This window comes from Notolepis coatsorum (genome assembly GCF_963971535.1).
Source record: "Notolepis coatsorum genome assembly, chromosome: 10".
Lineage (NCBI taxonomy): Eukaryota > Metazoa > Chordata > Actinopteri > Aulopiformes > Paralepididae > Notolepis > Notolepis coatsorum.
Window position 1 is genome coordinate 97276473 of NC_140174.1, and position 144179 is coordinate 97420651.

At 43.8% G+C, this 144179-nt stretch overlaps 3 protein-coding genes across 4 annotated transcripts in view; all 3 read left to right on the forward strand.

Moving 5' to 3' along the window:
* slc2a11b (solute carrier family 2 member 11b) overlaps positions 1-1917 on the forward strand; it is an 18268-nt gene extending 16351 nt beyond the window's left edge. For both annotated transcript variants that reach the window (XM_084322680.1, XM_084322681.1), the window contains one exon: positions 1027-1917. In XM_084322680.1, the coding sequence (XP_084178806.1) occupies positions 1027-1221 (195 nt within the window). In that variant the 3' untranslated portion in view covers positions 1222-1917. The remainder of the gene's footprint in view (positions 1-1026) is intronic.
* An 11605-nt stretch (positions 1918-13522) lies between these two features.
* On the forward strand, positions 13523-102024 carry rbm19 (RNA binding motif protein 19). Its single transcript, XM_084322628.1, has 25 exons — positions 13523-13637; positions 17036-17218; positions 17331-17441; positions 30012-30047; positions 31098-31139; positions 33038-33242; positions 34123-34376; positions 34484-34543; positions 35068-35146; positions 35245-35316; positions 61229-61441; positions 64734-64864; positions 65441-65568; positions 66185-66281; positions 66447-66561; positions 67073-67269; positions 68082-68151; positions 68397-68545; positions 68695-68755; positions 69325-69404; positions 71312-71367; positions 90650-90766; positions 99043-99148; positions 100980-101100; positions 101217-102024. The coding sequence occupies exons 1-25, from the start codon at positions 13602-13604 to the stop codon at positions 101297-101299; spliced, it is 2802 nt and encodes a 933-aa protein (XP_084178754.1). The 5' UTR covers positions 13523-13601; the 3' UTR covers positions 101300-102024.
* Positions 102025-102692: 668 nt separating this feature from the next.
* Positions 102693-119289, forward strand: plbd2 (phospholipase B domain containing 2; the record flags this gene model as incomplete). The annotated part of the gene is made up of 13 exons (XM_084323112.1): positions 102693-102798; positions 104590-104704; positions 104824-104914; positions 105105-105263; positions 105486-105586; positions 105702-105916; positions 106113-106207; positions 107252-107412; positions 108147-108242; positions 108396-108467; positions 110705-110857; positions 111679-111841; positions 117684-119289. 13 exons carry the CDS (start codon positions 102693-102695, stop codon positions 117852-117854), a joined length of 1698 nt encoding a protein of 565 aa, XP_084179238.1. The 3' UTR covers positions 117855-119289.
* Between the last annotated feature and the right edge of the window lie 24890 nt (positions 119290-144179).

Genomic DNA, 144179 nt, shown 5'->3' on the forward strand with positions numbered 1-144179 from the left:
AGAAAACCCCTCGTTTTCACGAAAAAAAAGAGGATTCCATGATAATCGCCCCGTACTGTAATATTCTAGAATGTTGTCATTTGTCGGCCTATTTATGAATCGTTTTCAAATAAACGCTAGATTATCGATAGTATATGTGTACGTGTGCACGCTAGTGCCGCGTGCTGAAAATCGATTCTCTCAGTTCCTGATCGCTCTTAGAGTCAAACAGCCATATCACAAAAAAAAGAAAAGGCTTATATCTCCGTGAAAACGGGTCTGATTATCCTAATACTGGTAAAATAGATTCCTTACCTGAGATCAGATGGTATCCAAATGGATTATTCCAATTCCTGATCGCCATTCCGAAAATCGATCCTTTTATTGATCCACCACGTATACTGTAAAAACACATAATCCCGCTGCTCTGAGGGTCCAGCATGAAGCTGATCGACCCCGGTTACATGAGTGAGAAGTAAAATGTGGAGTCCGTTTTCTTTTTCTCATGCCTTTTCATTGAGTCCAATCCAAAAGGGTGAATTACCATCTAGGAGACGATAGGGGGCGCGTTTTTCACATCTGAGCGCCTGGGGTGGCTGATTTTCCAACGGTAGACTCGGTTGAATTCAGATCGCTAATAAATAAATAAATATATATTCTCGTTATGGGCATTCAACCCACGGGGGGTAAACCCGAGAAAACTCGGGTTGGGCATCCAAAGTGTTAAGTTGCTTAGTTTTTATTTCTTACTTTCGCAGTGTGGAGTTCTCTCCCCTGATTGGATAAAGTGGAAGGGATACCAGAAAATGTATTTTGTGTTTACTGCAGAGCGGAGGGACTGGGAGATCCATGTTACTGACCAGACAATCCATATCAGTGATGGCTGGCAGAATGTAGAGCTATTATTTTAACACATAGACCACGTATTTTTAACAAAAGAAAAATACCACCATAAATGCAAGAAGACTGGGTTTTGGATGGAACTTTAGAAGTTTATTCTCTCTCTCTCTCTCTCTCTCTCTCTCTCTCTCTCTCTCTCCTCCGTAGACTGGGCTGCAGCAGTACTGTTTCCTGGTCTTCTTGGTCATAATCGTGTTGATCAACATCTACATATTCTTCGTTGTGCCTGAGACCAAGAACAAAACCTTCCTGGAGATCCATAATGAGTTCCAGTCCAGAGAAAACAGGAAGGCCAGCAGCACAGATGGCCCGAGGACGATACTGATGTCAACACCTCTATAAAGAAAAAACACACATGGAAACCGTTATTATTTACAAATGTCACAGGGATGCACCAATACGGATAGTAGTGGATAACGGACCGATATCAGGCTAAAACAGTGAAGTCGTTATCAGATAATTTCCCCAGTACTAAAATATGATACCAAGAAAAGAGGAGATTTTCTGCATTTTAAATTTACATTTACATTTAGTCATTTAGCTGACACTTTTATCCAAAGCGACTTACAAGTTCTGTACGACAAGTCATCAGGAAGGGCACAAATCTATCAGCTCAGTAACAATGTTCATCAAAGTGTTGAGTGCTACAGTGTAGGTTAGTATTAGGACAAGTGCATGACAATGAGGTTAGTTAGTTAGTTTTTCATTTCAGATAATGGTTGAAGAAGTGCGTCTTTAGTCGACGGCGAAAGATTGGACGGGCATTTTGGCACATAGAAGCATGTTATATCTCCCTGATGGAAGAAATGTATTACATTTTAATCGTTTTTGTCCGTTAACCCACAATAATGGTCTGAGTCATACTGTTTGGTACTCGACATGCTGATACTTAATGATTAGGACGCAGAATCGGTATTGGCAGTGAGAAAAGTGGTACAGGTACATCACTTAGTCCAATGAGTCCAATGCAAGGCATGCCTAACTATATTTATGTCAAAAGGTTGATTGATTGAAAACGTTATTAACAGATTGCAGAATGGGTACTTAAGCATTACATCACACGCAGGAGTGGTTTGTGACCAATAAACCATGCCTAGGGGTGGTTGTTAGGCCCGAGGCGCAGCCGAGGGTCGTTAGACCCCCCTAGGCATGGTTTATTGGTCACAAATCACGACTGCACGTGGTGTAAAGCTTTTATACAACTGCCAGATTCATCCAACCTTATTTCTATACAATAAACACACATTAATCGAAGATTTATTGAAAAAACCATCCGCCAGAAAAAGTAGTTCCCACAACTCCATGTGGAAGCAGCTTGAAGTGCATCCAACCAAACTAACACATCCAACTGTGTATTATTGGAATGATTGAGAGAAGTTGCCTCATGTGGAAGCAGCTTGAAGTGCATCCAACCAACTAACACATCCAACTGTGTATTATTGGAATGATTGATTGAAAATTTATTAAAACGTTTTCTTTGCCCTATAGGAAAAAAACGTTTTCTTCGCCCTATTTTTTTATTTATTTCTTTTAGCCTAAACTTAACCAGTTGGAAACCAGGGGTACAGTAATAAAATTAGCAATCAACCAATCAATCAATTCAATAGACCATGCTCACTTAAAACAGCGCTGCTTCTCTCTCAGTCTGACTCCCCCGCTGTTGCAGACAGGAGTGTGTGTGTGTGTGTGTGCGTGTGTGTGTGTGTGTGTGTGTGTGTCACAGTGTGTGTGTGCGTGTGTGTATGTGTGTGTGTGTGTGTGTGTGTGTGTGTGTGTGTGTATGTGTGTGTGTGTGTTTGTGGGTACGCCAGCGTCGGACAGTGTGAGAGAACGCTGCAAGAAAGTAGGAAGGAAGAAATTTAAATCAATCAATTAATCTATCAATCAATCCGCGATTTTTCTTTTGTTCTAGATTGAGTCAAGACCCATCAATTACATCATCCAACATTGTTTAAAATACTAACACATTCCCCTTGACAGAATCGCTTCATATTTAGTCGTTATGGTGCTTTCAACATAACCATTTGATCTCCGCGATCCTGTTTTCTCCCGGAGTGAGCCGGGGAGGGTTATGTGATTTGGTTGTGGGCGGGTCCTGAGCCCAGGACCGTGGATTGTTACCAATAAAGACGTGTGAATGGCCAATCAGAATCGAGAAATTTGCATGCCGTTGTATAAAATACAGTACAGCTCAATACAAACAACTGCTAAGAGGATGAAGACCAGAAAAAGACTTTCGTATTTGTAGAAGGGTGGATTATCCCTGCTTATGGGAGTAGTTATACACAGCCACCTGGTAGCAGGATACAGTAGAGTTCAATCTATCTGCACCCCCGTCTTTGGGCCCGGAACATCGTTCTGGAGGGCGGGCAGCAGGAGCGGATGGGGCCCAGGATTTACTAACCTGGGGGGTGGTACTCTGGTCTTCCTCGCCTTCCAGGGCAGTCAGCAGTAGCTCCCCACACACTCTTACTTCCCCCAGTACCTCCGTTAGCCCTCCCACACCCGGTGGCTGTTAGTTCAATAAAGATATTGGGCTTCCCTCAAAGCAGTACCCTTCCTTGACCACCTGTATATACCCTTAATAATATGCTGCGAATGGGGTGGAAGGGTTAAATAAATATACAACAGTCATAGGTATTTACCCGGTCAACAAGGTTAGCATATGATCAGAAATAGACACTCACACCATGCTCCCATTTACTTCTCCTTTATGTAAGCCTGGTCATTTAGCAAGTTACAATTTATACTTTATGTGGTTCATATGGCATGTATTCACATTAGGCACCGGGTGCTCTCACTTGTATTATAGGGGAACGCTATTCCCAACATAGGCACCTAGTGCTCAATACATTATTACAAAACCCCGCTTGGATTAGGGGAAGACCCAGGCACATGGTAAGGAGTTCAATGGGAATTCAAGAACGTCACAGTTATCACAATACAAAAGAAATAATTTACATGTGGGCCCACGTTACCAAATAAAAACCTACACTAAAGCCGGCTTATAATGGTTGGGGTACCCCTAGACACTGGTCGTTAGCGTTCGCTCGAATGGATACTGTTTTGGGCACACAAAGTACCGCTGTACTTAACCAAGATGGCGGATCCACTCTCACCACCCCTCGTCCGGGTGACAAGATGGCGTCGGGCAGTGGCGGACTGGGACACAAATTCAGCCAGGGACATTCAGACGCACCAGCCCACACACCGGCCCACGCACCTGCCCACGCACCGGCCCCGAAACCGGCCCACACAACGGGCGTTATGAAACACTTGTCCAGTATTAAACAACCCAAGGCTGTGGCTAAGGAGTCAACATCAGGGAGACCAAATCTACACACCGCCCCTAGATGTGCACTCATGCACAGTGCACACACACACACACACAGACACACCCGTCATTGGCATATGTTTTTTTTTTACTAACATCTTAGTGCCTCATTAGCCTAGGGATTAAGGATACATGAAGTATTAACTACACCATAATAATATTGAGGTTTTGATCCATAGAAAGTAGGGATGTCCGATTATATCGGCCTACCGATATTATCGACCAATATCGGCATTAAAATGTGATATCGAAAAATATCGGTATCAGTTTTAAAGAAATAATATTTTATTTACATTTCTATAACCTTTATTTACCCAGGCAAGCAAGTAAGAACCAATTCTGATTTTATTTATTGTCAAAAGTATGCATAATGTTGTGTTAATTCCACAACAAGAGATATGTAATGTTAATTACCTGAAATTATTCCATTTCTTGGGGCGGGAAACCCTGCATATATCGGTATCTATTAAAGAAACTTGAAACTTGGTATCGGTTGATATCGGTTGATATCGGTATCGGAAATTAAGAGTTGGACAATATCGGTATCGGTAAAAAAGCCAATATCGAGCATCCCTAATAGAAAGGTCTGTGCTACACAATTTCAGTTAGATTGGATTTATTGTCCTTTAATTTGGCACTCATGACATTAGTTGCTTGCCGTTTAATCAACATTGAAAGACCCCCCACTTCCTCCCAGACACCCATTCCAAGAGCCTGTTTGTTCTCTCTCTCTCTCTCTCTCTCTCTCTCTCTCTCTCTCTCTCTCTCTCTCTCTCTCTCTCTCTCTCTCTCTCTCTCTCTCTCTCTCTCTCTCTCTCTCTCTCTCTCTCTCTCTCTCTCTCTCTCTCTCTCTCTCTCTCTTTTAAAATTAAAAAAATTGGCGGCTACGTGGCGTAGTGGGCAAGGCGCTCGCCACAAATACTGGAGACGCTGGGCTCGCCTGTTCGAGCCCAGCGCTCCACATTGCTTTCAGTTTAGCTGGTCGTTCATACTAATACACATTGGCCGTATTAGGGGGTGGGAAACTGATGGGTGGGGATTGGGCGTTGTGGACAGCGACTCCTACAGGTCGGTTGGTGTGCCTGCGCAGTAGAATCAGGAAGTGTCGGGGGCAGCGTGAGCCTCCCACGCGTTACTCCTCGCCACTGAGAGATCGAGCTGCGCAGGTGAAAAGATGCGACTGCTGTTACCTCAAGTACCGGAGGGGACTTGTGCTATGTATGACTTAGTCCACATTGCAGCCGGCTTGTGGGAGGCAAGAAACAGCGTTCGTGACAGGGGAGGGTTGAATTGGATGATACGAAATTGGGATGGGAGAAAATGTAGAAAATGGGAGAAAAAGTGGATAAAAAAAAACAAAAATTTAAAAAATCAAGACACCAAAACAGTATTCTAAAAGAAAATAGCAAAAGAAAACAGTATTATTCACCCCTGTAGTTTTCAAAAATAGCTTTACAAATTTTTCTTAAAAACCAAAAGCGAATTACTCATTCTTAACTGTATATCAGCATTGTTCCACAAAGCGCTTCACAGAAACCATCAAGCATTCACACTCACACAGTCATACACTACTGGTGGTTGTGAGCAGCATCAGCAAACACAGCTGCCCTGTGGCAGACTGACGGAATCATGTCTGCTAATCAGCGCCAACCACCATCAACAACCTTCATAAATACATTCAACATTAATGGAATAGGCTAACTACCAACTTAGCTGTAGCAGTTAGCTGTTATATGCAATCACATATGTTTAACTACGGGGTAGTAGTTGACCTAGTTGTTAGCTTAAGCTAGTTAGCTGTGGTTATTTACAAACATGTAGATGAGACTAATCATATACAGATCGAGAACATGGCTAACAGTTGGGAATTCTAAGGTACATCTTATTTAAGCATGTAAAATGGCAACTAATCAATTCAATCAATTAGATTACCAATATTATATCAACATGAAAATTTGGAAGGGAACATAATAGTATTTTATTTTAGTATTTACATTTACATTTACATTTAGTCATTTAGCTGACGCTTTTATCCAAAGCGACTTACAAGTTCTGTACGACAAGACAGCAAGAAGGGTACAACTCTATCAGCTGAGTAACAATGTTCATCAAGTGTTGCGTGTTACAGTGTAGGTTAGTTTATTAGGACAAGTGCATGACAGTAAGGTTAGTCAGGGTTAGATTTTTTTTTTTTTTTTAATCATTTCAGATAATGGTTGAAGAAGTGAGTCTTTAGTCGACGGCGAAAGATTGGACGGGATTCGGCTGTCCTAACTGGGATGGGTAGTTCATTCCACCATTGTGGGGCAAGGACTGAGAATAGGCGGCTTCTCTTTGATGACCCTCCGGGAGCTTGGATAGGAGTAGGTCTGAGGCGGCCAGAAGATGCAGAGCGTAGGGGTCTTGAGGGTGTGTAGTTAGAGACCATTGACCGGAGGTAGGCGGGAGCGGTTCCCTTTGCTGCACGGTATGCTAGGTCGAGGGCCTTGAAGCGGATACGTGTAGTATTTACTATTATAATATTAGTAGCCGATTAATTTGCAGCCCGTCCTAGGTTCTGATTGGCTCTCTAGGTTAGCACTTTAGCTTCTGATGCTGTGGTGGGCACTAGTCCTAACATTGCTAACTAAACTTTTAGTCAGAGAAAAAACGTCACGAGTCACAACTATTTACGTCCACGTGCTGTAAGGAATCAGGAATACGGAAAGCACATTGTCTTGTAATAGAATGACTGAAATCACTGCATTTACATTTAGACTGCAAGAGCTAGTATAGGCTAGCTAGCCCTCATGAACCGGCAGACACCAACAGTAGAATATGCACTAGGCTACTGCATGCACCTGTCATGTTACTGTTGGTTCCTTCCACTTGAACTTCATCATCATTAGCAGCAGCAGCGGGTAAACATGTCTGTCATTTTAGAACATTGTTCTGCGTCTTTTACTAGCAATTTTAGTTTTTTAATTCTAGCTTTTTCAGCTCCACCCTTTCTTTTTTTGCATTCTCCATTTCTGCGCTTCTAGGCCTACTCGCGGTTGGGAGGAAACGTGAATCTCATTCACTGATGTCTCATGTCTCATTCAAGACTGGCTAACAAAAGCATGTCTTTCACTTAACACCAAGAAAACAGTGTGTATGATGTTCACAAAGTCACCAGTAGAGGTCACTCACTCTAATGTGTTTCTGGGAGAGGCGGAGCTGGACATTGTACATTAATTCAAGTATCTTGGGGTCACATTGGACTCTACATTGACCTTCAAAAAGTCATGTGAAGAAAGTGACAAACAGTCAAGTTTAACATCGAAAACTTCAGGCAGATCAGGCCCTGCCTGCCAGTTAATGCTGCAAGGATGTTTCTGCATTCAATGATTTTATCACACATCGAGTAGGCCTACTGTTTTATCAACTGGTCTCTTTTATATGTCACTACTCTTACACCAATATAATTACTCTACAAAAAAGCCATAAACGTATTTGATAGGAAACCAATTTCATTTCATCACTGTAATGTTTTAGAAAAACATAACATGCAAATTTTCGAGAATTTCCAAGTTTTCAAATATACTTGCTTCATGTACAAGGTTCTGCATGGACTTGCCCCTCCCCCATTGAATGAGTTCATCCAACAGAAAGCAGACACTGGCATTACCACCAGGGCCATCAGTAGAGGGGACTGTAAGGTGCCTTTTCGTTACATATTCCATGTTCAAGACCCATCTTAAACTGCATCTTAAGGCAAACCAGAACTGTGATCATTTTTAATCTGATTTAGTTTATGCAACTTGTTTATTGTTTTATTGCCGGCCCACACACTGGCCCACACACCGGCCCACATAATGGCCCACACACCGGCCCACATATGGCCCACACACTGGCCCACACACTACACCGGCCCACACACTGGCCCACACACTGGCCCACACACCGGCCCACACACCGGCCCACATATTGGCCCACACACCGGCCCACATACTGGCCCACACACCGGCCCACACACTGGCCCACATTAGTGGCCCACCCACCGACTCACACACTGGCCCACACACCGGCCCACACACCGGCCCACATACTGGCCCACACACCGGCCCACACACTGGCCCACACACTGGCCCACATTAGTGGCCCACACACCGGCCCACACACTGGCCCACATTAGTGGCCCACACACCGACTCATACACTGGCCCACACACTGGCCCACACACTGGCCCACACATCGGCCCACATTAGTGGCCCACACACTGGCCCACACACTGGCCCAAAAAAAAAAAAGTAAAAAAAAAAAAAAAAAAAAAAAATATATATATATAATTTTTTTTTTTTTTTTTTTTTTTTTTGACCAGCCCACTTTGGTCCCGGCCCATCGGGATTCGTCCCGAACGTCCCGATGGCCAGTCCGCCACTGGCGTCGGGCGATCCCGTGAGCACAGCCAGCGGGCTGGAGTAGACAGCATGGGCAGTGGTGGAACTGGAGGAGCGTGCTGTGTTGTGGCGACCTCTGCTGGAGGAAGAGGTGTCCTCTGCTGCGTTGATGAGACGTCCACTGCGGGGCTGCTGACTGGGCTGGCGTGCTCTAAACTGTTTGGCTACCTTAAACACAGCTAAACTGTGGGTCTTAGTGAACCCTCCTGCTATCGTCTGTACTACTAACGCAACGTGGCTGTATGCACCACCGGTCTTCAGCGACGCTCGCCTGGTGATATACTTGAGTCACTATAGCCGTTAGCAGCATGCTAATACACCGCTCACACTTCTGGAATAACACGTTATCTATGGACGTTGGTTCTTCTTTCTGTATCGCTTACTCACACACTTCACTATCGCTTGTACTTCTAGGATAACCCGTGTTATAGCAAGTACTCTCTATCACCCGTTGCTCTTCAACGGGGCTCTTCAACGGGACTCTTCAAACGGGGCTCGTCCAGAGCACACGCCCGTTCACGACCGCTCACGCCCGAGTTCACTGTCAAAGAGGACTTCCTTCTGTTCCGCCCTCCAGGTAATCATCTCTCACTCGCTGCTCCTCTCTCCTCCACTCCACCTGCCACCACTGCCCCCTGCTGGCGACCGCAACTGGTCCCACTATAGGACAACTCAAGGCAAGGAGAAAGATGCTTCAATGTCATGTTAATGATCCATATCGAAGCCGGAGAAAGAAGAGCACCTCGCATCATTAGTAGTCCGGGCGAGATATCAAAAGGAACACTGTTTATCACACTTTATACACACAGGGGAAGTAACAAGTTAGTCAGCACTTCTGAATACTTAGCAGAATATTCAGGATGCTACATATTGTTTACATAAGGGTCCTCCATTTTCAATTCATCAAGACATTTATGACATACAAGACATACGAATATACGGTACTGTGTAAGAAAGAGAGATCACCATAAAAAAAATTGAAATCCAAAGGGGAAGAAACTGTACATTAGTGGCTTGGGTGGGGTGGGGGAGTGGGGGGGGATTTTGACAATTACGGGGGCCAGTTTATAATTGCAGCCACCCGTAGGTGCTCTTTGAGAGCAGTTTTGAAGGAGGGTCGGGATTCACATTCTTTTACGGCTGTGGGTAGGGCGTTCCACATTATTGTGGCATAATTGCGAAACGTGTTTACTCCCTTGTTTGAGCCGAATATTTAGTCCCTTGTTTGAGCCGAATCTGAGTTGAACATGATTTGTGGAGCTCCCTCTGGTGTTGTGGTCGTGGACTTCACTGACCTTTAGGAAGTATTTTGACATGTACATGGGTATCTTAGTGGTGTAGTGTATCTTGTAGACCAGGCCCATTGCAAGTTGCTGTACTCTGTCGTCTACTCTAAGCCATCCTAGATTGTCAAAATGGGCAGGGGTGAGGTGTGTTTTAGGAGTAAGGCCAAGCAGTAGTCTGACCAGTTTGTTTTGTGAAGTTTGGAGCCTTGTGATAAGCTGGATATGAATGATATTATGGTGACCGATTTGAAATCTCATTAAACTCAGGGTTTATTCTATAATTGATCAGTTTTGGATAACTTGAAAGAAAACATCAAATATTTGATGTAATATTTGGTCATTGCTTTGTTTAAAACATTTGGAATGTACCAACTCAAGAACATAGTCCCAGGACTTTTTTTTATTAAGAAAATAATATAATATATAAAATGGTGCTTTGGCTTTTTACGAGTACCAAATATCTCAAAGTAGATGGTTTTGTTTTTAGATTTCTTTGGCCACTTTGACATTTCAATTTTAAAACTAGGAATCTGCCTTTTAGATTCACAGCAAGATCTCCATCAGGAGAACAAATGAGTAATTGAAGGTCAACAGGAAACATTTTCTTTTTGCTGTTACAATAAAACAAAGAAGCTAAATCAATCAATCAGCTACAGCATTTGGTACAGATTCCTAAATCATATGGTCATGTTAGGAGAAGACAGCAACTAAAAATGAATGAATACAAGATTACAGAACTTTAGAGAATAGCTCTCTCTCTCTGTCTTAGTACTTAGTACTTTTCTTTCTTCAATTAGTACAGATAAGAACAGTTTGAATACAGGGCGGCTACGTGGCGTAGTGGGCAAGGCGCTCGCCACGAATGCGGAGACGCTGGGATCGCCTGTTCGATCCCAGCGCTCCACATTGCTTTCAGTTTAGCTGGTCGTTCATACTAATACACATTGGCCGTATTAGGGGGTGGGAAACTGATGGGTGGGGATCGGGCGTTGTGGACAGCGACTCCTACAGGTCGGTTGGTGCGCCTGCGCAGTAGAATCAGGAAGTGTCGGGGGCAGCGTACGCGTTACTCCTCGCCACTGAGAGATCGAGCTGCGCAGGTGAAAAGATGCGACTGCTGTTACCTCAAGTACCGGAGGGGACTTGTGCTATGTATGACTTAGTCCACATTGCAGCCGGCTTGTGGGAGGCAAGAAACAGCGTTCGTGACAGGGGAGGGTTGAATTGGATGATATGAAATTGGGATGGGAGAAAATATAGAAAATGGGAGAAAAAGTGGATAAAAAAAAAAGAACAGTTTGAATACTGAATGTCATGGAACTAAGGGCCCAGTTAGTGGTCAGTGAGGAAAGCTTTTAATAAGCCTTGACACACGTTTTCAAATTCAACTCTCCCATTTGGAAACACAACGTTCTAGGAAGTAAACATGAGCCTCAGCAAAGGATATATTTGTTTGGTAACTGAATAAAGTTTCCCTGGAACACTGTTTAAAGCTACCTGAAAGGTTTATCTCTCCCTGAGTTGTTTACATGTGCAGGAGCTACAACATAGTGTAGTAATCAAGTACTATGCCTATCTATTAGGTTGATGTTTCGTTCACAATGCCTCAAAGATTTTGTTTTGACATAAGATAAAAACAACAACAAAATTGCCAAAATTAGTAATTTTACCCTCAGAATACACAATACAGTATACAACATTTATATCATCATTACAGTAGTGCAGTGTAGTAGTGTGATAACTCAATCTTAGTCTTGGTACATTCTGACAGTTATATAGGATAAGTTATATAATGTGTAGCAGAGCTTCCCAAACTTTACCACCTCAGAGTCCGCTTGAAAATATACAAAGATCCTGCGGCCCAATTTGTATCTTAAATCAAGCCAATTAAAAGCAGGTCTGCACGGTGACCAAATGAAAAGAGCGGTACCTGTACGTTTAGAAGCACCTCATATACACTGTAGAAGAAGAACAGTAGCTACATTTAGCACCACCTCATATATCACTGTAGAAGAAGAGCAGTACATTTGGCACCACCTCATATACAGTATCACTGTATAAGAAGAGCAGTACGTTTAGAACCACCTCATATAAGAAGAGCAGTATGTTTAGAACCACTTCAGACAAATCAATAATTGTGCATCATTTCACAGATTGCCATCCCTATACAAACACATCAAAACACACAGAAGCCTTGGCAGTGGGAAACATTTGTAGTTATTTTTCACCAGTATGAATATTTAATAATTGATTATTTTCCTTTTCATACTTTTTTCTTTTCATGTTTTGGGGGGGGGGGGGGGGGGGTGATTTGGCGGCCCACACTTTTGTAATCACTGCTGTATAGAATGAATATTTGGGCATGATTTTTTGTAACATATCCAAAGTATCTTTATATCCAGTGGACTTTTGAGTGTAGTGCTATAGCTATGAAAACAAGTGTTTCAAAATAAAATACTCTACAGAAATAAATGTCTTCTGCAAGTCATTGAGGAGAACTGCCCAAGGTCACATGAATACCACGTAGATACTGTTTTATGGTGTAGGCCTGTGGACTATGTATAATAACTATATATAATATACATGCGCAGTCAGTAAGTATTTTGACAGTGAATCATGTTTTGTTATTTTGTCTCTGTACTTCAGCACATTGGATTTGAAATGGAACAATGACTGAGGCTAAAGTGCAGACTTTCAGCTTTAATTTGAGGGTGTTTACATACATAGTGGGTCAAACGTTGTAGCCCTTTTATATACATATAGTCTCCCCATTTTGAAGATGAAAAGTAATTGAACAAACTAACATTTAAACATTGGAGGTGGCTGGGTGGGTGGGGAACACTGTACAACTGTACAAGCAAAACTGTACATTGGAATATTGACAAAACCATACTTGGTCATTTACTGTACATTGGAGGAGGTTGGGTTAGGACATTTACAGGGGCCAGTTTCGAATTGCAGTCTCCCGTAGGTGTTCTTTGAGAGTGGTTTTGAAAGTGGGTAGTGATTCACATTCCTTTACAGCTTTGGGTAGGGCGTTCCACATTGATGTGGCATAATTGCGAAACGTGTTTAGTCCCTTGTTTGAGCCGAATCTGGGTTTAACATGATTTGTGGAGCTCCCTCTGGTGTTGTGATCGTGGTATACTATTCACTGACCTTTGGGAAGTATTTTGACATGTACATGGGTACCTTGGTCATGTACTGTAGACTAGTGTATCTTGTAGACCAGGCCCATTGCAAGTTGCTGTACTCTGTCGTCTACTCTAAGCCATCCTAGGTTGTCAAAGTGGGCAGGGGTGAGGTGGAACTTCTTATTCTAGGTTAATACCAGGAAACAGAATAACATCTTGAAAACCCCAAATAACATGTTGAAAACCCTGATGATCACTCCACTCCAAAGGGTGGATTTCTATATTATGCAGTAGATATAAATATAATTACTTCAAATTGTTGAAATATTTCTGAATCACAGGGACGGGTACATCTGGGTTCTACTTTACTTTAGACCAGGGTTCTGAGTGTGATTACTCTAGTCTTCCAGTTTCAAGTCAGATACCCGGATTGATTAGGCCCCTCCCCAAAATGGCGACATAGAGAATATTACATGCTTGTTTGTTGACATTCGCTAAAATCCAAACTTGTGTCTATTGTGTGAATTTACCGCTGCCAGTGCTAACCATGTCAAGACTAATTGTTAAAAATCTCCCCAACGGGGTAAGTATTAAGCTATGAAGTCTAAAGATCCCGTGAAAGCTACGCTCCTGTGTGCTTGTAGTTAACAGTCTAGTAAATGGCTGGTGGTTCTCAATTAGATTAAGTTAGATTCAAATGTATTGTCATTATACAGCACAAGTACAGTACAACGAAAATAAGTTCGGCATCCAACCAGAGTGCAAATGTAACAGTAAAGTGCATCAGCAATATACAAGTTACAGGTTGAAAAAACCCTCAGCTCGGAACTAGGCAAAATCTGCATATGGATCGCCGATAACAAACTATCATTACACATGGGCAAAACAGAGTCCATTCTCTTCGGTTCAAATAAACTCGGCAAGACCGACGGCTTCTCAGTTACAGTGGGTGACAATATTGTCACAAGGAAAGATGAAATTACCTACCTGGGTTCCATCCTAGAGGCTAATCTTTCCTGTGACTAAATGGCATCCAATGTAATAAAAAAAGTCAACCAACGAACTCGATTCTTGTACCGGATCTCCTCTCTGGTAAACAAGAATACCCTGAAGACTCTGGCAGGAGCACTCATTCAAGGGTACTACGACTATGCTTGCACCTCATGGTACCAAAGCACCTCAAAGACACTAAAAACCAAATTACAAACATCTCAAAACAAACTAGTCACACTACTGCTTGACCTGACTCCTAGAACCCACCTCACCCCTGCCCACTTTGACAACCTAGGATGGCTTAGAGTAGACGACAGAGTACAGCAACTTGCAATGGGCCTGGTATACAAGATACACTACACGACCAAGGTACCCATGTACATGTCAAAATACTTCCCAAAGGTCAGTGAATACCATGATCACAACACCAGAGGGAGTTCCACAAATCATGTTAAACCCAGATTCGGCTCAAACAAGGGACTAAACACGTTTCGCAATTATGCCACATCAATGTGGAACGCTCTACCCAAAGCTGTAAAGGAATGTGAATCACTACCCACTTTCAAAAACACTCTCAAAGAACACCTACGGGAGACTGCAATTCGAAACTGGCCCCTACAAATGTCCTAACCCAGTTGTACAGTAAATTACCAAGTATGGCTTTGTCAGTATTCCAATGTACAGTGTACAGTGTGAGTGTCCCCTGACTCCCCTACCCCCCCACCCCCCCACCCCCAATGTACAGTCCCCCCACCCAACCCCACCCCACTTACCCAACCTCCTCCAATGTACAGTTTCTACGTCAAATATACACTCTTTTCTGGACACTTTTTGTATCACAAACAGTACTGTACTTGCAAATCTGGTATGTCATAAATGTATAGATGTAGCAGTACTGTCTATCTGTATGTCGTGTGTGTCATATATGTTTATGAATTGAAAATGGGGGACCCTGATGTAAAGACGAAAGTCTTTCTCTGGTCTGCATCCCCTTAACAATTGTATATTGAGCTGTACTGTACTGTACCCATTCTGCAATCTGTTAATAAACTTTTCAATCAATCAATCAATCAATGTACAGGTGATTAAACTGGGTACAAAATATACAAGTTAGTACTACTGAGTGTAGTGCTAATCAGATGTATGTACAGACAGAGTGTACTATTATATAAATGGAGACAGTATGACTACCACTGGCCAGAAGTGTAACTAGTAAGAGTAGGATATGTACAGATATATATATAGTAAGGGACTATGTGCAGGTAAGTACAGATTCAGACGGATAGGTATTTGGTATATACAGCATTATAGTACATGCTATCATACAGAGCTAATGTTATGTGCAGGTGTACAAGCAAGTATATGTGGGGTTATATGCAGGTATATTCGACCTTTTAATCACCCAAATTGATGTATATTATGCCACTGAATATTTTAGTCAGTAGATATGATTTAGGCCTAGTCCAGAGTTCTAGGCTATATGTTCTAGTTCAGAGTTCTGTCTATAATGCAGGTGGGGAGATAACATTGGCTGAGAGGAAAACCTTAACCGGTGATCAGTACAGTCATTATATGTTATTATGCTTACTTATAGTGAATTAAATAATAGTGATAATAAACTATTAGATACATTTCAATTTTCAAGATTCAAGATTCAACAGTTTCATTTGTCACATACATACACAAGACATGCAGTGAAATGTAGGTGGCCTTGCCCGCCTCGATTGTGCAAAAATACAAATAATAAAATTGAATAGACAATAAAATAGAGTAGACATGATTAAAAAAGTAATAACAAGAATAAAATACAATGCTAAGCTTAACACTTTCTTTGCCAGGCTTATGTACATCATTATACCATCCTCTGCCAGCTCTATTTGTCTATGGAGAAGTTCCCCTTTGCAGGGCTATAACTTTTTAAATTGTATTGCTAAATTGACATTACTATGGCCCATTCAACGCCAATTATCTATCGTTCAGGATGTAGCAACGTTATACTTTTTCATTCACATATTCATACTAAAATACGGTCTAAAGTATAAATATGTTTTTATCGTTTTCTGCAGCATTCTGCAGAACGTGATTTATAGCCCTAAATGCATTATATTGATGATCAAATACAGTTTGATAGCGATCGGCGCAAGATAAAAAATTTCAAATGGACGTGCTTCTAGAAGTTACTACTTATCATCTGATGTTGACCGGATGGGGGGGGGGGTCGTTTATAATTCCGTGGCCAACGTTAGATGATTCATCTAGTGTGGGTGATATGATCATTGGAGCAGTTTGTATCGAACACGGTAAAAAAAAACGCTGAATCTTACCCCAGTCTCCTCGGGCCGTTGGGCGATGAGCGTGGAGCAAAAATATTCCTATTATGGGATGTTGATATACGTCCAAATCATGTTGTTTATCGAGTTATTGGTAACGGATCGCTATCCATTGTGTCGAAGTCCCGAGTCCCGGGACCTATAGTGAGTGGTCGGACCGATTTTGGATGAGCACCAGTTTCCGTTTCCGGTTTCCGGTTTGGGCGATCCGCCGATCGGCCACCAGATGGCGCTCTTAAACCGTTGGAGAGTTGAGAGGGGATCAACAGTAGATCTCAAGTCTCCGCGGGAGAAATATGATTGCGATCACAGATTTTTGAAATATTGATCTCAATGACGTGTTACGGCGTCATTGGCAGAATTAGCATGGCGGGGAATGACGAGGTAAGGCGTCCTTGGCGGCCATAGTGTTAAGAATAAAGGCAATGAGTAATATATACAATAATATACAAATATACAGATCTGTTTTTAAAGTTACCTTTTTGTAGTGTATTGTGTGTGGGGTGTGTGAGAGAGTAAGTGAGGATGTGTGTGTGTGCTTGTGTGTGGAGAGATCAGTGTTACTGGGGACCATCCTGGAACCCCCCCAAAGGATCCCACTTTGAGAACGGCTACTGTGGTGGTCCTGTAGTGATGTGTGATCCCGCTGTACCTGCAGATGAAGGAGGAGAGATTCCGGGGAATGTTCGCTGCATTTGGGACTCTGACAGATTCCACGCTGAAGTTCACGAAGGATGGCAAGTTCCGCAAGTTTGGCTTCGTGGGTTTCAAAAGCGAGGAGGACGCGGACAAAGCGTTGAAACATTTCGACAAGAGCTTCGTGGATACGTCGAGAGTAGCGGTAAGACGAACCAAACCTTACTGGTTTCGTGGCTTGTGGTTAGGTCAGTTTCACACTTAATACAATTTGTTACTTGGGTCTTGAACCATGTGTGTGTCGTCTTTCTTTCCAGGTGGAGATGTGCAAGTCTTTCGGTGACCCCACTAAGGCAAAGCCCTGGAGCAAACACACCCAGAGCACACCAGCCAAATCCTCTGAGCCAGATGCCAAAGAAAGCAAGAAGGTAAAGCCAGAGACCAGTAACTTTGTATTTAATATATTATATTAGCTTATATATATGTATCGGCAAATCCCAAACGTCATCAGCCGCGATCAGAACAGGTAAAAACTTTCAGACGTACCTTTTCCAGCAAACAATTAATTCAGTTGAGTCGTATCAAGTTCAGATGTTGTGTGTGATGTGTGTGTGTGGTGTGGTCAAAAAACTATATGATTCCTCGTCCCTTCCAAATCATAACTGCCCCTGCTCCCGGCAGACATCCACTTCAACACCCGACAACCACCACCTGATAACATTTACATTTAAACATTTTTAAACATGCGGTTGTGCAGCCCCTGATCACGAAGCCTGGGCTTGATCCTGCAGCCATGTCAAATTTTAGGCCCATCTCTAAACTGCCATTCTTATCAAAGATCCTTGAGAAAATTGTCTATACTCAGCTAATGAATTTTTTAAACGAGCACAATATTCTCGAGGTTTTCCAATCTGGTTTTAAATCCCTGCACAGCACTGAGTAGGGATGGGAATTGATAGGATTTTATCGATACGATTCCATTATCGATTCTGCTTATCGATTCGATTCTTTATCGATACCCTTATCGATACCTGATCGATTTATAATTTACATAAATAAATTGGAAATACAACAGAACTACATTTACATTTAGTCATTTAGCTGACGCTTTTATCCAAAGCGACTTACAAGTTCTGTACGACAAGCCATCAGGAAGGGCACAACTCTATCAGCTGAGCAACAATGTTCATCAAAGTGTTGAGTGCTACAGTGTAGGTTAGTTTATTAGGACAAGTGCATGACAGTACGGTTAGTTAGGGTTAGATATATATTTTTTTATTCAGATAATGGTTGAAGAAGTGCGTCTTTAGTCGACGGCGAAAGATTGGACGTGATTCGGCTGTCCTAACTGGGGTGGGTAGTTCATTCCACCATTGTGGGGCAAGGACTGAGAATAGGCGACTTCTCTTTGATGACCCTCCCGGAGCTTGGATAGGAGTAGGTCTGAGGCGGCCAGAAGATGCAGAGCGTAGGGGTCTAAGCTGGTTAGAATAACAACATGCAACTTGACATTTCTGATTGTCATTTATTGTTGAGCCCCCATGTCAGAAAAATACAAAAACTGTAAAAAATAAAACATTAACTATAGCCTACACTTAAATAAAATAATGTATTTGAGATTCTCTTAAAATGTATTTATCTTTTTATTCTTAAACTAACACACACACACACACACAGAGCTCCCTCCCCGGGCCCCTGGTATTGGCTTGTGTTGCTACACGGACACATTTGTATGTTGCACCACCATGGCTTACAGTGTAGACTTATAAACAAACACTGCGGCTCTTATTATATGTGAACTAAAGAGTACAAGGTTTACACAACAGCCCCCACCTGCTGCTTTATTGTATTTGTACCTGTACTATCCGCTGTCAGCTGTTTATCTCTCTTTGTGAGCTTGATTAAATAGCGTTAGCTCACGTTAAATAGCGTTAGCTCCGTGGCTAATTTTAGCTCACCCTGACCTAAATCAATGACTAAGTTCTAAAGCATTCAAGTAGTTTTCACTGCACATAGAAGTAGCCAAACAGCGGGAGCATTTCGGGAGCATATTACCAAAATCCAGGCAATTTCGAGCCCTTAAGGAATCAAATAAGTCTGCCATGGCTACATGCTAACGCTAACGTTGTTTTGAAAACCTGGCAGCGATAAGGGAATCGAAAGTCACGGGAGGCACACGGTTCCAGGCATCGGCCAATTAGGAACCAGTTCCCAACGGGAACCGGTTTTCGATTCCCATCCCTAGCACTGAGTCGGCACTTTTAAGAGTTTTTAATTACATCTTTTTAGCTACTGATTCCAGTGACTGTGTTGTCCTGGTCCTTTTAGACTTGTCGGCCGCATTTGACACAGTGGACCATGACATTTTAATTGCCCGCCTTGAACAGTGGGTGGGCATCAGAGGCATAGCCCTTGAATGGTTCATGTCCTACCTGGCAGATCGATCCTTTTGTGTCAAGCTCGAGGACTCCGTGTCCTCTACTGCCCCCCTATTGTACGGTGTACCCCAGGGCTCGATACTTGGCGCCGTCCTGTTCTCTATTTATTTATTGCCCCTTGGTTCTATCCTCAGAAAGCACGGCATTCCTTTTCACTGCTACGCTGATGACAGCCAGATCTATATGTCACTAAAAAAGTCTGGCTCTTTTTCCATAGACCCACTGACCAAATGCCTCGATGACATTAAATCCTGGATGGCATTGAATTTTTTAATTTTTAATGACAAAAAGACGGAGGTCATGGTTTTTGGTGGCCCCTCTGTGACCTCACTGCTAGATCTGGGTTCGCTGGCACAACATGTCAAACCAATAGTAAATAACCTAGGTGTAAAGATCGACCCAGACCTTAAATTTGACAGCCAGATCAAGGCCGTGGTTAAAACGAGTTTTTTCCAGTTGAGGCAGCTGGCCAAAATTAAGCCCATCCTACACGCCCAGCATTTTGAAGCAGTAATCCATGCATTTGTGACTACCAGGCTGGATTACTGCAATGCACTTTATATAGGGGTGAGTGGATCCTCAGTGGCTCGCCTTCAGATGGTGCAGAACGCCGCTGCTCGTCTTTTAACTGGCACTCGTAAATATGACCACATCTCACCGATTTTTTTTTCACTCCACTGGCTCCCAGTGCACTTTAGGATTCATTTTAAAATTATTTTATTTGCTTTTAAAGCTCTTCATAACCTTGCTCCACCCTACCTCTCTGAGCTGTTGCAGGTCTATACACCTCATCCGCCTCATCACTGCCCCGTTTCAAAGGCCTCCTTAAGACCCACCTTTTCTCTCTGGCTTTCGACACCATGTAGCTTGTTGATTTTATGATCTTATTGTCTTACTGTGTTGTTGTTGTATCGTTTTGTTACTGTGTCCTTTGCTTTTAAATATCTTTTTTAAGTACTCTGATCTATTTAAATTTGTATTGCTGCCTATATTTACCTAATGTATTTTTTTTCTCTGTTTTGGTACTCTTGTTTTTTTTATCTATTTTTAGTGCTGCTAATAGTTTTTAATATGCTCCCCCTGTACAGCACTTTGTGCCCCTGTGGCTGTTAAAGCGCTTTATAAATAAAGTTGGATTGGATTGGATTGGATTTAGTCATTTAGCTTACGCTTTTATCCAAAGCGACTTACAAGTTCTGTACGACAGGTCATCAGGAAGGGTACAACTATATCAGCTGAGTAACAATATTCATTTTATTTTATTTTTATTTATTTTAATTTATTTTTATTTATCCTTTATTTATCCAGGAATGTCCCATTGAGATACAAGATCTCTTCTTCCAGGGAGTCCTGACCAACACGGCACACAACAAGTTTCAACATAAAACAGGGCATTAAACAAAAAACATATAATTCAAATATAAATACAGAAGGTCATTTGTGCAGTGGCAAGGAGCATAATCACATCAACAATAGCATCAGGTAAAACAGTTACATGTTTCATAAAGGGCCAATCGTAGCATACCTTTAAAAGCATGCACAGTAGGAAGTGCCTGTGTAGACAAAGTTTTACTTGCAACGTATTCCATAAAAAGGGAGCATAGTGGGAGAATGCAGCTTTACCAAGCTCTGACTGCATCAAAGGAACATTTAAAAGCATCCCATTTGCTGCTCGTCTGGTATTAAAAAAGCAAGTATAAAAGGACAGAAGTCTGGAGATATATAAGGGCAGCTTACCTAGCAATGACTTAAGGATAAAAATCAACATGTGTGATTGTCTTCTTTGGTACAGAGAGGACCATCCTAATGACTGATACAAAGTGCAGTGGTGGGTGCGAGAGCCTGCACCTGTTACAAAACCTATGGCAGTATGGTACGCAGAATCCAGCTTTTTAAGCAGGGAGGAAGGAGCATGCATATATATTACATCGCCATAGTCTAATACAGGCAGAAAGGAACTCTGCACAATTCTCTTCCTGGCTTCAGACGGGAAACATTTCTTTAACCGGAAGAAAAAGCCCAGTTTAGGTCTAAGTTTTCTCAGTAGGTTCCCAATATGAACATCAAAGGCCATCTTTTCATCAATCCATATGCCCAGATATTTATAGGATGCTACTTTGTCAAGGCATGTCCCTTCCAGTGTCAGAATCGGAGGGACAGCTGTATTAGCTCGAGAGCGAGAGAAGGTCATGTACTTGGTCTTTTTTGCATTAAGGACCAGTCTTAGCCTTAGCAAGGAGTGTTGTAGTGTATTAAAAGCATCCTGTAGAAGCTCTATGGCCTGAGTTAAAGAGGAAGCCACTGTGTAAACAACTGTATCATCTGCGTATAAATGAAAACGTGCTGGGTTTATCCCATTTCCTAGTTCATTTATAAAGATGGAAAATAAGACGGGGGCCAAAATAGAACCTTGTGGAACACCTTTGTTTACAGTAAGAGCAGCTGAGGTATAATCTTCTACTGAAACACACTGAGTTCTTTCAGATAGATAGTTTTTAAACCAGCTCAAAGCCATTTTACCAAGACCTATGCAGCCAAGCCTTTGCAGTAGCAATGCATGATCCACAGAATCAAAAGCTTTAGACAGATCAACAAACATCGGCTTCATCAAAGTGTTGCGTGTTACAGTGTAGGTTAGTTTATTAGGACAAGTGCATGACAGTAAGGTTAGGTAGGGTTAGACTTTTTTTTTTTTTTATTATTATTATTTCAGATAATGGTTGAAGAAGTGCGTCTTTAGTCCACGGCGAAAGATTGGACGGGATTCGGCTGTCCTAACTGGGGTGGGTAGTTCATTCCACCATTGTGGGGCAAGGACTGAGAATAGGCGGCTTCTCTTTGATGACCCTCCCGGAGCTTGGATAGGAGTAGGTCTGAGGCGGCCAGAAGATAATAACCATCATAAATCAGCCATTAGGCCCACCATTTCCACATCAACAGGGGGAGCAATCACCCCAAACAACCAAAATGACTCTGTTTCATTACAAATACATACACAATATAGAATATAGAATAAGTTTAAATCTAAATATCAACACATGATGGTCAAAAAGAAAACATTTAAATAATAAGCAATTATTTAAGCAATAACCCTAATTGTTAACCCGGAAAACAATTACCTATAAACAAAATGGAGCCTATATAATAATCATGTAATAACTAAGGTTTTTACTCATAATTCATAGACAAATCATTAGTTCAATACATTTCAATTGATACTATGACAAACACATTTTCTTTCTTTTTATAAATTTTTTTTTATAATTTTTTTCTTATCATGAGTTTACTGTCCAAACTGACAAGGCGAACAGGACATGCAGTATTGCAGGGCTATTCAACTAAATTGTTCAGGGGGCCACATTGTCAGAAACCCAAGGGGCCAGGGGCCGGACTGCCACGGCGCCTCCCCGTGCTATGAATATATGTACACTTGACACAACACGCAACCACATTTTCACAACTTTTATTTAACTACATTGCAAAAGTAGTATACTTTTCAAAAAAAGTGCTTCATTTATGTGCCACATCTGCAACATCTCCTGCAAAAAGTGCTTCATTTATGACTGTGCAACAACTGCAACATCTCCTCTTCAACATTTCAATATAAAAATAAAATAAAAAACAAATAAGTGCATGATGTGCATCTGAACATTCTAACATCAACACTTGAACAAAAAAACACATTTATAGTGCAGCTGAGCTTATGAAAAAGTGCTTCATGTCTGTGCAACAACAGCAAATCACAGCATCTTATTAGCACTTATTGTCCACTCTTAACTCTCAAACATCAGGGGGGTGGGGGGCAGACAGGCCTAGCCTACATACACACATCTAATGAGAGCGATTGCACTTCTTTGACTGGGCAATGGCAGAGAAAGAGGGTTCATAGGAAGTGAGGGCTACCCGCAAACAGTGATGCAAATGCTAATTTGTCAAGGAGGCACGGTTGCTTGTTTTAATGGCATTCATGTGAGAGAAACTGGATTCACAGGTGTATGTTGAGCCAAACATTGTTAGCACAGATATTGCCAGCGTTTTTATTTTGGGGAATGTCTTGACATGAATACACTTTATCCAAAATGTTGTGGTGGATTCATTCTCAAGTGCCTGCTTCAGAGCAGATGATGCTTGCATGTCAATTATTTCAAGTTGCAGGAGACCTTCATCAATGTGAAGTGATGCAAGGAACTCTTGTCCTTTTGTGGAAATAGCAGCTACATTGGCAAATGGGTTGCTCACAAAATGCATCAATTCTCTGGACATGTCAAATTCATCAAATCGACTTGCAAAGTTTTCCCTCAATTTATCAATGAAATCTGTCATTAATTGAGTGACTTTTGGCTCAATTGTGCGTATTAACGTTGACATAAAAAAAAAAAAAAAAAAAAAAAAAAAAAATTTAATTTTTTTTACTTTTTTTTATTATCATGTAATCTTTGGCGGGCCGGTCAGAATCATCCCGCGGGCCGGATCTGGCCCGTGGGCCGCCAGTTGAATAGCCCTGCAGTATTGTCTATGTGCTGCATAGTCCGTTGTGCACACGCTGCTGTATAGTCCATCATTTGGAGGGGATGGGTGTGTGTGCAAGTTAGCGAATGCCATAAGATATGTCAGCAAAGATTATATGTATAAATGTGTTAGCATTATTTAATGTGATTGTCAGTTAGTGGGGAGCCAGCTGTTCAAGAACAGTGACACCTGTTGGAGCTCAGTGTTCACCACTGGCCCGTCATCATTGCCATACTTCAGGAGAACTCGGCGGATGAAACCTTTGGAGTCTGGCATCGTTTTGATGTTTCGGCCCATCGGCCAATAGTTGCGAGGAGCTTGGCTGTCCACGATGAGGACTGTCTCCAGGGTCGAAGTTCCTCCTTTTGCATTTCCATTTTTGACGCTCCTGCATCATTGGCAGATACTCCTTAGTCCACCTTCTCCAGAAGAGGTCTGCAATATACTGCACGTGCCTCCATCGTCTTCGGGCATAAACGTCATCTTTGCTGAACAGACCTGGTGTGATGCGATCGTTGGGAAGGTCAGCCATCATCTGCTCTCCTACTTTCCCATGCTGACATCGGCAGACATGACATTGCCTTATGACTGTCCTTGCTGAGGAGTTGGCTCGCAGTATCCAGTAATGCCGCCGAAGCCTGGAGAGCATGTGGTCTCTACCGCCATGGCCGGTCAACTCATGGATGTCATTGAGTATCAGTTTAGGCACATGTCCACTTTTGGGTAGGATTACAGGATGTTTCACCTCTTCTGGCAATGCTGATCTGCTCAGCCTGCCTCCCATCCTCACGACTCCATTCACCAGGACAGGGTCGAGTCTGTAAATACAGCTGCTCTTCTTTACTGTGGAACCCTTTCTTAAAGCAGTAATTTCTTCATGGAAACTGTGCTCCTGTTCGAAACGCACAATGGCTTCCTCTGCTTGGGCCTTGTCATCCACAGAAAGATTTTGATGGGTCAGCTTGTCTTTAAACGTTTCCATGTGGTCCTCCAGCAGTGTTTGTGTTTTGTTGCTGTGATCCACTTGTGCACAAAGTGCCTTTTGTGCTCTTGTTTTTTCCTGGCACAAGCATTGAAGCAGTTTTTTAAACTTCACAATCCATGCCACAGCTCTCTTGAGGCTAGTCCACTTGGAGAAGTGGTCGATAAACTTGCTTGTGGGATTCTTCTCTCCCTCCACCACTGTGCTGTAAACATCGATGCAGTTTCTCTTTTCAGAGTTGTAAACAGCGGTGTGGTTTCTCACTTCGGGGTCATCATCAGCGACCTTTTCCGGCTCTTCAACTGAATTTGGCTACTGTGACTCCAGCTGCTTGTTGGGTACCACTTCAGCGTATCCTTTTGAAATTACATTGTTCATAAAGCCTTTGTATTCTTGACAGAACGTGTCATTCTTCCTGAACTTTCTCAGGAGGTGCGCGGCCGGCTCCTCCGCCACCTGTCGATTGTTAGGCATGCTAACGTCTTCCTTGCGAAAAGGCAGCTTGAGGTGGTAATGTCTATCATTGCAGAGGTGGATGCGATGTTGTACTGCTTGACCAAAATCTCCAAGTTTGAAATAGAGATTCTATTTGCACCCACATACGGACGGCCATGTGTCTCAGAACGGCGCAAGTTCAAACAGCGCTGCTCAACCACTTCCAGCGCTCTGGTGAAAGCGACAGCCGAACGCGCAGCGCTGAAAGCTAAATTTCAGTTCTGAGCCTAAAGCATGAAATAGATATGGAAGAAGCCAAGCTCAAGATAAGACGAGAGAGGTTGGAATTTGAAAGTGAATTAGCAGCAGCTGACGCGAGGATTCAAGTGCTGACGGAGGGCAGCGTCACATCTTCCACAAGGAGGAGGAAACAACGCGATCTGACGTTCGCAGAGTCCATGCCCACAGTGTACAACCCAATCACGCCAAATCCAATGCGCGCGCGTCACTGTCTCAGCATCAAAGTCATGCACACTCAAGTTCAATCAATGTGCGCACAGCGCACATTCTGCACATTCTTCAGTGCAGAATGTAGCAGAGCTGCCTGGATCTAAAAAAGCATAGGTCTGCACAATCTGGCTTCCTCTAGAAAGCTTCACCTGAACAGGAACGACAGCAAGCGTGCACTCTTTGCTACCGGCCCCAATAGGTTGACGTGGTTCCAGAGAAACCAAAGCACTGCTCACAGATTACTCTGCATATGTTCCCTTGGGAGACCCCTCTGTTTGAGCACTCTTATTTTCAATTTCAAAGTGCAAAATGCCTGGATGCCTTTGTTGACACACTGGACAGGTCATACGCTTGCAGCAGTCCTTACTCATGTGTCCTTTTGACAAACATCCAAAGCACAAATGTCCGACTTTGAGAAATTCAATTATCTCCTTGTTAGGTATGCGTTTCATCTTGTTGCATGTCTCCATGGTATGATCTCCTTTGCAATACATACAAGGCTTTTGAAAAGCAGTTGATGTGCTTGAGTCCTGTCTTTGAAAAGCAGTTGATGTGCTTGAGTCCTGTCTTTGAAAATCTTTAGGCATGGAAGTTACTGTGGTGGCGAAACTGCTTCCTCTGCTGGTCGGATTGGGCCTTTGTTTTGTGTCTGCAGGCTTTGTTCTGGAGCCACCTCTGCTGTTTGTGGTTAAGTAAATGATGTCACCAAAGATGGGTTCCAATACAATCCTAGCCTGCTTCTCCACAAACTCCACCAAGTTTTTAAACTTCACTCTTTGTTTTTGCCTTTCCTGATGATCACACACAGTTGACCTCCATTTGTCACGGAGCTTGAATGGCAATTTAGAGACAATTATTCTGAGGTTGGATGCATTATCCAGCTCATCCAAATGCTGGACATCCTGCATTGTGTTGCAGCAGCCTCTTAAAAATAGTGCATAGGCTCTTAATGCATCTCCATCCTCTGCTCTTATAGAATTCCAGTTCAGTGCTTTATTTACATATGTGTAAATGTGGTAACCTTCATCTCATTACCAAAGTTCCATTCCAGTTGTTCCTTGGCCTGTTCATAGCCTTTTGCAGGATCCATATTTAAAAAGCTACGAACCAGTTGTCTTGGCTGACCAGTTGTAAACTGCTCTAGGTAATAGAGCCTGTCTTTATTGTCAGTTTTTGCTTCAATGCCATGTTCAAAAGCTTTAATAAATGACCTGTATTGGAGTGGGTCACCATTAAAAAGTGGTATTTCTTTAGGTGGAAGAAGAGACAGCTGTAATTTTTTGACCATGATTTCAGTTACCGGTATGTCTTGTTGTTTCTTCATAACACTGACCAGAGATTGATCATTTGCATTCGAATTTAAATTAGCATTCTGTCTCGTTTGTGGAGACAGTTGCGCTGTGCGCACATTGATTGAACTTGAGTGTGCATGACTTTGATGCTGAGACAGTGACGTGCGCGCATTGGATTTGGCGTGATTGGGTTGTACACTGTGGGCATGGACTCTGCGAACGTCAGATCGCGTTGTTTTCTCCTCCTTGTGGAAGATGTGACGCTGCCCTCCGCCAGCACTTGAATCCTCGCGTCAGCTGCTGCTAATTCACTTTCAAATTCCAACCTCATCATCCTCAATCACATTCTCCTTTAATGTCGATTTTTTATTTTATTTTTTTTAAACTTAATTTTTTAGCGTTTATCGCTTTTTCTGGTCAAGCATGACCGACAGAAACAGGTTGAAAATGGGATGTAGAGCAGGGGAAGACATTCTGAGAAATGACGGCGGGTCCGGGAATCGAACTCGTGTCCCCCAGATCCGTGACAAGCACGGTTTTCCCCGACGCAGAAATAGCGCCGAGATATGCGGTGAGCTACGGGAGCTCCCTTTTAATGTCGATTTTACTGTGATCATAACCTTTTCATCCACATCATCAACATTGAGTGCTTGTTCAGCTTCCTCGTCAAGTGGCTGTTCATCCTCCTCGTCAGGTGGCTGTTGTTTAGACACAACATGGTCAGGTGTATCTGACGCATCATCATTCAGCCACTTATCCGCGCTATTTAGAAATTGTCTGAAGCGCAGTAGTTTTGGCTCATACCAATCAAGATTATCTGCCTCTTGTTCATCATGAGACAAAAGTAATGATTGCACAGACACATGTAATTCCATAAATTGTTCCAGCAGGGTGTTAAATGTCTTCAAATCCTGCTCGACATTTTCTTTATTTTTTTTAGTACAGACATGATCCATTAATGATTTAATTTCGTTACTCTTTCTCGTTAGGGCACATAATTTGCCACGGCGAGAGCCGACCAGCCTGAAAAGCTCTCTTTCAGCTGCATATTGTTCATCCTGTGCGTATTCATCCTCCGCCCTACTCGCACCCTCAGGCTTCTGCTTCTCAGACATGTTTCACACTGTTAGCGATTCATTCACACAATGTTGGAGTGTTTACTCACCGCTGGCAGCGTTGGCAGTGCGGACTCGTGAGGCTCGCGTCCAGTTCATTCATAAAAACAATACTGTTGCGCCAGTAAGTCATCAGAGTTTTTCGACTTTTGTATCGGCAAATCCCAAACGTCATCAGCCGCGATCAGAACGGGTAAAAACTTTCAGACGCACCTTTTCCAGCAAACAATTAATTCAGTTGAGTCGTATCAAGTTCAGATGTTGTTTAATTGCGATCTCATCGATTCTCCAAACATAGGATGCACAACTCCAAAACGAAAGCGAATGAACATAATACTACAAACCAAACTGCGAATATTAACGTGCTTGTGGTGTGTGATGTGTGTGTGTGGTGTGGTCGAAAAACTATATGATTCCCTGTCCCTTCCAAATCATAACTGCCCCTGCTCCCGGCAGACATCCACTTCAACACCCGACAACCACCACCTGATAACCATCATCAATCAGCCATTAGGCCCACCATTTCCACATCAACAGGGGGAGCAATCACCCCAAACAAACAAAATGACTCTGTTTCATTACAAATACATACACAATATAGAATATAGAATACGTTTAAATTTAAATATCAACACATGATGGTCAAAAAGAAAACATTTAAATAATAAGCAATATGGCTACAACAATATATTAGCTGCTGCAAATGTGTACTTCCCAAAATGTTGGATTATAGAATGAATAGATTGTTCGATTTGTCTTTAGACAAATAAGGCGTTATTGGCAGTGGTGCAGTGGTGGTCCCACGCGGTACCACGCCGTCCCAGCACTTTTCTGAGCAGAAGTAAGCGCACGGATGTGCACGCGTGTGCACACAAAAATGCGTTCACAACTTTCACTCGACTCGTCGCGCCAAGCGCCAAGTACCGGCACTTATCTATCACCTAGTCTTTGCATAATAATAGGATACCAATAGCATAACAAAGAACGAGAAGTGCAAAACCAAAATACAAGCCCTGTGGGGGTTTGCTTGAGCTGTGGAGCTCTCACTATGTGACAAATGGTCCCGACTGGAAGGATGAGGCATTAAGTTGTGCTTCAGAAGGAAACTGTCCTTCTATAAACTGTAAGTTACATTGTTAATTTAGTTTGTATTTACTTTTCTAGTTTAAGTTAATTCAATTAAATAAATTGTAACTACAATATTGTATCTACAATTACATTTAAAACATTGTTTGTTTTTCAACCATATCTGTTGACAATATAATTTCTTTATATATTGAATGCTACATCCTGCTACCTTTTTCAGCTTCTCTATTTCAAGGCAATATTTACAAAAACTAAACTAAAACTAGTAATTTCCTATACAAACATGTTTCCTACTATTTATGCATAATAATCATCTGTTCTGTGCGCACGCGAGGGAACATGTATGTGCACGTGCACGCAGAGTACAGGCACTTCTGATATTACGACTGAACCCCTGGTTATTGGAGTGATATCCGTTACAGCACATTGTCTTTGTAAATCTTATCTTTGAATAGCTGTGTTGCTAACTCACTATGTAGCTGCTCCGTTTTACTTTGTGTGTCACGTGAGTTAGTACTATGTTATGTGGACTTGATGTGTTGTGGTACTACAAGTAATGTGGTACTCAAAGTAATGTCTCACAACATGGCATTTTTTAATGAAAGATGTTTTCTATGCTGCCAATTCTCAGGAAAAGAAGCAGAAAAAAGAAGCGTCGGGTGACAAAGTGAGTCAATCAAAGTCTGCAACAACATCAGTTTATGTATATTTATCTTACTCCACAGGGACATTACACATTCCCTGTGGGGAGAAACTTTAAATGTCTCACACCGTCACACATCACAGTAACGTGGTAGGGGTGGAGCTGGACTCTAGTGGTGGTGGCAGAGAGGAGGAGCCTTGCTAAGCTCCACGCCATAATGGACAACCCCTCCCACCCACTACACACAGACTTGGTTGAAAGAAGGAGCACGTTCAGTGTTCGACTAAGACTCCCTAGATGTAACACTGAACGGCACAGGAAGTCCTTCATTCCGACAGCCATTAGACTCTATATTGCATCACTGTGCCTCACTGCATCACTGAGCACAGGGTGACCATACAGCCTGGCGAAATCTTCCTGGACACTTACAAAAATTGTACACTTCTCACAATCTTCCTGGACACTTTTCACTTTACATTTTCACACTTATTACTGTACATTTTACTGTATATTTCTGTATATTTTTGGCTGGATAGTTGTATATTTAAGATTTTAGAATGTATATACATACTAGGGCTGACCCCTATTAATCGATTAGTCGACTAATCGGTCGAAAGGAGCCGTAGTCGACTGGCCAACCTCTTAGTCGAATATAATAATTAATAAAATTAATAATATATAATAAAAGGCCTAGAACTAAGGCTAACGCTAATGGCACGCATACCAGAGGCTAACTGCCTATGAAAACAGGCACTGAAAGCGGATTTCACCCATCTAATGAACACACTAGACTAGACAAATATCAAGATGTATCCATCAGTGGACCAATTGCATGCTTTTGCAGAGGACAAGAAGCCTTCAGTCGACTCCTTCAGACATTAAGCACCCCCCACAGCCCAAATGGAATGATAACCAAAAAAAAAAAAAAAGTTAGTCCTATTGACTACCTAAATGTTTATTGTTGTTCAATGTGAGCGATCTGTAGTGCCGAATTTCCCTCAGGATTATTAGAGGATTTCTATTCTATTCTATTCTATACTGGAATGAAAGATGTTGTCTTGGCTCCATTCTCAGGACAAGAAGCAGAAGAAGGACATCTTAAGTGCTCTGGACAAAGTAAGTCAATCTTTTACCCACGACAGGATACAATATTTGTCAACAACAAAGGTCTACTCTTTATGTATATTTAGCTTGCTCCAGGGACGTTACACATTCCTGTGGAGAAAAACACATTCCAGTTATTTTTTACTTTAAATATATATACAGTATATACGTTTGCTGCTATGAAAAACATTGCCAAAATCATTCCCCACACTTAATAGACTGAATATTATAATAAGCTAACTAAGAAACAAAAATTAGTACTCTGGTAAAAGTCAAAGTCGTCCGGGGCGCATCCTGCGTAATCGCAACGTCCTGGGTTCGAAACCGGCCCAGGACATGTGTTGCATGTCCTCCCCCATCTCTCCTCCCGATGTCTCTCTCTGACTGTTCTATCAATGAAGCACGAAATGCCCTTAAAAATATGGGCATGCCCTAAAAAAAAGTAAAAGTCATCAGTTCAAATTCTAGTTAAGTAAAAGTCGTTTTTTCTATTGAATGTACTTAAGTATCTAAAGTAAACGTATGCATTCTACATGATGTTTGTGTATTCCAGTGCTTGGGAGCATTCAATGCTCGATCCATTGACCTTTAAAGGTTGTGTAATAGTGGCATGGGGTCCAGTTATGCTGCTCTGATTACATCCTCTTGAAGTTGTCAGTATGTTTTTGACATAGAGGCAGAGTCTGTCTCTATTTTAAATTCAACCTTAACACTTTGCATGCCACGCCCGAGATTTCTCGGGTTTACCCCCCGCGGGTTGAATGCCCACTCACGAGAATTCTCGTATTTTCTCTTTTTTATTTATTTTTTTGCGATCTGAAATCATATTTCATCAACCAAGTCTACCGTTGGAAATTCAGCTACCTCAGGCGCTCAGATGTGAAAAAAGCGTCCCCTATCGTCTCCCAGGTGGCAATTCACCATTTTGGATTGAACTCAATGAAAATGAATGAGAAAAAAAAACCTGCACTCCACATTTGACTTCTCACTCACGCAGCCGGCATCTACCAGCTTCATGCTGGACTCTCGGAGCCGCGGGGAATATGTGTTTTACTGTATACACAGTGGATCACTAAAAGGAGCGATTTTTTCGAAGGGCGATCAGGAATTGGAATAATCCATTTGGATACCATCTGATCTCAGGTAAGGAATCTATGTTACAAGTCTAAGGATAATCAGACCCGTTTTCACGGATACATAAGCTTTTATGTGATTATGTGATATCGCTGTTTGACTGTGCGTGCCGTCAGGAAATAGGAGAAGCGATTTTCAGCACGCGCCACGAGCGTGCATGCGTACACATATACTATCGATAATCTAGCGTTTATTTGAAAACGATTCATAAATAGGCCGAACAATGACAACGTTCTAGAATATTCCAGTAAAAGGCGATTATCATGGAAACCTTTTTTTTCTCCGTGAAAACGAGAGGTTTTCTAAATGCTATGAAACGGAAATGAACCGATAAAAAAACAATCTGCTTCGACAATGTTGACTGGAAATAGGTCATTGATAATGCGACGGGCAGATTAGACACATATCCATAAATTAAAACATATTAGGCGATATTAACGTTAACATTGAAGTGGCCTTGGGCATTCAAGGGGGTAAAAAGGAATTAAGCTTGGGCAGTCAAAGTGTTAATAATAGAAGTTTTAGCATTACACTGCAGCAGCCCAGGACATTCTTTTGCAGATCAGAACACTGTGACTGTGAGGTTAACTGAAGATATACAGTAGATGTATGTTTCAAGATTTCAAGAGGTTTATTCATCACATACATACACAAGACATATAGTGAAATGAAGGTGGCCATGCCCGCTTCGATTGTGCAAAAAATACAAATAATAACTATGTGCTGTGTAATATAGATGTGCGTTCTTTTGTTTTGTGTGTGTGTGTGTCTGTCAGCTGGAGGAGGAACAGGGTTTTAAAGAGTTCATGTCAGTACATCAGAATCGCAGTCAGGTGCCTACCTGGGTCAACGACGTTGCGGCACTAGCGGCTGTCCCCATAATGGTAAAGACTCCGGTGAAGAAGAAACCTGCGTCTGACGATTACCTCAACTTTGACTCGGACGAATCGGACGACGAGGAAGAGGATGGTGAAGATCAGGGTACGTGACGGTAGCCACTAATAAGTAGCGCTGCTCTCCACCTCCAAGGTTTTGTTCAAATAATATTAATTTGATTTGGTCAACTGATTGAATATGGTAAATGGTAAATGGACTGCATTTATATAGGGCTTTTATCCAACTTATGCCTCACATTCACCCATTCACTCACACATTCACACACCCGACAGCGAAGGCAACCATGCAAGGTTGGGCTGCTCATCAGGAGCAGTTAGGGGTTACAGTAAGTGTCTTGCTCAAGGACACTTCGACACGCTGCCCGGGAGGAGCCGGAATTGAACCGGGAACCTTCTGATTACCAGACGACCGCTCTACCCCCTAAACCACTGTCGCCCTCTAGAATAGTCTGTTTAATCACCTTGTTCATGCAGAGAGGCTTCTGTAAATGTAATGCAACTTAAATGTATTTGTGAATATTATTGTGATGCTAGCATGTGTGTGTGACTGTGTGTGTTCAAGTTTTGTTTTATTTGTCACATATAAGGTACATGTACATTACAGTGAAATGCTTGGTTCTGTATGAGCCCCCTGATATTGTGCTTCATACAGTAAAAAAAAGTTAAAAGAATAAAGACCAAACACTATACAAAATATACAATATACAAACTAAAGTACAAAAGGTAAACAATGCAAAAATGAGGTAGAGATGTAGTGCAAATCTTCTAGTAATAAATAGATAAAATATGGTGTAGTTAAAAAGTGTCTAAAGGGAATTTTAAAGGTGAGTGTTTAAAGTGAGGGTTAGTGTTGCATAGATTCATTGAGCATCCTGATGGCCCGGGGATAGAAGCTCCACAGTGTGTGTCTGTGTGCTCATGTACAGTGTATGCATAAACTATAAACACCCTGTTCTGAACTTCAGGTACTGCTAAAGAGGCGCTGAAATCCGGCTTGTCTGATATGGAATACCTGCGCTCAAAAGTGGCCCAGACAGACGATACCATGGAACAGAGTGGAGAGGAGGAGGATGGCGATGATGAAGATAAAGAGGACAAAGTTGTCCCTGTGCACCAGGCAGACAGCGCCTATGAGAGTGGAGACAGAGACAACATTCAGAAGACCAAGTCCTCGCTCCCCTCCACGGAGAAGAAACCAAGCAAAGCTGGCAAACAGGATGTAAGAATATATTGAATTTCATTTTAGCACAATACTTCAGCTCCTTGAATTCGGCTGGTTAATACCCCCCCCCCCCCCCCCCCCCCCCTCTCTCTCCATGTCCAAAGACTGAACCCACCACCGACTTCACAGTGAAACTCAGAGGAGCTCCTTTCAGTGTTAAAGAGGTGAGTCTGAAGTGAGCTGATGGGGAGAAAAAGGATTACAGCACCTCCATATTATGGTACGCAAATAACAGGGTAATTACTGTGTAATGACGTGGAAATAACCACCTCATACCTGGTAATATTCAGGAGTTATTCTGGTAATGACACTTGAACCCTTGCCTTGCACTGAAGAACCATATGAATTTGTTTTGGACAGCCTATGTATTTGCAGTTGTGAAATTAATCTAAATCGCTTGGGAGTGTGAGTGAACACAACACTCTAACTTACCATATTTTAGATAATAAAGTTCATCCTCTGAAAACATAAAATGGACCCAATTATGCTCAATTAATTATTTGTAAATATGTAATCAATAATTGCTTGTCACTACCAACCAAGTAATTATGTAATTTTTAGGTTATTACAGAGTAATTTCCCTCTAATCTGTAATATAAAGTGCTACCAAGATACGTTTTGAAATGACGAGTGTGTTTTTATATCAGCATTCAAGACCCCTGTCTGTATATACGTGTGACCTGAACAGAAACAAGTGCGAGAGTTCATGATGCCCCTGAAGCCTGCAGCCATCAGGATTGGCAAGAATGAAAAAGGCGACAGAACAGGTGTGTGAGTGATCTGTAAACATGCGCTGGTTTGGATTTATTTTGATATTTTTTAATCAGAGTATAAAGTCCATTATGTTTGTGTCTATGTGTCTCAGGTTATGTATATGTGGACCTTCACTCTGAAGAGGAGGTTGAAAAGGCGCTCAAGAAGAACAAAGATTACATGGGTAGGTACAATGCTTACTTACGGTACTTACTTCCCACTCTTGGCTTTTGATCACGTGTGTGTATTCATGGTTGCTTCCAATTATATGTGCACACAGTGGGCAATTTCTTACATCTGCGTTCATTCAAACTGATTCTGCGAGGTACTTTGACTGAATATCTGTAGGAGGCCATATAAAGGCCATATAAAGTTCCCCAGACCGCCAGTGGTCAAATCGCTTGCAAGATTTGAGATGAGCGAGGGACCGACCAACACAGCACATTCAAGAACACCCTGCCGCCATGTCTCTGGGCCTGATGAAGGCCAAGTGTGAGCACAGCGGCAGATGCAGAGCAGCACAGGCTCCGGGAGGGGAATCTGCCGCGTCCCCGTGGACGGCCACCCCACTACTTCCAATAACCCTGTGACCCTTGACGAGGTACACAGGGAGTGGATGGCGACCTCTTGTAGGCCCCCTCTGAATGATGGAGGAGTAAATGTTTCCAACTGCATCGTCAAGAAGACAGACATCATCAAAGACCTGTGGACCAAGAGGCGTCTGAACACACATTGTCCACATTGTTATGTATTTATTATTATTATTATAATTTTTACGGTCTTACTGTTTGGTCCTGCCACATGACAGACTCACAAAAACATCGACTGAGGTCGCTTTCACATATAGTTTTGGTGGACTCGGTGCGGTTCTGGGGGTGAAGTTGCAACATTGTTGCATTCTTCATTTGGTTCGCCTGCTTTCACATAGAAATCTGTCAGCGGACCGAGACCTTCTGAACAATGTCACGCGGTCGAAAAGGGCGCTTGTCTATTGGACAGTGGAAATGTGTGTGTGGCTGCGATCCCGTGTGTGCGCGCGCATGTGTGTGTGTGTCTGTGTGTGGACCGGAGCCCTCCAGATCAGCGGAGCCGAGTTTTGACATGGCATTGATCCATTGTTCTATTGAAGCACATTACCACCATCCTCTCGTTAAACAACTTGTAGACCACAGTGTTTTTATGAGTGCCCACAAGTAGCTGTTTTATTAATAATATAATAAGCTGCGCGCCTCGGTAATAATAATAAGCCGCGTTTTTTCTTCCTTCTTCCCAAGATGCACAGATACCGTATATAGATAGATAGATAGAGAGATTAGATGCAGTGTGCTTGTTTCGCAGTGAGTGCTGCGAGCAGTGGTAATAATAATCACTTCCTATATTTGGTTCGCGTTTGGTTCGATGAAGCCGAACCGAGACCGACGTTTTCAGGCGGACCAGAGTTCGACTGTTTGGTCCGCGAACCGAGTTCGACGCGCATTCACACAGACCCGAAAAACCGGACTATCGAATTCTGGTCCGAAAGTCCGGACCAAACAGCCCCTGTGTGAAAGCGACCTGAGTGTACGATACGTTCAACACACAGCAGGTCACCACAGAAGGACACATCCCTGGCAGAGAACAGATGGGCAACAGCAACACAGCAACTGTCAGATTCACAAACAAGAACTGTTTCACAAAGTTCATATGTATCTGGAAAATTATGACACACAATTGTTAACCCATTCTCCGCCAAAATCGCTGTTCAGTGTTATTGCCCGCCATGCGTTGTCTGCCAATATCGCTGTACAGCGTGTTTCAAGTTCATATTTCATATTTTCGTCATGGAATTCATATTTCACCCACAGAGCCTTGTCATATGCTGCGGGAGCCATCACAACTCTGCAACGCTTCAATACTGCCACCTGGTGGCTGATCGGCGAGTTGCAACCGGAAGTCGATCTCTTGGGTTCCCGGTGCGTCTCACTATTCCGTCCGGGCACTCGTTTATCGTCCCTGGACTCAAGACACACACCGTGGATATCGATCCGTTGCCATAACTCAATAATCCACATGATTTGGGCGTATATTAGTATTATACAAACCGGAACTGGATTGCATCGATCCACATCACATAACTGGGATATGTTTGCTCCACTCTCATCGCCCATCGCTACGAGGAAGCTGCCGTGAGTTTCAGCGTTTTTCTTTATAATTTTCTATACAAACTGCTCTGAACTATATATCACCCATACTACATAAATCATTTAACGTCGGTCACGGAATTATAAACGACCCCCCCCCCCCCCCTCCGTTCACCCGCGGATGATCAGTCAACGCTTAGGACCATGTACAGTTGAAATTTTTAATATAACGTTGATCGGTATCAAACGGCATTTGATAATCTAATATATGCATTTATGTCTATATCTCACGTTCTAGAAAATACTGCAGAAAACGATAAAAACATATTTATACTCTAGACGGTATTTTCGTATGAATGTGTGAATGAAAAAGTAAAACGTTCCTACATCCTGAACGATAGCTAATCTATGTTGAATGGGCCATAGTAATGTCAATTTAGCAATACAATTTAAAAAGTTATAGCCCTGCAAAGAAGGTGAACATCTCCATAGACTTATAGTACTGGCAGAGAATGGTTTAGGATGATCAAAGTGGTGGCAGAGAATGGGTTAAGGGGATGCAGACCAGAGAAAGACGTTTGTCTTGTTTACATCAGGGTCCCCCATTTTCAATTCATAGTGACATTTATGACATACACAACATACATGACATTTATGGCATAGGGACATACATGCCATACAGGTATTTAGTACTGTTACATTTGTGACATATATACGATATGAAAATATACAGTACTGTTACCCATAGATCCTGACAGAGTATATACATATGATGGGGAGGGGACTGTACATTAGGAGGGGGTGGGTGGGTGGGAGAGAAATATACATACGGTGGGGAGAGAATATATACATACGGTGGGGAGGAGACTGTACATTAGGAGGGGGGGGGTGGGTGGGTGGGAGAGAAATATACATGTGGTGGGGAGAGAATATATACATGCGGTGGGGAGGAGACTGTCTATTAGGAGTGGGTGGGGGTGAGGGGGTTTGGACATTTACGGTGGCCAGTTTCGAATTGCAGCCTCCCGTAGGTGCTCTTTAAGAGCGGTTTTGAATGTGGGTAGGGATTCACATTCCTTTACAGCTTTGGGTAGGGCGTTCCACATTGATGTGGCATAATTGCGAAATGTGTTTAGTCCCTTGTTTGAGCCGAATCTGGGTTTAACATGATTTGTTGAGCTTCCTCTGGTGTTGTGGTCGTGGTATTCACTGACCTTTGGGAAGTATTTTGACATGTACATGGGTACCTTAGTCGTATAGTGCGGGGTTCTCAACCTTTCTGCTGCCAGGGCACCCCTGTGTTCAATAAAATATTCCAGGGCACCCCTACATACGATAAAGACTTTTCCGGTCCTGTCTTTTTTGCTACAATGATGACAAAAGTGCTTGCTTTCAAAATAACGTTTATTTAAGAAACCAGGAAACACATTTGTGTGTATATGCAGGCTATATAATGCATTATTTCAGGTCTAAATGGCTTCATTACACTGCTTGTAGTAGTAAATCAAATAGCATATTTCTTTAAATAAAATTACAGAGAATTATCACTAAAGTGCTATCTGTTGCAGCTGCACTGTTCTCCATAAAAATAGCATATTCGGATAAGTTTGACCATTTCTCAAAAACAGAAAATCATGTATTTTTTTTAAATACAGAAAAGGATCACCAAGTTACCATTTCTCAAAAAATATAAATAAATACAGAAAATAAGCACTCGTTCACTCAGTGGACATTTCTAGCTCAATGCGAGGTCTGCTGCTGCTGGCTAATAATACGGTCAATATGCGGGGAGATCTTTGACAAGGCAACACGGCATCATCCTCAAGGCTCAACTTGGCCCTATATTTTGTTTTCAGAGCTGTCATGGATGAAAAGCCAGCTTCACACAGATATGTGGTGCTGAATGGTATCAACACCTTAACTGCTGCATCATGAGATACTTGGTACTCAGCACCACACTCTGAAACGAGCTCTCCAGGTGGTATCAGATGAGATTTCAATGAGTTCTTCCAAGAGTTTGGATGGAGATGTGTCAGGAAGCTTTGTCGCAATGTTGTCTGTAAAGGTTTTTTTTATCCAGAGTAACTTGGTGATCCTTTTCTGTGATTTATTAACACCAAGTTTCATAATGATTTTCAGATTTTGAGAAATGGTTAAACTTATCCAAATATGGTATTTTCATGGAAAACAGTACAGCTGCAACAGATAGCACTTTAGTGATAATTTTCTCTAATCCAAAAAGAATATATAAAAAAAAAAAACGTTTTTATTTTTATTTCAAGGCACCCCTGGTAGCTCTCTGCGGCACCCTAGGGTGCCGCGGCACCCCTGTTGAGAACCGCTGGTATAGTGTATCTTGTAGACCAGGCCCATTGCAAGTTGCTGTACTCTGTCATCTACTCTAAGCCATAGGTTGTCAAAGTGGGCAGGGGTGAGGTGGGTTCTAGGGGTAAGGTCAAGTAGAAGTCTGAGCAGTTTGTTTTGTGATGTTTGTAATCATGTTTTTAGCGCCTTTGAGGTGCTTTGGTACCATGAGGTGCAAGCATAGTCGTAGTACCCTTGAATGAGTGCTCCTGCCAGAGTCTTCAGGGTATTCTTGTTTACCAGAGAGGAGATCCGGTACAATAATCTAGTTCGTTGGTTGACTTTTTTTATTACCTTGGATGCCATTTTGTCACAGGAAAGATTTGCCTCTAGGATGGAACCTAGGTATGTAATTTCATCTTTCCTTGTGACAATATTGTCACCCACTGTAACTGAGAAGCCGTCGGCCTTGCTGAGTTTGTTATTTGATCCGAAGAGAATGGACTCTGTTTCTGAACTAAGAATATGATGAAATACAATCAGTAAGATTGCATTAACCAATTTTACAATAACAAGCAAAAATGTATTGCTAAAGGAAGGAATGATCAGTCAGAGTCACATTGCATCACATGTGAATAACCTTAAATTGCCAAATTATATTGTTAAACAGGGCAGAACCAGTTGGTTTGTTGTCTCATGAATGAAGACACCAAGTTTTGTTAAATAAAATGCACCACAACAATATACTAGAACAATGCATAACGGGGCGGTCAGGTGGCGTAGCGGAGATTGCGTTCGTCACCAACACCGGAGACGCTGGATTCGCCTGTTCGAATCCAGCTCACAGCTCCGGCGTTGTCACCAGCTTGGCTGGCCGTTCACACTAATACAATTGGCTGTATTAGAGGGTGGGAAAGCTGGCGGGGTGGGTCCGGGTCGTTGTAAACAGCGACTCCTACAGTTCGGTCGGGGCGCCTGCTCAGCGCGGATAGGATCTAAGGGGGGTAGTGTGATCCTTCCACACGTTACACCCTCTCAGTGAGAGTCCGCGCTGCCAGGTGAAAAGAAGCGGTTGATTGGCTAGACGTGTGTCGGAGGAAGCGCGTGATAGCCTCCACTCTCCCAGACCGACTGTGGGGGGTAAGTGCGCAGCGACCAGGAAGGGGATTGGGAATTGGCATAACGACTAACATTGGGATGGGAGAAAATCGGAGGAAAAAGGAGGGGGGGAAAGATAAAAAAAAAACAATGCATAACGGTTATCATAATCAGTTTTTTTTATATAAACCACTATGTTAACGATTTTAAATGTTTTTATACATTAGGCACTCGTTTTTTTATATTTGATATTTTTATTCGTTTTTTTAGACATTACAGTAGACAATACGAACGTGACATACATACACTTATCGACAAAACAAGACAAAAAAATAAAAAAAAAACAGACCAACACCAAAAAATATGTAGAAAGAAATATATAATAATAATAATAATAATAATAATATATAATAATAATATAAACATAATATATAATAATAATATATATATATTATTATATATAATAAAAATAATATATATATATATATATATATATATATATATATATATATATATATGAATAATAAAAAAAAAAAAAGTTCTCAAGAGTATTTCGTGTTACAGAGTCGTTCCTATACAGCAGGGGTCTCAAACTCAATTTACCTGGGGGCCGCTGGAGGTAGAGTCTGGGTGAGGCTGGGCCGCATCAAATATTCCACAAAAAAAGGGTTTCAAGTATTCCAAAAATGTATTAATACATCAACAAACTACCCCTTTGCCTCATCATAAAACCTCACAAACACCAGCAACTGAGCATTCTCAGTGGTGTCAGTGGACTCATCCACAGCTATGGAAATGCACTGCATTTTTTTTATTCTATCACAAAGCTGTTTAATGAAATCATCAGCCAGTATTTCAGTTATTCTGGTTGCTGTGCTATCTGAGGAGGATTTGCTTTTGTTTGCCTTCAAACATGGTCTCCATCACTTCAGTCATACATTATTTTATTATGTATGCATCAGAGAATGGCTTCTTGTGTTTAGCCAACACCCATGCCACTGAGTGAGGATTTGGTTGCTTTTTATCGTTGTGACATAACTTTAACAATAATTCTGCTTGCAGCTTGATATGATGATTTCATTCCATTTATTTTTGTGGTTCTTAGTGCTGAAAGGTTGCATCAAAATAACTGTTTTGTTTCGTATTGGCGTTTCAAATTGCATTTCAAATTGCCACTCTTCACAAGAGCTACCGTTTCTTGGCACATTGTGCTGGTTGGAAGGAGGATGAACTCATATTTTTCAGTCCATTCACCTTTGAATTGTAGCGATTTTCACTGTTGACTTTTATTTTACTGGTTGAACATGCCATATTTTTCTACTAGCTGCCTGCTGGCAAAACTATGCTACTAGCTACAGTACCTGCAGATTAGACTACCTGTCGATGCGCTGTCAACTCTCGCTCTGACTCGGACCCGCTGAAAGAGACAACACGCATTCCGTGAAGACCCGCCCTACTCTGCCTCTGATTCGCAGACTGTGGGTGGGGGGGGGGGGAATGCTGACGGGACGCTGAAATGATTGGACCAAAGCAGTAGACAGACACAGACAGTTGGAGCAGTGCAGCCGGACAGGAGCTTGCAGCGGAGAATTTCGAGGATACCTGCTATACGCACTGATGACAGGATATATTTCCTTCCAAGGGCGGCTACGTGGCGTAGTGGGCAAGGCGCTCGCCACAAAATGCTGGAGACGCTGGGCTCGTCAGTTCGAGCCCAGCGCTCCACATTTGCTTTCAGTTTAGCTGGTCGTCCGTACTAATACACATTGGCCGTATTAGGGGGTGGGAAACTGATGGGTGGGGATCGGGCATTGTGGACAGCGACTCCTACAGGTCGGTTGGTGCGCCTGCGCAGTAGAATCAGGAAGTGTCGGGGGCAGCGTGAGCCTCCCACGCGTTACTCCTCGCCACTGAGAGATCGAGCTGCGCAGGTGAAAAGATGCGACTGCTGTTACCTCAAGTACCGGAGGGGACTTGTGCTATGTATGACTTAGTCCACATTGCAGCCGGCTTGTGGGAGGCAAGAAACAGCGTCCGTGACAGGGGAGGGTTGAATTGGATGATACGAAATTGGGATGGGAGAAAATATAGAAAATGGGAGAAAAAGTGGATCAAAAAAAGGATATATTTCCTTCCACTTGGTATCACTCCGGAATCACGTTTCAACCACTAACGTTGCTGCCATGAGCCTGCGCTATGGTAGCCTACAAGTGATAAAATAAATAAAACGCCCAACTCGCACAATGACTCGGCAAAAGGTTGCGCGCGGGCCGCACTAACACTAAACTTTGATGTCAAGTAGGGGGCTGCAAAATATCATCCTGCGGGCCGCAAATGGCCCGCGGGCCGCGAGTTTGAGACCCCTGCTATACAGTGTCCTTGTTTCAGGAGGTGAGAGACGTAGTCAACCGTTCCACATACGAGATAAAGGGTTGCCACACCTCATCAAATTTCCCACTTGATCCCCGTAAAGTATATTTAATCTTTTCAACTTTTAAATGCTACATTACATCGCAAATCCACCTGCCAAATGAGGGAGGATGTTCATCTTTCCAGTTCATAAGAATGAGACGTCTTGCTAGAAGGGAGGAGTAAGCGATGCAGTTCAGTTGTGCTTTTGGTAGATGTAAGTCGTCGGAAAGGACACAAAAAAAAAACAGGAAGTGACACGGTTCCAGTACCCGACCTGCCAGGTCTGAGTAGAGCTTAAATATGGACGACCAGAAGTCTGCTAGGCTAGGACATGACCAAAATGTGTGATACAGACCGGCCGGGGCTTGTTTGCATCTGTTACAAGTAGGACTAACCTCAGGGAACATTTTTGACAGTTTGAGTTTGGATATATGTAGCCGATGTACAATCTTAAATTGAATAAGCCTGTGTCTCGCACAGATAGATGAAGCGTGAAATTTTTTTAGTATTCTTGACCACACCTCTTCTGATATGTCTATTTCAAAGTCCCTTTCCCAGTGCCCCTTTATTATTGAAAGTGACAAGTCCTCCATCTTGAATATGTTCATATAAAGCTTAGACATAGTTCCCTTGAGCTCAGGTTTTATCTCCAGGATTGAGTCCAGTGATGTATCTGGAGGCAGGGATGGAAATGTAGTGGATTGACTACGTATAAAGTTTCTAACTTGTAGGTAACGAAAGAAGTGTTGTGATGGCAAATCATACTTGTTCTTAATTTGTTCAAATTACATAAATATGTTGCTTTCATAGAGCAGTCTCGTGTTCAAAACTCCCTTTTTGAACCACTGATCAAATACGTTATCTAGGAGGGAGGCCGGAAACAGGTGATTCGCTGCAATTGGAGCATAAGTAGACATAGAGATTAAACCATAACTTTTTCTAAATTGGGACCAAATTTTCAGGGAGTGTAACACTACAGGATTTAGACAGGACTGGGGAGATTGCAGGGGAATTGAAGAGCACAAAAGAGCGGAGAGTGAAATGCGGGCAGTAGAACTAGCTTCGATGTGTAATCAGGCAGGAGCGTCCGGGGCAGATGTATCATGTAGCCAGAACAGTAAACTTCTAATATTCGCGGCCCAATAATATATTTGGAAGTTTGGTAGGGCCAAACCCCCACCCATTTTCAGTCTTTGTAAAAATATTTTCCGGATTCTGGGTGGTTTGTTGTTCCAAATAAATGTTGAAATTAGGCTGTTAAGTTTTGTAAAGAAGATTTTGGTGAGGAAGATCGGGACACATTGGAAGAGGTATAAAAACTTTGGAAGAATGCTCATCTTAATTATATTAATTCTCCCAACTAAAGATAGGGGCATGGTGGACCAACGTATAAGATCTTGGCGTGTTCGGTCCAGGAGCGGTGTAAAGTTGGCCTTTAGTAATTGGGAGTGGGACTTTGTGAGAGATATACCCAGATAGGTAAATCTATCGTTTGTGATCTTAAAGGCCAAAGAATTCAAATAAACCTGGCTGGCCACATTGTTAATGGGTACAAGTTCACTTTTATCAAGGTTGAGTTTATACCCTGAGAATTCACCGAATGTCCTGAGTGTGTCAAGGATATGTGGGATAGACAAAAGAGGATCAGATATATAGAGGAGTACATCGTCAGCGTATAAGGAGATTTTGTGCTCCCGTGTCGCTCTAACTATTCCTTTAATATCTGGGCATTGTCGAACGGACATTGCCAGAGGTTCCATAGCCAGGGCAAAAAGCAGTGGGGATAGAGGGCATCCCTGTCTCGTCCCGCGCTGAAGGGGGAAATATGTTGAATGTACATTATTTGTTCTAACTGAGGCCACGGGGTCGGTGTATAACAGTCTGACCCAGGAGATAAAAACGTCACTGAAGCCGAACCGCCGGAGTGCGTAAAACAGATAGCCCCATTCCACACGATCGAAGGCTTTCTCAGCGTCCAGGGACATGAGTACCTCTGGGCGCTGTGTTGAAGTCTCTGTGTACAGGATATTAAATGCACGTCTAATATTGAAGAAGGAGTGTCTGTTTCTGATGAAGCCCGTTTGGTCCAAATTGATAATAGATGGCAAAACAGATTCTAGGCGGAGAGCTAGCACCTTAGCTAAGATCTTAACATCGACGTTGAGCAAACTTATTGGACGATATGAGGAGCAACTAAGAGGATCTTTACCTTTCTTTAAGAGCACGGAGATTGACGCCTGGCAGAGGGTTGGGGGTAGGCTTGACTGAGTTAAACTATCATCAAAAACGGCTGCAAGTAAGGGATTCAATTTAGGGGACAACTTTTTGTAAAACTCCGTTGGAAAACCATCTTGTCCACTTACCACTTTGCATACACATAACCGCATTATTTATTTCATCTAATGTAATGGAGTTATCTAGGGTCTCTCTTGAGTCCTCACCAACGGTGGGTATGTCTAGTCCTTCAAAGAAAGTGTCCATCAGGGCCGATTCAGTTGGATGTTCAGTTTCATATAGATTAGAATAGAAATGATGAAATTGTTCATTAATACCTGAGGGGTCAGTCTTTAAGCCAGTCGGAGAGTCAATTTGGTCAATGACATGAGTGGCAAATGCTTGTCTCAAACTATGTGCGAGGGCTCTACTCGGTTTCTCCCCCTGTTCATAAGAGATGTGCCTAGCCTTCAGAAGAGCACGTTCTGCCTACCCAGTTGAGAGTGTATCAAACTCTGTCTGATGTAACAGCCGTTCTTTATAAAGCTCTGGAGTTGGGATAGAAGCATAAGCTCTGTCTGCGTTCAAGATCAGTTTTAGGAGTTGCGATTGTCTTTCTACTCGTGCTTTATAAGTAAAGGCACTGTAGGAAATGATCTGACCCCTCAGGTAGGCTTTAATGGTCTCCCAAATCAAAGAAGGGGAGGTTTCATTATTTAAAGGGGAACTATCTTATAAATGGCCTTTTTCAGTGTTTAGCATTGTTTCCTAGCTATGTGGACTTATATTAATATGATCTATGTCTCTAATTCTCATATTGGCGCATTCTTCCAATTCTCCTCTCACAATATTCACCCTCACTGAACTGAGTCATCTGAAAATGTGATGATTTGTGATGTCAGATAGACACCGCTGCATGTTAATGTCCCAGATGCTTCGAAGGCCACACAGTGGTTTAGGAGCCCAGCCTCAAAACAGCTTAAGATCTTCAGGTAGAAAAATGCTGTTTTTGAGGACTTGATTAGAAATACAAAACAATGAATAAAATAAAAAAATAATTACAGAGGTGTTCCATAAACTCACAGGAATTGTGTAAAAGTGCCCAAATAGTGAAAGAAATAGTAAAATAGTTCCCCTTTAAATTGGTTTCTAAAAAAAATTCTGTGAATTAATGAAAGAAATGAAAGCCTCCTCTGACAATAGAAGTGAGTTAAGCCTCCAAGGGGATCTATTTGGCTTATGGTTGGGGAAGGCTAATGCTAATGTTACAGGGGCGTGGTCAGAAATTACTATACTATTAGACACATGACTGCACCAAGGGGAGTAAGGTTTTGTCCAAGAAAAAGTAATCTATTCGCGAGAAGGTATGGTGGACGGGTGAGAAGAAAGAATATTCTCTCTTAGTTGGGTATAGAAATCGCCAGGGGTCTGACATAGCACACGCCTCCAAAAAGCCCTTTAACCCATTCTCTGCCGGGCATTGTACCCATCATTGTACCCTCTCTGCCAGCGCTATAAGTCTATGGAGATGTTCACCTTCTTTGCAGGGCTATAACTTTAAATTGTATTGCTAAATTGACATTACTATGGCCCATTCAACATCAATTATCTATCGTTCAGGATGTAGGAACGTTTTACTTTTTCATTCACACATTCATACTAAAATACCGTCTAGAGCAGTGGTTCTCAACTGGTCTAGCCTCGGGACCCAACATTTTCCTTAGTCATTAAGTCGCGACTCAACATTTTTAACCACTATGATTTATGTAAAAAAATAATAATTGCAGTAATACGCAATCTTTCAAAATATGAAATAAACACAAAAAAGTGCAACAAAAGTGCAACTATTGCTAAAAACCCAATGAAATAAAATAATAATAAATAATATATGCTTCTTAGCAGATTTCTTAGCTTAACATAACAGACCTAAATTTGGGGGAACTAATGGGATAACTGGGGGGCCCAGCGCTCCACATTGCTTTCAGTTTAGCTGGTCGTTCATACTAATACACATTGGCCGTATTAGGGGGTGGGAAACTGATGGGTGGGGATCGGGCGTTGTGGACAGCGACTCCTACAGGTCGGTTGGTGCGCCTGCGCAGTAGAATCAGGAAGTGTGAGCCTCCCACGCGTTTCTCCTCGCCACTGAGAGATCGAGCTGCGCAGGTTAAAAGATGCGACTGCTGTTACCTCAAGTACCGGAGGGGACTTGTGCTATGTCCACATTGCAGCCGGCTTGTGGGAGGCAAGAAACAGCGTTCGTGACAGGGGAGGGTTGAATTGGATGATACGAAATTGGGATGGGAGAAAATATAGAAAAATGGGAGAAAAAGTGGATAAAAAATATAATAATAATAATATGCTTCTTAGCAGATTTCTTAGCTTAACATAACAGACCTAAGTTTGGGGGAACTAATGGGATAACAACTGGGGTTGCAACAAAAGTGCAACTAGGGCTAAAAAAACCAATGAAATTAAATAATAATAATAATAATAATAATAATAATAATAATAATAATAATAATAATAATAATAATAATAATAATAAATAATATATCCTTCTTAGCAGACTTCTTAGCTTAACATGCAGGGAACTAATGGGATAACTGGGGATGTTGTTTGCTCCTGACAAGAGTCTCAAAGTCTGGGGTGATGGTAGACAAAGCAACTCTGAGGTCATGCTCAATGTCCAATTTGTTCCTCCGCTTTGTCTTCAGCTGGACCAGAGCTGAGAAGCCACTTTCATAATGATAGGTAGTGAGAAAAAAAATAAAAATAAATAAAATGGCTCCGCGACCCACTTTTGGGTCGCGACCCACCAGTTGAGAAACACTGGTCTAGAGTATAAATATGTTTTTATTGTTTTCTGCAGTATTTCATAGAACGTGAGATATAGGCATAAATGCATATATTAGATGATCAAATGCAGTTTGATACCGATCAACGTTATATTAAAAATTTCAACTGTACATGGTCCTAAACGTCATGACTGGATTCAATCGTTTTATTTCAAACCACAGTGTTAGTTTGGCTACATTTACCATTGTCCGGCAAAACAACATTTGAAAATAAATGAAATGGGGTCATCTGCGGGTGAACGGAGGGGGGGGTCGTTTATAATTCAATGACCGACATTAAATGATTTATGTAGTATGGGTGATATATTGATCAGAGCAGTTTGTATCGAAAATGGTAAAGAAAAACGCTGAAACTCACCCCAGTCTCCTCGTAGCGTTGGGCGATGAGAGTGGAACAAACAGATCCCAATTATGGGATTTTCTTTTTTAAACGTTTTTATTGTACATTTTTTCTTTTACACAAACATACATATATACAAACAACAGCACATGACAAAAATAAAAAAGACACCCTTCAATCCCCTCCCTTCCCTAATTACAACACAATTGACCTTTCCGCAGACATATTACCATAGAAACAATTATTGTTATTGCTTAATTGTTAATCGTTAAAGGGGAACTATTTTATAAATGGCCTTCCTCAGTGTCCAGTACCGTCCCCCAGCTATGTGGATTCATATCTACAGGCTCCACGTCTCCGACTCTCAATGTCCAAGATTCCTCAACCACCTAATAATGTGGCAGTCGGTGTGGCATTTGGCCCCAGGCCACACAGTGGTACGAGCCCAGCCTTAAAATGTCCCAAGATCCTGAGGTAGAACACTGCTGCTTTTCAGTACCTGATTAGAAATATAGAACCTTCAGAGGTGTTCCATAGACTCACAGGAACTGTGTAAAAGTTCCCACACCGTGAAAGAAACAGCAAAATAGCTCTCCTTTAAATTACCTATAAGAAATCACGGAAATATCAGCACAAAAATAAAAATAAAAAATAAACCAATATAAAAATACAATACAAGATACACTAATAAAATAACATAAAATGAATAAAAAAAAACAAATAAAGATAAAAATAAACAACTGTCCTTCGGCTTCTCTACCTCCATCCACTTTTCTTCTTTATTTTTTTTTCTTCCCCTAAACCTTTCTCCCATTTTCCCTTTCCTCTCCCTTACCTTTCATGTTTCCTATCCCTCTCCTTTAGATTCTTACACTTTCCAGGAAGTGTATAAACGATGTCCATGTCCTTTCAAACTGCTCTGTTTTTCCCTTCTGTATGTATGTTAGTTTCTCCATTGCTAAGTTTTCTGACACTTCCTTTAACCACTGCTCCTGGTCTCTGTATCTCCTTCCAGTTCAAAGCTATCACTCTCTTGGTCTGTAACAAACAAAAAATTTATCAATTTCCTCTTTCTAATATAAGCTGGGAACTTCTCCGGGTATAAGTGTAGTATACATAACTTAGGATCGGTCGGGATTTCTATCTGTGTCATCTCCGATATGAGTTCCAATATCTCCTTCCAATATTCCTGTATCTTCTCACATTCCCACATACAGTGGTATAGGGTCCCTATCTCTACCCCACACCTAGTACATTCATCCGGGATCACAGGATAAAACTTGTGTAATTTCTCTGGTGTCATATATACTCTATGTATCCACTTATATTGTAGGAGTTTACATCTGGTATTGATTGAAAGTGTCTGTGACATCTCACATGCTTGTTCCCAGTCCTCTTCTGCTATTTCTACCCCCATGTCCCTCTCGCGTGAATATTAAAGGCAACCAACTTGTGTTCAGCTTTTCTCTGATTGGCCACGACCCCCCGCCCCCTTTTGCCGCGAACGCGGCAGGCAAGCGGCAGCGGTCCCAAATGAAATCCATCAGTGGGGGAAGCGGCAGCGGTCCCAAATCAAATCCATCAGTGGAGGACGCAGGCTGCTGACTGATTATGAAATGAATGAATGAAGCATAATGTTATTTCGCGGCGTTTGTAACGTCATAACATCAGTGGAGGACGCAGGCTGCTGAGGCTGCTGACTGATTATGAAATGAATGAATGAAGCACGGAGCATAATGTATAATGTTATTTCGCGGCGTTTGTAACGTCATAACATCAGTGGAGGACGCAGGCTGCTGACTGATTATGAAATTAATGAATGAATGAAGCGCGGAGCATAATGTATAATTGAAGCGCGGAGCATAATGTATAATGTTATTTCGTAACGTCATAACATCAGTGGAGGCTGCTGACTGAACTAGAAACTGTACGCTGTAACGTTATTATGTTATTTCGCATTTTTAACAACCAACTACCAGATTCACTCGTCACTGTACATCACTTCTGAAGTATAAACAAACTATACTGCTGTGACGATTTTGAATATCTTAACATGTATTTACGCCCATACAATTTTTTAGATGAATGATTGTGGATATAATATAGAAAACACATCATTATGATATTGTCAGATGGCGTTGTCAGATGTGTAGAATTCACCTACTTACGATTATTTTCATATAAAATACAATGGTGAGTGAGAAATGTTATATAATTTTTCATAATATTCTTTAAAGGCGTTATTTATTTCTATTGAGTCATTCGTTTCCACCCCATTCCCCAATTTGATCATATTTATCATCCTTTCCGTTTGTGCCTTTCTAATTCTCCATGCCAGTATCTTGCCTGCTTTTTCCCCTTGGTCGTAGTATGATTGTTTTAGCCACTGTAAGTCCGATGTTATCTTTGTAGTGGATAGATGCTTGTACTGGGCCTTTAATACCCTTGGTTCTTTCTGTTTTGCTGGGTCTTCCCCCCCTATATAGCTGTTCTTCCACTTCTTTTACCCGTCTTTCTATGTCCTCCATTTGCTTATAGTGTTCCTTATGTTTAGTATAGCTTATCATCTCTCCCCTTATATACGCCTTAAATGCCTCCCATCTCATCGTTGCACTTGTCTGGTCTGTATTTATGGAGAAGTATATGTCTATTTTTTCATCTATAAAAGTCATACATTTCGGGTTGTTGAGCCACTTGGTTTGGAGTCTGAATCTAGGGGGTGCCTACGCTATTTCCGGCATGTTCATAGTTAACGTCATCGGAGAATGGTCAGACAGTAATCTACTGTCATATTCACTTCCTGTAAATTTAGATATCAAGCTTGTCGAAACAAAAAAATTGTCTATTCTAGAGAACGATGGCCTACTTAGTAATTTTTAAGCGCACGAATATTCCCTCTTGCCTGGGTTTAGTTTTCTCCATATCTCAACCAAGTCGAGGTCTCTCATAAACGTATCTATCACTTTCCTTGTTCTTCCGTGGGAGGTATCCACTCCCCCTGATTTATCTATTTCCGGCCTCCTCACGCAGTTAAAGTCTCCCCCCATGATGAACTGGCCCGTGAGAGTTGCCATTTTCATAAACAGTTCTTGAAAAAACAGCGGATCATCATTGTTTGGTCCATATATATTTACTAGGTTCACCTGCGTGGAGACTATAGTACCGCTTAATATTATAAATCTCCCTCCCGGGTCTACAATTTTATTTCTTAAAGTAAATATAGACAAGTATCGACTTGTCTATTAGTATCATTACTCCTCTAGCTTGTGAGTTGAATGGTGCCGAGTATACCTGTCCCTTCCATCTATTCTCAACCCTCTTGAGATCTTTCCCAGTGCTGTGTGTTTCCTGTAAATAAACTATTTTTGCTCCTGATCGTTTTATCTTCCCTAGAATCTGTTTTAGCTTAATAATGTGGCTCATCCCCCTCACGTTCCAGCTCATATATTTTATTTCGTTCCTACTCATCCTTATGTCCTATCTTTCCCATTCTCTTCTTGCCCTCCTCCCCCCTCTCTCCTCTATGTTTTGTGATGTGGTGATCCAGCCGAAGTGTCCTGTAATAATAAATAAAAAAAGAGAAAAAACACAAGTACCCCCAAACCCCACATATAAAGCTAACGTCCCCCCCTATTGGGCACCGACCTCTGACCCTCCTCTTTTCCGACTTCCTACAGGTCCTTTCCTGCTTCCTTTTGACAGGATGCATCTTACCTGCCTTTCTCCCTTTCCTGCCGCTCTTCCCTCCTAGTATGCTCTAACCACATGCTCCCTTTTTCTCATTTCTGCTATTTAAAGTCCAACTTGACTAAACTATCTTCAACTTGATCCTGTATCCCTACTCCCCCCCCCCCCTTCCTCCTCTCGTAACCATCTCGAGGAACCCTCTATTTCAGCCTCTAAACTCCTGGATCTCTATCACCTTAAAACATTGAAACATTGAAACAAAACCATTGAAACAAAACCAAATCCGCCACCAACCGGGCATCGACCATATCCAATACCTGTTAAGAAAGGGGATATCACCTACGAAAACCTCTAAGCTATACCCTTTACCCGTTAAGAAGGGGGGTATCTTTTGTAGAGTTAAATCAGAACTTGCTGCACCTTTATGTATTATACCCTTCCCCTTCCTCCCCAAATCCTAACTATCCACTCCTCCTCACGCCTATGTTGGGTCCTTGACCTCTCCGTAGTGTCCCTATATAACTATCCCGTTTACCGGTCTGTGTGTGTCCAGTACCTATACTGAACGGTAGAGGTTGCCAGACCTTATACCCTATACATTTTTCCCTCTATTAGTTTCCCCTATCTAAACCAAAAATTGCAGTGCCTTTATGAAATATACATTTTCCCTTCCTTCCCCATTCCTAGCTAACCACTCCTCCTTCTGTCTATGTTTGGCCCTCTGTCTCTCCATAGTGCCCTTAACTAACTATAACTACTTAACTATAACTGAACATTCCACATATTGAAAAATAGAAATGTCCCTTTTCCATAGTATCCATTCTCCCCTTCCCCCCCCCTTCCCACTTTTAAGTTGGGTCCTTGAACCTCTTATTCCTACATAAAGCCCCCCTATATATATCTTATATTCATATCAATTATCCGGCAAGAAGGGGGGCCTGCCATATATATACAAGCCTTTTCCCTTGCATTTCAAGAATGGGGGCATGTCTCCTAGAGAATTCAATCAGAAATTACAATCCATAGTGTCTCCGTACCTGTACAGCCTATATATTGAACCATTGAAATTGCCCGATTTTATAGATTATTTCCCTTCCCCCCCTCCCCTCCCTTCTATATACCATTCTTAGCTACCCGTGTCATCCACCTGTGGCGGTCTCTCCTGTTGCTCTTCTTCTGGTCCTTGCCCCGCAAGTGTCTGTCTCAGTCGCGTTGGGTCTGTCCCCACCGTCATACCACAGTCTCGTCGTGCTTTTTCCGGAGTATCACACAAAGTAGTTCTTCCTTCCCACATCACCTTCAGAATGGCTCCTCTCACAAAGCCTGTCTGTCCTTTCCCCTGAAAGCAGTAGTCTCTCACTTCCCTGTATTCCTCCCGCTTCTTGACCAGGGACGGGGCGAGGTCTTGGTATATCCTCACTTGTAATCCTTCGTGTGTCAAAACTCGCTTCTTTTTTGCGATGTCTAGCATGGTTTTTTTGTCCCGTTGGTTGGAGAATACCACTATGAGTGGCCTCCCGGTTCCGTTTTCGCCTCTCTTTTTCCTTCTTGCGGGAGCCCCTCTGTACGCCGCTTCCAGCCTGGGATTTTTAGTGAAGACTCCTACCCCCGCTAGCCCCCCGAGTAGTATTCCGTCATTGTTCCTCTCTGTCCTTTCGGGTCTTGTTCCTCTGGTATGCCGATCACTCTCAGATTCTTCCGTTTAGCATAGTTGATCATATTTTCCATATTCTCTCCCATCTCCTTACTGTCAGTTCGGAGCCTCTGGCATTCCCTCTCCCAACGATCCAGGTCCGTAGCTCTGTTATCCAACGAGGCCTCTCTTTCCGTGTATCGTCTCCTGTTCCTTCATCCTCGCTTCTAGGTTAGCCACGGTAGCTTCACATGCCTCCATCTTTCCATCCACCCTGTCTTTTATCTTTCTTTCCCAACTTGCCAATAAAGTTTTGTTTTGTTTCTCCAGCTTTTCCTCCAACTGTGCAAATTCCCCCATTAACTGCTGGTCCCTCCTTTTCGCTTCTTCTTTCAACAGTGCGCGCATGGCCTCCATTGTTTGCTGGTTTCTCTTCTCGGCTTCTTCTGACAAGAGCTCTCTCAATAGCGAGCGCATGTTTTCCATTGTCATAGCCGTTTTTCCTTCTCTCTCCAGTCTCCACACCCGCTGCTATCTCTTCCTTGCGTACCTCTTTGCCAGCTCTTATTTCAGCCCTACTAGCCATCTGTGTCCTGGTGTCTACCGCCGTTAGCTTCTTGCTAATCGCTCCTAGGCCCAAAGCCTCCGGTACATGGGTCTGTCTGTGCCTAGTGGAGCGCCTATTTATCTCCGACTCTCCATCGCCTTTTCCTTCCGACTCAGAGTTTTCCATTTCATTTTCTCAATAGAGTAGTCTTGAAACTGTTTTCCCCTTCGCTTTTCTCGGGGGGTATTCGGATTTAAGCTGTGTTGTCAGATAGTTTAGTAAATTATTACCGGGAGCATGTGGTGCGAGTTGTCTACTGCACGCCGCCATCTTGAAGTCCCCAATTATGGGATGTTGATCGATGCGATCCATTTCCGGTTTGTATATTACTAATACACGTCCAAAGCATGTTGATTATTGAGCAACTCAATTATTTGGCAACTCGCCGATCGGCCACCCGGTGGCGGTATTGAAGCGTTGCAGAGTTGTGATGGCTCAGATGGCATCACCCAAGACTCCGTGGGTGAAATATGTATACCATAACGAAAATATGAAATATTGATCTCAAAAACGCCTTACGGAGTTATTGGCAGACAACGCATGGCGGAGAAACCCGCCTTAACACGTGATTGGCGAAGAATGGGTTAAGTGCTCAGATGTTTTAGAGTTGGCAGCTCTCCTAGAGGATCTGTCCAGTATAGGGTCAACCACACAGTTAAAATCCCCGGACAGGATCAGTTGGTGGGTGTCTATGTGTGGTATAGATGACGAATTGGTCGAGTATCACAAGCGTCTGATAGAGCTTACCAACAACAATAACAAAGCGCCCATTAGGATCAAAAATAGTTTTGGATGCTACAAACGGAATTGATTTTCGAATTAGAATCGCTGCACCCCTGGCCCTACTCTGATAGCTTGACTGAAATACCTGCCCAACCCAACCCCGTTTCAGATTAGTATTGTCGCAAGTCCGTATATGCGTCTCAGTGAGGAAGGCTATGTCCGTTTTCAGAAGCTTGAGGTGGGTAAGTACCCTAGTGCGTTTAATAGGGTTGTTCAGTCCCTTCACGTTCCAGTTAGTAAAATTTGTCAAACACCTGTTCCCGATCAGGGGGGTCCCCGTATGATTAGCCATAACAGCCCAATGAGTTCATGCTAAACGGATGGAGCATCTGTAGGTGATGGAACATGGCTCCTATCAAGTGTAATATCAAGTGGACTCTGAGACTTTGATAAATACAAACTACAAAGAAAAAATGTAAACTAGTATTAATAAGTGGTGTGAAAAGGTAAAACAGAGTAAGCAAAAATACAACATTTAACACAAAATCCACATTAACCCCCCACCCTCCAGCACTACCCCATTCGAAGTGCATAGTCCCCAGGGCAATTGGCCCAACTAGCTAGGGTTTTTTCTGGCTAATCTAAACCAACCCATAGCTAAGTAAATAACAATAATACAAAAGAAAAGGGTATATCCCTATTGAAGTGCAGGCAACCTACAGTACCATGCTTTGTCAAGGTACCAGGAAATATATTTTTGGTCACTACCGTGGTATTTTATATTAACGAATAACCCCAGTTGCCATAATACATGAAGCATGGAGTTTGAAAAAGAGAGGATAAAAATTTAAAAAAAGAAAAAAAAACCTACAGAAAGAGAGGTAGGGAAACAGAGAGAGAAGAGGGGGCAGTAAAAGGACCCCCCCCCCCTCCCTTCTCCCTTTTTAATAAAAAAATGTTCTTCAATTTTTTCCTCTAAATCTATAGTCTATATATAATATACAGATTTATAGTAATATTAACAGAGAAGGCATTTCAATGTTCAGTGTCCTTTCATTTGTCAGGCCTATTAACAGAGAAGGCATTTCAATGTTCAGTGTCCTTTCATTTGTCAAGCCTAATAGTAATATTAACAGAGAAGGCATTTCAATGTTCAGTGTCCTTTCATTTGTCAAGCCTAATAGTAATATTAACAGATAAGGCATTTCAATGTTCAGTGTCTTTTTGTGTTCACAAATAATCCCACGTTATAAAACTTAGTAGGGGCCGATGCTTAGGGCGTAAGATGGGAACTGAGAAAAAAAGAGAGAAAGGAATGGACTTCATTGTCTGGTCTGTAAATCAATTCCAAAAATGAGCGTCTGGGTCCATCTGCTGGACGCTGAATATGGTACAACTTAGGTGAAAATTAGGCTCTGAATCATCTACAGTCAATAGCCTCTCAAGTTTGAAACAAAATTGTGGCTTATACAGCCTTTACCTGACCATACTCATGTCATGGTGTTGATCGAATCTTCTCTTTCACGTAGGACATGGCCAGATCGGGGTCCTCGAATGATTTCTCCACTCCGTTGAATGTGATCCGGAGTATGGCAGGGAAGCGGAGGCCGAATTTGATGTATGGCTTGTCATATTCATAAAGAAGGCGCTTCACCGCTGTGAAGGCGGCCCGCTTCCTGGCAATCTCCGGTGCGTAGTCGGGAAAGATAAATACCCGCTTCCCCTTGTAGAATAGTTGTTTCTTCTGATTTGAGAGTCGGAGGATGTGATCTTTGACGTCTCCATGGTGTATCCGCATTATAAGCGGCCTGGGTTTCTCTCCATCCCGTGGCTTCTGTGCCAGTGTGCGGTGACCACGGTCCAACCGTGGAGTATCCTCGAGGTCCAAAATCTCCTTCAGCACAGCTGCACAGAATTGTCGTGGATCCCCATCTTGTTCGCTGCCCTCCTCAATTCCAATCAGGCGAATGTTCTGGCGCCGGCTGCGGCCTTCCAAGTCCAAACATTTGTCCTTCAAAGTGCGCATATCCGACTGTAGCCGTCCAACTATAGTTTCCAGAGCCATGATAGATGAGCTGCATTCTGTAGCATTTCCCTCTATGTCGTCAATGCGTTTAGCATTATGCAAGTTAGCAGACTGTAGAGCGCTGACGGTCGTATGTAGCTCTTGGCGGATCGAAGCTATTTCTTTATGGATAGTGGCCGTCTGTGTATCCATTTTTGCTCCCAGGGTTTCAATAGCCGACATAATCTTATCCACAGACCTCGAGTCAATCTCAGGCGGCCCTTGGGTAGTGTCAGACCCAGAGGAAAGTGCGTCATCTTCAGGTGACTCACGGCTATCGTCAGCGTCTATAACTTGAGCTTGGGCACCTTTTCGTCTCCCACCACCACGAGGCATCGCCGTTTAGTGTATAAACTGATTAAATTCGATTCGCCGAGTGGTGGAAAATGTTATATATAAAAATTAAGCGTAGGTTTGATTCAATCACATGGTAGATTAACTTAAATTATGATAGTTGTTTGCTGAGCTTCTGGCTGCACGACCTCACATGTCGTGCTCCGGAAGTCCTTCTACATTAGCCACTAGGTTAATGCCTATTTGTAAACCCTGTTCCTGATAATTATGCACACGATTTAGTTTTTTTTACCCTGTGCACTCTGAGTATTACTATGTCTGTATATGCGACCATGATCTTAGCTCCCATTGATATTATCATGAAGACACATAGCTAACACCTAAATGTCTGATTCACAGCATGAATGACTGGAGGTAAGCCAAGATATTTGCACAGCTATAGTTTATGTTGTTTGTTGTTTGATATCAGAGTTGAGGAGAGGACCACTCATTTACACTTTGAGAGCCAGTCCGTGTTTTCCTTTTTACCCCCTTGAATGCCCAAATCCACTCCAATGTTAACGTTAATATCGCCTAATCTATGTTTTAAATTATAGCTATGTGTCTAATTTGCCCGTCGCTTATCAAAGACTAATTTTCCAGTCAACATTGTCAAAGCAGATTGTTTTTTTATCGCTTCATTTCCGTTTGATAGCATTTTGAAAATCACTCGTTTTCGTGGAAAAAACAACCCATTCTATGACAATCGCCTTTTACTGGAATATTCTAGAACGTTGTCATTTGTCTGCCTATTTATGAATCGTTTTCAAATAAACGCTAGATAATCGTTAGTATATGTGTGCGCACGCACGCTCGTGGCGCGCGCTGATAATCGCTGCTCTTATTTCCTGATGGCTTTTACAGTCAAAACAGCTATATCACATATAGGGGAAACGCTTATATATCCGTGAAAACGAGTCTGATTATCCTAAGACTGATAACATAGATTCCTTACCTGAGATCAGATGGTATCCAAATGGATTATTCCAATTCCTGATCACCATTCGAAAAAATCGATCATTGTATTGATCAACCGTGTATACAGTAGAACACATAATCCCCGCTGCTCTTCAGGCTCCGGAGTGATGCCGGTCGATGCCGGCTGCGTGAGTGAGAAGTAAAATGTGGAGTCAGAAATCCTTTCTCCCATTCACTTTCATTGAGTCCAATCCAAAAGGGTGATTTACCATCTGGGAGACGATAGGGGGCGCTTTTTTCACATCTGAGAGCCTGGGGTGACTGGATCTCCAACGGTAGGCTCGGTTGATGCAATATGATTTCAGATCGCTAATAAAAATAAAAAAACGAATAAAACGAATATTCTCGTGATGGGCATTCAACCCGCGGGGGGTAAAACCGAGAAAAGCCGTGAGTAGCATTCAAAGTGTTAATATAGGCATTTGAGGGGTTAACTCAGATTATTATTAATAATAAAAGAAAAGGGTGATATTCCCACATCTGTGATACCAAAATAACACACTGACCGTAATCCAGTCAAGCAAGTCATGAATCACATATGTAAATATTTCTATTTTAAGCTGTTATTTCAAACCACCAGATTAAGGAGTTGAATTGACTTTCATTCATTAATCCGGTAAACCAATAGATCACATTGGCCAAATGTTCATTATTTTATTTGTTTTCTATTCATTCATTATCTGATAACCAATGGATTACAGCGATCTCATTCTTTTACCATGTCTATTCACTTTTCATTATTTTACTTGTTCCAAATAATCCTGGTATATCATATATTGATCTCACCCACATTATAAAGAGAAAGAGGGACTAACTGTGGAATAATATATTGACCCCCAACTCATGTAAAGACACCCCCCTCCCCTATCTTGTGTCCCCCCCCCCCACCCATTTGACCTATCAAATGGGAGGTGTGCCTATGTGTGAGACTAGCAGGCCACGAACAGGCAAATATCAACCTAGTACAGAGATGGCATGCAGCAGAGTGCCATCTACAGCATGCACTGCTCATTCCAGGGTATCTGCAGGGTATTTAAAAGTATTCAATTCATAATTCTCAATTTAAGGCCTTAAAGGTTATTAAAAAAAGTCTTAAATTTCATTTGCACAAGTATTACGTTTTCGGGAGATGAAATAATATAAATATATTAAATGTTTTTGTATTGAAGTTGTTGTTTTTTGTGGGGCTACTGGGAGCTTGGTGCGTCTGGCGAGAGCTTGTATAGAACGTGCACAAATGTAAACTGTTATAGAACGTGCACAAATGTAAACTGTTGCACAAGTGCAGCCGCTGGTTCAGTGTCGCTGTGTGTTTGTTTGTTTTTTTACTAGTATGGTCGTGAAATTGGTATTACATTTTGCTCTAAGTGGTATTACAAAGGTCTTAAAACCTTAAACTTAACTTAAAACATTTAACTTGTTGAAACCCGCAGATACCCTGCCATTCATCTTCACAGATGGGCTAAAACCCTGGATTTTACTCATGTACCTAATAAGATAAGATAAGATATTCCTTTATTAATCCCCTTGGGGAAATTCCAGTGACACACACATACAGCTCATCGTCTCATTAATAACAACATATCACAATCATTACATTTTTACAGTAACAACGGCACAACATAAATTCACACAGACATGTACATTTGTTGACACATGTCATCTACAGAATGCCTGAGACGCCATATGCGATAGTCGGCTGCAACAACAACAAAGTGTCTGAAACAAAGTGTCGTCGCGCCAGGTGGCGGGAGGGAGGGCGGAAAAGATTGTCCAGAGGGAGGGGGCATGGACTGGGGGATAGGACTTTGGTGATGAAACAGTCTTAGGCCCCCCCCTCCAGCATGCGTACTAGTTGGCTGCCGTCATAGGCGCCAGGCGTACACGCGGGAGGGGGGATTGGGTAGGGATTGGGAGTGGGGGGAAGCCGCTTGCCACTCTTATCTCCCAGAGGGCCTTCGACTCCAGCAGCTCTCTGGTTCGACCTTGGTCCAGGAATTTGTTTTGGCTGAGTGACTGGCATATTTATCCCAGCCACGTCACTTTAAATTTGATTTGAATAGAGTGAAATATAACTCTATTGATTTGAGTGGAGTGAGTTTTAACAACTCCGTCCAAATGACTGAATGCATTATTAGTCCAAGTGTCCAAGTGTCTTAATCAGTTCATTTTGGTAGGTCCTGTGCGCGGTAAACAGATCCAAAATCTTCTTATTGCAGTCCAAAAGCTTCGATAATCCAAAAATGACCACGTCTTCAAGTTGGTAGCCCGATTATGATGTCCCAATAGGCAGAGAGGGTTAGCCTTATTCTGCTTCTTGAAGAAAATATGCAATCCACTGATTAGATCCATTTAGAGTTGATTTGAGTATAGTCCGGCAACCGGCACGAAGCAGAGCATAGCAGCGTCGGGCTCCATGGAGCAGTAGAGGCGGCGGTAGGAACGGCCTTGAGGAGCCTGGGGAGAGGAGAGAAATGCGACTGTCTCTGGGAAGGGCTGGGAAGGAGAACCGGCCTCAGAGTGTCGTTAGGGGTCCTCCTCGCTGATTAACCCTTTCACTACCACAATGTTAGCCTTCTGTAGTGTGGTAGTGAAAGGGTTAACACTTTGTCATGTGGCAGTGAAAGGGTTAAAACTTTGTCACGTGGCAGTGAAAGGGTTAACCTTCTGTATTGTCTCAGTGAAAGGGTTAAGATATGGTTCGGCTCACTGTTGTGTTTTCAGGCGGGCGCTACATCGAGCTGTTCCGCGTCAGTTCATCAGTGGGCAAGAAGGTCTGGAGGAACAAGAATGACGCAGAGGTCGACCGGAGCTTCGCCAGGACGCTGAAGGAGGACGAGCAGGAGGAAGATGTGTCGGAGTCGGGGCGCCTCTTCGTCAGGAACCTGCCCTACACCTGTACCGAAGAGGAGCTGAAAGGCCTCTTCACCAAACACGGTGCGTAGAAACACTAGAACAGCCCGTAGGGATTCAACTAGAGAGTCGGACTGGACACTCCATAGTTCAGATTAAAGGTGGCTGACCAAAGCCAAAAACATCCACGCTCATTAAGATTAAGATTGAAAGATTAAAGATTAAGATTATCTTAAACTGGATTTTGAAGAAGTCTTTATTCATTGCTCACATTGCAACGTAGTCATGTCATGCAGCGACACACACATGCGATGGGCGACACACATAGGAAACACATGTGTGTTTGAAATCTTTTTGGGGGGGGTTGCCGATTAAATTTGGTCTCTGCGCTTGACCCATCCCATTATCCTTCCCCCCAGACATGGGTTGCGGCGTGGGGCCGCACCCAGGGACCAATCCAAGTGCTCCTGTCCGTCTTCTTCAGGGACACGACAGTGTTGGTGATCTGTTCGTGCACTAGGGCTGGGCGATATAACGATAACGATAAATATCGCGATATATTTTAATAATCGATATCGAATATAGAAATTAAAAAAAAATCGAAAAATCGTTTTTTTTTTTGTTTTCTTTATTTTTTTTACCTGCAACAGGGCAGTTTTAAAACCAGAGACAGTGGACAGACTTGTCTTTCTTGCCTGCAACTTAAAGTAATGGCTTTGCTTGTCCAAATGACAATACTGACCAAATTCAGATTTCTTTTTCTCTTGTCCATTTATTTTGTTTGCTTTCTAATTTAAAATACAGTTTGAAACCGTCTGTACACAGTAGGCTATGTGTGCTAGCAGAACTAGTCTCCAGTCACGAGTCACGGTGCAGGTTTGTCCACCAAAAAAGCGCCAAAAGATCGAAAATAAACTAGCAGAGCCAGAACTGTTCAACTCCTCTGGAGCCACAGCCAGCAGAGAAGCCGGTTTACTTTAGCTTTTAAACCAGCTGCAGCCTGAGAACTGGAGTGTGAGGGGATGTAACACTAAAGATGGCGGCAATGACAAAGAATTGCTGCAAAATAAACATACATATGTTGTTAAAAAAAAAAAAAAAAAAAAATGTATACTTATAACAATTCGATAATTATCGATATCGAGAAATAAAATAAAATGATCATATCGTTATCGCGATATGATTTTTTTCCATATCGCCCAGCCCTATCGTGCACATTATTAAATTGAGGCCAATTTCCGCATCCCAGAAACGGCAACCGGGGGAGTTGCCAGTAGCAAAACTCCACACTCGTTTTTGTTTCCGGGACCCAGAAGCTGGCTCTAATTTCTCAACGACCGCTCCCACTACAGGCCAGGTTATGAGTAGGACTTTCTACTTCCTTGGCATATCCCCATAGTATCAATGCAGATTTCATTACCATTAACAGTGGCTACATTGAATTGATTTGTATAGCAAGAACCATCTGCATGAAAAAACAACAAACAATATATTAATAACTCCAGAGATACGTGGGATCAGCAGACCTCACCTCATGAGGCGGACCGTTAAAGATCTGAGCTCTGGGGTTCTGGTCCAGAGAAAACCATGGACCAAACTTCTCAACCAACTCATTGCAGCCACTGGCATTAAATATTTCCATATAGTACGGGTGGCTACATGGCGTAGTGGGCAAGGCGCTCGCCACGAAATCTGGAGACGCTGGGCTTGCCTGTTCGAGCCCAGCGCTCCACATTTGCTTTCAGTTTAGCTGGTCGTCCGTACTAATACACATTGGCCGTTAGGGGTGGACGGTATGGTCTAAAATTTATATCACGGTATAATTTGAAGCATAGACGGTAACGGTATATATCACGGTATCAGTGTTTCCGTTAGAATAATTTTTTTTGCCTGATAGGCAGGCTATATAAAGAATGACATCCTCAAGGCATGTAGATTTATAATATTTTAACTTAAAACTAGGCTACTTTTGCGTATAAAGTCATTATATTCCAAATAAAATAAGTCCCGAGTCAAGACTCCGTGCTGCTCCCATTGCAAACAGCAGGGCTGGATGCTGGATTTTGCTAGAAGCATATGTAGCTGCAGAGCCGCAGAGCCAGGGGCTCTTTCAGGTCAATTCAGGGCAATTCAGCCATTGGGTGGGGGGGCGCTGTTGAGCGGCCTGTGACCAGACCTGAAAGAGCCCCTGGCTCTGCGGCTCTGCAGCTGCATGCTATTTCGCAAATCCACTGCTGCAGCCTTCCTCCCGCTGCAGCCGTCGTTATCATAACACTACACACATATCATAATGTTTACAGCAAACTGTAGTTGATCACCAGGTATGTTTTATTAACGTAGAATAATTCATATAAGAAAAACGATAGGTAAGATCTCTTACCTTTCTCCACTGGTTAAAAATGCCAGGAACTGAAATTGAAACTTGCTGTGCGCCGCGGTGATATGTGTTTATTATGAAATGACAATTGCGTGTTGACACGCCCAGTGCGCGAAGCCTCCTAAATAACTTTTTCCAGTTTGCACATATCTATTATCTATGACTAATTCTATCTATTTTTAGGGGCAAATGCGATTGAAATAGTCGCGCTGTGGTTACATGACGACGACGTCATTGCTATTTTAGAGCTGCTCTACCGGTTACACGGTATAGTCAAAATCCATACCGTAGAGCAAATTCATACCGTTTATACCGTATACCGTTTATACCGTCCACCCCTACTGGCCATATTAGGGGGTGGGAAACTGATGGGTGGGGATCTGGCGTTGTGGACAGCGACTCCTACAGGTCGGTTGGTGCGCCTGCGCAGTAGAATCAGGAAGTGTCGGGGGCAGCGTGAGCCTCCCACGCGTTACTCCTCGCCACTGAGAGATCGAGCTGCGCAGGTGAAAAGATGCGACTGCTGTTACCTCAAGTACCGGAGGGGACTTGTGCTATGTATGACTTAGTCCACATTGCAGCCGGCTTGTGGGAGGCAAGAAACAGCGTTCGTGACAGGGGAGGGTTGAATTGGATGATACGAAATTGGGATGGGAGAAAAATATAGAAAATGGGAGAAAAAGTGGATCCAAAAAAAAATATTTCCATATAGTACCTACACAAAGACACAACTAATGAAAACAAGTATGCAGACTGTTCGCAATAAGAACATTTGGTGTAAATATGTTAATAGTATATATTCTGTCCTATGTGGGGAGAGTAGCAACATAGGGAAACTGTTGGTTAGTAGTCTTATCTGGAGTGAAGTGGTCATAGTCTACAATCATCCACTGATTGTTATACCTGCAACACACACACACACGCACACACACACACTAACACGCATACACACAAATAAATGAAGTCTAATCAAGCCTTGTGAACCTTGACCCTCTACAGGTTTCCTAGCTGACATGCATTTCCCAATTGACTCTCTGACCAAGAAGTCCAAGGGATTTGCCTTTGTGACCTACATCATCCCTGAGAACGCTGTGTCAGCACTGGCTGAGCTGGATGGACACATATTCCAGGTAACTTGATTTTCAAGCACAACCGATTTTAGAATCTGAAATTCAATTGAGTTAATTACTCCTTCAGACGAAGAACCATACGGATCTGTTTTCAGACAAACAATGTTTTATCTAAAAAGATGTTACGTTGGAATGTTGTTAAAGACAATAGAGGTTGGTAGGGGCGACAGTGGGTCAGGGGGTAGAGCAGTCGTCTGGTTATCCGGAGGTTCCTGGTTCGATTCCCGCTCCTCCCAGGCAGCATGTCGAAGTGTCCTTGAGCAAGACACTTAACCCCTAACTGCTCCCGATGAGCAGGCTGCCACCTTGCATGGTTGCCTCCACCGTCGGTGTGTCAATGTGTTAACGAATGGGTAAAATGTGAGGAACAAATTGTAAAGCGCTTTGGATAAAAGCACTATATAAATGCAGCCATTTAAGGTTGAGCACTTTCAGATGAAGCATCACGTTTACGGTCGATAGACACGGGCTGTCCAGACAAATGTCAAAACAGACTCGTATGGTTCTCGTCTGAAGAGTCTAATTGGATTTATAAGTGAAAAGTAAGCCGCCTCTTGTCCCGCCGCGCTCCCTTAGGGCAGAATGCTGCACCTGCTGGCTTCTACTGTGAAGAAGGAGAAGACCGAGTCTGACGCTGGTGGTGGGCCCGGGTCGTCCGCTTATAAACGCCAAAAAGATGCTAAAAGTAAAGCGGCAAGTTCCAGGTATACACACCTGCATACATACACACGCATGCACACACACACACACACAAATGGAAATGGTAAATGGACTGCATTTATGAAGCGCTTTTATCCTAAGCGATTTACAACTTGTGCCTCACATTCATCCATTCACTCACACACTCACACACTGACGGCGGAGGCAACCATGCAAGGTGCCGACCTGCTCATCGGGAGCAATTATGAGTTAAGTGTCTTGCTTCTTTGACACACTCGAAGAATGAGGAGCCGTAATCGAACCGGAAACCTTCTGATTACCAGACAACTGCTCTAACTCCTGAGTCACTGTCACCACACACACACACACACACACACACACACACACACACACACACACACACACACACACACACACACATGCTGGCATACAATGGCAGCTAATAGGGTAATCCATTTAGTGCATTGTAGATGGGATTGAGCATGAATAGGGCTTTCATGCAGAAGAGTAGAATATCAGAGCCTCATTACCATCCCTGACTTAGGAGATGGACTACCAGGCACACGCACGCACGCACACACGCACACTACAACCATTCAGTTCCCTTTGCTTCACTACACCACCTCTGTTTATGATTCCCTTCTGTCTTTCCTCTCTCAGCTCTCACAACTGGAACACTCTGTTCCTGGGCATGAGTGCCGTGGCGGACGCCATCGCAGAGAAATACAACACCACCAAGAGCCAAGTCCTGGACCATGTGAGTTATATCCTCTCGTATATACAGTACTATCTAGAGCCTCCCTCTATCACCTCACTCCTTTACTGACCCACTGACTCGCCTCTCCAGTCCAACACGCTCTCTGTGGATAACCAAGCACGGCTCTCATTCAGAAGCGGTTCACTGTGTGCTCTCTGTCCGCAGGAGTCTAAGGGGAGCGTCGCTGTAAGGATGGCCCTGGGAGAGACGCAGATCGTCCAGGAGACGCGTCAGTTTCTACTGGACAACAGTGTGTGTCTGGACTCCTTCAGTCAGGCATGTTTATGGAGGTTTTGGGGTCTTTCACTCACATTTACATTTAGTCATTTAGCTCACGCGTTCATCCAAAGCGACTTACGAGTCTTGTACAACAAGTCAGTAGGAAGGGTACAACTCTGGCGGCTAAGGGTAAGTAGGATTGTTCGAACTTGAGTGCTACAGTGTCGAACTTGAGTGCTACAGACTTGAGTGCATAGTAGTATAGACATATTAGCCTAGTAGGTAGTAATATGGACATCTTAGCATAGTAGGTAGTAATATAGGCAAGGTCGATTCCTTAGTAGCAAAGTGCATAATAATAAAAGACAGTACGAAGGTTAGTAGTTTATTTTTATTTTTTATTTTTTAAGAAGTGTGTTTTTACTTTTAGTCGGCAGAAGATTCAGTCACAAAACAAATAAGGAGTTCACATTCTCAAATAGGATGTTTGCATATAAACATTTCCCAAATAGTATTCAACTTTGTCTTAAAAATGTGTTAATGTGTGTGTGTGCTTGCTTGCATACAGGCAGCGGCAGCCAGGAGTACTACAGTGATCCTGGTGAAGAACCTTCCAGTTGGGGTGACCGTGTCAGAACTAGAGACCCTGTTCTCGCCACATGGCTCTCTGGGTAGAGTTCTGCTGCCACCCTCAGGACTGACCGCTGTCATAGAATACCTGGAGCCAACAGAGGCCAAGCGGGCCTTCACCAGGCTGGCCTACAGCAAGGTACTCATATAGGCCTTTCACACCGGCCGGGCTCCGTTCACACCGTGCCGGAGCCGGTTCCCGAACGTAATCTCGAACCGGCCGGCGCGTTCACACCGGGAATAATTGGTTCGGAACATGAAAAATCGGTGCTCAGTGTTTTCTTAGAAGGCCGAACTAAAGCCTCCGTCATGTTCCGAACCAATTATTCCCGGTGTGAACGCGCCGGCCGGTTCGAGATTACGTTCGGGAACCAACTCCGGCGCGGGGCCCGGCCGGTGTGAAAGGCCTAATAGTGTTCTCACGGTCATGTCATGCACCCATATGCCACGCTTGTCATGTAATGATAATAATCACCTGTTGTTGGATTGCAATCACCTATCGTTTGCCCTCTGAGGTGATCTTTTGATTGATTTATTCTCGAAATGAACATTGAGGTTTTAGCCTCATTTGCAATGTAGTCGAGATTACAAGGTCAAACTATTGAAGTCCATATAAAAGGAAAAATAAATGTGCATAGATAGGACAAAACAGAGGTGGAAAGAGAATAAACAAGAATCAAATTAACGGTTACATACTGAGGTAGGGAGGTTTGTGATCATGTTTTAAATTAAAAAGTTACATACTGAGGTAGAGAAGCTGTATATTATATATATATATATATATATATATATATATATATATATATATATATATATATATATATATATATATATAAAGGGAAAAAAAGGCAGACATACCAAGTTCACACTGAACTTGTGGGATCTTAAGTGTAAGCCAATCATGTGAGAGGGTCAGATAAGGATGTTATCTTTCTTTCAACCCCTTTCTAGTTCCAACACATCCCCCTGTATCTGGAGTGGGCGCCGGTAGGAGTGTTTACAGCAGCCAGGCCTGAACCAGGTATTATATCCCACAAACCTGCACACTTACAGCAGCCCGACCTGAACCAGGTATTATATCCCACAAACCTACACACATACAGCAGCCCGACCTCAACCAGGTATTACATCCCACAAACCTACACACATAGTTGGCGGTCTCCTACTGGTTGGCCTTCCCACATTTTCCAGAGGATCTAGATTCACTGATGTAACACTGTATGAAATATGAAAGGGGATTATGAATGACATTTTCTTTAAACGTAGAGTCCAGCTCTAAAGACCCAGCCCCAGAGAAAGAGGGGCCAGCGGAGGAAGAGGAGGAGGAGGAAGAGGAGGAGGAAGAGATTGCTCCAGGTTCCACACTCTTCATCAAGAATCTCAATTTCTGTACAACAGAGGAGCAACTATTGGAGGTACAGTAGGTCATGTTAAGAATCAAACCCTTGAATGGTACATAGAATGAGGTTTGATAGCGAAATGTGATTGGTGGCTGATTCACTGTTGAACATATATACTGTATATTTATTTATTATACATTTTATTCTATTTTATTTTATTATAGACATTCTCCAAATGTGGCAATGTGAAGACCTGCACCGTCTCCAAGAAGAAAGATAAAACTGGTACTGAACATTCAGAGTGGAATCTGTCTTGCATTTGAACTGATATTGAACATCCATTGTATTGAGTATCCACCCATGAAAGCATCTATTGACCAGTGGTTAGAAAGTAAGATTGAGGTATTGATATGACACCCACACACCACACACCGCGCATTACGCACCGCGCATCACACACCACAGACCACGCACCGTGCACCACGCACCACAGACCACGCACGCACCGTGCACCACGCACCGTGCACCACACACCACAGACCACGCACCACAGCCTTTCTCATGGGGCTGTTGCTGGTCTTTTATTTAAGACTCCATCTAAGATACCATCACCTGGCTGCCACCTACTTGGAAAATACACTATGTAAGAAGAAAATAATACATATGTGTATGCTTTACAGATAAAATACACAAATATAACTGCCTTTAATAAGTGTGCCACAATGTATCTATTACCGGGGAAAGGCAATCTTCCTCGCTCAAATGTATTTTCAGGCTTCATGAGATGAGTGTGTGGACCTTCTCCACTGTAAGAAGTGGAGTAAACTCATCCCATATTGTTCTTTTGATTCTAGGCAAGATGTTGTCCATGGGCTACGGTTTTGTTCAGTATCAGACCACTGATGCGGCACAGAAGGCTATGAGAACCCTACAGGTAATGATCCCTGATCACCATTAATTCCGACTATAGCCCGTCTCTACCATACTAACCGCTGTCCTCAACCCTGCTATGACCCCTAACTAGGGGTGGAACGATACGCATTCGAACCGTGTACCGTACGGTACGACCCCCACGGTTCGGGGCGTCTGTGTATCGTACGGTTCAGATGACGCGCAAAAAAAATAAAAATCATTTGGCACGGAGCCGGGAGAGGTGAGTGCTGGCTGCAGCAGCACTGCAGCCAGGTGCTAGTCAGTTTGTGTAAAAATGGCAAGCACAATATAAATCGATCTTCATTACGACTTTAAAAACATAGCCATTAAGGGCGGCTACGTGGCGTAGTGGGCAAGGCGCTCGCCACGGAATCTGGAGACGCTGGGCTTGCCTGTTCGAGCCCAGCGCTCCACATTTGCTTTCAGTTTAGCTGGTCGTCCGTACTAATACACATTGGCCGTATTACGGGGAGGGAAACTGATGGGTGGGGATCGGGCGTTGTGGACAGCGACTCCTACAGGTCGGTTGGTGCGCCTGCGCAGTAGAATCAGGAAGTGTTGGGGGCAGCGTGAGCCTCCCACGCGTTACTCCTCGCCACTGAGAGATCGAGCTGCGCAGGTGAAAAGATGCGACTGCTGTTACCTCAAGTACCGGAGGGGACTTGTGCTATGTATGACTTAGTCCACATTGCAGCCGGCTTGTGGGAGGCAAGAAACAGCGTTCGTGACAGGGGAGGGTTGAATTGGATGATACGAAATTGGGATGGGAGAAAAATATAGAAAATGGGAGAAAAAAAGTGGAAAAAAAAAAACATAGCCATTAACATTACATAGGCCTACACACATCTTGCCATAGCGTTAGCAGTTTGTACAACACAACGCATGTTGAACTATGGTAGCCCGCCAGCTAATAGTCAATGCAATGTTATCGTGGCTACTAACTAGCAGAGGAGAAAATGGGAGTCTGAGAGGTGGGGTGTTTAAAGACAATGATAGGCGTTTATTCAACATCCAAGAAGGCTAACATACAACTGTGTTTTACTAACTCCAACCGGGACTATTGCCGCTTTTCCACTGCTGATAACGTTGCCTGAGCTGAAGGTCCGTGACACTAAAATGTTCGTGGGGACCCGCCAACCCATAGATAGTTCCAACTCACCGAATTACGTAATCAACCACAGTAGCACTCGATATTTAAATAATGTTAGTCTAAATAAATGTAGACAGATAATGTACGTATTTTAAAAATAGAATGAACAGAGCAGTGTTGTTTTGAAACAGTACAGTGTGTGTGTTAGTTTGATGTATGCTGCAATTTATATTGATGGCCTTCTAATTTGTTTATTTATTTATTTTAAATAACAGTGACACTTTTCCCTTTGATAAGAAATCCAGCCATATTCCTTTCATTGTATTTCAAATACTGCACTTTAATTTCAAGCAGAAAACTAATCTTTCCATTAAGAACTGACAATCAGGGAATTTAAACATTGTTGACATTGTTTTTTTGTGTTTATATTAAAGAAAGGAAAGTCTAGTGCTGGCTGAGCATATTGTTTGTTTGCACTAATACTTTGACAAATGTAGCCTATATTTTTCAGTCAGTTCGGTCTTTGTGTGTCAAACATTATATAAGGCTGTAAACACTGTAACACTGTAAACCTTTTTATTTTTATTTTTAATTTCTTTTAATAAATGAGAAGCATGTTTAGATTTGAGTGTTCAATTTTTTTTTAAATAAAAAACAACGTATATCGAACCGAACCGAAAACCGTGACCCCAAAACCGTGATACGAACCGAACCGTCCATTTTGTGAACCGTTCCACCCCTACCCCTAACCAGCCTCTCTACCACGACCTCCCTGGCTGAACTCGGCTAACTTGTATTCTCTTCCCTCTCTCCACCAGCACTGCAGTGTGGACGATCACCAGTTGGAGCTGAAGGTATCGGAGAAAGCCACGAGGTAGGTTGCACTAAAACCCACATAAAGTAGAGATAACGACTTGATAATAATAATAATTCATTTTATTTATATAGCGCTTTTCAATAACCCAAAGACGCTGACAATACGCAAAACAAAGAACAGAGAAACATAGAACCACAGGGAAACAAGCAACAGTATGAATACACAAGACATAAAACGTTAGGTTATGACTATAACCAAGTTCTGTTAATTAGGGGTGACGCTTGGCATCACTCATGCACTCCCTCGCGTACGTGCACGCGCACTGAATAAATTCCACAAATGTACCTTTAATACCAGTATTCGTCTGACCACACCCCTCGTTAGCTTACCTTCATAAGCAGGTGTGTGGTCACCTGCTCTCCTCCTTCCCAAGCTTTCACCACAAGGTGAGGTCAAGGGCTGCAGCGGCGTCGGATGCCGAGCGTCACCCCTAATTAACAGAACTTGGTTATAGTCATAACCTAACGTTCTGTATCATTAGGGGATCCGCTCGGCATCACTCATGCACATAGGGAGGCCGAGCGGAGCCACCGGCCGACAAATACACCCCGCTGAAGGCCCCCCACAACCATCAGAACAGGGAGGGCCGAGCCCCCCCGACCCCCCCTAATGGAGGGCACCCCCCCTATTAGAGGTTTCCCGGGAGGGCGACGGACCCGACCGTGCGAAGAGGCACTCAAGCAACTCAACGCACAGGGTGAGCAGGCCGTGGCTTGACCCCACGACTACACACACGCACAACCCGCATGCCACCCGGGAACGAACGGAGGGAACAACCTCGTTACTGCCCCCAGAATCACGGGGTCAAGGGCAAACCCAACCCCGTGGCAAGGCCGTAGCAGCGGAGCGCGAAGGAAGACCCAGACCCACCAAAAGGACTGGATCCCCTGGAACGGGGGCCCGGAGAAGTCCATGATGCCAGCATCAAGACCCCACCAGGTGGGCACTTAGTGACCCCGCCCCCCACATCGCCAGCGTATTCGGACAAAGGCCCCTCAGCCGAGCGGGCCCTGTCCCCCCAATAGTACACCGCCTGGCACACTGACCCTGCAGAACAGGCAGTCAGCATGGCCGTAAGCACACAAAAAAGGTTAACCAACGGAAGCAGGCAGCGCACCGGGGAAAAGACCAGGCAACAGGCTGTTAACCCGAGCCTGGAGACTGCGGACGAGACAGGCGCCAGAGGGGACAGCTGAACACAGCCGCCCCGGCGGAAGGGGCGCATGCTGGCGTTGTTGCATGACCAAGCCTCCATCCAGAGGGGTGGAGGCAGAGAAGGCTGACACGATTGGCAGACGTCATGAACGTGCAGGGGCACCCTCAACCGGTTAACCCGGGAGTTGACACTGCCCCAACACACCAGAGAACCAACCACCCAGTCGTTACCCTATGCGGTGGTTGGTCCCATAACCCCCCAGGAAAAAACTCCAAAACACACCTGCGGCACTGCCGCAGTAACAGTGTTCCAGTTTCCAACAGGGTTATCCCGGGCCTACGGGTCAACGAAAACATTACTTCGGACCGGGCCCGGTGATACGGGGAGCACAGGGTCCCCCGAGGAGGTCAAAGACCACTCCAACAGGCCCCTCTTCGCCACGCGTAAGAGAAGAGCGCAAGAATGGAAAACCAGCCCCAACACCCCGTACTTGGTATTCCCAGGAGGTCACCCAACCAAGTACTAACCAAGACCAACCTGCGTGGCGGCCGAGAGCCGACGAGATCGGGCGTGTACAGGTTGGCACGGCCGTAAGCCATTACGACGGCGTAGAATACAATGTACCCAACAAGGGTTCCATAGCGCTTAACCCTGCGACACCCGGACCGACCTAGCATTTTTTCCCCTGAAAAAAGCCCCAGTCCCTCAGGGTACCAGAACAGCAGATCTGCATCCCCGGCGGACAACGGGTTTAACTGATCCGGACCAGCGTGACCAGAACCAGTCCCGTGCCCTAACCACGCCGACCTGCCAACTCCAGGAGAAGGGGCAGATATGCGTGTTGATCTTAAACATAAAAAGAAGGCGCCACTCAGACGTTTCGGTGCGAACCGCGCCCGGTGGCCCACCCCCAGGGCGTGAGACCCTTCCACATATGTTCAGATCCATTCCGTTATCATCCCCTGATATGAACGAGAACCCGTCGACAACCACACAGGTCGTCGGAAGAGGAAAACCCCCATCCCAATTGCTTTATAAAAACGCTGTTTTAACCCCAAGCAACCAAGGCGCGCCAGTCAGTTACCTAATGTCCAACAGAACATCCTGAGCTAGCACTATGTGTGCGTTGGGCATATCCACATCAATAATAGGCTATTTAGACCATCTTATTGAATCCCCAAGACGCCCAGGGGAACGACAAGAGGGGCGGGATGCAACCAACTCCATGAATGAATGAATGAAAACTTTAACCAACAGATTGCAGAAAGGGTACAACACAGTACGGCTCAATACACACAATTGTTAAGGGGAGGCAAACCTGAGAAAGACGTTAGTCTTGTTTCCATCAGGGACCCCCATTTCCAATTCATATAGACACATCCAACTCTTTATAATAATAAAGAAGAAGCATCACCCGTATGAACCCAACTGCACAGCTGGGAGTAAAAAACCCTTTACATGTTTTTACATCCAGTCACTCCTTTTGTCAAAGAGTAAAGACCGGACCTTCCCAGAAACCTTCCCACATGAGTCGTAGTCATGAAAAAGACATGCCAACTGTGAGTCACGTGACCAACTGACTCAAGTTTACACATAAATCGAGCGTAGCAGACCCATAAGCCCTACGCTCTAACTCGACACCTTAACACTCTGTAACTCATGGAAGGCGTCGCCATAGCAACATCGCTATGACGGGGGAAACCCTGCACACGGCTCCTGTTTGTAATAGGAGTCGGCAGGATAACCCCCCCCCCCCCCCCCTGCCAAGACGTCCTAACGGCTCGGCCCTGACTGGCTCAGCAGAATGAGATAAAATCTCCTAAACCAATCAAGTGGGAAGGAGGGGTTTATTCGAGACACCCTCACAAAAAACCCTTCTTTCCCTACACACAAAAACTGTAGCATTTTGAAACCTCCGGTAGAAATGATAATGTATAGCGTAAGCTAATACAATGCCCGCTACCCACAAAATGTGAACAGGATTTACAACAAAACAAGTCGCATGCGTGTGAATCCTACACCCGTTGACTATGACGTTGTTATGTACCAGGAGCCTGATCACTCCTGTGTCACGGGGCATGCAGGTGAGGGCTGCCAATTAGCCAATTAGTGCTGATTGGTTACCTGCTGGGAGCTTTAAAGCCAGCCCTAGTAACACACATGCAGTGTCTGTGCTTAGAGGAAGAGCTGTCAGGTTCTTCCAGTCCTTGTCCGTTGGGTTCACATTAGTACATTAGTTTACATTTACATTAATAGTTCCTTGATATAGTAGCACTTTGAGTTGGAGCACGGGGTTTTGGTGTTGGTTTGCACATAGGTTGCGTGCCCATGAGCCAGGGTCGTAACAGTTGGGCGCTCGTCCGGGATATTTTACCCCTAGAAATTTGTTTGGTGGTTTTTTTTTGTGTTACACGGGGTGTCATGGTATTATGGTTTGGGTGGTGTTCGTTACATATGGTGTAACGTGGGGGCTTGAGCCATTTCATCAAACAGGTGAGTATGCCGTATTTGTTTGTAATTTGATGTGACTACTTATGCTGTTAAAATATATAGTTTAGTGGGCACCACATGTAGATAGGGACATTATTTTCTGGTTGTTGGTTAGCGTCCTGTGCACCACGTACTCCTGGGGCAGTCAGGGAAGGGATTAGCACCATCTGCTTGTCTTGTACCGTATCATGTACTGGACGGGTGGATGGTCAAGTATGATCTTTGACTGGTAGCAGGTGTGGTTGAAGATGGTTAGGTCTATAGGGCATTAGTTTAAGGGTAGGTAGATTAGGGCGGCCAGAAAACACAGGTAGTGTGGTAGGGCTTGATTTAGTGTTTCTTAGGGTAGACATGTGGTGGGCCGGTTTTGACTGCAGTTTAGACGTAGAAGCATATGTAGTCATATCAGGTTAGAAGGCGCACCTGTTTGGAATTGTTTGTTGGATTTATTTTGTTTGTTTGAGTGTTTGGTGAGCATACCTGGTAGCACCTAACACCCTGCGTGTATGACACGTCTATTTAGGGTGGGTGTGTTTTTATTTTTTTTTGCAACCTAGAAAGGTGCGCTCCGTAGAGCTCACATTTCCACTGCGTTCCCTTCTGGTTGTTATTATTGGCATTTAGCATTCTTCAGTGGTTCTTCATGGTTCTTCAGTGGTTCTTTGTGGTTCTTCAGTGGTTCGTTAGGGGGGTCTTCGTGGTTCGTTAGTGGTTCTTCGTGACTGAGGTAAAGTGTGTAGCTTGTGGTGGCTGGTGCAGTGACGATGGCTTCCATCAAGGACTTTGTTGATCGCCCGTCTCATGACATGTTGGAGAAGTTTTCCAAAGAACAACTTCTAGAACTTGCTGTACACTACAGGGTAGAGCTTTCTGCAGGTGAGAAACGTTTGAAGCCGACTGCCTTGAGTGCTTTAAGGGTGTTACTCATTAGGGAGCAGGTGCTTGAGGAGAGGGTGGAGGAGCCTCCTTCGTCTGGCGCGTCTCCGCTATTACCTGGTGTGGAGGGTGAGTGGAGGATTAGGGAGTTGGAGTTTAAGGAAAGGCAGCTAGAGCGAGAGCGTGAGGAGAGGAGAGAGGAGCGTGAGCTTAAGGAGAGAGAGAGGAAAGAGGAGCGTGAGCATGAGCGTGAGGAGCGTGAGTTTAAGGAGAAACAAATGTTGCTGGAGCACGAGCGTGCACAGAAGGAGCTTGAATATAAGCATGCTGCCTTGCAGGCGGGTGCTCTGCATCCAGAGTCACGTTCCGGGTTTGATGTAGGCAGGAATATTAGGATGGTGCCACCATTTTTTGAGAAAGACGTGGAAAGATATTTTCCCCTTTTTGAACGGGTGGCAACCACATTGAAGTGGCCTGATACCACCTGGACACTGCTGCTGCAATGTGTTTTAGTTGGTAGGGCACAAGAAGCCTACACTGCTCTGTCCCTTGAACAAAGCGCTGATTATGAGCTGGTTAAAGCTTCCATTTTGAGGGCTTATGAGTTGGTCCCCGAGGCCTATCGTCAGCGTTTTAGAGGTTATCGCAGGTCGGAGGGGCAGTCTTATGTTGAATTTGGAAGGGAGAAGGAGAACCTGTTTGACAGGCGGTGCACTTCTCAGAAGGCAGAGTCAAGAGAGCAGCTTAGGCAGTTGATTCTCCTAGAGGAATTTAAAAGATGTGTTCCTGATACCGTTTCCACACATCTAAATGAGCGTAAGGTATCAAAGATAGGCGACGCCGCTGTCTTCGCTGATGAGTTTGTGTTGACACACAAGTCCGTGTTTTTGGAGGACTACCGTGTTGAGTCCGGGGATAGGCGTCCTGTTCAGGGGGGCCGTTTCCCAAAACCTGTGTCTGCTGGTCAGTTAACTTCACCTCCTAGGCGGGGTGGTTCTGCTGGTGCATTCCCAGAAGGGATTATCTGTTTCTACTGTAAAGAATAGGGATGTCCGATATTATCGGCCGACCGATATTATCGACCGATATCGGCAGTAAAATGTGATATCGGAAAATATCGGTTTAAAAAAAGAAAAAAACAATAACAATATTTGTTATATATATATATCCAGTGAAATTATTAGTTACCTGAAATTATTCAGTTTTTGGGGGGGGGAAACCCTGCATATATCGGTATCGGTTGATATCGGTATCGGAAATTAAGAGTTGGACAATATCGGAATATCGGTATCGGTAAAAAAGCCAATATCGAGCATCCCTAGTAAAGAACCTGGTCATATCGTTGCTGGGTGCCCGGTGCTTGAGCAGAAAAATGTCAGAACCGTGGCTCTGGTAGAAACCATATGCAGAACGCCTATGCCAACGTTAGATGGGGATGGGGAAAGTATCAAACGTGTGGACAAAGAGCTCGAGGGTTCCTCAAGGTTTATGATGAATGGATTTGTTTCCCTGACTAATGCACTAGAGTCCAAACAGGCTATAACAATTTGGAGAGATACCGGTGCTTTTCAGTCCCTCATTCTGGAGGGGGTTTTGCCGTTTTCAGAAAACTCTTCTTTGCATTCCGGTGTCGTTGTTCGGGGCTTTGGGGGTGGATTTGTGGATGCACCTTTGCATGAGGTCACGCTCAATTCTCCCTTAGTATCAGGCAATGTTGTTGTGGGGGTATGTTCTCACATTCCCATAAAGGGGGTGTCCTTCATTCTAGGGAATGATTTGGCTGATGACAAAGTGTTGGCTACTCCGGTTGTAACTCCCATTCCTGTGGTTTCTGAGGTCCCTAATGAGCTGGCACAGAAACATCCAGGAGTGTTTCCTGTGTGTGTTGTGGCTCGGGAAATGTCAAAGGACAAAAGTGATGTTGTTGATACTTCGACTTGGGACATTACACTTAGTGACACATTCTTTGTTGAATTAAAATGTGTACCTGTTGAGAATTTTGGAAAGCACACTGTGGATCTACCTCTGCATAATGATTCTCTTGATTGTGGCTTTGTGTTAAGATATTCCTTTATTGATCCCCTTGGGGAAATTCAGGCATCATAGCAGCATGGGGGGGAGGGGGGGGGGTACAGGTAGTAAAACAACACAGTATACAGGTAGTAAAAAACAACACAGGCAGTGTAAACAATTTGATCAATATGGTCAATATAATTGATATATTGACGTTGTTAGGCCCGGTGGTGAAACCAGAGTTGACATGCGTGCCGGAGAAGCATGTGGCAGGAGATGGTATGGCAGCGCAGTGTCTCAGGGTCTTCCCAGCCTGTATGGTGGCTGAGGCCACAAACTAATTGGAGGAGGAGTGTGGGAAGGATGCTATGAGAGGTGCTGTTGTTTCATGTGACACCGTTCTAGTTGGAGAGGCTACTAAGCCTGACTTAGGCTGCCAGCCTTCCCACAGTAGCTCTATTGTCCCTAATGTTTCACTTGTGGGCAGGGATGGTCCCAGTATGTCAGTTGATGATTCTGACATTGATCCACATGTCCACACTGATTCTCTGCCATGCACTAGGTGTGATGGTCAACCTAGTTACCTGTGTCCTGTGGAGCAGGAGCCGCCTTTGCGACCTGGTCTGTTGAGTGGCAGCCATCTTGATTTTGATCAGGACAATGTTATTTTGGGTGACGCCATTTTAGATGGTGTTCCAGACGTTTTTGTGACTGTCGTACTGCCATGTTCCAGGTACGGTGTGGCTGTACCTGAGGCGGTACATCCTACTCTGGATGTTCACGGTTTGCAGTATCCTGGACTGCCAGTGCCAGGTGGGATGGATATGGGCGCGGTGGTGGTATCAGTGATCTATGGTTTTTGTTTTGCTGTGTTCTGTTCTGTTGAGCGCAGTTCTCAGGTTGATTTTGGTTTGCAGTCTATTTTTGACAGGTAGGTATCGGTGGAGGGGCCTGTTGAAAGGGAGCATACAACACGGTTGGTGGTCGTGTTCGACAGGGGCCGACCCGCTATCACTGTTGTGGTGGTGGCCCTGACAACTAATGGGTCACAGTTGTTTTTTTTGTTTTGTTTATGGGTTGTTGTGTGGTGGTTGCCTCTGGGGCAACCAGTTTGGTGGGGGAGGTGTTATGTACCAGGAGCCTGATCACTCCTGTGTCACGGGGCATGCAGGTGAGGGCTGCCAATTAGCCAATTAGTGCTGATTGGTTACCTGCTGGGAGCTTTAAAGCCAGCCCTAGTAACACACATGCAGTGTCTGTGCTTAGAGGAAGAGCTGTCAGGTTCTTCCAGTCCTTGTCCGTTGGGTTCACATTAGTACATTAGTTTACATTTACATTAATAGTTCCTTGATATAGTAGCACTTTGAGTTGGAGCACAGGGTTTTGGTGTTGGTTTGCACATAGGTTGCGTGCCCATGAGCCAGGGTCGTAACATCGTACATAGCAAAAACGCTGACCGAGAGTAACGGCTAGGCCGTGGAACGTGTGTGTACGAGTATTACTGCAACTAACACAACAGCATTGTGGGACACATATACTTTGTTTAAGCAACGGAATACCACCAGTTTCTACCTGCATGTGGAGCGTCAGGCTAATAGAACCTCCTACGACTGAGTGTATGTTGCAGACCTTGCTTAATCTCGTAACACAACACGACTCATCTCACAACGTAAAAGTGCAGATTCATATTTACGCAACCCCACCATATGATTTGTTGAAGAAACACACAGTTTGTTTGGCCAAAAACATAGTCCCCCTTATATCGGGGAACTTTTTATTGTATATTTTGGCACAAAAACACAATCATAAAGGGGCCGGGGAGGGTGTAAAGGAGAGGGGACACAGAGGGAAAAAGTCACACTCAGCGGCGCCTGCCACCTCGCGCCGCTTGAGTCTTGCCACCCCGAGGAGCCCCGGAGGGACGGTAGGTAACTGTCTGCTGGTCTCGACGTTCCCTACCGTCTCCTCCGGTCGTGGATGGGCCGGCGGTAGCAGAAGCGCCGTCTCTTCTCCTGGCCTTCTTGGAGGGGCCAGCAGCGGCGGTAGAGGCAGTGGTAGGGACGACGGAGGCAGCTCGACGTCGTGGAAGCCTTCTGACTCCACCGGCAAGGACGGGAGGCGGAAAATGGGGTTGAAGAATGGATCTCTCCTCTGCCATCTCTCTGCACGTTGAGGTCATCAACCGCAGGGCCTTCCCGAACAGACCAGCATCGGAGAGGGTGGCCGTCAGAAGAGGGGCTCTCTTCTTCTCTGGCACACGGGCCTGCTCCAGCCAAAGATGGCGCTGGCTCAGGGTGGCCAGGGCGCGCACTTTCCCCGAGGCTATGGCCAGCACCTGGGTAAGGTGCAGGACAGCTCCTGCCGCCTGGGTGATCTGATCGCATTTTACCTCGGTCAGATCCATGCCGCCCGTCATAATCCCCGATACAAATCTAGCTAGGTGGGCGATGTTAGACGCCGCAGCCAGCGATTGTGTACCAGCGATAAATGACTGGTCACCCCAATATGCCAATCGCCTAGCCGATCTTCCATGGAGGACCGGCTTGCATAATGGTTCCCACACCACATCCGGACAGAGGAGAGCGGCCATCGGACTATCAAGCCGAGGCACGCCCTCCCTCATACCTTTGACTAACCCCGACACCCGCGTAACTGGTACGTAGGTGGGGGTAAGTCCCATGATGTGAGACACCGCCTGACCCTGACGAACATAGGTCCCCATTGAGGGGAAAAATGGGTAGACAACATCAGCCCCTCTCACCGGGTGACGCTGCCAGAGATGACCTATGAGATCGTCAGGGACAGGAGCAGGCAATGGCAGCGGCACGCCGTTTGCGGCGGCGGCTACCGCCATGAGCTCGGGAAACAAAGCCCGCAGTTCCCCCTGCAGACCTTCTTCCACCGAACCCGCATCCCTCACATGCAGCAGGCTGCGACTGGTCAAGGAGCCACAGTCTGATGTGGCCGATAGTAGGGCATCCTGCTGATGAGGCCAAGGTGGTTCCTCGACATCTTCGAACAAGGCGTCCCGCGGAGCCATTTCTCCCCCCTCCGGTGTTTCCTGGACAGGAGGGATACTCTCCTCCACAGGACCTTCAAACAAGAATCCGTCCGACTCTTCCATGAAGTCCTCAGTTTCCATCGGAAATCCAGAGCCGGACGCATCCTCGCTGGTCTCCAGCAAGTCCCCAAACCCAGGCCGTTCGCGCCTGCATGCCACCATCTTGCGACGTGAACGGGCAGACGCGAAAAGTTTGCGTCGCAAATCCTCCGGCTCCAAAACAACCGCCCGTTCACCAACGGACGATTCCCTGGAACCAGAGTCGAGATCAGGCCATTGCCGGAGCGACGGCACCGACTCCTCGGCTCTTCGGAGAGGCAAACTATCCACCGGCTGTCTCCTGGGCTGGGTCGGCAACCACGAAAGTGGCAGCAGCCCAGCACCAAAACGCACGACGGAGGCGGGAATGGAGAACCGCTGGTGAAGAGTAGGTCTAGCAGGTCTACTCTCCGAAGAATACATTATGACTTAGCTTTTTCTATCGAATATTTATGAGAGAAGAAAAAAACTAAGCACAATGTAAACTCGTCACAACTCTTTTCAACTTTAACAACACGTCAAGTGGGGTACTACCGAGGCACTTCCTTGTGGTGAAAGCGAGAAGGAGGAGAGCAGGTGACCACACACCTGCTTATGAAGGTAAGCTAACGAGGGGTGTGGTCAGACGAATACTGGTATTAAAGGTACATTTGTGGAATTTATTCAGTGCGCGTGCACGTACGCGAGGGAGTGCATGAGTGATGCCGAGCGGATCCCCTAATGATACAGAACCATGAGTAACAAGCAACAAATACAAAAGCAGTAGGGGAACAATCAGGGAAGTATGGGAAACTGAGGGGAGGGAGGGTATGGGAGGGGCAGGAGACGGAGAGAAAGTAGGGAAGGGGAGGTGGTAGGTTGGAGGAGGGTGGTTATGGGTAGGGAAGGTTATACTGGGGAGAACAGGTAGGTTGAGTCGGGATTTAAAGGCTGATGGTCTGAGGGAGGGTGTTCCAGAGTCAAGGTGCAGCTCAAGTCACATTAAGAGGGGGGCTGGAAGGTGCATATTAATGAATGCACACTTGCCCAGCACTGCCATAGGCATTCAGGCTGCGGTTACATTATAGCCAAAACGATTCGTTTCATTTCGCTTTTCAGAATGCTGCGTATTGGCAGGCAAGTTGGACGTCGTTTTGTCTCGTGAGCACAGAGTGATGTATATACATGTAGTACAATGCCAAAGCAGTAGGTGGCGATGTAGCTCAAACATGAAGGCCATTTTCAACCAATCAGAAAGGTTGAACGCGTCACTCCACGTCCTGCTCAGTCAAAACAGAAAACCACCATCTTTAAATACCTCGCGTGAGCCATTTAGCAACATAGCATTTATTTTTCAGCAAGAAACAAAGTGCAATAAACAAAAAAGGATACATTCACTGTGTGTTCTGCCTCATTTGTTGATGAAACAAAACCAACATCAACCACCAAGAGCGGAGAGTTTCGTCTCACAAAAGGATAGCTGATGTTGTTAGCTACATGCTAATGTGATTGGCATATCCCATTTATATAGTTAGCATTGAGGCTATCGAGGCTATCGTACAAACACTTTGAGAGCCAGCCATGCGGAGCGCTAAAAGGCTCCGTATGCCAGCGTCCACTTCAATGATAGAGCTCTCATATTTGCAAACGCATAAACTATGTCTTAAATTATGGCTATGTGTCTAATCTGGCCGTCGCTTATCAATGACTTGTTTGCAGTCAACATTGTCGAAATGGATTGTTTTTGAATCGGTTCATTTCTGTTTTATACCATTTTGAAAAACGCTTGTTTTTTTTAAGTTTCAGGAAAATATAAAGATTCTGTGATAATCGCCCTTTACTGGAATATTCTGGAATACACAAAAAATGTTGTCATTTTTCTACCTATTTATGAATCGTTTTCAAATAAACGCTAGATTATCGATATGTGTACTTATGCACGCTAGAGAAGCAAGCTGAAAAATCTATTCTCATTTCCTGATCAGCACACACACGCACACACACACACATGGGGCACACGTTGATATCTCTGTGAAAAAAGTTCTGATTATCCTAAGACTGGTAAAATAGATTCCTTACCTCAGATCAGATGTTCTCCAAAAAGATTATTCCAATTCCTGATCGCCATTCCAAATATCGATCGCGTTTATTGATCCAAAGCTGGGTACTGGAAATATGTATTCCACGCTGTTCTGATGGTCCACAATGAATCCGATACTCTCGGATGACTTGCCTGAGAAGTAAAATGAGGAAGCTGGATTTCCCCCCCCATGTGTTTCATGCAATCCATTCCAAAGGGGTGCAGTACAACAGGGAGAGACGATAGGGGGCGGTATTTTCCCAATGGAGCTCAGAGAGAGTTTGCAGCACTAACGTGAGACTAGATTGATGAAATATGAATTCAAATCGCTAATAAATAAAAAAAAGCGAGATTTATCGTCGCTGGCACTCAACGGTCGGCATGAACTAAAGATAAATCTCGTCGCTGGCACTCAAAGTGTTAACGTAGTAACGTTAACAGATTTAACAGATTGCAGAATGGGTACAATACAATACGGCTCAATACAAACAATTGTTAAGGGGATGCAGACTGTTGTAGTTTGGAATGATCTAATTAATTATGGCGAAATTAAAAGCAAGTACAAAATCAATCTCTGACCGTGTCTGGGAGGATGGAGTCAAATGGTTATCCATCTGCTCCGTTATAAAGCACATGAAGGATTTTTCGTCCTCAGGGGGTAGTGCTTCGGCTGTAAGACGAGCATGTAAGACGTGCTTTTCGCCGCTCCGCCGGTTTGTGACAAACTTCAATTATAAAGAGTCCTTTAACTACGTTTTTTCTTTTTGGACTTTGGACACTGGACAACGTATGTTCATCTACTAGTCAGGCAGACTTTTCGACACTTTAAATCGTCCACGGGTCCTGTTAAACCCAAATTAAGGACGACGCGTGCAGGACAACAAACAATCTTTGATCAGCCTCCCGGGCCACCCCCACCGCACGCGCCAGCTGCTAACATGACCAGCGGCAGCGCCTTTGATCTAGGGGCCTTACAATCAATGCTGAACTCGCTGAAGGAAGATATTTGTGGCAGAATTGACTCATCGGCAACTAACCTGAGAGCTGAAATCCTTGCAGTGCGCACGGAGCTGGTGAATATTACTGAACCATTGCTGCTGAAAATAAATGAACACGGGCAAACTATCTGCGAGTTGGAACGTGTGACGAGCGACCACAGTGACCAGCTCTCCTCGCTTGACTCCACTGTTAAGGAGCTCACGTCACAGGTGAAATTACTAACCGACAAATGTGAGGACCTAGAGGGGAGATCGAGGAGGAACAACCTTCGACTCGTGGGGATACCTGAGGGCTCGGAGGGTCCGCGGCCAACGGAATTCATCGGCCGCCTACTCAAGAACCTACTGGGCCTGGATGATGAGCCCCTACTCGACAGAGCCCATCGCACTTTGCGGGCTAAACCCAAAGTGGGAGAGACGCCTCGTCCGCTCATCATCAGGGTCCACTTCTTTCATCTCCGGAACGAAATCCTACGTCGGGCCAGCGCGACCTCCCGTGACACCCCTCTACTCTTCCAAGGCAAAAGGCTCTCTATTTTCCCTGATTACACCGGCGCTGTTTCCAAGAAGAGGGCTGCGTTTGGAGGAGTGAAACGTGAACTCCATGCCTGTCCTGGTATCAAGTTTGGGCTGATGTTTCCTGCGGTTCTGAAAATCACTCTGCCGAGTGGTTCAACGCACACGTTTGAAGACCCGGCCGCCGCCTCGACTTTCATAAACACTAAACTCAGAAAAGCGGTTCCCCAGACTGTAACCATCAGCTGAAAGGCAAGTTCATAATTCATGTCCATATGACTGAGCATATACAGACTATTTCATTTTGGGACTACGATATTTCACAATATTAACATTTGTCACATTTGGAGAGGGCAGGAGCTCCGGGCACCACACCACACGCGTATCTCAGCGGGAGATGCTTCGGCGTGAGGGGGGAGGGGGGAGGGGGGAGGAGGGAGGAGGAGGGAGGGGGGAGGAGGGAAGGGGGAGTAATGTTGTCTGTATCAGTTCTTTTTTATTTTTGTGTACTTGGCTTGGTCGCCCTATTGCAGTTTTATTTTATTGTTTTCAGTGTTTCTCATTTGCGGTGTACCCAGCACATCTATTCATTATCTTGCCGGTATTATGACCCAACCTAGATCAGCACAGCGGTCGGGAGGTGTACTTAGGTTTTGCAGCTGGAATTGCAGAGGCCTAAATCAACCGATCAAATGTAGTAAGGTGATACATCATCTTCAACATCTTGGCGCTAACATTGCTTTCCTTCAAGAGACCCACTTAAAGGGATCGGATCATATCAAAAAAAAAAAAAAAAAAAAAAAAAAAATCTAACCCTAACTAACCGTACTGTCATGCACTTGTCCTAATAAACTAACCTACACTGTAGCACTCAACACTTTGATGAACATTGTTGCTCAGCTGATAGAGTTGTGCCCTTCCTGATGGCTTGTCGTACAGAACTTGTAAGTCGCTTTGGATAAAAGCGTCAGCTAAATGACTAAATGTAAATGTAAATGTAAAGAGGAGATGGGTGGGTCAGGTTTATCATTCGTCATTTCAAGGGAAATCCAGAGGGGTAGCCATTCTAATCCATAAATCTGTCAACTTTGTTTACTCCGATATTATCTCGGATCCTGGCGGGAGATTTGTGATAGTTATAGGACGGCTGTATGATGTACCAGTAATTCTGGCTAATGTATACGGCCCCAATTGGGACAATGAGAACTTTTTTCAAACACTGTTTGCCAGGATACCTGATATGTCAACACATTATCTGATTCAGGGTGGAGACCACAATGTCTGGATTAATCCTAGATTAGATCGCTCATCACCCAGGAATAGTGTACCTTCAAGATCTGCCAAAATCATTCATGCCTTTATGAATGAATTCAAGGTCTCTGACCCCTGGCGATTTTTAAACCCACAAGGAAGACAATATTCTTTCTTTTCACATGTTCATCAAACTTATTCTCGTATTGACTTTTTTCTGATTGATAATCGACTCATCCCATCACTACACTCCTGCTCTTATGAAGCGATCGTATTGTCGGATCATGCTCCAGTGCTTCTGGAGTTGTGCTTCCAGGAATATAACAACTCGCCACCTCCCTGGCGCCTAAATTGCCGTTTATTGTCAAATGAGAATTTTGTTAATGTCATACACAACCAAATCGATTTTTTTATATCGACCAATAAGACCCCTGAGATTTCAGCATCTTTACTATGGGAGACATTGAAGGCATATCTGAGGGGTGAGATAATCTCATATAGCGCCTATGAAAGGAAGGATAGAAAAAAACAGATGAGTGACTTGACTAAGCAGATTAGTCAATTAGATAACATACATGCTACTCAACCATCCCCGGATGTCTATAAAGAACGTCTCTCCCTCCAAGCTAAATTTGATGTCCTCTCCTCTGCTTACGTGGAGGATCTAATGATTAAATCCAGACAGACGTACTATGAGCATGGAGACAAGTCTAATAAATTATTGGCCCATAAGTTACGACAGGCCTCTGCCTCACATCAGATCCCTCAAATCCAGACAACCAATGGTTTAACTACGGATCCCAAGCTAATTAATGAAGAATTTAAAAACTTTTATTCCTCCTTATATACATCTGAACAAACCTCTGACCCTTCTGCCTATGATAATTTTTTTAATTCATTGGATATACCACAGATAAACCCAGAGGCTGCCACAGGGCTGGAGGGACCAGTCACGATAGATGAGCTCAGAGAGGCCGCCTACTCTATGCAAACAGGGAAGTGTCCGGGGCTAGATGGTTACCCTATAGAGTTCTACAGGAAATTCTTTGATAAACTGGCACCCATTTTAATTGACATGTATGCAGATTCATTTAGGTCACTTAAGTTACCCCCATCCCTTACTCAAGCCTCGATTTCTCTGTTGCTAAAAAAAGATAAAGACCCCCTATCCTGTGGAAGTTATCGTCCTGTCAGTCAGTTGACGGTAGATTTAAAGCTTCTATCAAAGCTCTTAGCTATGCGCTTAGAACCTGTCCTTCCCACTATCATATCTCCAGACCAAACAGGTTTTATCCAGAATAGATATTCATTTTCCAACATTAGACGTCTCTTTAATGTCATATATAGCCCTTCCTCCACAACTAGCCCGGAGGCTGTCATCTCACTAGATGCGGCCAAAGCTTTTGACCGTGTGGAGTGGGGATATCTTTTCGACACATTGAAAAAGTTTGGACTGGGGGATAACTTTGTAGCTTGGGTGAAATTACTTTACACCTCTCCCACTGCCTCAGTAAGGACTAACAACACACGTTCAGCACAGTTCCATCTACACCGCTCCACGAGACAGGGTTGCAATTTGAGCCCACTCCTGTTCGATGTTGCCATTGAACCGTTGGCCATCGCACTTCGATCAGACCTTCGTATAAAAGGTATAATCAGAGGGGGTGTTGAACAGAGGACCTCCCTATATGCAGATGACCTGCTTCTATACGTGTCTGACATCTCCACATCTATTCCAGCTGCACTTGACATATTCACCCGATTTGGCCGTATTTCAGGGTATAAACTAAATTTAGACAAAAGTGAACTTCTTCCATTGAATGCAGAAGCTCGAAGTTATCCACTGCATAACTTCCCATTGAAAATTTCCCCCCATGGCTTCAAATATCTCGGTATCCAAATTAGGGATACATTTGGGGACCTATTCAAATTTAATTTTGGCTCTCTACTGACTCGATTTCAGGAAGATTTTGAACGTTGGTCATTATTACCTCTCTCTCTTGCTGCACGTATCAATTGCGTTAAGATGAACTCTCTCCCAAGGTTTTCTTATCTTGTCCAGTGCCTGCCTATCTTTCTTCCCCACTCATTCTTTCAAAAAATTGACAGCCTAGAGTCCAAATTTATTTGGAATAACAAAGTTCCCAGAATTAGTAAAGCTCTATTACAAAGGAGTAGATCTCTGGGTGGCATGGCTCTACCTAACTTCAGAGCCTACTATTGGGCAGCCAATCTCAGAATCATACAGCAATGGCTACAGTCAGACAAACCTCTGGTGTGCCCTATGTGGGTTGACATCGAAGCCTCATCTGTCAAACCTGCTTCACTAACCGGTCTTATACATGCCCCCATTAGTTCTCCATTGGCCCCCTACTTCAAAAATATAATCGTTAAAACTACATTCAGAATTTGGAATCAATTCAGACGCCACTTTGGGTTTAAAACTCTATCCCACTTGGCCCCGATAGCAGCTAACCCTTTATTTCACCCCTCATTGATGGATGGAGCATTCTCCTTATGGGCCTCACTCGGTATTAAAACACTAGGTGACCTATATATAGATAATGTTTTTGCCTCCTTTCAGCAATTATCAGAGAAATATTCAATCCATAGCCGACATTTCTTTCGGTATCTACAGATTCGTAGCTATGTCTGTAGCATTAACCCTATATTTCCCAACCTTCCAGAGGTAACACCCATCGACTCCTTTTTAACCCCGATGTCTTCCATCAAGGGCATGATATCGACTATGTACAATCTCATTCTCTCCTTATGTCCAACCACAATACACAATATTAAAAGTAAATGGGAGGAGGATTTAGAGGAGGAGATCTCGGATGACATTTGGGTTGACATTCTACGTCTTGTTCATTCTTCTTCTATTTGTGCAAGACACGGGCTGATACAATGCAAAATTGTTCATCGAGTACACCTGACAAAAGTCAGATTAGCCAAAATGTATGAAGATATCGATCCTATATGTGATAGATGTCATTCGGCCCCAGCCACATATACTCACATGTTTTGGACATGCCCCTCCTTGCACAGGTATTGGACAAATATTTTTGAAACCATCTCGGGAAGTATTGAGACAAATCTTGAACCAAATGTATTGACAGCGCTTTTTGGATACTCCCCACCTATGTTATCACTTTCAAAGCACAAAGCACACGTTGTGGCATTTACCACTCTACTGGCCAGGCGGCTGATTCTGTTTAAATGGAAGTCCGCTGCTCCCCCCACTCACCTTCATTGGATTAGAGACATACTATACTTTATCAAACTTGAAAAGATAAGATGCACTCTGAGAGGTTCTTCATCTATGTTCAAGAAAACGTGGGGTTCATTCCTTGTACTTGTGGATGATGTACAGTTCCATACTATTCCAGAATAACAATTTGTATGCTGCTTGTGGGTATTCTTCTGTGTGAACGTTAATCCAACGTGAGTTATTTGATATACCGGATATACATTGGAGAAGCATATTTGGGTACCTAAACATGTGCTATATATTTGATATACTATGTATATACGTTTTAGACGACTGTCGAGCGACCAAGTCAGTGTTTGTTTGTATTATTATTTACTTTTGAACTCTGTTTTATTTTCTCTTGTTTTTTATTTTTTTATTTTATTTTATTTTCTTCTGTTTAATGTTGTTATCTGTTCTATGTGGACAATGACAATACAACAATGTATATATACAGACATATACTTATAATGTCTATGTCCTCAAAAAAGTATAATAAACAAAAAAGTGAAAAAAAAAATAAAGCACATGAATAAGCAATCTGAGGAGGATGCAGCTGATATCCTGTATAGACTCCCCATATGGCCGGTTGGTGTCGGGAGACAGCAAATTCCCAGAAATAGTTCTGATGTTTGGACTAATGGACGGAGTCGAGGTCCAGCCAGGGGAGAATTTGGCGTCGGTCTCTACAGCGCATGGGCGCTGGGCATGAACGGCTCCGTATCTGGCTCGCGCAAATTACATGGCACTGTTGTCGGGGAGTTTTCAAAACGAAAACACCCTTTGAGTGTTGCCGCTAGGAAAACGCGTTTTCCTGCCAAAACGGCGTTGCCCTTTAACTTGGACATGCAAACGAAATAATTCGAAAATGAAACGTAAGTGTAACCATGGCCTCAGTCATGATTTTGTTCATGTTAGTCTTGGGTGGATGAATTTGTGGCTCGGTGTGATGAGTCTTTCCTCCATCTAAATGTGTCAAAAACGAAAGACATGAACATTGATGTCAGAAGGTCACACCACCAGGCCGACTGCCGACTGTAGTAAAAGGTGGCGTTGACCCAGTCGATGGCTACAAATATTTGTTCTTGATAAACTGTGCTTTGAATCCCATGTTGACGCTACCTCTACAAAGGCCCAGCAAATACTTTTTCCCCCTGAATAAATGAACTCTTTACTTTTGTATTTACTGCTTGGTGCGGAAACCTTAATCTTGGAAGTCTTGTTAACACGACCAGCAAGATCTCAGGGGGGAGTCGGGTCAAGATGTATAACAGTGCTTAGGAGGGCTAATGCTATATATTGGACTGCCAGGACCATCCACTCTAGAGGGAGTCGGAGCTGTTGCCCTCAGGCTGTCGTTTCAGGACACATGTTTGAAAGACTAAAAGACTCCTCGTCTCCTTCATCCCCAGTGCTATTGATGTGCTTAATGGCAGATAGTACTCAGGCTGCATTTCTTGCACTGTCCTTGCACATTTGCACACACTTGTGGGATAATTCCCCCCTGTGGGATAATGAATTTAACCTTGGACGTTGAACCTTCATCTTTGTCTTGTTCTTGTGTTTTCAGGTCTGCTGAGGGGTCTCATAAAAAGAAACAGGCTGAAAAGAAGCAGACAGGATCCAAGATCCTTGTGCGCAACGTCCCCTTCCAGGCCACCGTCAGGGAAATTCGAGAACTCTTCTGGTAACACACATATCTTAGATAATGAAACATCTCCACCACCTCTTAGATAATGATACATCTCTACACCTCTCTTAGATAATGATATGTCTCCACCACCTCTCTTAGATAATGATACATCTCCATCACCTCTTAGATAATTATACATCTCCATCAGCTCTTAGATAATGATACATCTCTATCACCTCTTAGATAATGATACATCTCCATCACCTCTTAGATAATGATACATCTCCATCACCTCTTAGATAATGATACATCTCCATCACCTCTTAGATAATGATACATCTCCATCACCTCTTAGATAATGATACATCTCTATCACCTCTTAGATAATGATACATCTCTACACCTCTCTTAGATAATGATACATCTCCATCACCTCTTAGATAATGATACATCTCTACACCTCTCTTAGATAATGATACATCTCCATCACCTCTTAGATAATGATACATCTCCATCACCTCTTAGATAATGATAAATATCTACACCTCTCTTAGATAATGATACATCTCCATCACCTCTTAGATAATGATATGTCTCCACCACCTCTCTTAGATAATGATACATCTCCATCACCTCTTAGATAATGATACATCTCCATCACCTCTTAGATAATGATACATCTCCATCACCTCTTAGATAATGATACATCTCCATCACCTCTTAGATAATGATACATCTCCATCACCTCTTAGATAATGATAAATATCTACACCTCTCTTAGATAATGATACATCTCCATCACCTCTTAGATAATGATATGTCTCCACCACCTCTCTTAGATAATGATACATCTCCATCACCTCTTAGATAATGATACATCTCCATCACCTCTTAGATAATGATACATCTCCATCACCTCTTAGATAATGATATGTCTCCACCACCTCTCTTAGATAATGATACATCTCCATCACCTCTTAGATAATGATACATCTCCATCACCTCTTAGATAATGATACATCTCCATCACCTCTTAGATAATGATACATCTCCATCAGCTCTTAGATAATGATACATCTCTACACCTCTCTTAGATAATGATACATCTCCATCAGCTCTTAGATAATGATACATCTCCATCACCTCTTAGATAATGATACATCTCCATCACCTCTTAGATAATGATACATCTCCATCACCTCTTAGATAATGATATGTCTCCACCACCTCTCTTAGATAATGATACATCTCCATCACCTCTTAGATAATGATACATCTCCATCACCTCTTAGATAATGATACATCTCCATCACCTCTTAGATAATGATACATCTCTATCACCTCTTAGATAATGATACATCTCTACACCTCTCTTAGATAATGATACATCTCCATCAGCTCTTAGATAATGATACATCTCCATCACCTCTTAGATAATGATACATCTCCATCACCTCTTAGATAATGATACATCTCCATCACCTCTTAGATAATGATACATCTCCATCACCTCTTAGATAATGATACATCTCCATCACCTCTTAGATAATGATATGTCTCCACCACCTCTCTTAGATAATGATACATCTCCATCACCTCTTAGATAATGATACATCTCCATCACCTCTTAGATAATGATACATCTCCATCACCTCTTAGATAATGATACATCTCTACACCTCTCTTAGATAATGATACATCTCTACACCTCTCTTAGATAATGATACATCTCTACACCTCTCTTAGATAATGATACATCTCCATCACCTCTTTGATAATGATACATCTCTACACCTCTCTTAGATAATGATACATCTCCATCACCTCTTTGATAATGATACATCTCTACACCTCTCTTAGATAATGATACATCTCCATCACCTCTTTGATAATGATACATCTCCATCACCTCTTAGATAATGATACATCTCTACACCTCTTAGATAATGATACATCTCCATCACCTCTTAGATAATGATACATCTCCATCACCTCTTAGATAATGATACATCTCCATCACCTCTTAGATAATGATACATCTCTACACCTCTCTTAGATAATGATACATCTCCATCACCTCTTAGATAATGATACATCTCTACACCTCTTAGATAATGATACATCTCCATCACCTCTTAGATAATGATACATCTCCATCACCTCTTAGATAATGATACATCTCCATCAGCTCTTAGATAATGATAAATATCTACACCTCTCTTAGATAATGATACATCTCAATCACCTCTTAGATCAGTGCTCCCCAAACTACGGCCCGCCTCCACATTTGGCCCGGCCCCCTAGAGCCCCGGAGCTTTAAAAAAAAGAATAATAATAATAATAATAATTTAACATTTCTTTTTTAAGATGGCAGCATCCCCATTGTCTGTGCTGAATGTTTGTTAGTGTTTGATATTTTTTGTTGGTTTTTAGTACTTTTAAACATACATTTTTAGTAAGTAGTAGTTTTCATTTGATCCTATAGTTTTTTCATTCACCGATTTGTGGAAATTTTTTTTTGTGTCCTGAAAGGCGCCTTATAAATAAAATGCATTATTATTATTATTATTATCATCCAGGAGGGAAAAGACACTTTGGATAGTAGGGACTGCATCTCTGCCTGTCCTGGCCAGGAAACACTTTGCAACTGTGATCTCCTCTGGCAGTAGTTGGATATTGTAATGTGTGGCGAGGGGTTGCAGCAATGAGAGAAACTGGTCTGAGGCTGGATAACATGCCTGTATGCCTCTCATAAATTGTTCTCCAACTCATGAGAACCTGCTCTCAAGCTCTTGCAGCATTCTGTCGAGGACTGGATAGAACAGTCTCTGTCTCACCTGATCTCCTGAGCTGAGGTCTGAGCTTGTGCCACAAGATGACTCAACTACATACTCGTCCATCCTTTTCTGCTTCCTCCTTTGGCTGGTAGTATGTTCCTCAATCCCAAGGCCATGTCATATGTAGGGATGGGAATCGAAAACCGGTTCCGGTTGGGAACCGGTTCCTAATTGGCCGATGCCTGGAACCGTGTGGCTCCCGTGACTTTCGATTCCCTTATCGCTGCCAGGTTTTTCCTAGTTGCGTAATAATGTTAGCGTTAGCATGTAGCCATGGCAGACTCTATTTGATTCATTAAGGGCTCGAAATTGCCTAGGTTTTGGTAATATGCTCCCGAAATGCTCCCGCTGTTTGGCTACTTCTATGTGCAGTGAAAACTACTTGAATGCTTTAGAACATAGTCATTGATTTAGTTTAGGGTGAGCTAAAATTAGCCGCGGAGCTATCGCTAGCTAACGTGAGCTAACGCTATTTAATCAAGCTCACAAAGAGAGATAAACAGCTGACAGCAGATAGTACAGGTACAAATACAATAAAACAGCGGGTGGGGACTGTTGTGTAAACCTTGTACTCTTTAGTTCACATATAATAAGAGCCGGATTGTTTGTTTACTAAGTCTCTACTCTGAGTCCGTCAGACAGGAAGTACCATGGTGCAACATACAAATGTGTCCGTGTAGCAACACAAGCCAATACCTTACAGGACAGGGGCCCGGGGAGGGAGCTCTGTGTGTCTGTGTGTGTGTGTGTGAGACAAGTCAGAGGAATAACGACTGTTATTCAATAGATTAAATTAGTTTAAGAATACAAAAATAAATACATTTTAAGAGAATCTCTAATACATTATTTTATTTAAGTGTAGGCTATAGTTAATGTTTTATTTTTTACAGTTTTTGTATTTTTCTGACATGGTAAATGGCTGCTTTTTTATATAGCGCTTTTATCCAAAGCACTTTACAATTTGTTCCTTACATTTTACCCAATCACTCACACATTCACACAACGACGGCGCAGGCAACCATGCAAGGTGCCAACCTGCTCATCGGGAGCAGTTAGGGGTTAAGTGTCTTGCTCAAGGACACATCGACACGCTGCCCGGGAGGAGCGGGAATCGAACCGGGAACCTCCGGATTGCCAGACGACTGCTCTACCTCCCGAGCCACTGTCGCCCCTGACATGGGGGCTCAACAATAAATGACAATCAGAAATGTCAAGTTGCATGTTGTTATTCTAACCAGCTTAGTTCTGTTGCATTTCCAATTTATTTATTTAAATTATGAATTGATCAGGTATCGATAAGAGAATCGATAAAGAATCGAATCGATAAGCAGAATCGATAATGGAATCGTATCGATAAAATCCTATCAATTCCCATCCCTAGTCATATGGCCTTTGTCCTGTCGTCATAGATGTCCACTGCCATCTCTGAGGTGCGATAACCTTTGAGTGTGTCCTGCACTGTGCTTTTAAATAGTACAGAGCTAGAGCTAGGTGGTCTGTAGGTACTGTATATTTATTCCATAAATAGTGTTATTTATTTCATTAACACTTTCACTGCCCAAGGTTAATTCCTTATTAGTCCCTTGAATGCCCAAATCCGCTCCAATGTTAATTTAATATCGCCTACTCTATGTTTTAAATTATGGCTATGTGTCTAATCTGCCCGTCGCTTATCAAAGACTCATTTTCCAGTCAACATTGTCAAGGCAGATTCTTTTTTTATCGCTTAATTTCCGTTTGATAGCATTTTGAAAATCACTCGTTTTCGCGGAAAAAAAGACCCATTCCATGATAATCGCCTTTTACTGCAATATTCAGTTCAGTTCAGTTCAGTTCAGAGTTTTTATTTGCCACATGGAATAATACAATCATAGTTTCTTCATTAAAAAATCATAAATAGTCCAGAACGTTGTCATTTGTCGGCCTATTTATGAATCGTTTTCAAATAAACGCTAGATGATCGATAGTATATGTGTGCGCACGCACGTTCGTGCCGCGCGCTGATAATCGCTGCTCTCATTTCCTGATGGCTTTTACAGTGAAACAGCAATATTACATATAGTGGAAACGCTTATATCTCCGATCATCCGACATCAGATGGTATCCAAATGGTATATTCCAATTCCTGATCACCATTAGAAAAAATCGATAATTGTATTGATTCAACGTGTATACAGTATAACACATGATCCGTGCGGCTCAGCGGCTCCAGAATGAACTCTGGTAACCCCGGCTGCATCAGTGAGATGTAAAATGTGGAGTCAGAAATCCGTTAACCCATTCACTTTCATTGAGTCCACTCCAAAAGGGTGATTTACCATCTGGGAGACGATAGGGGCGCTTTTTTCACATCTGAGAGCCTGGGGTGACTGGAATATCCAACGGTAGGCTCGCTTGATGCAATATGATTTCAGATCGCTAATAATTTTTTTTTTTTTTTAAACGAGAATTCTCGTGAGTGGGCATTCAACCAGCGGGGGGTAAACCCAAGAAATCTCGGGCGTGGCATCCAAAGTGTTAACACTTTCAGCGCCACGCCTGGTTTTCCGTTTTACCGCTTGAATGCCACCATCGGCGCCAATGTTAACGTTAATATCGCCTAATCTATGTTTTAAATTATGGCTATGTGTCTAATCTGCCCATCGCATTATCAAATACTATTTTCCAGTCAGTGCTGTGAAGGCAGATTGTTTTTTTATCGCATCGTTTCCGTTTCAGAGCAGTTAGAAAAGCCCCCGTTTTGATATAAAAAACAGCTCATTCTGGAGCATTCTATGAAAATCGTCTTTTAGTGGAATATTCCACAACGTTGATATTCATCTGCCTTTTTATGAATCGTTTTCAAATAAACGCTAGATGATCAATATTATACGTGCACGCAAGCACATTACGGCCGCGCACTGATAATCGCTCCGTTGATTTCCTCACAGAGTTTTACAGTGAAACCGAAAGAAGACATTTCACAAAACAGCTTATAACTTCATCAAACTTACTCTGATTATCCTACCACTGATAACATAGAGTCCTTACCTAACAGAGAAATCTCGCGAGTGGCACGCAACCACCTATAAAAAAACCTGAGAAATCTCGTGAGTGGCACTCAAAGTGTTAATAGTGTTATTATTTATTTCCTGACTTTTTTTTCTGTGAAGATCCCGGAAAGGGTTATTCATATTTGGTTATGTGTGGCTTTCTGGAAAACAATAAATGTTTACGTTTAGGCACCCCTGCGATTGTCACACTTTTTCTGTTACAAACTGACCCCGGCCCCCACCAGATAAGGGAAAAGTTATGTGGCCCTCAGGAAAAAGTTTGGGGACCCCTGTCTTAGATAATGATACATCTCCATCAGCTCTTAGATAATGATAAATCTCTACACCTCTCTTAGATAATGATACATCTCCATCACCTCTTAGATAATGATACATCTCCATCACCTCTTAGATAATGATACATCTCCATCAGCTCTTAGATAATGATACATCTCCATCACCTCTTAGATAATGATACATCTCCATCAGCTCTTAGATAATGATACATCTCCATCACCTCTTAGATAATGATACATCTCCATCACCTCTTAGATAATGATACATCTCCATCACCTCTTAGATAATGATACATCTCCATCGCCTCTTAGATAATGATACATCTCCATCACCTCTTAGATAATGATACATCTCCATCACCTCTTAGATAATGATACATCTCTACACCTCTTAGATAATGATACATCTCCCTCTTAGATAATGATACATCTCCATCACCTCTTAGATAATGATACATCTCCATCACCTCTTAGATAATGATACATCTCTACACCTCTCTTAGATAATGATACATCTCCATCACCTCTTAGATAATGATACATCTCCATCACCTCTTAGATAATGATACATCTCCATCGCCTCTTAGATAATGATACATCTCCATCACCTCTTAGATAATGATGAATCTCTACCCCTCTCTTAGATAATGATACATCTCCATCACCTCTTAGATCAGTGCTCCCCAAACTACGGCCCGCGGGCCAGACCCGGCCCGCCTCCACATTTGGCCCGGCACCCTAGAGCCCCGGAGCTTTAAAAAAAAATATATAATAATAATAATAATAATTTAACATTTATTTTTTAAGATGGCAGCATCCCCATTGTCTGTGCTGAATGTTTGTTAGTGTTTGATATTTTTTGTTGGTTTTTAGTACTTTTAAACATCCATTTTCAGTAAGTAGTAGTTTTCATTTGATCCTATAGTTTTTCATTCACCGATTTGTGGAAATTCTTTTTGTGTCCTGAAAGGCGCCTTATAAATAAAATGCATTATATTATTATTATTATTATTATTATTATTATTATTATTATTATTATTATTATTATTATTATTATTATTATTATTATTATTATTATTATTATCATCATCATCATCATCCAGGAGGGAAAAGACACTTTGGATAGTAGGGACTGCATCTCTGCCTGTCCTGGCCAGGAAACACTTTGCAACTGTGATCTCCTCTGGCAGTAGTTGGATATTGTAATGTGTGGCGAGGGGTTGCAGCAATTCCACTGAGAGAAACTGGTCTGACGCTGGATAACATGCCTGTATGCCTCTCATAAATTGTTCTCCAACTCATGAGAACCTGCTCTCAAGCTCTTGCAGCATTCTGTCGAGGACTGGATAGAACAGTCTCTATCTCAGCTGATCTCCTGAGCTGAGGTCTGAGCCTGTGCCACAAGATGACTCAACTACATACTCGTCCATCCTTTTCTGCTTCCTCCTTTGGCTGGTAGTATGTTCCTCAATCCCAAGGCCATGACATATGGCCTTTGTCCTGTCGTCATAGATGTCCACTGCCATCTCTGAGGTGCGATAACCTTTGAGTGTGTCCTGCACTGTGCTTTAAGGAGAAGGGAAAAGTTATGTGGCCCGCAGGAAAAAGTTTGGGGACCCCTGTCTTAGATAATGATACATCTCCATCAACTCTTAGATAATGATACATCTCCATCACCTCTTAGATAATGATACATCTCCATCACCTCTTAGATAATGATACATCTCCATCACCTCTTAGATAATGATACATCTCTATCACCTCTTAGATAATGATACATCTCTATCACCTCTTAGATAATAATACATCTCCATCACCTCTTAGATAATGATACATCTCTATCACCTCTTAGATAATGATACAACTCCATCAGCTCTTAGATAATGATACATCTCCATCACCTCTTAGATAATGATACATCTCCATCACCTCTTAGATAATGATACATCTCCATCACCTCTTAGATAATGACACATCTCCATCACCTCTTAGATAATGACACATCTCCATCACCTCTTAGATAATGATACATCTCTACACCTCTCTTAGATAATGACACATCTCTATCACCTCTTAGATAATGACACATCTCTATCACCTCTTAGATAATGACACATCTCTATCACCTCTTAGATAATGACACATCTCTATCGCCTCCCTTGCAGCACATTTGGAGAGCTGAAGACGGTGCGTCTTCCAAAGAAAGCCGCTGGAACAGGGAATCATAGAGGGTTTGGTTTCATCGACTTCCTCACCAAACAGGATGCCAAGGTGAGTGAATGTTTTCCAGAGATCGATTGTTTTTCCAGAGATGGCTTGTTTGACATTTAAAAGATGTATAGGCACTAGGGGTGTAACGGTACACAGAAGCCACGGTTCGGTATGTACCTCGGTATTGGGGTCACGGTTCAGTACGTGTTCGGTACAACAGAAAAAAATATATTTATTATTATTATTAATCTAATATTTATTATTATTATTATTAACACTTTGATCGCCGGGGTTAAATTCATAATTTACCATCCCTCGCCAGCCCTATTTAACATGGAGAAGTTCCCCTTCTTTGCAGGGCTATAACTTTTTAAATTGTATTGCTAAATTGACATTACTATGGCCCATTCAACGTCCTATATCTATTGTTCAGGGTGTAGCAACGTTATATTTTTCATTCACATATTCATACTAAAATACGGTCTAAAGTATAAGTATGTTTTTATCGTTTTCTGCAGCTTTCTCCAGAACTTGATTTATAGCCCTAAATGCATTATATTGATGATCAAATACAGTTTGGTAGGAATCTGTGCGAGATAAAAAATGTCAACTGGACGTGCTTCTAGGAGTTACTACGTATGATCTGATGTTGACCGGATGGGGGGGGGGGTCGTTTATAATTCCGTGGGCAACGTTATATCATTCATCTAGTGTGGGTGATATGATCATTAGAGCAGTTAGTATCGAAGACATTAAAAAATAACGCTGAAACTCACTGTAGCTTCCTCGCGCCGTTGGGAGATGAGCGTGGAACAGACATTTTTCTATTATGGGATGTCGAAATATCCGATCCATTTCCAGGTTGTATAATAGTATATACGTCCAAATCATGTTGTTTATCGAGTTATTGGTAACGGATTGCTATCCGTTGTGATCAGCTCGAGTCCTGGGACTATTAGCGAGTGATCGGACCGAATTGAAATGAGCACCAGCTTCCACTTCCTGTTTCTGCCCTGGGCGATCCGCCGATCGGCCACCAGATGGCGCTCTTGAACCGTTGGAGAGTTGAGAGGGGCTCACCAGTACATATAATGTCTCCGGGGGAGAAATATGATTTCGATCACAGATTTTTGAAATATTGATATCAAAGACGCTGTCCAGCGTCTTCGGCAGAATAAGCATGGCGGGGAAAGACGCTGGACAGCGTCTTCGGCGATTAAAGTGTTAAATAGAATAATTTTCTATAGGAAAAGTATGTTTCTTTTTTTTATTTGATCAGCTGTGCCTGTGAGTCCGGCAATGTATGGGGCTGCGGCACTGCAGATTTACCCTACTCGAGTCCGGCGGGGGAGAATGTTGGTGTGTTTGTTGGTGTGTTTCTTTCCATTGGTTTCATTTGGTTAACATTATTGGGCGAACAAGAAAACGAAAGAAAACTGTAAAATTGTAATGACCCTGCAGCTGTTCCAATGTAAATGTGCCTTTCTCCGTGCACTTTCGCCCGCTCTGAAGTCGGACTCTGTGTGCCCGGCCACGCGCGCTGTTCTCGCACGGACCTCGCGAGTGCCTGCATGTACGACTGGTGTGTTTGCGCTGTGAGGTGTATTCTTCGTATGGCTGCACGTACCGCACCGTGACGGCCGTACCGTAAATTCACGTGGACGAATACACGTACCGTTACACCCCTAATAGGCACTATTGACCGATCTCAAGCCCAGCCCTCTTTTCTTGATCCTCCAATCACAACTGTTGAACAAGTTTGTCCAAGGGAAGCAACAGTTGCGATTGGAGGATGAAGAAAAGAGGGTGGAGCTTGAGATAGGTCAATTGTTGTAGTAGAGTTGATGTCCTTTTTGCTTATGAAAACCTGCGCTTCCATGTCCCCTTTTAGAAAGCGTTTGCCGCGCTGTGCCACAGCACCCATCTGTACGGGAGACGTCTGGTGCTGGAGTGGGCCGACGCCGAGGACACCGTGGAGACGCTGAGACGGAAGACAGCCGAACACTTTCATGGTAACTCCACCCAACCCCCCAGCCACATCAAAGCACATTGTTGTTCACTACATTACTGAAATCAAAACAGTTTCCCTATATACACACCGTCCTCATCCTCATCCGCTCTTCCTCAGTGGACCCCAAGAAACGACGACAAGCGGAGGTGATGGAAGGAATTATGGAGACGATGGAAACCGCTGGAGCAGGGGAAGACTGAGGCCAGCGTCGTCTTAAAAAGAAAACCTGATTAGAACTCTTCTGTTGTTCTTTGCAAACAGGATTAAGATAAATATTGACCCTATTCACACAGTGGCCATTTTGCTCTTATGTCATGCTCAGATTGGGATTCCTTTCCACCCTGTTCCCAGAGAGACATGAGAGTTCTGTTGACCTGAAGGCTTTTTCACAATTACAATGCTAGAGACTGACTGCATGGACCATATTCACACGGTGGCCATTTTGCTCTTATGTCGTGCTCAGGTTGGGATTCGACATGAGAGCAAAATGGCCACCATGTGAAGATGGTCAATAAGGCCTAGCCCTAGAATGGCTAATTGTTGGGGGGGATCCCCTGTGACTGGCGGTCAGCTCTCATATAGAATCAAATTGAGATTGGTCTAATTATGATAGGTCTGATAGGTCTGAGGTATGATTGGCCCTCATAATATTTGTGATTAACCGAATTTTTCATGTGATTGGTGCTGCTGTATTTGCCATCCTGTCGCGTACACAATATCAGCCATTCTAGGGCTATAAGGACCTGAGTAATGTGCAGAGGGAGAAAGATAATTTATGACACGGTCAGTGTTAATTAAATTGTTATATAGAGTGTTGTGGAAGTTACATCACCTCTGGTGGATTTGTGACATGGATCCATGTGTCAAAGAAAATGTTTGATTTTGTATAAATATTTTTTTCTAACGTTATATAAAAGTGATTTAATGCTGTACAAAAACGACTTGTTCTATCATTTCTGCTGTTTTCTTTGGGATCATCCCTATGTTCCCCGGGTCCTATGTTCCCCGATTGATTGATTAATTGATTGAACATTTTATTAATTTTTATTATTTTATTCATTATTAATGTCCGCCTTGTTTCGAACTGGTTAAGCTTAGGCCCTCTTTTGAAGTTGGTTAAGGTTAGAGTTTGGAATCAGGGATGGTGGTCTAAAATTTTCAATCAATCAATCGGGGAACATAGGACGCGGGGAGCCTAAATTCTTATCCCAACCCATGTTTGCTTCCGCGTTCGCGTTTTGCGCGCGCTCTGATTGGCCACTGACGTTTCTGGTCGCACCTATCGTGTGACGGCAAGTTCTTTCGCCGGTTCAGCTTAGGCACTCTTTAGAAGTTGGTTAAGGTTAGAGTTTGTCTTAGAGCAGGGCGATATCGTGTGACGGCAAGTTCTTTCGCCGGTTAAGCTTAGGCACTCTTTCGAAGTTGGTTAAGGTTAGTGTGGATCGTAGGCGTTAGGTAGTTTGCTGCTGGTCGAGGCGGAAATGGTTGCGTCACGCGATTGGGCGCACATGTCACATGACCAGAAACGTCAGTGGCCAATCAGATCGCAAACATGTGTTGGGATAAGAATAGACGCACCCGGGGAACATAGACATGGACATGAAGGGGAGTGAGGACTTGAAAGACGAGTGGAGCATGGAGGAGTGGAACTTGGTCGCGGAGAGCGCTCTCAAGGAGGGGAAGAATGACAGCGATAGGGGTGAGAATAGCCAGGGTAAGGGGTCGGTGGTGACGATATGGAGTGTAGTGGGGAGGAGAGTGGGGGAGAAGGGTGGACGAAGGTGGAGAAGAAGAGTGAGGTAAGTGAGGGGAAGGGGAGTAAGAGGAAGAAAGTGAGGGGAGATAGCTCAAGTGGGTCAGAAGGCGAGAGTGGAGGAAATGATGTTGCAGAAGTGATTCATATAGTGGTTAGGTTTGAGGGGGAGGGGGGAGTGAGGAAATTATGTATGTTCGAGTTGCCCAAACTCATTGATGAGCAATTAGGTGAGTTAAAGAATGCGAGAGTTTTGGGGGATGGGAATCTGGCCGTAGGGTGTGTTAGTGTGGAGCAGGTGGAGAGGGCTAGGAAGATGAGGAGCGTTGGTGGAGTGGGTATAAGTAAGGTAGTGAGAGTAGGGGAGAAGAGGGAGGGGGGATGTAAGTGTGATAGCTGGGGTACCGGTCGAGGTTAGCGTAGAGCAGCTGGTGGGAGATTTAAGGGGAGACGTGCGTAATGGCATAGTTAAGAGTGCAGAAAGGATGAAGAGGGGAGCAGATAGGATAGAGACGGAGACGGTAGTGATTAAGTTTGAGGGTGGGGTTGTTCCTAGTGAGGTGTTTGTAGGGTATAGGGTGGTTAGGGGATTTGTTCAGAGTCCTCTTAGGTGTTATAGGTGCCAGGAGTTTGGACATATAGCTATTACATGTAGGAAGAGACAGGTGTGCTAGGTGTGGCGGGGAACATGACTATGGGAAGTGTGGAGAGGGAATGAAGCTGAAGTGTTGTAGTTGTGGTGGGGAGCATAGTGTAGTGTTTAGGGGGTGTGAGGTGATGAAGAGGGAGGTCGTGGTTCAGAGAGTGAGAAGGGAGGGTAAGTTATCATATGCAGAGGAGGGTAAGACAGGGAAGTCAAGATAGGGTGCAGGGGTGTGGAGAAGGGCATTTGGCAGAGAGGGTAGAGCAGGAGGATAGAGAGAGGGAATGGGAGGAGAAATTTAGTATTGTGGCCTTCGTGGCAGGGGTAGTTAATGTTGCGGCAGAGAGTAGAGTAAAGATGATTGTTAGGATAGCGGTTCAACATTTGGGAATGGAAGGTCTGAAATGGGAGGAGGTGGTTAGGGAATTGGATAAGGGGGGTGTGAGGGACCAAGAAGTCCAGAATAAGGCCGCAGGGGGCAAGGAGTGTCTCGCAGAGGGGGGCTCAGTCAGGAAGTAGCAGCATTAGCTGCACTCCATTGGACAATGTAGGGGATGAAGGATTCCAGTAGATGGTGGTAGAGTAGAAGGAGAAGAGAACTTGTAAGAAGATTGAACAGTTAAACACCCCTTCCTGACAGGTAGCGACGCGAGCGTGCTCATTTGCTTACACACTGACAGACACACACACAACACACACTACAAAAGAAAAGGGAGCGTGTCTATGTTCTTCTTCTTGTGAATTTCCGGCAGTCTAGACACCTTCCGGCGTATTGCTGACACAGACCTGTTATTCTTCACAAGAAGAAGAAGAACATAGACATGCTCACTTTTCTTTTGTAGTGTGTGTGTGTCTGTCAGTGTGTAAGCAAATGAGCACACTTGCGTTGGCTGTCCCATTTTATTGAAATTCTGCAGTACTTTTATTTTGAAATTACGGCCTGCCTTTTTGTCACGTGATTAAAGACCAGCAAGCAAGTAATCATATGACCGATTCACTTACCGTTGTAAACATGGCGTCCAAGCACAGAAAAACACTGTTGGGTATTTCTTTAATTCTTCCCATTTTGTGCTTTTCGTGGACATCGGTACGAGCTGAAATTCAAAGTGTCATTCTCGATAAGCAAACGGGACAACTATCTATCTTTGAGGGATACCGAAATGATTTTGTTGCATGGGCGAACTTCACTGATGACATCGAAAAGTCGGGGTGAGTTCCAAAAGGGTTCTCTTTTGTTTCCACTGGGAATAATAACATTGTACAATGTTTTATATAGCCTACTCTTTGACTCCCTCACACATACCGTTTACGTTCACTTATCCTTTCAGTTGGTCCTTCTTGGAGGTGACTACCAGTAGCCGCTACGATGATGGTATACAGGCGTATGCCGCTGGAGCAGCAGAGGCTATTACATCTCAGGTCAGACTTGTGGATTCATTGTAACCTTTAATACACCAGTGTCCAAGTGTCAAAACGGAGCATGCTATCATTCCAAACTGATTACTCTCTTACTTAGACAAAAAACTAAATTCGAGTTGTTAAGTATTTTCTGGTGCTGTTGTCAGTTAATATCATCTATAAGAAGTCTGGTTTCTGTTTTGTGTTTCAGCTTATCTACAAGCACTGGATGAACACCCTGATGGGTTACTGTGGGCCCTACAAGTTTGAGTCAGGTTATTGCCAGCGACTGAAGGGTTTCATCTCCGCCAACCTGCAGTGGATGCAGAAACAGATAGAGGACCAGCCAACCTCGCCATACTGGCACCAGGTGCTGCGTGTGTTTTTATGGAATGGACCATTCACACCTGGTGGCCATTTTGCTCTTATTTCATGCTCTGGTTGGGATTTTTTGAAATCCCAACCTGAGCATAAGAGCAAAATGTCCGCCATGTGAATATGGTCCTTGCCATCCGTCTCTATATCATTGGTGAAAAGGCCTTCAGGCCAATCTAACTGTCATGTCTCTCTGACTCTGGTTCTTCCTGCTCAGGTGCGTCTGGTCTTACTGCAGTTGAAGGGACTGGAGGACAGTTATAATGGCGCGCTGTCGTATCCCAAAGGACCCTTCTCCATCGACCCTTTTGGCTTCCTGTGGGTGACTTTATATCCGTTATGGCATTGTGTCACTCAGACTTCTTTCTTTGTACCACTTCTAAAGATCATTAACCTTGCCCCCTGCATCTCTTTCATGTTCTCCGTCACTCAGACTGTTCCAGATGGGTGGGGATCTTGAAGACTTGGAGTCGGCGCTGAACAAATCCAGTAAAACGCGACCCTTGGGCTCTGGCTCCTGTTCTGCCCTCATTAAGCTGTTACCAGGCAACAAGGATCTGCTAGTGTCACATGACACCTGGAACACCTACCAATCCATGCTGCGCATCATGAAGAAATATAACTTTGCCTTTCACGTGTCTCCTACTGGTACTTAATCCACTTCTAACCTCTCCTTACCTTTACTCTTGCATCCTTTTAAATGTTCTTTTACGAAAAGAAAAAAACTGAACTCCCTCAAAGATTATAAGCCTCAATGATGGACAGGTGTCTCATGTTTTGACTAGACCCCGACTATCTGTTAATCTCAGCCTAACTTCACTTCTGTCTGGTCTGATGTTGTCAGACAGTGGGCAGCTTCCTGGGGGAATCCAAGCATTCTCCTCTTACCCTGGCTCCATCTTTTCTGGCGATGACTTCTACATCCTAAGCAGTGGGCTGGTGAGAGTTTCCGTCTGACCTCATCAACCAGGGCCGTGTTAACTATTTGGAAGAACATGCAGCTTTGAATACAGCAGTCACTTGCTCGACCTAACTAGCCATGGGAACATTCACTCTGAAGCACTGGTTATTTACCAACTGTTCGTTCAAAATTTATCACAGAGAAATGTCAAAGGTACTCACAGGGCACAAGGGTTTCACACAAAAAAACGGGGTGGTTTGAAAGCTCGGTGTTGCTAATAAACATTTAAAATATTTTTTATAAACTGGTCAACACTGCTCAAAACGGCATTATTTCCGGCGTTGGCTGCCTGGTGCGCCTGCGCTGTGATCACAGCGCATGCGCATCATGCACCCAATGCCAGAAATAATGCAGTGTTGGATCAGTTTATAAAAAATATTTAAAATGTTTATTAGCAACGCCGAGCTTTCAAACCACCCCGGTTTTGTGTGTGAAACCCTCGTGCAACTGTGAGTACCTTTGACATTTCTCTGTGATAAATTTAGAACGAACAGTTCGTAAATAACCAGTGCTTCAGAGTGAATGTTCCCATGGCTAGTTAGGTCGAGCAAGTGACTGCTGTATTCAAAGCAAGGCGTGCATCAGCAGTCACGAAAGGGGCTAATGCAGCTACCTGCAACAATCAAATATTCTGTAATCAGTCATGCTCCTTTAAAAGAACACACCAACATTTTTTCCTCTCTGTGCGTTCAGGCTATCTGGCTGCATGTTAGCCTAGCTTAGCACAATGAATGGAAGTGGACAGTGACGGGTAGCCTAGGCATTGTCCAACTAACACCTCGCCCGAAGGCTACCTGTCACTGTCCGGTTCTATTCATTGTGCTAAGCTAGGCTAACATGCAGCCAGATGGCATTCTACTGAACGCACAGAGGGGAAACTGGTATCTTATCATCTTGTCTCTCTCTGGAGAAGACTGTAAGCTAATTTCCCCAAATGTTGGCGTGTTCCTTTAAGTAACAAACTTTAGGATTTTTTTGGAGGCTCAATATTGTTTCTTGAATTTACTTGTCCCTCACTGCAGGTTACCTTGGAAACCACGATTGGTAACAGCAACCCTGCACTCTGGAAGTTCGTTCAACCCACAGGAACGGTCATGGAATGGCTGAGGAACATTGTGGCCAACCGACTGGCTGCTACTGGCAAGGAGTGGGCAGAGATCTTCAGCAAGTACAACAGTGGAACGTGAGTCAACTGTAGACATGCTTTTACTCCCTTCTGTATCCCCACCATTGATCCATAGGGTAAGGCTTCTTCAGCGCAGGCTTTCGGTCAACCCTGGCTCTGTTGACTACAGTCTTATGTTGTTCATGTTCCCACAAGCTGGATTCTTTATATTGTTATAGTGAGAACTGTCCCATGCTTGGACAGAAGAGAAGGAGGCATAGAGAAAAGGGAAGTTTTACATAGTCGATTTCGACAGACATCACATGAGAAGTCAGCCAGATTGCATGTGGGTTTGTTATCCGACATGTTTTTTTCTTGTGAAGTGCTAAGTACACGCATTCTGCATTCATCACTCGCGCCATTCTTAGAATCAATAAATTAAAGAGGCCATAGGTCAATAATTTAGTTTACTTTGAGCTGTGTGTGTCAGGGGGGGGGGGGCTCTATATTGAACAAGCCTTCTTGGACAAACTGGCTAAGTATCAACCCATGGCCACACAAAATCAGAGGCCTTGGCTTGGCTATAATTGTATGCGGATGGTTTTGATATTTGGAGAAGAGCCAATCAACCGTTACCAGATTGTGTTCGGCCTCTGCTGTAATAGCCGGCCAGACATTGTCGCGGAGAAGATGCTTTTTGTATCCATAGGTGTTCTGAGAGCATGTTGAACCTCTTGTTATTCCAATACAATGTGATTTTGATCTGCAGATTCAATACAGTATGGAAATGTGTGTCTTTGTCTGTGTTCCAGGTACAACAACCAGTGGATGATTGTAGACTATAACCACTTCACTCCTGGGATGACCAACACTGATGAACAGCTGTTTATTGTCTTGGAACAAATTCCGTAAGTCACTTCACTTGTAATGGACAGCAGCGCAACACAACAACAACCTCTGAATATTCCCACACCGACCTCGGCACAGCCTATTCATCCTGTCAATCCACTGATAATGGACTATCTCCTTTTTTTTTTATTTATTTTTTAAAAACGCTACAGGGGCCTGGTTGTTTACACTGATAAAACTCAGGAGTTGCTGGAGAAGGGGTACTGGGCGAGTTACAACATCCCGTAAGTACACAGAGCTCCAGGCATCGTAGCAACATCAACTTTAGTTAGTTAGTTAGCTAGGTAGGTGCTTAGTTGGGTAGTTAGTTGAAAGTTGAAATACAGGAAAGAAATCATGCAAGTGAAGGCCAGGAGCACAGGACGACACTATGGTACATAACACTTCAGATGTATTTCTGCTGTGGTCCTCAAACATACAAGAACAAAAAAAAAATCGTACCATACATACAAGACATGCAAAGACATTGGACAATACACTTGAATATATTTAAAAACGAATTACACTGGCACTCAGTGTAACTTACTCAACTTACTTAGTCACGTAAGATCTTTTATAAATAATCTCGAGACAGTGGATTTAATTATGTATGCATTCCATGTTTTATGGAGAGCTCGACAATTAAGAGTCATAATACATACTGTGCTAGAGACTGCAGGGTTTAGTGGTTAAGAGTCATACACACTGCTAGAGACTGCAGGGTTTAGTGGTTAAGAGTCATAATACACACTGCTAGAGACTGCAGGGTTTAGTGGTTAAGAGTCATAATACACACTGCTAGAGACTGCAGGGTTTAGTGGTTAAGAGTCATAATTAGGGATGTCCGATATTATCGGCCGACCGATATTATCGGCCGATATCGGCAGTAAAATGTGATATCGGAAAATATCGGGATCGGTAAAAAAAAAAATGATCTAATCATATTTTGCACAAATAATGCTTACATTTAGAAAGCCTTTTGAATGCATCCAGTGAAATTATTAGTTACCTGAAATTATTCCGTTTTTTGGGGGGGAAACCCTGCATATATCGGTATCGGTATCGGAAATTAAGAGTTGGACAATATCGGAATATCGGTATTGGTAAAAAAGCCAATATCGAGCATCCCTAGTCATAATACACACTGCTAGAGACTGCAGGGTTTAGTGGTTAAGAGTCATAATACACACTGCTAGAGACTGCAGGGTTTAGTGGTTAAGAGTCATAATACACACTGCTAGAGACTGTGCAGGGTTTAGTGGTTAAGAGTCATAATACACACTGCTAGAGACTGCAGGGTTTAGTGGTTAAGAGTCATAATACACACACTGCTAGAGACTGCAGGGTTTAGTGGTTAAGAGTCATAATACACACTGCTAGAGACTGTGCAGGGTTTAGTGGTTAAGAGTCATAATACACACTGCTAGAGACTGCAGGGTTTAGTGGTTAAGAGTCATACACACTGCTAGAGACTGTGCAGGGTTTAGTGGTTAAGAGTCATAATACACACTGCTAGAGACTGTGCAGGGTTTAGTGGTTAAGAGTCATAATACACACTGCTAGAGACTGTGCAGGGTTTAGTGGTTAAGAGTCATAATACACACTGCTAGAGACTGTGCAGGGTTTAGTGGTTAAGAGTCATAATACACACTGCTAGAGACTGTGCAGGGTTTAGTGGTTAAGAGTCATAATACATTACACACTGCTAGAGACTGTGCAGGGTTTAGTGGTTAAGAGTTCAAGTTTCAAGTTTCTTTAATAGTTGTCATACAGAAGTACAGAATACTTTTATACAAAATGCTTCTTACTGTTACGCTCCAGAGACTGTGCAAGACAAGATAAGTATGAAATAAAATAACATAGTATAGCATGTAAATTAGAAGTAAAAAAAATGAGGTCACAGTGTTCAGTATAGACATATGTACAATGTTCGATGCAGAATAGACGTAACTGAGTTACCATATAATATACAATACTATGCAGTGTACTAATATACAATACTATATAGTGCAAGGCAGAAATGGGATGAGGTGCAATTTAGGTACAATTTACAGTAGGTGTACGAGTTGTAGTGCAAATCCTTTATCAATAAATATAAAGTGTGTTTGTGTGATCTAAAGTGTGGAGAGTGGGTGCTGCAGTGTGTTGTTTGTTTAAGTGAGTGTGTGCGTGTGTGTGCTGTGTGCATTTGATGGTTGTTGCATAGTGTTTATTGTTCGTTTAGCAGCCTGATGGCCTGGGGATAGAAGCTTCTTCTGAGTCTTTCTGTGCTCGCCTTAAGACTCCGGTATCGCTTGCCTGACTGCAGCAGTTCAAAGAGGCAGACATTTCCAACAGTTCTCAAGTTTTGCCACAGCTAATAGCTCCCATGTACCGTAGGACAGAATATTTCCCCCAATATCAATATATTTACACCACATGTTTTATTGTGAAATGTCTACATGTTTGTTTTTGTTTAGCCTATTTGTTTCTCCTTGTGTAGGTACTATGTGGAAATATTTAATGCCAGTGGCTGCAATGAGCTGGTTGAGAAGTTTGGTCCATGGTTTTCTCTGGACCAGAACCCCAGAGCTCAGATCTTCAGACGAAACCAGACTGCTGTCACAGACTTGGATTCTATGGTCCGCCTCATGAGGTGAGGTCTGCTGGTCTCATGTGTCAGAGGAGGGGAGAGATGTGACTTAAGTTCAAGTTTAGTTTTATTTGTCACATATAAGGTACAACATGTACATTGTAGTGTAATGCTTCGGTCTGTATGACCCTCCTGACATTGTGCTTCATACAGTAAAAAGTCAAAGAATAAAGACCAAACACTATAAAAAATATACAATGCTAAATACAAAACTAAAATGTACAAAATGCAAGATGAGTTAGAAGTCAGCCATGTCAAGTCCCCCAAGACTCAATGCAGAACGTCAAGTCAAGATCTTTTATTTAAGTAAAAAGACAAATATATATATAAAGGAAAATGTAGAACATTTCAAAGCCACATAATTTCAGTAAATTCTTCCTTGAATTAATAATGTGAAACTATTGTAATGTAAAATCCAATGTAAATCTTTTGTTTGTAAATACGAACACATTTTGAAGCCATCATATAAAAAGTCAAGTTTCATGTCACTGAGAGCATAGGTATTGTATTGCATTTATTATGGGTAAATCTTTTAATTTACATTTATTTTGATTTAAGTACTGGACTGTCATTAATTTCATTATTGTGTCAATCATAGTCCTGTGATTTATTGTGGATTTCCATTGTTTATGTATTGTGTCTGGTTTTATGTAAAAAAGGGGAAAAATAAAAAAACATTTGTTCAAAAGAAAAGTTTCATGTCACTGGAATATAAATCAAGTCTGAGTAATCTGACTGGGTTGATATGATCCCTACATTCAAACATACACGTTACAATTTCACGTTTATACCAATGTATTGATGAGCCACTCTCTCCTTTTCAGGTATAATAACTTCAAGGAGGACCCATTGTCTCGCTGCGACGGCTGCGATCCCCCTGCTAACGGTGAGAACACCATCTCGTCCCGGTCCGACCTGAACCCTGCCAATGGGACGTACCCGTTCGGTGCCCTGAAACAGAGACCACACGGAGGGACAGACATGAAGGTCAGTCTCTCTCTCACTTTACTTCTCACACCGTAGCTCAGGGCGACAGTGGATCAGGAAGGTAGAGCAGTCATCTGGTAATCGGAAGGTTCCCAGTTCGATTCCTGCTCCTCCCGGGCAGCATGTCGAAGTGGTCCTTGAGCAAGACACTTAACTCCTAATTGCTCCCAATGAGCAGGTTGGCACCTTGCATGGTTTCCCCCACCGTCGGTGTGTGAATGAATGGGTGATGTGAGGAACAAAATTGTAAAGCGCTTTGGATAAAAGCTGCTATGTAAATGCACCATTTGCCATTTCGCTCTGGCAGCCAGCAGAGTCATGCAATGCAGCTTCAGGGTTTCCCCCAGGATTTTCAAATAAGATGGTGCTGGGTGGCGCAGCGGACATTGCGCTCGTCACCAACGCACGAGACACCGGTATCGAATCCGGCTGTCGGCGTTGCCTCCGGCTTGGGCCGGCCGTCATACTAACTCCATTGGCAGAAAAATAGAAAAAAAAGAGGAGAAAAAAGTGGATCAAAAAAATAATAATATGGTGCTGAGTCGCTACTAGAGGGTGGTTCGGTGGGGGCCTGTGCCCACCATCCGGGAGGCAAAAACACTTTTAAATAACGACGGCCGTTTACTTTTTTTTTTATCTACTTTTTCTCCCCATTTTTCAATTTTTCTCCCTTCCACAATTTCGTATTGTCCAATTCTACCCCTCCCCTGTCTCGAACGTTGTTGGGCCATGCCTCCCACTTGTCGGCTGCAATGTGGACGAAGCCTTGCATCACGTGTCCCCTCCGGTACACGAGGAGGCAGCCGTCGCATCTTTTCACCTGCACAGCGCGATCTCTCAGCGGCGAGGGTCTGCTTGGGAGGGACACGCCGCCCCCGTTGCTTCCTGATTCTGCTGCACAGGCGCACCAACCGACCTATAGGAGTCGCTGTCCACAACATGGATCCGATCCCCACCCACCAGCTTCCCACCCCCTAATACTGCCAATTGTATTAGTATGAACGACCAGCCAAACTGGTAGCAACGCCGAGAGCTGGGCTCGAACCCAGCATCTCCTGCGTTAGTGGTGAGCGCCTTGCCCACTGCGCCACTTAGCCGCCCCACGACGGCCATTTACTGTAATTTCTTGCAACTTAAAAACACTATTTCAATAAAATAGCAAATACAAGACTAAGCTCCAAATAAGTTGTTTAAGTACAGTGTATGAGGTGGTACAACTGTTAAACACAAAAACACACGCGCACACCAGGGCTCCAGACTAACTTTTTTCACCACCGTCCCAGAACCGTCCCGAAATACAATCTTAACCGTCCCAAAGTGAATGTAACCGTCCCAAAAATCAAATGTCGTTTCTTTACTTTGGTTTTGTCGTCTATAGTTGTTATTGCCATAAGAAACACCATTCAGAGAAGGGGAGAATAAATTGATTTAGTCAAAAGGCTCCCAGGTGGAAAGATTTCACAAGAATAATTATGATTAAAAATAAATAAATATATAAAAAAAAAGTGTTTAACAAGGTGCTAGTATAGGGATATTTGGTCACAGTGCTGTTATAGTCAACCAATTGGAGCCATGTTGATTATTCCTTCCATAGGAAAATATATTTAAATGTATTTGTATTTTATTTCGTTTTAGTTTTTTTTGTTATTACAAATGTGTGTGTTTATGGTTGAAAATGTTAGAGATAAATAAAGATCAAATCTAACTGAATAAGTTATCCCTCTCCTAACAAGAAAGAAAAACGTAGTTTAGCTTTAAACTATATAATGTCATTGCGTCCAGAGATTCCACCTTTGATAACTAAAGTAATGACACTTGACTAGTAATGAAACATGTCCCTTAGATTGCGCTGTCCTCCTGGTCGATATTGATAACTGCTGCTAAAATAAAATAAAATAAGTCCTGAGTCGAGACTCCGTGCTGCTGTTCCCAACGAATCCCAATAGTATGCAACTGCAGAGCCGCAGAGCCAGGGGCGCTTTCAGGTCCGGTCACAGGCCCGCTCAACAGCGCCCCCCACCCAACGGCTGAATTGCCAATGGCTGAATTGGAGTATTGCACAGTGCTTTATACAGTAGTTTATTAATAGATTGTTCATTATGTATGAACTATTTATAAGGCATAGTTTTAATGAACAACTATTAACAAACATTTAACATGTCATGTATAACTAACTGTTTGTGAACGATCTATTAAAAATGTATAAGGGATATTTATTCTAGTGTTTCCTGAAAATATTCTGAAAACCTAAAACGGAGCTTATGCTTCTTCATCTGAGGTACTCACTTTTTAAGTTAAACCTGGGGTATTACACTTTAACCCTTTCACTACCACACTACAGAAGGTTAACCTTTCACTACCACACTACAAACGGTTAACCATCTCTAGCGTGGCAGTGAAAGGGTTCATTCTGTATTGTCGCAGTGAAAGGGTTAACCATTTAGTAGTGGTATTGAAAGGCTTATATACTATAAAAACAGTGAAGGGTTTGTAAACACTCCCTCAGTACACGGCACAAAAAAGAATTCAGGACACACACAATACTGCCTCAGCACACTCCAGTATAATAGTTCTGCGATGGCCGGGAATCGAACCCGGGTCAACTGCTTGGAAGGCAGCTATGCTCACCACTATACCACCATCGCTGAGGTGGAAAGTCTGGAATTCCACTGCAGCCAGACGTTTACGTCAGCAGTTTTCCTCTGCGAGAGAGAAGGGGAGCGGGGAGAGGATGGAGGTCTCGCTGTATGCACACTGTGCTCTCAGACGGCTGCTGACTGAGTCCGGTTCAAGGGAATTATAAAGTTAAAGGAACACACCAACATTTTGGGAAATTAACTTACCGTCTTCTCCAGAGAGAGACAAGAAGATGGATACCAGTTTCCTCTCTGTTCAGTAGAAAGTTAGCCTAGCTTAGCACAATGAATGGAAGCGGACATGACTGGTTAGCCTAGGCATTGTCCAACTAACACCTCTCCTGAAGTATCTATCTATCTTGTCTCTCTCTGGAGAAGACGGTAAGCTAATTTCCCAAAATGTTGGCGTGTTCTTTTAAGATGATGAGGTTAAGTAAGGCCTTGCCCTATTCATGACTGACGTGTCTTCATGTCTTATTCGGTATACCTCCCAAAAAGAGGAGGGATTCTTTAAGCACTTAATTGAAATGTAAGCAGCAGCAGTACGAATTAAGCGGACAGGTTTCAGTTACACAGGTCCAGTGAATCAGCAGATGGTGGAAGGTGACGTGACATTACCACAACTACACATTCTGAGGAAAAGATTCTCACGTTGTCAGCAGGATTTTAACCTACGCGGGGAGACTCCAATGGATTTCCATAGTCCATCGCCTTAACCCTTTCACTACCACACTACAGAAGGTTAACCCTTTACTTTCACACTACATGCTGTCGTGTGGCAGTGAAAGGGTTAACCTTCTGTATTGTCACAGTGAAAGGGTTAAGGTGATGGACTATGGAAATCCACGACAACACATGCATACCTCATCCATCTAAAACTGTTGTTATACGTATGTAATGTTGTGTCACAGTGAGATAGGTCATGGATTAGGTTCAGAGGGGGAAGAATTGCGACTATAGAATAGAACACAATAGAACTTTGTCTTGTCCCGGAAGGAGATATAAGGCTGACATCATTCAGGCTGAAGGGCTGACTTCGCTGGCATGTTCAGACTTCACACTTATAGACTGACTGGACTGTCAAACCAGACACGCAAGCATGAAACTCTGCTGAGCAAGATTATTGTTTCAAATTTATCCGGAGTACGAAACTGTGCAGAAAAAGCTGAGCATAATAATCTTAACTTTAAACTCTGGAATTGCTGACCACTATAGGCACGACCAATAGGGTTGGGCACCGAGAACCGGTTCTAATAGGAATCGGTTCCTAACTTCCGGTTCTGGAAGTAACATGTTTGAATTTCGATTCTTAACCCATTCTCCGCCAATCACGTGTTTAAGGTGGGTTTCTCCGCCATGCGTTGTCTGCCAATCACGCCGTAAGGCGTGTTTGAGATCAATATTTCATATTTTCGTCATGGTATTCATATTTCACCCACGGAGTCTTGGCTGATGCTGTCTGACCCAGCACAACTCTGCAACGCTTCAATACTGCCACCTTGTGGCCGATCGGCGAGTTGCCAAACCGGAAATGCCCGGTCCGTCCCCTAATTTCGTCCGGCCACTCGTTTATCGTCCCGGGGCTCAATACAGACACTGTGGATATGGATCTTTGCTATAACTCAACAATCAACATGATTTGGATGTGTATTAGTAATATACAAACCGGAAATGGATCGCATCGATCAACATCTCATAATTGGGGATCTGTTTGCTCCACTCTCATCGCCAACGCTACGAGGAGACTGACGTGAGTTTCAGCGTTTTTCTTTATCATTTTCGATACAAACTGCTCTGATCAATATATCACCCATACTACATAAATCATTTAACGTCGGTCATTTAATTATAAACGACCCCCCCCCCCCCGCAGATGATCAGTCATGACGTTTAGGACCATGTACAGTTGAAATTTTTAATATAGCATGGATCGGTATCAAACTGCATTTGATAATCTAATAAAAGCATTTATGCCTATATCTCATGTTCTATGAAATACTGCAGAAAACGATAAAAACATATTTATACTCTAGCCGGTATTTTATGATGTGTGAATGAAAAAGTAAAACGTTCCTACATCCTGAACGATAGATAATTGATGTTGAATGGGCCATAGTAATGTCAATTTAGCAATACAATTAAAAAAAGTTATAGCCCTGCAAAGAAGGTGAACATCTCCATAGACAAATAGCGCTGGCAGAGGATGGTTTAGGATGGTCAAAGTGGTGGCAGAGAATGGGTTAAAAAAAATATATTTTTTTTCTTTTCTTTTTTACCTTGTTAATTAATACCCTAGTTACAGTACAGCAACCAAATTAAACTGTATCAAGTCAACTGACAATGTGAATAGTATGAAGAAAATAAAAGATTTTTCAAAAAAAAAACTCCTGCGAAATAAGCTGACCTGTTTTGACCTGCACCTCAAAGAATCGGAATCGAGAATCGTCTAGAACAGGAATCGGAACCGGAATCGTTCAAATCCAAACGATGCCCAACCCTAACGACCAATAGCCGTGATGCAAGAGGTGGGAGTTCTTTGAAGGAAGACACTGGGTTACATCCTACTTTTTCTCCTCTTTTTCTATTTTTCTCCCATCCCAATTCCATTGTGCCAATTCTTCCCTCCCCTGTCTTGAATGTTGCTCGCATATGCCCCCCACTGGCCGGTTGTAGGGAGAATAGAAGCCTTGCATCACGTGTCCCCTCCGGCACACGAGGAGGCAGCCTGTCACATCTTTTCACCTGCCAGCGCAGACTCTCATTGGCGAGGTGTAACGTGTGGGAGGCTCACACTACCCCCGCCATTTCCTGTCTCTGCTGTGCAGGCGTCCCCAACCGACCTGTAGGAGTCGCTGTCCACAACGTCCAGATTACCACCCATCGACTTCCACCCTCTAACTCTGCCAATTGAGTTAGTATGACGGCTGGCCCAAGCCGGAGGCAACGCCGACAGCCGGAGTCTAACCCGGTGTCTCTTGCGTTGGTGACGAGCGCAATGTCTGCTGCGCCACCCAGCCGCCACACATCCTACCTTTTTTAGTGTGCCCATGAGCAAGACATTTTAACACCCTGCCACTCCACTGAAGATGCTCTGTGGCCAACAATAAGATAAGATAAGATATTCCTTTATTGATCCCCTTTGGGAAATTCAGGCATAGAAACTGATTTATTTTTTTCTAATTTGTTGTGTGTGTCTTCCTATGCAGTTGACATCATATGGGATGTTCCGTGAGTTTGCTATGCTGGCAGTGAACGGGCCTACGTGGGACCAGGTGCCCCCTTTCCAGTGGAGCACTTCACCTTACAAAGACCTCTTACACATGGGCCACCCTGACACCTGGACCTTCAAACCTATTCAGGTCACCTGGTCCCCTTAGCCAGTCGTCAGGAGCCACTTTCTACCTGCACCACTGGCAGTGCTGTCTGCAACTCTGAGAAAAGGGAAAGGTATACTTTTAAAGGGAAAATCCACCATAAAATAGAACAAATGTTATTTCTATAATACTGTACAGCTCCATTTCTATTTGTGAAAATAAACAAGTCTCTACTTAACCCCTTAAGCCCTAGCCATATTTTCTGAAAATTCGCCTAAATGTACATACCCAAGTAAATGACAGATTGCACCACTTCTACAAGGCTATTTGCATGTTCTTGGTATTTCTTTTGGTATTTTTTAATTTTTATTTATTTCATCTTTGACGGTGAATAACACCATGCGAACATTGACTAGACTTGAATAATTGCCACTGAGCTCATTCAGCACCCTGATTTAGGATCATGATTTACAGGGTTTTTTGTAGAGCCAATACTGAATTTTGCCATTCAGACACATGCAATTTGAAATATGATTATCGAATATCGGGCCTATAAATGACCTTATTATGGCCACGTCATACATCTATGGATCGGGCCAAATCTCCTCTTTCCAATGGCAGTTAGATCTGGAGTTAGTACCACCAGGCTCCCGTTACAGGGCAGCAAAGACTGTGAATGAAAGTTCCTTTTGAATAATGTCCATAGCTCCACCATTTTTCACCAGAATGTGACGCAGTTTTTTTGTAGACGTTCACAGAAAGGTAAAGAAACAATATGTTGTTTTTTATGGCAATAACGCTCATGTCCGCCTTGTTTCGAACTGTTAAGAACTTCATTCTTAGATGCTTCTATAGAAAGTAGGTGAAAAAAAAAGAGAAAATGTAACCTGGGAGGTGCGCTGTTTTTTTTTTTTCTCCCCGTCCCAATTAGTCGTTGTGCCAATTCCCCCCCCCCCCCTCCCCTACCTGGCTGCTGTATGCATGTTCTCCTACGAGTCGGTACAAGGGCGTCCCGAGTCGATCGCACGCTTCCTCCGAGACGTGCGCCGACAGCCAGTGACGTCTTTTCACTTGGCAGCGAGGACTCTCATTGGTGAAGTGTAACGCGTGGGAGGGCATGCTATCTCCACCAAGTCCTGCCCCACTTAGCAAGCGCCGAGACCTGACCTGTAGGCGTCGCTGTCCACAACGCCAGATTCCCACCCGCCAGCTTCCCCACCCCCTAATACTGCCAATTGTATTAGTGTGAACGGCCAGCCAAGCTGGTGGCAACGCCGAGAGCTGGGCTCGAACCCAGCATCTCCTGCGTTGGTGACGTGGAGGTGCACTGTTTTAAGTGAGCGTGGGTTATTGAATTGATTGATTGATACATTTTTTTATTAATGTCCGCCTTGTTTCGAACTGGTTAAGAACTGTTAAGAACTTCATTCTTAGATGCTTCTATAGAAAGTAGGTAAAAAAAAAGAGACGTTTTTATTTTAAATCTTTTTTTTTTTACCTACTTTCTATAGAAGCAGCTGGGAGGTGCGCTGTTTTAAGTGAGCGTGGGTTATTGAATTGATTGATTGATTGAACATTTTATTAATGTCCGCCTTGTTTCAAACTGGTTAGGCTTAGGCCCTCTTTCGAAGTTGCCCTCTTTCTTTTTTGATCTACTTTTTTCTCCCCATTTTCTATTTTTCTCTCATCCCAATTTCGTATTATCCAATTCTACCCTCCCCTGTCTCGAACGTTGTTAGACCATGCCTCCCACTGGTCGGCTGCAATGTGGACCAAGCCTTGCATCACGTGTCCCCTCCGGTACATGAGGAGGCAGCTGTCTCATCTTTTCACCTGTACAGCACGATCTCTCAGCGGCGAGGAGTAACGCGTGGGAGGCTCACGCTGCCCCCGTTGCTTCCTGATTCTGCTGTACAGGCGGACCAACCGACCTGTAGGAGTCGCTGTCCACAACGTCCGATCCCCACCCACCGGCTTTCCCACCCCCTAATACTGCCATTTGTATTAGTATGAACGACCAACCAAGCCTGAAGCAACGCCGAGAGCTGGGCTCGAACCCAGCATCTCCTGCGTTAGTGGCGAGCGCCTTGCCCACTGCGCCACTTAGCCGCCCATGAAGTCGCCCTCTTTCGAAGTCGGTTATGCTTAGAGTTTGGAATCAGGGCTGGTGGTCTATCGCCCTGCTCTAAAGATAAACTCTAAGCATAACCGACTTCGAAAGAGGGCCTAAGCCTAACCAGTTTGAAACAAGGCGGACATTAACACTTTAACTGCCGAAAACGCCGGAACTCGTCATTCCCCGCCATGCTCAAGTTGCCGCGGACGCCGTAACTCGTCTTTGATATCAATATTTCAAAAATCTGTGATCGGAATCATATTTCCCATCCGGAGCCCTTGACCTTGATCGGATGTCAACCTTTAACCCGGTAGGACTCACTCCATATGGGGTCCGGGCACTCGCTAATGCTAGAGAGACTCAGTCTTCACACAGTCGATCGGTGGAAATAACTCGAAAAAACAACATGATTTGGACGTATATACTATTATACAACCTGGAAATGGATCGGGTATTTCGACATCCCATAATAGAAAACTGTCTACTCCACGCTGATCGCCCAACGGCCCGAGGAGACTGGGGTGAGTTTTAGCGTGTAGTATTACCGTGTTCGATATAAACTGCTATGATGAACATATGACCCACATTAGATGAATGGTATAACGTTGCCCACGGAATTATAAATGCCCCCTCGGCCATCCGGTCAACATCAGATGACGTGTAGTAACTCCTAGAAGTACATCCAATTGAAATTTTTCATCTCGCACAGATTCCTACCAAACTGTATTTGATCATCAATATAATGCATTTGGGGCTATAAATCACGTTCTGGAGAAAGCTGCAGAAAGAGATGAAAACATACTTATACTTTAGACCATATTTTAGTATGAATATGTGAATGAAAAAGTTTAACGTTGCTACACCATGAACAATACATATAGGACATTGAATGGGCCCTAATAATGGCAATCTAGCAATAGAATTTAAAAAGTTATAGCCCTGCAAAGAAGGGGAACTTCTCCATGTTAAATAGAGCTGGCAAGGGATGGTATATCATGAATTTAACCCATGGCAATCAAAGTGTTAATAAAATGTTCAATCAATTCAATAACCCACGCTCACTTACAACAGCGCACCTCCGCGTGAGTGTGTTATTGGTTTGATTGATTGATTGCTTGAACATTTTATTAACAGTGAAATGAATGTCCTTTGACGAATGGCATCTAACAGACTTCCCGCGATTTTATATTTTGTTCCACAATTACTCATGACCCACCAATTACATAATCCAACATTGTGTAAGAAACTAACACATTTGCCGTGACAGAATCGTTTTTGAATTAGTCGTTATGACGCTTTCAACACATCCATTCGTAAAGATTATTGTCCGCCATCTTGGTTTTTCCTATGAAAAAATCAAACTGGCAGTGATTGTAATTCGGTTGTGGGCGGCTTCTGGGATCACGAACGAGCGTGGGTTATAAGAAATAACCACATCTAACTTGACTGTTTCAGCCAATCAGAATCGAGAAATTTGCATGCCATTGTATAATTATGGATATTGACGCAAGATCATTGGAATAGTGAATGAATGAATGAAATTAATAGTAAAGTGTACATTCTGTTTTATGGTTTTAGAGTTCCGCTTTTAAATCTTTTAAATTTGACATGAGATGAATACATGTTTTTTGCTAGCTATGGGATTATTTCCCATTCTCAGGACGGTGGCCATAATGTTTTAGAATCATTGCACTACTCATTTACATAATATATTACTAAGAAAACAAAGGATTACAGAAAGTTGTGGTCTAGAGGTGATATTGCCTTGCTTAGCCAAATTAAGAATCCTTGCTGCTATAAACTATGATTTTTTGTATGATTATTACTTTTCATATAAAATGTGTGTGCTCTTGTCATTAAAATAAAAATGTTTTACTGTTTGGCTGAACTTTTATTTTCACACAGAAAATGATTTAGGTTGGGCGGCTACGTGGTGCAGTGGGCAAGGCGCTCACCACGAATACTGGAGACTGGGCTCGAACAGGTACGCCTCCCTGTTCGAGCCCAGCGCTCCACATTGCTTTCAGTTTAGCTGGTCGTCCGCACTAATACACATTGGCAGTATTAGGGGGAGGGGAACTGATGGGTGGGGATCGGGCGTTGTGGACAGCGACTCCTACAGGTCGGTTGGTGCGCCTGCACAGTAGAATCAGGAAGCGACGGGGGCGGGGCCCCTCCAAAGCCCAGACCCCTGACGCTGAAAGATCGAGCCGCGCAGGTGGAAAGATGCGACTGCTGTTACCTCGAGTATCGGAGGGGACTTGTGCTATGTATGACTTAGTCCACATTGCAGCCGGCTTGTGGGAGGCATGAAACGGCGTTCAAAGACAGGGGAGGGTTGAATTGGATGATATGAAAATTAAGATGGGAGAAAAATAGAAAAAGTGGATCAAAAAAAGAAAATGATTTTAGGTTCAGATGCAATATTATATTTCGATCACATACTACGCGAATAATTTTGAATTTTGAGAGCTAGACATTATTGCGTCACAGGGTGGTCATCCAATGAGAAATGGGAGGGCCACTGGGCATCTACCAATCAGAATAAAGTAGGAAGTGTTTTGGTTTTTCGTTGCTGCCTGCTGCGTTATTTCTTTTCCGTAGCCGCATTTTGCGGAGACGCTCTCTGATTGGGCGCACATGTCACATGAAGTGGCCAATCGTGTGACGCCTGTTTCTACACCGGTTAACACTTTGGGTGCCGGGAACCGTCTTTAGACGTCATTCCCGGCCATGCTCAAGTTGCCGGAGGACGCTTTACGTCGTCCTTATATCAATATTTCAAAAATCTGCGATCGGATTCATATGTCCCCTCCGCTGGCCTGAGATCCACCAGCAGGACCCACTGAGCTCTCTGGCGGTTCAGGAGCGCCATCTGGTGGCCGATCTGCGCAATCGCTTAAACAGGATGTGCCATAGAGGTTGTGCTAGACGTCCGTATTGCTTCCGGCCACTCGGTACATGTCCCGTGACTCTGGCTCGTCACGCTACATAGCGATCGATTGCCAATAACTCGATAAACAACATGATTTGGACGTATATACCATTATACAAGCTGGAGATGGACCGGGTAAATCGCCATCCCATAATGATAGAATTTCTACTCTACGATGATCGCCCAACGGCGCGCGGAGACTGGGGTGAGTTTGAGCGTGTAACGTTACCGTCTTCGATACTAACTGCTATTATCAACATTTGACCCACATTAGATGATTGGTATAACGCTGCCCACGGAATTATAAACGCCCCCTCGCCCATCCGGTCAACATCAGATGACGTGTAGTAACTTCTAGAAGTACGTCTAGTTGGAATTTTTTATATCGCGCTGATTGCCATCAAACTGTATTTCATCATCAATATAATGCATTTGGGGCTATATATCACGTTCTGGAGAAAGCTGCAGAAAGAGATGAAAACATACTTATACATTAGACCATACTTTACTATGAATATGTGAATGAAAAAGTTTAACGTTGCTACACAATGAACAATACATATAGGACTTTGAATGGGCCCTAATAATGGCAATGTAGCAATAGAATTTAAAAAGTTATAGCCCTGCAAAGAAGGGGACTTTCTCCATAGACAAATAGCGCTGGCAATCTATGGTATATCATGAATTTAACCTTAGGCAGCCAAAGTGTTAAGCTTAGGCACGCTTTCGAAGTTGGTTAAGGTTAGAGTTGGTCTTAGAGCAGGGCGATAGAACACCAGCCCTGATTCCAAGCTCTAACCTTAACCAACTTCGAAAGAGTCGCCTAAGCTTAACCAGTGATAAACTAGGCGTTAGGTAGTTTGCAGGCTGTTAGACCCGGTTGGGCGCACATGTCAGTGGCCAATCAGTGTCAGTCAGTGGCCAATCAAAGAGCGTCTCCGCAAAATGCGGCTGCGGAAAAAAATAACGCCTTGCTGCTCTTAAATGCTGACAGCAGCTGTTGTGTTTTAATCATTTGAATGTGGGTTTTAAAGGGTTGGCCTGTTTGAGTTACCGGCTCAGTGGCCTCGTGGGTAGAGTGTCCGCCCTGAGTTCGGGAGGCTGGGAGTTCAAGCCCCGGCAGAGTCATACCAAAGACTATTTAAAAATGGTACCCATAGCCTCCCTGCTTGACACTCCGCATCAGGGGTTGGTTTGGGGGGAAGTCTTTGCGACATACTAGCGCCATGTCCAAGGGGTGTACTTGTACATCAAGCTGCCTCACGCTACGGAAACAGGAGATAGGCTCCTGCCCCATGTGCCGTTACGGCTCGAGAAGCATTGGTTCTCAAAGGTTTGAGTTACCTGGGTTCCAAACACAAGTTCGTTTTCCGTTTGAAACGGAAATACGAGGTGTTTTCCTATTTCCGTTTGAAACCAAAAACGGAAAACGGGGGAAAACAAATACGGAGCTGTTTTTCGTATTCTCCACTTGCACAACGTGAAGTAGGCACTTCCGGTAGGACTTCCGGGTTGCGAATGGTTCTTCCTGTCCCATCCAAATACATTGTTTTCAGCAACTTTTCTCCTGTTATTTAAACAACTTTGTCGTCACAGAGAGGTAATGAAACGTTTGTATTATTATATTATAGAATGTATTTAATAAGCAAACGTTTGTCAGCAGGGTTTTTGGGCTGTATTTCATGTAAAAACGTTTACTGTTAGTTTACTTGCTCAGCTAATGAAGGCTAATGCTGGCTAACAGAAGCTAGTTGATAAAAACGGGCCGGATTAGCTTTGAGCTAACGATCTTTGCCTTGATGTATTCATTCCATTCTAAACATAATGTTAGTTTACAAAACATTACCTGTCTATATAACGTTGAGGAACAAATTATAAAGTGTGTGGGTGTGTGTTTTGGTGAACATTGGACCGCTGTTAGTACTGTTAGTTTACTTGCTCAGCTAATGAAGGCTAATGCTGGCTAACAGAAGCTAGTTGATAAAAACGGGCCGGATTAGCTTTGAGCTAACGATCTTTGCCTTGATGTATTCATTTTATTCTAAACATAACGTTAGTTTACAAAACATTACCTGTCTATATAACGTTGAGGAACAAATTATAAAGTGTGTGGGTGTGTGTTTTGGTGAACATTGGACCGCTGTTAGTACTGTTAGTTTACTTGCTCAGCTAATGAAGGCTAATGCTGGCTAACAGAAGCTAGTTGATAAAAACGGGCCGGATTAGCTTTGAGCTAACGATCTTTGCCTTGATGTATTCATTCCATTCTAAACATAACATTAGTTTACAAAACATTATGTGAGTGTAATTTCAGAGTCTTAATCCTCTGGGGCCCCACAATAGGGTTGGTCGTTAAATCCATGAAGTCATGCTTATCTCTCTCTCTAAAGAAACTGTTAAAACAGAATAGAATAGAATAGAATAGAAATACTTTTATTATCCCGTGGGAAATTAGACACTGCAAATCGCTCAACATTTAGACAGGACAGGTCACAAATTAGAATAATAACGCAAATCAAATCAAGTTGCCTAGGATAAGAGTAGAGTAAAATAAAATAGGATAAAATTAAATGACATGATATATACAGAAATAAATACAGTAAGAATATACTGAGCATACTGAGCATGGGGTAAACAATTTGGTTATAATTTAAATCTAAAATCTAACTAAATGAAATATGAAATATATATTCCAGTATTCAGTGTAACTAGGTGCAGTATGCTTTAGGTAGTGTATTGACCTCCTTGGGTTCCAATAAGACTTAGATCAATGTCTGGCAGCCGTCGCTGCCCCCTGTTGTGGAGCCTGGAGGCCGCTAGTCGCGGCCTCCTGCCACTATTATTGAGCAGCCGCTCTGTGCTCAGTGATGCAGTGAGGCACAGTGATGCATTATATAGTCTGATGGCTGTTGGAATGAAGGACTTCCTGTGCCGTTCAGTGCTGCATTTGGGTAGTGTGAGCCTAGCACTGAACATGCTCCTCCTGTCAGCCAAGTCTGTGTATAGTGGATGGGTGGGGTTTTCCCTGATGGCCTGGAGCTTAGCGAGGCTCCTCCATTAACTGGCTGCCTAGATTTTTATGTTTTTTCCCCATGCTAAATTATGATGAGCCACACTGAGATGTGAAGAACGCCAGAGAAGGCGTGACGAGGTAAGTATCCTGAGGCACACCCATCGCACAGGTAAGATCAACTTCAATTTAACATCACAGACTATGAAGACAAAGAGCTATTTTATCTGATTCAAGACTTTGGCCATTCATTTACAATTTTATTTAAAGCCTAATGCTGTAAGATCTAGTTAGATACAAGATCTGATAAGATTGTAGTGAATGTGACCTTCTTGACATAAGGAATCACTGCTAATGCAATTGGCTTGTGTAACTGAGGGGTACAATTCCCTGACTGTATTGAGAGTATGGTATCATTAAACCACTACTGAGTTATGTACTTTAATTACTGGCCATACAGTACACGGTATATATGATGAACACCCACACAATAACACGGCTTAACAAAGAAAGTCCTGTTTAGAATATTTATTAGAAGAGCAGCAATAGTAGATTACAGTATTGAGAATTAGGGTCGCGCTTGTATGGCGAAGAATGTGCATAAATAGGTCAAGAGCGTAAGTCCATGAGCATATTCTGATGGGGATAATTAATACCACCTGTAGCATAAGAATTATATAAGGCACACTCGTAGGTCAGCTGGAGATACTAAGGGGGTTCCCTCCGGTTGTAAGCCAGCAGGGGAGAGGAATTGTCGGGAGCAAAAGTCTGGATCAACGAGGAATAAAGAGACTCCAGGTACAGGAGACGGTGCAATAATCCCTTGGTCCTTAGACAAAGCAACAGCTATACTCCGGTATGCATTGCAGCATGGATGAAAGCTAGCCAGCCTCTGGGTACGATGAAACGGTGGTAATGCTGGTCACTGTAGAATGGTAGCCGCACGATACACTATACATAATAGACTATTACTTTATAATAGAATAAGTCGAACTCGACGATACAGCGTTAAACTCTTGACACTTTAGCTATCAATTCGCACGCGGTCTCAAGGCTCTATTTAGGGGCAAAAAGGGCCCAAACTGCGCAAACCTGGGCATGTTGAGACATGTCTTAGCAGTGACTTTGAACTAGACATTGGGGGTATGGCCGTTGGCGCCTAGGGGATCGCTGTCCAATAGGAGAACGAATATTATGGTCTGGCCTGTACCTAGGTAAAGGGATATTCCGTGTATATGTACAAAGAATATACAAGGGATATCGGACGATATACAAATATTATACAATATATCTCAAGTAATAAATATATATATTCGGTTTAATCTGACCCTTTGTAACAGCCGCCTCCTAATTAGTCTGCACCTAATTAGATAAGCAGAGACAGATTAACCGCCTTGTCCACTACTCAATGTCCGTTGTGAGGAGTAGGGCAATTCACAAAGTCAGTGGGTCATGGTCGTCATTAGGAGAGTCGGGGAGCCTTGGCAACTCTATCAGCCTCGCCACGGGTCGGGTGTATGTCCGTCCCTGGACGAGCACTTCTGCCGCTCTGACTTTTCCGTCGGCACCAGTGATCACTTTGCTTACGCGGCCGGCCGGCCACATAGCTCGGGGTAGTGACTGGTCTATAATCATGACGACTGTGCCCTCCGTCAAATTGTCTCTTTCTTTTACCCATTTCTGGCGGGTCTGTAGAGACGGTAGATAGTGGAGGAGGAAACTGTTCCAAAACTTGTCAGCCAATACTTGACTGTACCTCCACATTCTTCGGCCGTTCGCTTCCTCAGGTCTGTACACTGTCTGTGGGAGCGCGGGGTCCAGCCGCCCCATCAAGAGAGTGTTGGGGGTGACTGGGTCGACATCTGCTACATCACTTGAGACGTAACCGAGGGGCTTTGAGTTCAATACTCCCTCGATCTCCGTGAGGACTGTCGTGAGGACTTCTTCCGCCACGGTCTGGGCCCCAAGCACGGCGTACAGGGCTGTCTTTATTGAACGTACTTCTCGTTCCCAAGTTCCCCCGAAGTGAGGGGCGTTCGGGGGGTTAAACTGGAAATCAATCTGAGAGGGAGCGAGGTGGGTCTTAAGTTCTGGGCCCATAGCTTGGAAGCTCTCTCTCAGCTCTCTTTCTCCGCCTTTGAAGTTTGTCCCGTGATCAGACAATAATATAGACGGTTTTCCTTTCCGCGCTGTGAATCTCCGGAAGGCCATAAGGAATGAGTCCGTACTCATGGTTGGAAGGAGTTCTATGTGTATCGCTCGGGTGGTCATGCATTTGAATACAATACCCCACCGCTTCTCCGTCCCTCTTCCTTTCTTCACATACAGCGGGCCGAAGCAATCCATACCGGTGGAGTGAAAGGGCTTGTCGCCGAGTCGAAGACGACGGGGGTAGGTCAGCCATCCTGGGTATACTGGGCTTTGCTCGCCACTTGCGACAGTCTAGACAGGTCCGCTGGAAGCGTCGTACTGCTTCTCTTCCTTGCAGTATCCAATAGCGACGTCTGATCTCAGCGAAGACTCTCTCTGCCCCGGCGTGGTGCACGTCCTCGTCGTATTTCTTTATGATGAGCTCTGTGACCTTGTGTCGGCTGTTGAGAACTATCGGGAACTTGACGTCATCCGTTAAGTCTGGGGCCCTTCTCAGACGACCACCCACTCTGATGAGCTTATGGGCGTCGCTCTCAGGGGCCAAGTGGAGCAGTCTGCTGTCTGACGGGACTGGCTTTGATCCCTGCAGACAGTCTAGCTCGTCGGGGAACGAGTCTCTTTGGGCTCGCTGTAGCAGAAGGAGTTCTGCTTCTTCGTAATTAGCTGCATTAATGTCAGTAGTGGAGGGAACCTCAGGGTGGTGCCACAGGAATGTCTTTAACTGCGCACTCTCAAGGGTAGGGCAGTCGTCTATGTTGGGATCTGTGGGGACTGGTGTGTGCGTCAACCCACAGAACATAGATTTCTTCATCTCTGCCTCCTCTTGACTAGCCTCCCGTGGGGTGGGTGTAGGCCACTCTTCTTCCGGGAGCTTGAGGAACTCGGGACCGTCACTATAGAGATTGTGACGTGTGAGGTCATCCAGAGACATTCCCCGGGTGATGACGTCTGCTGGGTTCTGTTTTGTGTCCACGTACCTCCAGCATGCTGATTCTGTTAAATCTTGGATCTCTGTGATTCTGACTCCCACGAAGACCTTGTATCTACACGAATCGGACTGGATCCATGTGAGTACGGTCATGGAGTCTGACCACAGGATTGTTCTTTGCACCGGGATAGTGAGTTCACGTTGGATTAACGTGGCGAGTTGCGCTCCTGCTAGGGCTGCGCAGAGCTCTAGACGCGGGATCGATTGTTGCTTGCGGGGGGCTATTCTTGAACGAGCCAGGATGAAGGCGGTATGTATTTCTCCTCCCTCCTCTCGGGCCCGCAAGTAGGCCACCGAACCGTAGGCTACTTCGGAGGCGTCGCTGAAGACGTGCAGGTCCATCTGACACGTCTCCAGCCGCACTGTGGGTGGGAAGTAGCTGCGGCGTATGTTGACACCTGGGAGCGAGCTGAGTTCTGTTTCCCACTCTCTCCATGTGGAAGCAAGGTGGTCGGGTATGGGGTCGTCCCAGCCCTGGTCCTTGTCCCACAGCTCTCGTACAATCATCTTTGTCCTGGTGGTGTAAGGTAGAATACATCCCAACGGGTCATATTGTCTGGCGAGTGTTCTGTATACACTCCGTCTTGTGGTCGGTAGTGAAATCGACCTTCCCTGCTCCTTGGTCAGGGGTGTGTGTCTATAATGGAGCGAGTCTGTTTTGAAGCGCCAGACTAGTCCTAATGTCATTTCTTGGGCTTCACCTGGGATGGTCGCCATCCAGGTCTCGCTGCTTGCTGCCTTGTCCTCTGGGGAGAGGCTGCGCAGTACTTGAGGGTCGCTGCTGGCCCACTGCCGGAGATCAAAGCCGCCTTTGATCAGGGAGGCGCGGAGCTTGAGTAGGAGGGCCTCGGCCTCTTCTGGCGTCAAGACGCTTTGCAGACAGTTGTCCACGTAGAAACTCTTTTCTACACTTTGTCGGACCTCCTCGACAGCTGCTGGGTCCTCTGCGACATGTTTTTGCAGTGCGAACGTAGCACAGCATGGGCTGCATGTGGTTCCGAAAGGGAGGACTTCCCATTGATAGATGGATGGTTGCTCATCCCCGATCCTCTCTCTCCATAAGAACCGCAGCAGGGGCTTGTCCTCTTCCACTAGTCGCACCTGCAGGAACATCCCTTTGATGTCGCCGCTGATGGCCACCTTGTTCTGGCGGAAACGTAGCAACACGCCTAGTAGAGAGGGGCCGAGTGTTGGGCCGGGCAAGAGCTCTTTATTCAGATTTTGTGATCCGATCTGGTAGCTGCAGTTAAACACAATACGATCCTTGCCGTTGTGGTGGACCTTGTGGTGGGGCACGTACCATGATTCGGTCGTCTGATCGGCCTCTTGAATGTCAATTCTCTTTGTGTCCCGCTGTGATTAGCTTGTCAATCTCAGCGCGGTACACAGTGGCTTGAGCGGGGTCTCTGGCTAGGCGCCGCTCGGTGTTCAGTAGATATCGCTCCGTCGCTTCTTTTGAGGCGTGGAAGGTAGGCATACCCTCTCGCCTCAGGAGTGGAGTTGCGTATCTCATCACTCCATTGACTTTGACTCTCTTTGTCCCCTGCTCGAGGAGGGCTATGGCATAAATGTCTTCCTTGGAACGAATGTGTTTCTTTTCGTTCTTAAAGGGCATTGTCTCTAGTGTCCATAGCCTCTCGACGTGCTGTAAGAGGGTGGTGTCTTCTTCTGTCACTCTGGAGTGGAGGCAGCGAGTGGCTGCTGTTCGGTTGGGAGACCTGGAGAGGGGGCCTTGTAGTGTCCATCCTAGGCGGGTCTCGACGGCTGCTGGACAGCCTCTGGGCCCAATGTGGACCCGGTCCGTCGGGACAATGAGGTGTGCGTGGTCGGATCCTATGAGCAGGGTCGGGGTGGCGCCGTCGATGAGCGGTATAGGTAGTTGACGCAGGTGCACGTATTTATCCATCAGCTTGGCGATGGGGTAGGTGTACCGCGACAGGCCTATGTCTTGGCTGGTAAAGTGTTAGTGATCCTATACCGCCTCTCTGGCTGCCCGCTTGCTGCGATAGTGAAGGAGACGTGCTCACCCTTTATCGTCTTCAGGTCTCTTCTTATAGTACGAATCGTCATCGTTTCTTCGCTCCCCCGCAGACCCAGCTGGGCTGCAGCGGATGCGAGGAGGAGAGTCTTTTCTGACCCGTCGTCAAGGACGGCGTAAGTGTCCATGACCTTGTCCTCGTAGCTTAATGTCACTCGGACCACCTTCAAGAGCACCCGGGAGCCCCCGCTGCTGGCGGGGTCAATATACATGACGCTTACTCTGGTGCTGCTTGAGGGTGCGGGTTTCTTCCTGTTGCTGTCATGCAAAACGTCCAAGTGGGCTCCGTCACACCGACTACACCTCTTCTTCAAGCGGCACTCGGCTGCCATATGGCTGCGCGCACAGCGGTAACAGCGGCGGTTGGACTTTATCCATTGACTCACCTCGTCGGCGGTCATCTTCTTGAACGTGTCACATTGTGACAGCCAATGTTCTTTCTCGCAGTACTGGCATACAATCTTCCACTTCTCTTTCGTCGAGGGGGTGCTGTGGTTCTTGTTACGCGGTACTGATTCGGCTTGGTGCATGACGGTCACCAGCCTGCGGTTATCGTTGGATCGCCGAGGTCCCTCTCTGGGGCTTGGTCCACTCCGCACGAACGTATCCAGTCGTAGGCTGCTGACTTCTCTCGCGAGGAAGTCGGCCAGGTCTAGGAGGGATGGCTCGGGACCGTGGGGATCACGGTGGTCTCTTTTCCGCCTGAAGCGCTCTTGTCGGGCGGGAGGAAGCTTCTCTAATATCCTTTCCACATTAGAGTTGGCGTACAGTTCGTGCCTACCCTTTTCCTTTTGTGCCCCCAGCATCCCTACCAGGGATTGTACCTTGATAGAGAGGTCATCCATTGAGCGATTGTCTGTGGCTGGGGGGAGACTGTCAATATTCCTTATCTCTTGTATCACGTAGTCCCATATGCGTCCATAACGTTGGTCGAGGGCTACTAGAGCCGCGGTGTATGGGGTACTTGAGTTGGAATATGCCAGCGCTATATTATGCGCTCTGGGCACCTTCAGGTGCTTGAGGAGGATAGCATATTTGTACGTCTCATCGGGGACATCGGACATCAACTGTGTCCTGGCTGTAGCATTGAACCAGGTTAACTGTGTCCTGGCTGTAGTAGCTGTTAGTAGAACCAGGTTAACTGTGTCCTGGCTGTAGTAGTAGAACCAGGTTAACTGTGTCCTGGCTGTAGCATTGTAGAACCAGGTTAACTGTGTCCTGGCTGTAGTAGAACCAGGTTAACTGTGTCCTGGCTGTTGTAGAACCAGGTTAACTGTGTCCTGGCTGTAGTAGTAGAACCAGGTTAACTGTGTCCTGGCTGTAGCATTGTAGAACCAGGTTAACTGTGTCCTGGCTGTAGTAGAACCAGGTTAACTGTGTCCTGGCTGTTGTAGAACCAGGTTAACTGTGTCCTGGCTGTAGTAGAACCAGGTTAACTGTGTCCTGGCTGTTAGTAGAACCAGGTTAACTGTGTCCTGGCTGTAGCAGTTTGGTTTGTTAGAACAGACTGTAATCTTATGCTTATGGCAGATCAATCAGCATGGATTGTCTGTAAACTTTAATACATGGCAGTTTGGTTTGTTAGAACAGACTGTAATCTCCACTTGCTTATGGCAGATCAATCAGCATGGATTGTCTGTAAACTTTCACTTGCTTATGGCAGATCAATCAGCATGGATTGTCTGTAAACTTTATGCATTGTTGTCACTTGCCATATCTTGCTATGCTCGCTCATGCCTGTATTTTTTATGTCCGTTCTATTTTATAATTTTTATTTTATTTTATTTTATTTTTATTTTACTATTTTTAAACTGAATCATTTTAAACTATTTTTACTATTTGTGTTACTGAAAACTATAAGCGGAGAGCCTATTGGGATGCTAGATCCTAATGTGAAACACTGTGATTCTACCTGTCTATCTTTTTATGCTCGCTTATGCCTGTATTTTTTACTGTTGTGAAGCACTTTGAACTGCAACCTCTGTATGAAAAGTGCTATACAAATAAAGTTATTATTATTATTATTTATTATTATCATAGTCTCTAAGCACATCCGTAGTTCCGTGTACTGTGCTCTGTCCTCGTGTGTGAAATCCGGGAACGTCGGTGTGCCAAGGTACGATGCCATGGATGGCTGGCACATCGGTGAGCGTTGGGGGAGAGGCCTCCTGGGCGAGTCTCCCCGTACGTGCTGTCGTGGGCTGGTACTTGGTGGGTACCAAAGCCTGGGTACCCAGGTGCTGTTCCTCGGGGCTGGCTGTGCGTCAAACTCACCCTTGAGTTGAGTCGGGGGTCTGTAACGCAGGGCCTCGGGGGTAAAGTCTGGGCTGTACTGGACCTCCTGGTCCTGTGGAGTACGATGCTGCTGGTGGGCTTGACTTTCCTCCTCTTCCTCTTCCAGGTCTTCTAGATCTTGTAATCGTCTATTCAGTCTCTCGGCGTCGTAGGCCGGTTCTTCCCGGTTGCTGGGTCTCGCATGGACCGGTCGGGGAGAGGGTTCGGAGACGTGGATAGGCTCTTTCTGTTGGCCGGGCTCCGGGTCGCTTGCTCGGGTAGGGGAAGGTGCCCTAGACCCTTGTCTTGACGATGCCCTGGAGCTCCGTGCGGAGGGAGGGGGTGTCGCCCTGGCAATCAATTGCTCCATTATCTGCGCTTGTAGTCGGTCGCGCTCGGCTTCGCGCTTGATGTGAGCGAGGTCGCGCTCTGCTTCGCGCTGGGCTTGGGCTGCGTCGCGCTGTGCATTGGCGGCGTCGCGCTGTGCATCGGCGGCGGCGCGCTGGGCATCAGCGCGGTCTCTTTCAATATTCTCTTCCGTCTGGAGGCGTCTGGTCTCCAGGCGTATGCGGTCGTCTTCACTCCTTTGCTGCGCCTGGAAGCGCTCTCGCTGGGTCGCAGAGTGTTTGCGTTCACTAAGGGCTTGCGCTTGGAGTTAGCACGGTGGTGTAGTGGTTAACACTGTCGCCTCACAGCAAGAAGGTCCAGGGTTCGAATCCCGCTTGGGGACCAGGTTTCCATGATGCCAGTTACCCAGGTGGGGTATCTCCCAGGCCTTTCTGTGTGGAGTTTGCATGTTCTCCCCGTGCTCGCAAGGGTTTCCCCCCCCGATAAGATAAACCCAATGGAAAAACATGCACAACAACAAGATCGCTAACGCTGTGGCGTCCTTGACGAAGACGGACAGGAGCACTTGGATTGGTCCCCTGGCGCGGCTCACGTGGCGCCTGTCTGCTCCCGGCTGCCCTTGGGGGGGAAGGACGACGGGATGGGTTAATCGCAGATACGCATTGTATGCATGGTTCGCATGTGTGCCAAATGGTGACCTCGGAGCAGGTCCTAAATTATAAATTATTATAGTTGCGCGTGAAGGCGCTCTCTTTGGTCTGCAGATTGTTCGCGCTCACTCTGCTGTTGCGCCCGGAGGCGCTCTTGTTCCATGGAAGAATGTTCGCGCTCGCTAAGCGTCTGTGCTTGGAGTCGATCGCGTTCAGTGGAGGCTGCCAGGGTGGCGATAAATGCCTGCGCCAGCATCTTGTCCGCCTCGCTGGGGGAAGACACTGATGGAGGTGATCGGCTTCTGACAGTGCTCGTTGGAGATCCGTTCTCCTGGCGCGCTCCGAGGAGGTCTATCTCCTGGGTGCGCTTCTCTTCTGGTAGTGGGTCGGGTTCCGTCCCTGGAGCGCTTTCTTTATCCTGGAGCTCTCCGGGGACCGTCCCGTTGACGTTGTCGGGGGGTATAGTCATGTCATGTCCCTCCTGGTCCCCCCCGTGAGCTTGGTCAGTTACGTTAGAACCCACTAGGGTCTCTACTGGCAAGGTCGCCTGGTCGGTAGGGTTTGACATGCTTTTACTATCCGCTTTTTCCGCATTTAACGTCTGTATAAAGCTAGGTAGTAGACTGGCAGCGTAGTCCTCTAAGTAAGGAGGTGGCTGCCGTCTGCGCGGCGGGCGTTCTAGCTTAGGAGAGCCGTTTGTGGAGTGTTCACCGCTGGCCATGGTTAATATCAATATTATATTTAGATATTACACTGATATTCCTCCGGCTCGAAGGACCAATTGTAACTGAGGGGTACAATTCCCTGACTGTATTGAGAGTATGGTATCATTAAACCACTACTGAGTTATGTACTTTAATTACTGGCCATACAGTACACGGTATATATGATGAACACCCACACAATAACACGGCTTAACAAAGAAAGTCCTGTTTAGAATATTTATTAGAAGAGCAGCAATAGTAGATTACAGTATTGAGAATTAGGGTCGCGCTTGTATGGCGAAGAATGTGCATAAATAGGTCAAGAGCGTAAGTCCATGAGCATATTACGATGGGGATAATTAATACCACCTGTAGCATAAGAATTATATAAGGCACACTCGTAGGTCAGCTGGAGATACTAAGGGGGTTCCCTCCGGTTGTAAGCCAGCAGGGGAGAGGAATTGTCGGGAGCAAAAGTCTGGATCAACGAGGAATAAAGAGACTCCAGGTACAGGAGACGGTGCAATAATCCCTTGGTCCTTAGACAAAGCAACAGCTATACTCCGGTATGCATTGCAGCATGGATGAAAGCTAGCCAGCCTCTGGGTCCTAGAGGCGGGCTCGACGGGGCTCCTCACAGGGTAGATCCCACACGGTAGTGGGGTAGACGGTTCTCTGCTCCAGCAGCCACAGTACCAAAGCAATATAATCCAGCCGAAAAGGGCTCTGCATTCGTCTGTGTAGGGTATCCAGTGTACATATCCACACGGTTCTCGTCTAGGACTCCTCGGATGGCGGCACAAGGTTAGGCCGCCCAGCCTGGATAAGCACACTAGTTCGGTACGATGAAACGGTGGTAATGCTGGTCACTGTAGAACGGTAGCCGCACGATACACTATACATAATAGACTATTACTTTATAATAGAATAAATCGAACTCGACGATACAGCGTTAAACTCTGACACTTTAGCTATCAATTCGCACGCGGTCTCAAGGCTCTATTTAGGGGCAAAAAGGGCCCACTTCACAGCACGTTGTATCGTGGTGAAGGCTTCAACTTGTTGGGTTAACATTACTGCTGTATCCACCTGCAACGTATTTATACGTAAGGTGAATAATCTAGTGCCAACCTCATTTCTGTCTCGTATTACTGCGCAAACCTGGGCATGTTGAGACATGTCTTAGCGGTGACTTTGAACTAGACATTGGGGGTATGGCCGTTGGCGCCTAGGGGATCGCTGTCCAATAGGAGAACGAATATTATGGTCTGGCCTGTACCTAGGTAAAGGGATATTCCGTGTATATGTACAAAGAATATACAAGGGATATCAGACGATATACAAATATTATACAATATATCTCAAGTAATAAATATATATATTCGGTTTAATCTGACCCTTTGTAACAGCTTGCATTTCCTATTTTCAATTAAGTGATTTTATTTACAATGAATTTAATTAATCCCAAAATGATTTTCCTCTTTAGCAGAAAGGCGTTGAATCATTTATGTGAGGAGGTTTTCTAAGGCAATTTTATCATCCTCAGATCATATTGGTGAGAGGACACGACAAGTGAGAAGGAGTGACTCGTGATTGACCTGAACCACGAACGACATGCGGCCCATGGCAGACCAAGGAAGTGGAGCAGAGGACCACGAAGGAGACTGACCAAGGAGACACTGACGAAGAGGAGATCAACCTTTGACGGCCTGAGAGAAGACACCTACGAGTTCAGAGTCATCACCATCAACGAGATTGCGCCTGCTGCGCCACCCCGGCACTGCAGAACACGGCAGACCAAACCCATCACCTACAGAAAGGAGATGGAGCCCCGACCATCAAGGTGGACTTCCATGACCAGATTGCCATCCGTGTGAGAGAGAGCATCCTACAGACAGGCCGCTACACCAGCAAACCCTCGCCCCTCTAGTACCGCGATGACGAGGAACGGGGGGACCAACCACCACACAGCACGTTCAAGACCACCCTACAGCCATGTCTCTAGGCCTGATAAAGGTCAAGCGTGAGCACAGTGGCAGACATGTGATGGTGGTGAAGAACAACATAGACGCCAGGGAAAGAGTCTGCAAGGCCACTATAGTTGACCGCCCCACTGCTACAGGTGACCCTTGACAGAGAATGGACGGCGACCAGTGAATGTTCCCGACTGCATCGCCAAGAAGAGACATCATCAGAGACCTGTGGACCAAGAGACTTCTGAACACACATTGTCCACATTGTTATGTATGTATTTAATTTTTACTGTGTTACTGTTTGGCCCTGCCACACGACAGACCGAGAACAGATGATCAACACAGAGACAGTGTTCACATCAGATTCACAAACAAGAACTGTTTCACAGAGTTCATATGTATCTGGAAAATTATTGACTAGGAATATGATGAAATACAATCAGTAAGATTGCATTAACCAATTTTATAATGGCAATGAGAAATGATCACAGAGTCACATTGCAAAATGGTATTGTTAAACAAGGCAGAACCAGTTGGGATGTTCCAAGACACCAAGTTTGTTTCGACCATTGATAGTATGCACCACAGAACAATGCATAACGATTATCATAATCATTTATACAAACCACTAGATTAACGGTTTTAAATGTTTTTGTACACATTAGCCACTAGGTTAATGCTTATGTGTAAATCCTATTCCTAATAATTATGCACACGATTTTGTGTTTTCACCCTGTGCACTCTGACCAGACATAGACAGTGCTCACATGTATTTAATTGGTTTATTACTATGCCTGTATGTACAACCATGACATTAGCTCCCCTGAGTCACGACATGAACGACTGAAGGTATGCCAAGATATGTGCACAGCTATAGCTTTTTTTTTTTTTTTTTTATTGATATTTTTGCACCAATCTTTACATTATTTACAGAGTACCTTTTCACAGCATAATATGCAACATCCAAGATTCGCCTTTTTCATTTTTTGTGACAACATACAAAACATGCAAGAGACTCATACAAATACACTAATAACTGACATGGAAATTAAAGAAGCACTTACAAAAAAAAAACATACTATACATTGTGCATATACATCCCTGATATATATACGTCATACGTTACATGTAGACCGATCTACCTGCGAGCAGGTATGTGCTGCATCTTTTCTTTTCTCTTTTTTTTTTTTTTTTTTTTAATTTTTTTACGTTTCAGCTACGCCTGTGTGTGTCTCCTATATACTTGTGTATCCCCCTATGTGTCAGTGAAAGCCTATATCTCAACTATGTGTATATGTAGGTGTATGTATGTCTATTTCCTATGAGTATGTGCATGTATGTGTGCCCCTGACGTGTATACCTTATCCTTGTGTATATGAGTGCGTGTAAACCTATTATGTACACATATGAATATGTGTATCCTAGATACTTGTATGTGGCTATATCTGCGCACATGTGGGTGTGATAGAGACAGTGACCGTTCCATAGACACACCATCCGGACATAAAATATATGTACATATATACATAATATATTATAGAGCACAAGTACCATCAGATCAAATCCCCTTTTTCATATTCATCCTTGATAATATTGTAATCCCATCTTACTCATTTGTCCTCAGATCGTTCAGTCAGGTGTAGAAAACTGTCCCATATCTCAGCGAAAATATCCTCTCTCCCTGCGACTCTATATGTCACCCTTTCATATGATGCTGTCCGAAACATTAGTTCCATCCATTCTTTAAAAGTAATATCAACAGGTGATTTCCAATGTCGTAATGCAATTCTACATCCTGATATCATGGCCATTCTATACCACATTCCCCGGTATTTAGGCAGTTTAATCCCTTTCGGTACTGTAACTGAGGGGTACAATTCCCTGACTGTATTGTTAGATATGATATTTAATACCACTACCTCTTGTACTTTAACTTCTGGCCATCCAGTACATGATATAAGTATGATGAACACTTTCCCACCTGATGAAACGAATCCACACAAATGTACCAAATCGAAGGTTTAATATAGCAAAAGGTATATACAACGTTCACTTAATTACATTTATGATTTGAAATATGCACTTTTATGGCAAATGAGTATTCGTAGGTAAATCAACATTGAATGTCCAATCTCTGGTTACGCAGGGAGTAAGTATACAACCTGGAATATTTAGGAAACGATAGCGATGGTACTTAAATGATTATAGCTGGATACACTAAGGGGGGGGGGGGTCCCGTTGGTTGTAAGACAGTAGGAGGGGGGGGTTAGAGAAGCCGCTGGCGGTATCCCATCTGGCCGACGGTGTCTTGGGAGAATTCAAAGTCTTGAACACGGTGCCCACAGAACCTCGGTCCGCAGACGAATACAGCTGGACCCTCTGTGGACGGTAGCTGCCGGTCCACAACGGAGAGACGTGAGGCGACCTCACTGGTGTAGAGCGCCGTCTCACCTGGAGTCCTCTCCGGGGGGTAGTTCCAACACTCCGCAGTGTTGGCCTTTATCCATGGAATAATCAAAGCACCCAAAGCATAATCCAAGCCGTGGAAGGCTCGCCGTCGTCCGGGTAGAGTAATCCAATATACAGGTCCAGTCGCCCTGGCCCGGAGCTCCTCGGATGCAAGCACCACTAGGGGTCTGCCCAGCCTGGTTAAGCGTCCAGATAACGTCAGGAACGATGGGGGTACTGATAACTTTAGAACTCTAACCGAACGATGCACCATACATAAATAGACTATTATTAGCTTAATAGAATACGTCCAACTCGACGGTATAGTGCCAAACTATGACTATTCAACTATTAATCTACACGATATCTCAATGCCTATTCTGGGGCCAAGTAGGCCTTACTACACCGCACGTGCGTCGTGGGGAGGCTTTGCGTCTGTCACTCTGTTGGAGGGTAAAGAACTGGACTAAAAGAAAGTTCTACTTTACTTGCGCCATATATATATGCGCTATGAACAAATAGTACCATTCGTATTTTGCCCGACATATTCCTGCGCGGAACCGGGGCTTGCCACGACATGTTGGGCGGCACGATTGAACTTGGACCTAGGGGTATGGCAACCTGGCGCCAGGTTCTCGTCCAATGGTAGAATGAAACTATTATGGGCTGTTTAGTAGACTAAAGGGATATTCAGTGCATATTGTACAAGGAATATACAGGGGATATCAAACGATATACAAATACAATTAAATATATATATATAAATAAATATATATATTCGGTTTAATCTGATCCTTCACAACAGGTACTATACCCAAAACACATGCCATTGGGGCGTTATTTATCTTCACATTCAGGACCTTACTTAGGAATATCACAATTTGATCCCACATTTTCCGGACCTTCTCACATTCGTACAACATGTGCAGTAAAGTGCCTGTCTCCTTCTCACATCTCCAGCAGATGTCACTGTCCCTTAATTTCAGTCTGGCCAGTTTACTAGGCGTCCAATAGCTTCTGTTCAGTACTTTGTAAAAAATAAGTTGTGATTGCGCCTCCCTAGAGAATTTACTCCATTTGGATACCAGTTTCTCCCACATTTCCTCAGTAATCTCCTCATGTACATCGTTCTCCCAGCTCAATCTCAAACCCGCCAATTTGGGTGCATTGTATTCTCTTATAACATCATAAAATCTTGACGCACCGCCTTTCCTGCGCCATCCTTTATAGAATATTTCTTGAATTGCAGTAATTGGGCCGCACTTTGGTCCTCCTATTGATGACGATATACAATGTCTAATCTGTAGGAATTTATAAAAGTTTTTATTATCTATATCAAAATCCTCCTTAATATCCTCAAAAGGCAAAACCCCATCCTCCCCGGCTATATCACCTAGTACATGTATCCCCCTTTTAACCCAATCGTCCCATATGACTGATTTCTTCCCAATCTTTAGTTTCTTATTATACCATATAGAGGCTCTCGTAGTTAAGTATGGGCTATCACCAGTCATTTTGTGCGATTGATTCCAAGTTTCCCTGATAAATGCCATCAAAGGGTTTTTAAGAGGTATAGGTCTGTCTGATTGTGTCAGGAAGGATTCCAGAGATGAGGGATATATCATTTCCTCCTCCATCTTGACCCAAGCAGGTGCCTCCTCAGACGAGTGATTCAGTTTGGAGAGCTGGGAGAGCGAGAATGCATAGTGATACCAGTCTAGTTTAGGCAGGGATAAACCGCCATTTTCCTTTGCTGCATACATTTTGGCCCGTCCAAATAGCGGCCTTTTGCCCCCCCCACAGATATACATTAATGACTTTGTCATACTGTCTGAGTAACTGGGTCGGGAGAGTCAGCGGCAACATATATAGGATATAATTTAATTTGGGAGCTAGTATCATTTTCACTAGGTTTATCTTTCCCAGGAGGGACATATTCATTTTGGCCCAATTCTGGGTCAGAGCACTAATGTGTTCGATTATAGGGGCAATATTGGCTTGCATCAACTCTTTCAGACCTGGGATCAGCTTTATTCCTAGGTATATCAACCCTGACGGCATCCATCTGTATTGCCACCCCCTTCTGATATCAGGGGGACAACATTTAGAGAGAGGCATTGCTTCTGACTTGCTCCAGTTGATTGTGTACCCAGATATTTCGGAGAAGGACTCGATAACATTTCCAATGATCCCAACTGCTGTTCGGGGATTGCTGGATACCAATAAGATATCGTCCGCATATAAAAATAATTTATGTTCTACCTGCCCCGCTATTATCCCTTTGATGTCCTGATTAGTCCTCAGTGCGATAGCAAGTGGTTCGAGGAAAAGCGCAAACATTTGGGGAGAAAGCGGAGAACCTTGCCTCGTCCCCCGCCCTAAGTTAAAGGGCGAGGATACGATCCCGTTGGTCAATACTGATGCCATCGGATTTGTGTATAACAGTTTTACCCACCCAGTAAACGATGGACCGAACCCGAAGCGCTCTAGCGTGTGAAATAAGAATGCAAATTCCACCTTATCAAAGGCCTTTTCGGCATCCAATGAGAAGGCTACTGTAGGTTCTATATCATTCCTTACCTTCCACATTATGTGTAGGAGTCTGCGGATATTATCAGCTGAGTTTCTCCCCTTCACAAAGCCCACTTGATCTGAATGCACCAAAGTTGGTAGCACATCTTCTATTCTATTTGCAAGAATCTTTGCCAATACTTTTTCTTCCAAATTGCTCAGGGATATAGGTCTATAGCTTCCACAGCATTGAGGGTCTTTGCCCTTTTTCTGTAGTAATGTAATAGTGGCAGATCTCAAGCTAGTGGGCAATCCCCCCTTTATCAGTGAGTCCTCATATACTTTTAATAATATCGGAGCGATTATATCACTGAATTGTTTGTAGAAATCGAGAGTAAACCCGTCGTCTCCTGGTGCTTTACCCAATTTAAGGCTGTTGATTGCCGCGTGTATTTCTTCTATCGAGACCCCCCCCTCCATTGATTTTACCTGTTGTTTCGATAATGACGGTAATTTGATTTTGTCGAAGAACGCGTCCATTTTTAGCTGATCCACCGCCTTCTGTGGGGTATATAAGTCCTGGTAGAAGCACCTGAAGACATTATTAATTTCCTTTTTGTCCGTAATAATCTTGTCATCTTTATTACGAATCGAGGATATAATATTCTGATTATGCATTTGTTTAACCCGATTCGCTAATATTTTACCCGCTCTCTCCCCTTGTTCATAATATCTTTGGTTGGTCCTAAATAACGCATATTCAGCCTTCTTTTGATATATGTTGTTCAATTCGTATTTGGATTTGCTTAGGTTCCTCCACGTTTCTGGGTCTGGTCTTTGGCTGTGCTGTTTCGAAAGTATTTTAATTTCCTCATCTAACGCTGTCATTTTTTGTTTCTCCGCCCTTTTTAGTATCGCACCGTATTGTATGAGTCGTCCTCTCATGTAAGCTTTACATGTGTCCCACATTATGCCACTATCATCTATTGACCCTTCATTAAGTTCCCAAAATTCCTTAAATATAGTTCTAATGTACGTACACGATCCTTCATCATTTAACATCAGGTTATTGAATCGCCATCTCCGAGATCGTTGCCCTTCTTCCATGGATGTGATCACTAAATCAACCGGAGCATGGTCAGATATTACAATGTTCCCTATCCCAGTACTTGCAACCTGTTCTACCAGTGCGCTAGAGATCAGGAAATAATCTATTCTAGAGTATGAGGAATGTGGGTGAGAGTAAAACGTGTAGTCTCTTTCTTGTGGGTTCATAACCCTCCAAACATCCACTAGACCCAACTCCTCTATCAGAACACCAACCGCCAGTCTCCCTGTGTTGTCAGCGGTTTTGGGTTGGTATGATCTGTCTATCAAGGTGTTTCCAACCAAGTTGAAGTCCCCCCCTATGATTACGTTGCTATTCCCTATTTTCCTGATCACCTCACATACCTCATGGAAAAAGTCTGAGGACGACCCGTTGGGCGCATATATATTAGCTAAAGTAGTCCTCTGTCCCTCTAAATCAGCATCCAGTATAACCCATCTTCCCTCATCATGTGAGAAACTATTGTGTACCTTTAGGTCTAAGTTTTTTCTCACCAATATTGCCACCCCCCTCTTCCTAGAAGAGAACGTGCTATAGTATATTTGTCCCACCCAATCCCTTTTAAGCTTGGCCGACTCCTCCTCATCCAGGTGTGACTCCTGAATTAGTGCAATATCTGTCTTTTTTTGTTTCAAGAACGTCAATATCTTCTTTCTCTTAATGGGATGATGACATCCGTCTATATTCCACGATATTATTTTAATCAACCCCATATTTCTCGTAATGCATCTCCCCTGTGCAATCCATGACGTAGTCTAGTGCCTGAGACTGTGAAGATATATATACAATAGTATAGCATACAATGAAATAAACAAGAACATATAAAAACATAAATACACTTCCCCCCCCCACATTTACCCAAGCTACGTTCGATATGACCCCAGATAGAACAGTCGTACCGAGGGTGAAATCGATACTCACCCATGCACCTTGGTCCCCCTCGACTAACAGAGGAGTGCATACGGCACGAGGCAGATTGCCCAAAACTGTGCCCCTATTATCTTGTAAACCCTGACGTAACGTATGGCTCACACTGTAATCTATATACAGTGCGATCAATTCAACTGAACTTGACAAAACGGTAACGTTTCCAGCCATTAACATTTGTATATCTTTCAGATATATCTTGGTACA

Coding starts and splice junctions, on each gene's coding strand:
- rbm19 (XM_084322628.1), top strand. CDS start 13,602: ATGTCAAGACTAATTGTTAAAAATCTCCCCAACGGG. Junction 34,544..35,067: donor CTCCTTTCAGTGTTAAAGAG/GTGAGTCTGAAG, acceptor TGACCTGAACAG/AAACAAGTGCGAGAGTTCAT. Junction 64,865..65,440: donor TGGATGGACACATATTCCAG/GTAACTTGATTT, acceptor GCGCTCCCTTAG/GGCAGAATGCTGCACCTGCT.